This window comes from Benincasa hispida, chromosome 11 (assembly GCF_027475165.1).
Source record: "Benincasa hispida cultivar pf3 chromosome 11, pf3_genome.v1.1, whole genome shotgun sequence".
In the NCBI taxonomy this organism is placed as follows: domain Eukaryota; kingdom Viridiplantae; phylum Streptophyta; class Magnoliopsida; order Cucurbitales; family Cucurbitaceae; genus Benincasa; species Benincasa hispida.
The window spans coordinates 27,553,539-27,697,717 of record NC_143488.1 but is presented as its reverse complement, the minus strand read 5'-3'; the positions used below and the strand labels follow the sequence as shown (position 1 = coordinate 27,697,717).

Here is a 144,179-nt window from a genome sequence, read left to right as displayed (position 1 = left end):
TATTTAAATCTTATTTAAATATCTTAAACTCTCTATTTATCATTCAATTCCTAATTGAATGATACGCCATAAATATATCGCATATATTTAACTTTTATTTCTTAATTCGAATATGAACACTTCAAACTCACTCGTCACATCGTTCTAAGGTTTAGTCTGATATGAGCTAGCAGGAGAACCTAATGAACCTATAGATAATGAGCTCCAACGATCTGAGATTAATTGGCTAAATTCTTTTAACCGAATTAATCAACATTCATTAACTATCGGGACACTCCATTAAAGCCTAGTAGCTGCACTCTCCTCATTGTATATATATTTATATCCACTTGATTTAACCATGATCAGTAAGTCAATCATTCATAGGTTGTTCGTATTTACAGATGGGTAAAAATTACTGTTTTACCCCTATAATACATCTTATTCCTTACGTTTCCATTGATCCACTAATGAACAATTGGTTTATGGTCTTACCAATAATCCGAGTTCCTCTTAGTCATAGAGAGGGTGAGGTCCCTTGTTCAAGACTAGAAGATAGTACTTAAGAGAATAACCTATCTGCTAACCTTGAAATCCAGAAGGAGTGGGTTCCATCTTGTAAGATTATGTCACCAGCTATTTACCCAGTCTTATCCCCAAATTTGGGGGCTTATTGAGCGGCGATGTTGAACCACTCTCACTTATGCAGACTAAAGGATAATCCCGAATAAATAGAAGTTCATAGTTAGCTCAATATTAAGATCGAGTTACCTTAGGTCATCGAAATGAAACATTCAATTTTAAAAGTAAACGACGTTATAAAGAAAAGTGACTATTTCAAGGTTTGGTCTCATGCAAACATCTTTTGCATAGGATGTCCCCACTCGCATGTCTCTACATGACCGATTAGGATCACATTGTTTGTCTTCAATACAATGTGGACCACATCCATAATGTTTCTAGGATAAGGTACCCCAGCCCTATCCCTATACTTATAGACCGTTTTGATTATATATTCAAACTTGATCCACTTTTATGTCTCCACATAAAGTTCAAATATTCATGTTATAGCCAAGGGTCTGTTAGTTTAGTGGATTTAGACTTTAACAAGTGCAATTTACATATTCAATAATAATTTTACTGAATATACCTTAATAACATCTTTATTACAAGATAAAATATGTTTAATGTTTACAAACTGCGAGTTTTAGGATATACAATCTAATATATATGTCTCGAGGGACCATATATCAGTCATAGGTGTATACCCGAAGATACACAAATCAGTCATAGGTGTGTCCCGAGGGAGCATATTAGAGCCAAAGATTTTGGGAAGAAAGGGGAAAAGTTTATATATATAAGTCTGAGTCCTGAGTCCCTAACATGTGTATTACCTAAGTAAAAGGAAGATGTCAAGTAATAGTGGCAAGCAGAGCAAGCAGACAGACAATAGGAACCCTGATCCTACCTTTAGAAGCTCTGATATTCGAAAGAACGGAGATTCCAGTAAGTGAAAGATAAAGTTTCAGTGGCTCAGGAAGGAAGACTTCGAAAAGGGAAGTCGGGAGTCACATAGGTAAACATGAACTTTTCACTAGAGATAGAAATTTTTAGCAGGTTTGCTTAGAGGTTGGTGGCAAACATGAAGTCTATTCTAGTGATTCAGGGAAAAAGGTGTAATATAGAAGAAGTCCTAGTCACATTAATCCTAAGAGAAGGGAAAAAGATGAGCAACAGTGAGCTCGAAATGTACCAGGGGTACGTTGAGTATAAAAAATAAAGAACAAAATGATTAGTAGAAGACAAAAAGGAAAAGGTCCAGATTTGCTGATGTTCCAAGTAATAGCTCGAAGTTTGAATTGTGACTGAGCTAGAGACTAGTACAATTAAGAAAACCTTATGTATACAATATGGTAAGCCATAGTTGGAAAATGTTATAGTAGAAAGAATGTCTTCTCCCAAGTATGGATAGAAAGGTCATTCCAAGGAGAGTGCCCTCAGTTAGGTCGAGAAGTCTAGTTGACACAAATATTGATTTCACAACTAGCAAGTAATTCAAAGGTATGACAACTGGAAAAGAATGTTCCAGTGGTATTGTTAGGAAATGGAAAAGAACCACGCTAGTAATAAATGAATACTATGACTCAGTGGAGAATGGAAGAGTCACCAGATGATGTAACAAATACAGTGAACTATTATGACCAAGTTGTTCATACATACTAGTATTATTTAGTATGAACAAAGTTAATATCAGAGTAGGCAGCGAAAGCGTAGTAAAAAGAAGAAAGAGAAAAAGAAGGTTGTAAAGTTTACGACCAAAGGATGTTGTGAAACTCTAGTTATAAGTAAGTCCGAGCAAATTTCGAGGACGGAATTTCTTTAAGGGGGAGGTAATTGTAAACCTCATACTTCATTTTTCCTACATAAGTGAGTAACAAGCGTGCTAAGAAAAAATTATGAAAGAAGGTAAAAAAAAGTAGGCAGATAGAGGAAGAAAATTCTAAATGTTAGAAATACTTAGTCAAGGGTGAGTTTTAGATAATATAACAAATGAAAATTGGCTAAGTATGGAAGCAAAGTGTAGGCATGCTTTGATGGAGAAGTGTGGACGTATGGGGGTTGTGTGAGTATCAACCAAGGCTTGTAGAGGTTAATTGTTGAAGGCAAGGATAAACTATGCGTTGGTACTAAGGATGAACGCATGAGTTGAAAGGCATGATGCGTTGATAAGGCTTGTGGCAGCCTCAAGTGTGTGCGAGTAAAGGCGCTAGACAATCGTGTAGCAGATGATCGACACTATACGATTGGGTATGCGATCGTCTAGTAAGTGAACGACACTACACGATGAGGTAGGCGATCGTGTAGGCGGGCGCTGGGCGATCGTATAGTAATTGCGCGGAGGTAAATGATGCTCGCAGTAGCTAAGCGATAGGCTATGCGTGAGATCAGCGAGATCGTTTACTAAAGATTGAGCTAGATGATAGGCGCTGGGCACTAGATGATACGAAGGATCTCGCTAAACGATAGTGCTATACGTTGGACGATAACATTAAGCGATGAGGTGTTAGCACTGCACGATCAGCATCAGTGCTAGATGATGAGCTGCATGAAAAGTGCTAGATGATAGAGTTAAATACTAGACGATTGAATGTTAGACGATAGACGTTGAATGCTAGACGATAGATGTTGAATGCTAGACCATAGACGTTGAATGCTAGATGATAAGCATTGGTTGTTAGACGATGGAGTATGCGATGCACGCTAAATTTATATTATGAGGCAAAGGCCTAACGTGGGTTATGAAGGAAGGAAAGGAAAAATAAATTAATTAAAGAAACTCACTAATGGGAATTGGCCGGAAGCACTAAGTGCTGGATGAGGTGGCAGTTTAACCCTTGAATAGGGGAGGCAGAAAAAAGTATAAAAGGGAGAGTAACTTTCAGAAGCTCGGTTTTGGAAAATAACTTGAAAAAATTAAGTGATGTCGGTGCCGTTCGAAAGCTGGGAGAATCTAGTTTTGAGGTTGTTTTACCAGAGAAAGATCTCACTCGGAGAATAGCAAAAAGTGAAGAATTTGCAGAAGGGGCAGATTCTCAGATTAATCAGGGCTCAAAGTGAAGATTGAAAGCTCGAAGCCAAATTATAAGGAATTTGGGGCTGATACGGTAAGAAAGCTAACTCAATTCTAAACAGGTTTGTAGAAGAAAGTTTCTTAAAAAGAGTTCTAGATTTTGAGTTATGAATTTTTGAAGTTGGAACAGGGAATCGGTGCGTAAGCAGGCAGCTGCTTGGGAAGAATAAACAAGCAGCTCACCATATTGAGCAAGAGCAAGTGAGAGATAAGAAATGAGCAAGAGATAAGAAAATGAGCGAGAGCGAAAGTAAGTAAAGAAAGAGGAGGATCTCGCTAAGGATGAAAATCTCGCTAGAAGTCACAAATCTCGTTGGAAAAGTCATAAATCTCGCTGGGAAGTCACAAATCTCGCCGGGAAGTGGTAAGTTTCGCTGATGAAGATGATCTCGCTCATGATGATCATCTTACTAGTAATGTTATTTTGTTGGTGAAAGTTCTATTAATAAGCGAGCTACCTGAAGCATTTTACTGAGAATTCAAAGGAATCTAACCGGGGATTATGTTCTTTCAGGCCAAGAGGAGCTAGGAGAGGCATATAAATCGTTAGGAGCCCTGACGAGCTGTGAGTGACTCTAAATGCTTTAAATGTTTTAAGTAAATTATTAATGCTTATGAATGTTCAGTAATGTATGTTTAATGAAAGCTATTTATGACAATTATTCTCAAATAGTTACCAGGCAACGCATCTCACATTAATGTTATATTTATGCTATGCTTTTCAATAAACAAGAGGATGCGTTAGTAGAGAAAGCTTTTGGGTAACTAAGTCATTAAGAGATAAGAATATGCAAGTTAAGTATAAGTAGTTCAGTACTGAAGTATACGGAGAAGGTACTGAAGCTCAGTCTTAGAATTTGAATAGCTCAGTACTGAAGGTCAAGATGAGAAGGTACTGAAGCTTTGTCCTAGAATTTGAATAGCTCGATACTGAAGGACATGGAGAAGGTTTCCGAGCAGCTCGATACTGAAGTACACGGAGAAGGTATCTAAGCAGTAGTATCTAAGGTATGACGGTACTTAAACTGGAATCACATAAATGTAAGAAAAGTTGTTATTAGTAGTGTAGAGATCATTCCACACTAACTATGAAAGATCGTTGAGGTATTGAGTAAAGATTCTCTCTCAACTAAGGTTGCAAATTATGTTTTTAGGAAGAAAACAAAAGGGTTCCTTCCTAGTTAAGTAGTAATGCAGTAAATGATGATAAAGAGTGAGCAAGAGGGCCACTCTAGACTGATAGACTAAGGCATAGTCCAGCAAAGCATAAAATAGTGCTATATGATGTTGATGATGACATGAATAATAGTTGCCAAGTTTATGTTTTCAATTAAAGCTTTCAGTTTTAATATCAAATTTATGTATGAATGTTATGCCTTAAATGCTAGTCACTCACTGGGCTTCTAGCTCATGTTTTCAAATGTTTTTCTTTTCAGGTAGCGGTCAGTTCCCAAAAGGCTTCTCTGCTGCTGCTCTACTACTCAAAGAGTTAGGTTGAAGGAAGCTTAATTGAAGACCTGTATTAGTTAGTATACATGTGTCTGTCAGATAGAGACTAGTATTCTAGATGGGGCTCACTATGTTGTAATATTCATGTAAAACAGTGCTATGAAACCCTGTAATGTAAATGTGTTAAGTTCTAAGTTAATTAGTTTAGTATATTGATGAAATATACGTATTCAGGGTTTGAGCATATTTAATAGGTTAGATAGGCAGTAAGTGCCAACAAAAGGGTTGGTAACTGCTGCAGTCACTATTCCATCCAAGTTAAGAGGGTAATTTGGAGCGGGGTGTGACAGAACATATGTCAGTCATAGGTGTATACCCGAATATACACAACTAGTCATAAATGTGCACTTAAACAGTCGTAGGTGTGTATCTCGAAGGAACATACAATCAGTCGTATGGTGTACATTGCCTAAATAAAAAGGTTAACATGCACCATATATACCTAGCATGCATCAGTCCACATTTAAAACTTTTTTCAGAAACACAGTCGCTTAACTTAGGAAAAATTACCAAGATGCCCTCAATCATCATTACATAACACCATAGTCAAAACAGTCCATATTATAACATCAAATAGTCCAATCATCGCCATTTAACCCATGAAAATTTATGAGAACACCGCAATCAACATATCATATAATATTAATCAAAATACCACATCACATTATATATAATAGTCTAAAAATCATCAAGTGGACGGGTTGACTGGTTCGAAGGCGAACCAGTAGTAAGACACTTACCTTAAGATTAAGACCAAAGTTATTCCAACCAATCAATCTCTAACCAAAACCTTGAATTAATGTCCCTAACACAAAACAAAACAATCAAACTCAACCTAAAAACCTCATTTTTTTAGGCCCAATTCCAAAACACTCAGATTATGTTATCCAATAATGCCCCAAAATAATTCCAAGGTCCAATTACTTACCAAAATTGTGTTGAAATTGGTCTCGAATTGATGGACAACACCTCAAAAAAACCTCTAAATCTTGAAACCAAAAAATTCCAAACATAATGGATATCAATAATTTTAACCCAAAATTAATGGGTAGACAAAAACCATCAAGAATTGTCCAAGATTTTAACCTAACTAGCCAAAACTTACCCAAAAACCAAAATCCGATGAAAACTCTTGAAAGTTGATGAAGTTGACATTCAACTAACGAAACATGCAATTTCATAACAAAAACAAAAATAAGGTTTCAAGATACAATCTTTGATGAATCCACTTGATTTTTCAAATCTCCACGTAATTCTTCTCCAACCCTTGAAGTAGACTACCACAAGAGCATTCTCTACTATTCTCAAGTCTTAGAGTGGATTGTGAGATCTAAATTGAGTGAGATTTTGGGATGAGTTTTAGAGAGATTGAGAGAAAAAAGGTTTTCAGAAAAATTTTCAACTTTATGCTTTGCATGCTCGAAATTCTTTTGATTAAACAAGTATTTAATCATCTTAAACATGCAAATTAAAAGAAAAGGAGAATTTGACACTTAAATTCCCACTTTGAAAGATAGATTAAGTATGAAAAGTGGGAAAAACCCACTTTCCTCCTTCTTTTAATTAATTTTCCTTTTAAATTAATTAAAAACCTAATCCAAAACATGAACCATTATTTATGTACTTAAATTTAAATCTCATTTAAATATTTTTAACTCTCCAAAATCAGTTAATTCATAAATTAAATGTTAATTATATCGAATATATATATAATAATCTAAACCATAAACCAAATTTGAACATTTCAAATTCTCTCAACATACCATTCTAAGGTTTAATGAGCTAGTTGAAGGACCTAATGAACCTATAGATCGTGAGCTTCAACGACTTGAGATTAATTGACTAAACTCTTTAAACCGAATTAATCAATATTCGTTAACTACTGAGACACTCTACTATAGCTCAGTAGTTGCACCATTCTCACTGTAGATATATTTCTGTCCACTTGATTTAACCATAATTAGTAAGTCGACGCTTTACAGATTGTTTATATTTACAACTAGTTCAAAATTACCGTTTTACCCAATAATACATATTGCTCCTTAAACCTCTATTGAGGTTTATGTTTCTACCAATAAACCGAGTCTCTCTTAGCCATACAGAGGGTGGGGCTCCTTTGTTTAAGATTAGGAGTCAGTAGTTAAGAGAATAACCTATCTGCTAATCCTAAAACAGGTAGGAGTGAATCCCGTAACTATGTCTTCAACTATCTAACCGGTCTTACTCCTAAAATGAGAGACTTATTAAGCGGCAATGTTGAGTCATTCTCACCCATGCAGATTAATGAATAATCCCGAATACACAAGACTTCATAGTTAACTCAGGATTGAGATTGAGTTACCTTAGGTCATCAAATTGAAATAGTAAAGTAAACAGTCGACTATTTCGTGGTCTAGTCTTATGCAAACATCGTTTGCATAATTATGCCCCACTCGTATGTCTCAGGAACGACTTTAGGATCACATCGTTTGTATCAATATACAAAATATGTCGCATCCATAGTGTACTCTAATACCCAATTCTATTCATATATAGACCGTTTTGGCTATATCATTTTTATGTCTTTATGCGAGTTTTAGAATACCTAACCTAACAGCCGTAGCGGTCTATTGAAGAGAAGTCGACGATGACAGCTGGGCAAGGCGTTCGGAGCGTAGTCGGCGACCAATGGCATAGGCGCTTCGGATCTGGTTCAGATCTGGCAGAAAAGTGAGCGGCGAGAGCTAAAGAAATACAACAGTGGCGGCATGAGGTATGGCGCGAGCGGTGCTTGGCTCTGGACGTCGGTGCAGAAGACGACAGCAGCAGCTTTGGCGAACGTGAATCAACGATGGAAGATGGTGATGTGACGGCTGGTCGGCGTGCTTCACACAAGAGGGGGAGAGACGGAACAACCATGCGCGAGAGAGAAGGTCACGGGTGAGGGTCTTCGTGTGTGGATACCGAGAAAGGAGAGAGAATTAATTAAATTCCTTTCCTTTTTAGATCCCAGAATATATATTTCCCTCTTAAATTTCAAATCCAAATTAAATTCTCGCCAACAATCAATCTCCCAAATCTTTTCCAAAATTTCTTTCCTTATCGTAAATCTTCCTCCACTTAATCAAAATCGATTCATCTTAATATAATAATCCAATTTTAACCACAAGTCAAATAAAAATCCAATTAATTAAAAAATAATTAAATTGAAATTAATTTAACAAATTAATTAAATCTCAAGTTCCAAACTATCCAAACAATTCAAATAAATTAATGAAAATTACATGAAAATTCAAGGTGTTACATTTTTCTCCCCTTAAGAAACTTTCATCCTTGAAAGTTTTAATCCTAAAAGAGCTTAGGATATTGTGATCTCATCTCGTCCTCTCATTCCCATGTTGCTTCTTCGAACCGATGGTTTCACAATAAAACCTTTACTAATGCTATCTATTTGTTGCGCAACACTTTCACTTCCTTGGCCAAGATTTGAATAGACATCTCTTTGTAACTCTGATTCTCATTCAATTACAAAGGCTCATAGGCCACAATATGAGACGGATCCGCTACATACATCCTCAACATGGAAACATAAAAAACATTATGAATTGCAGAAAAGAGATGGTGGTAAGACCAACCGATAAGTTATAGAGTTGATTCGTTTTAGGGTCTCAAATGGCTTAATGGATCAAGGGCTTAACATGGATGGTGGTAAGACTAACCGATAAGCTTTAGAGTTGATTCGTTCTAGGATCTCAAATGGCTTAATGGATCGAGGGCTTAATTTTCCCTTCTTGCCAAACCTCACACTCCCTTCATAAATGCCACTTTTAAAAATACTGTATCACCCACCTCAAATTCCAGGTTGCATAGAGTCTTCACCTCTCTTGCAAGAATTTGTATAAGTTACCTGAGACAATTTCATATTACTCTTTAATCTTAAAACAATCGCATATCACCAATTAGCCTCTTCTACGAATGAGTTCGAAAATCTCACTTAAATGAGGTTTTTGAAGTCCCGGATACTGTAGAGCATTTGTCAAACCAGAATACATTATCATAACCTCATAATAACTGTAACCATTACTTGAAGACAATTTCTAAGATAAAGACCTTCATGATTTCATACATCTGTATCCAGGATGTCCATACTCCATAGATTGTGTCACCTCACTGTCCATGTAAGAGAAAACATATCTCTCACGACATCTCAAGTCCAAGAATTGGAATTCAGATTCAACACCTGATTACCTCCACAACCTTTTGAAACCAAGATATGCTATCATATTCAATCTGTAACAGTTAATACAAAGTCACATGAATCTATCTTTCTTCCCTAATAAATAAAGTCGATGTGCTCCAAGGCAAAATATTAAGGCACATATGAAACACTTTGCTAAATGGTTCTTGTATCAATGGCTTAGGCTATTTCAACTTTGCTAGAGTCCTTCTACGAGGAACCTTAAGGATAGGAGTTGCTCTCAACTCAAGTTCATCTCTAGTGCCAGGGGTCATTCAGGGAGATCTAATTTACTTAACTTTTACACTCGTATAACTTGTACCTTACTTGGAGCTAGACTACTTTCACCTTCAAATAAAATTGATGACTTCATTCATCTTTATTTTAAATATCCGTGTCCATAATCAAAATCTCTAAACCTTGCTAATATCTTTCAGCGATTTACCCCTTCTTTAATGAAGCATTATGTCACACCCCGTCCCAGACTACTCTCTGAGCTTAGGAAAGGACATGACTGCAGCAGTTTTCAACCTTTTTGTTGAAACTTACTGCCTAATAACTCTAGCAGAAATAATTCTGATACCAAGATGCAACTTATACACAGTGGATGCCTCTTAGGCCAACTTCATTAAGTTTAAACACACAACATATTTAAAGAGATTACATTACTAGTTTCATAAGTTCTGATGCCCAAAACCTTAGTCCCTATATGAACAACTGTAACATGTGTACAATAATTACAGTAACCACCTAACAGATGGGTTACAATATCTTTGTCTTTTAGTGGTAGAGCAGATGCAGAGCTATCTTCTGAGGATTTGACCGCTACCTGGGGAAAAGAAAACATTTGAAAATGGGGTGAGCTTATTAGCCCAGTGAGTGATTTAAAGAAAACTGATTCTCATGCAAAAGTCTCAATAAAGAGATTAAACTGAAATATAAATTTCTACAATAACCTTGTACTACAGTATAAATATTTCCAAGCATAAAGCATATAAAGCTGTTTTTATCAGAAAACATTAAAACTGTTCCTTAGTTGAGAATAACCCTACTGTGGTTAAATCCCAATGTCAACTGCTAGTCAAGAGAGAACCCTTTTGCTCAATCTCTGACTTTAACTACCTACGTGCATGTGGCCATACTAAGTACCATCATACCTTAGGTACTTCTGCTCAGATAACTTCTCAAAAGTTGTCCTTCAATATCGAGCTGCTTGGATACCTTCTCAAATGTCCTTTGGTATCGAGTTGGTCGGATACCTTCTCAAATGTCCTTCAGTATTGTGTTTCAAGTAAAACTAGTCATAAAATGTATTTCTCTTTAAAGCATGTAAAGCATAACGCATAGAAAACATGTCTTTAAAGATACTAATGCATGCTTGGTGTATTTAAACACACATAAATAGTTTTTCAATAAACTTTCATACATGGCATGCGTTTAAAACATAATTCATGGTTTGCTTGGAAATTATTTTGTAAAACTAGCTAGCATGAGAATAATATTTCTTTAAAAAAAAAAATTGTAAATATTTAGTCAAATATTTAGTCACTCACCTTGGTCGTTTAGGAATCTTTCTATCCAGAAGTTCCTTAGTTACCTCGGGCTCCCTTTTGAACCCTAATATCCAGATTTAATTTAAAACTCAGATCCCTCTTGAGATACTTCCTTCTGTAAACATGCTCTACAATGTCTCAGAAAGCTTACCTTAAAATATTAGCTCAGAAATCCTTGTAGAAAATGAGGATAATGGGACTTCCCTGATGATGTGTGTCTAGGCTTCTTTTTCTCTTCTTCCTCAACTTCTTTCTCTTGATCAACAACCTCCTCTACGTTTTCTGTTTCAACACTTGAAGATTCAGGTGCAAATTTAAGGCCTTACCACTCCTCAGAATAATTACATTTCATTGCTGGTGGGGCCTCCCTCTAAATGTGTTGGGGGTGTTACTTACCTGAATGGAGTCTATTGTAGCAACAATTTTTTCTAGAGCCTCCATGTTTTGCATAACTTTGTCACGACTTGCCATTGTGCTTACCAAGCCCTGCACAGTTGTGGCCATACTCTGCATATTACTTACTATTGTTTGCACAGTGTTCTCTAGAGTTGTTGTTTGGGCTTCTTAACTACTTGATGAAGTCAATTAATAAATCCCCCGTAGTTGGTGTCTTTTCAGTTTTTGTGGGGCCCTACAACACATTTCTATTGTTAACATAAGAGAATTTTCATGATTTCTCAAACTTGAAGTGTAATGTGTTGCTTGTTGCTATTATAGGTGATAGGGCCGAAACTCACGTCGTTAATAAGCTTTGAGTCTGCTCAAAAGAAAATTTATAATATCGAGCTACTCCTATCACTACTAAAACATAGCAACAGCGGTAAGTCTGAATCGATCTACAGAGAAGCGCGATTGATTTCGTTAAGCTAATTTTCTAACTAAGGCGATAAATTTGGGGTGAAGGGGGGGGGGGAGGGTTGGTGTGGAAGAGATGACATGCGTGAAATTGAAATAAAATATGATGGATATATGAAACGGTAATGAATTCATTTAGTTTCTTGGATCAAGTGGTCATTTAATGTAAATTAAATCAATGTTTTCAACCAACATATCATATATTCGAATTATGCGTGCATAATTACCCAATCGATGCGAATTAACTAATCTCTATAAGCCAGAAAATCAATTAATCCAAACCGATCGAGCATCCTAATTCGTAATTAAGGCTGGAAAGCCGTGCCTTGACTAACCTACATGCTTCTAGATGCAGTTAGGTCCTCAGCGGCCATAAAGAACTAGAAACACATGCATTAAGATTCAAGATTCAACTATATTGATTAAGTGTCAGGACATCCATGTTCAAATAATCAACTTATTCTTAAATCTAGATTAAACGTGCGACGCAAAGATTCATGGACAGCCTAAAAACCTAGCTCATCTAATCTTTGCTACAAGGGTAAATTCAAAGCATGGACGATTACAAGGATGCGTGTGAGCTTGAATTTAACTAGTTAAGACATGCGATCATGATAGGGGCATCAATCCAACACATAAAAGCAAGTCTAAATTAGAAAAGATTCAAGAAAAACATAATTCTGAATTAAAGCACACAGATTGAACAAAAAACTCATCAAAATACAAAGAACGTTCCATCCAAGAACTACACGAAAGATTACCTCATCAATTCATAGACAAATCGATGGGATACGTTCCAATACAAATTGATAATCTGAAAATAAAATAAAAACTAACCTAAAGACACTAAAAATTGAAGGGAATAGAAGAAGAAGGAAGCCTAACTTCGGCCTCCATGCATTCAGCTTCAAGAATCGGCCTATACACTCAAGATTCAACATATCTTAATGTTGAAATTCCTTGAATCTGTTTGTTGGTGCTTCAAACAACCAAGTATGGGGATGTAATTTTCTGAAAACATTCTCTCTAATAATATTGTTTTCTCTCTGCCCATGGATGTAGCTAACACACTATTAGTGAACCACATATATCTGTGTGTCGATCTTCTCTATCTCTACGTTCCCTTTTCTGTGTTCTTTAATTGTTGATTATGTAACACTTGACCTAGGGTCGGGGAAAGTTATTTATAGGATTCATTGCAACGTTGCAATGCTGATGCGGCCAGAGGGAAGCGTCAGACAAGAAGTCCAGCGCTTAGTCTAACTCTAGGTTGCGCGCGCGCTCAACTCCATATTTGCGTTACAATGCTCTAAAGAAGTGTTGCAACACTGATGCTTTTGCCTTCAAGCGTTGAAGTGAAGCGTCAGGATGCGTTAGAATATTGGCGGTGATGCAACTTTGGAGCGTCGCAATGCTTGGAATAGCGTTACAACGCTGCGTCCACTGCCAGATACTCGCTACTCGATGCTCGACGACTCGATAATCGATGCTCGTTGACTCGCTAGCATTTTCTTGATTACTCGACAGTCTTTTACTCGATAGTACTTGATGATGCTCGATGGCTGGTTATACTCAACGGAACTCGATGGCATTTTGGTCTTTTCAACACCTTAGCGTTACAATGCTGCGTCCACTGCCAGATACTCGCTACTCGATGCTCGACGACTCGATACTCGATGCTCGTTGACTCGCTAGCATTTTCTTGATTACTCGACAGTCTTTTACTCGATAGTACTCGATGATGCTTGATGGCTGGTTATACTCAACGGAACTCGATGGCATTTTGGTCTTTTCAACACCTTAGGAACCCTAGATGTTCAGATCAACTCCAAATTGCTTCAAATTAACTCCGTTATTCACCAAATGATTAATTCTACCTCTTGATTACTTGATACCTACAAAATAGGGAAATAAACACATAAAATCCACTAATGAGCCCATATTAAACTAGGAATAATAGCTCTTTTTGGGAGCTAGCAATAGGTGTCCTTGATATCCCCAATTTCTACTCACAATGTTTGATGTCTTAATCTCAGATGCTATGGATTGTTGATTCATTTGGTCTACCCTTCTGCAACCAATTTATTTAAGGCATTAGTAAGAGATGATAATTTGGCTTTTAGAGCACTTACCTCATTGACTTTATACATCCATGCTGCTCTGATTATGGATTTATCGTTCCACAGATCTCCATGAATGATCTAATATGCATGTGAGGATCTTCTGTGGGACGTTTTCTAAAAGAAATGTCCCTTACCATTTGAATCAAGCTAGGTTTTAGCTCAAAATTATTTCCAATGATTGGAGCATGGATGATCCTAAGTTGAGCTAAAGGCAATTTCGGTTGAAAGTATTCTCTAGTGGCCTTCTCATGAGCCGCCTCTATCTTCTCTTTAGTTTTGCTTTCCTTGAGATTTTTCTTCTGAAAGTTCATTCAATTTCTGGATCAAAAGGAAAAAGATTAGACTCCTTGGAATGTGGCATACACCATAATACCTTTACCAAAAATAAAAATAAAAGTAAAGTACACCTTAGATTAAGATCTATCCAATTCTATGAATATCAAGAAAATCTGTTACTTTGATCTCCATCAACGACACCAAAAACTTGATGTAGAATTTTGCATGCAAGCACATGTGATCAAATTATAGTAAAGTAAAACGGTCAAGAGACCGAGTATCATCTTCAAGGAATCAAGTAATCAAATTATGCTTAGTTACTAAAAAATTATGTCGATTTTATCTAAGGATTGAACTTGGGATGATGTTTTTTAATTTTTAAAATGAAAGAACGCAAATAAGATAAAATCAAAACTCAATAGATAAAGGTATTCCAAGATATTGAATTCCTTAATTACTTCATTAAGTCATGCAAAAGGTTCCTATAGATTATTATGTCAATGATATGCTTGAGTCTAGAAACTATTTTCAAGATAACTACCTTTCAATAACAACATATTCTCATGCAAGCATAATTGATAACTAATTCCTTAAAATCAAATTAAGAAGCATGACATTAAGAATAGTCATGATCAATATTCTTTAATAACCTAACTATTTGTTGGGGTAGATGTCCTAAATCTCATGGGTTTTATAGTTTGTAATTGTATTGTACAAACACTATATTTATCTAATAAAATAAAGAGGCACTTATTTAATATTTAGTAGCATTAACCCACAAAAACCAATAAACTAAGATCTAGGGTTATCTTTTGTAACTTAAACATGTATGTAGAGACATACAGGTAGATCATGTTTAAGTAATAACTTAAACGGTTTGTGATGGATAAGGTTGGGTACCTTATCTTGGTAACACTACGAATACAATCCACTTTGTAGTTGTTACAATTGTTGTAAATTGCTACAAATGATATGATCCTGATCATTCATGTGGAGACATGTGAGTGAAGGTACTTTATACAAAAAGTTTGTATAAGATCGGACTACGAAATGAATAGTCTCTCTATATAACATTGTTGTTAGAAAAGACTACATTTCATCAGGATGACTATAAATGACTTGACCTGAATCCTGAGTAAGTTGTGAACTTCTGCCTATGAAAGTGGTTTTTGATTTGCATGGGTGAGAGTGACCAGTATTGTCGACTAAATATGCCTACCATTTTAGGGATTTGTCTGATCGAAAAGTTGAGAATACAGCTACATAAGAAGTAATTCACTCATTCTCTATAGTTAGAGTAAGTAGAGACATTGCTCACTTAAAGGCTGATTCCGAGACTTGAACAATGTAGCGCTACATCTTCTCTTGGCCTTAGAGGAGTTAAGTTATAGTTGATATAACATATTGTTCATTAGAGGGATTGGTGGTACTTAAGAAGTTAGATGTAACTACAGGAGCAAAATAGTAATTTTTGCCTAATTGTACTTACAAGCAATTTGTAAAGGATCAACACACCATTAATTGGTTATATCTAATGGACACAGAAATATATCTGTAGTGCAAAGAGTGCAACTGTCGGTCTTTAGTGAAGTGACCAACAATTAATGAAAGTTGATTAATTTAATTAAAAGATTTTAATTAATTAATTAAGTGCCATTGGAGGTTCAATATATAAGTCCATAACATCCCATTGTTAACTCAATTGGGATAAATGAGAATCGAATTAATTTGGATTAATTTGAATTTCAAATTGATAAAGTGAATTAATTATATAAGATATAATTTGAGATAAAATGTTTATTTGAATATAGTTCAAATATCAAAATTAATATAATTTGATTCATATTAAATATTGTTGACTTAATGAGAGAATATTTTTTTATAATTTATGTTTATATATTATTTAAAGAAAAATTAGTTTTTCTAAATAAATTATTTTGTAATTAGGGAAAATAAGTTATTTGATAACTTTTTCCCTTCCTTCATTATTCTCTCATTAATATATGGAAGATTAAAAGAAATGTTCTTTTATCTTTTTCTTGCACTCATATATAAACACCAAAGTGTGTTGAAATTGTATGCTTGAAAAAGTTCTTTTTTTCCCTCAAAATTTAAGAAATACATTCCTTTCCAAATTAATTTGGAAGCCCACATACTCTCTACAATTCTCTAGCCCCAAGAATACCAAGGTTTCTACGGGGTGGTGTTTGATTGATTGCTGTGTTTTTCACGATCAAAGTATTCGTGATTCGGAGAGGAACCAAGAAGAAATTAGTTTTCAAGGGTATGTGACTTTTGAATCTCTTTTTCCTATTTTATTTCCTTACATAAGTATGCTTAATAGATCTGGTATATCCTATTTCCACTTTATATGTTTTTTTATGTTGTGTAAAATTAAAATAAGGATGCGATCGTTTTCGCAACGAGTACTCACGTATCCTTTCACTATTTGCACAAAAGGTTTAGCTAACGATTCGATATTATAGATCTAATTAAACATGCAATCATTCTAAATTGACCTTCAACCTAACATATATCTATGATCAATCGATGTGATAAAACACAATCATATTGAAATGAAGGGATTGAATCCCAATGCGAGAACGTTTTAACACTTGTTGTCTTTGAATTAGTATAAGAAAAATTATAGAATTTATATACAAAACCTACGCATAAGAAAGATTTTTCTATTGATTAGAAAAAATACCTTTTAACGAGAAATTCTTCAAGAAAATCTTCTACAAGATCTCTCAAGAATTTGAATGACAAGACACCACCAGAAAAGGCTTCCTCACTATGACTCCGACAAGGAATTGGATTGTAGGATCCAACTTACTTTGGAAGAATTAAATGAAGGGGGAAGGAAAAACAATTCCTTTGAGATTTTTGTTTGAGAGATTTTTTTTTTTTAAGATCTAAAGAACCATTGAGTGCTTCTGCTAGTTATGTATCTCATACTGAAATCCACGAAATAATGCATGAAGGGATTTAACTCCCCTTACCCCATTAATCATTCCCTACCAGTACAGGGGAGATATTTGTTTATTTAATATGATTCATTTAGTTTAAATAAATAAATATTAAATTATAATAATATATAATATATAATTAAATAAATTATAATTAATTAATTAACTATTAATTAGTCAATATAAATGAAAGAAATAGCGAAAGCAATTTGGATAAAAAAAAAACACTTTAATTGTACTAATTTCATGGATTAAGCATGCTAGTTCATAAAAAAAATTGGGTTTTTAAAAATAACAATTCTCCCTATTCACTTGATGATTTTGATCATGAACACGTCGTGGATCACCACAAGATTCTTCTCCACTATTCTCCGACCTTAGAACGGATTATAGGATCTAAATTTGTGATGAATTTTGAGGAATTTTGGAGTTTGGTTGTACTTGATTGAAAGAAATTTAAGAGGTTTTTTTTATTTTTTTTTAATTCACCATCATAATCTCTCTCAAATTTCATCTTCTTTTCTTCTACTTATAGAAGAAACTAAGAATGATAGTATTAACAACAAGTTGTCAACAAATTTGTCAGTTTGTTTGGTGATCATTATGTGTCAAAGTGTGGGTTTAAGGAATGTTTAAGATAAGAGGTTAGTCAAAACTCCAACCAAATCTACTAACCTAAAAAGTGGATTTTTTAAATTCAATTTTATTAGAATTTCCAAACCCCACTTTTGAATTTAAAATTATTTTAAAATAAAATTAATTTAAATAAAATAATTTTATATTTAATTAAAATTTTCAATTAAATAATATTTAGTTGAATTAAACATTTTAACTATTTTTAAATATTTAATTGAACATTCTAATTAAATAATAATTCATTAAAATTTTTAACTAATTTAATATCAATATTAAATTAATATTTTCACACTTAATCCCGACTTCTCTAAAAAATAATATTTAATTCGAATTTAAATATTTTCAATGCTCCTTTATTGTTTAGTTCAAAATTAAATGACTTTTGGTTTAAGTACATCATATATAACTCAACCTTAATTTCTTTAATTGAATTTGAAAATTTCAAATTCGCTCATCACATTGCTCTAAGGATTAACCCGATATGAGCTAGCAGGGGGACCTAATGGACCTATAGATCATGAGCTCCAACGTGAGTTTAATTAGCTAAACTCTTTAACCTAGTTAACCAATAATCGTTAACTACCGGGACATTCCACTAAAGCTCAGTAGCTTCACTCTCCCCACTATAGATATATTTTTGTCCACTTGATATAATTCTAATCAGTAAGTCGATCTATCACAGGTCGTTCGTAATCATAGCTGGGTCAAAATTACCATTTTACCCTTGTAATTACTTATTGTTTCTTAAGTTTCGCTGATCCTCTAATGAACAATTGGTTTATGATCTAACCACCAAAATCGAGTCCCTCCTAGGCCAGGAGAGGGTGGGGCCCCTTATTCAAGACCTGAAGTCAATACTTAAAGTAACAACCTTTCTACTATTCCTAGAAGCAGGTAGGAGTGAAATCCATCCCGCACCCTATATTCCCAACTATCTACCCAATCTTACCCCTAAAAAGGGGGGCTTATTGAGCGTCGAACTTAGGCTACTCTCACCCATGCAAGTCTAAGGATAATCCTGAATAGACAAGAGTTCATAGTTAACTCAAGATTTAGATCGAGTTACCTAGGTCATCATATTAAAATAGTCAGTCTTAACAGTAAACGACGTTATAAAATAAAAGTGACTATTTCGAGGTTTAGTCTTATGCAAACTCATTGCATAGGACACCCCCACTTACACGTCTCCACATGAGCGATTCAAGATCATATTGTTTATATTAAAATATATAGTGGACCATATCCAATAGTGTTTCTAGGATAAGGTGCCCAGCTTTATCCCTATACTCTAGACCATTTTTAACTATTTACTCGAACTTGATCTATTTTTATGTCTCTACAAAAAGTCCAAATATCCATGATATAGCCAAGGGTTCTTAGTTTATTAGATTTAAGATTACAAATTACTTAAATCAACAACAACTTTATTGAATATAGAAAATGTTTTATTGTTTACAAACCACGAGTTTTAGGACATAGGACCCAACATACTCCCACTTGAACTAAAACTCAAGTGACATCGTATATATATATATATATATATATATATATATATATATATTTATTATATATATATATATATACATATACATTGAGTTTAAGAGAGAAAAACATTAAATATAATAAACTAACGCATATACCCCATGTCTTCTCCCATTTTCCCTAGATTATACAACTCGTAATCCTAGACTTACTAGGTGACCCTCAAACAGTTTAGCCGTGAGGGCCTTTGTAAATGGACCAATAATGTTATCTTCAAAGGCTATTTGTTTCACAAACATCTCCTCATTGGATCTCTCGGATGAGATGATATTTTCGTTAATGTGCTTCTTGTGCTTATGGCTTCTGGGTTTTTTGGAATTTGCAACTACTCCACTGTTATTACAATAAAGGGTGATTGACATTTGCATATTCGGAACCATTTCCAAATCTGTTAAGAACTTCTTAAGTCATACAACTTCCTTTGTTGCTTCACATGCAACTACGTACTCAGCCTCCATGGTGGAGCCAACAATACAACTTTGTTTGATGCTCCTCCATACTACTCCTCCTCCAGAACACTGATCTTGATGTGGATTTCCTCGAATCCTTATCAATCTGAAAATAAGAGTCAGTGTATCATGTAAGAATTAGATCCTTAGTACCATAAGCAAGCATATAATCCCTCATTCTCTTGAAGTATTTAAAGATGTTTTTAACGGTTGTATAATGATCATATATTGGATTGGACTGGTACCTTTTGACAATTACCACAACATAACATATGTTAGGTTGTGTACATAACATGCATACATCATATTAACCACTGCTGAAGCATAGGGAATTCGTCTCATATCCTCAACTTCTTTAGGTGTTTTAAAACATTGTTCCTTTAATAGATGAATTCCATGTCTGAAGGGTAACATACCTCTTTTGGAATTCTGCATCTTATATTTGGATAACATTTTGTCAATATACGATGCTTGAGACAAGGCTAACTTTTTTTTTTTTTTTTTTTGCAATTCCGAACAATTTGGATTCCAAGAACATATTGAGCTTCTCCCAAATATTTCTTTTGGAATTGTGTTGCTAGCCACTGTTTAATGTCAATTAGGTATACTACATCATTCTCAATGAGTAAAATGTCATCTACATACAACACTAGGAAAGCTACAGTAGTGTTGATAATTTTCTTGTAGACACAAAGTTCGTCAACATTCTATTCAAAGCCATAAGATTTGATCGCAGTATCAAACCTTATATTCTAGGATGGAGAAACTTATTTTAACCCATAAGTGGATCGTTTAAGTTTACAAATCTTTTGCTTTTGACCCTGTTCTATAAACCCCTTTGGGGTAGACATATAGGTACCCTCTTCGAGATTGTCATTCAAAAAGGCTATCTTGACATCCATTTTCCAAATTTCGTAGTCATAAAATGTGGCAATGGATGAGAGTATTCTAATTGACTTTAGATTTCTATTTAGAAAGGCTATCTTGACATCTCAGACTAAATTATAGTACATAGACTCCATTTCGAGGTTCATGGCTTTGATCCATTGGTCTCGGTCTACATCATTCATCGCCTGTTATAGGTCAATGGATCCTCAATACCATCATTAGATATGACAACTTAAGTTTCCATTAAACCCAAATAACGATCAGGCTGATGAGCAACCCTCCTACTACGTCGAAGCATTCTCAACTCTTGAGATGGATGTGACTGACCAAAACTATTGGTTCTTTCAACAACTTTTGTAGATGAACCGAACTTATCGACAACTTTTGTTGATTTATCTACAGCTTCTTTGAAAATTTCATTCAATACTAGTTTATACGAGGGGTATGATCTCTCATATGGCATTCCTCTAAAAATTTAGTGTTTTTCGATACAAACACTTTGTTTTCTTAAGGATCGTAAAACAGACCACCTTTTATTTTTTTTGGGATATCCTACAAACAAGCATAATGTTGAACGACATTCTAGTTTTTTAGGGTTTTGCACTAACACATGTGCAGGGCATCCCCATATCCTAGAGTGACGCAAACTACCTTTACGCCCTCTCCTTAACTCATAATGTGTTTTAGAAAAACTTTTAAAGGGAACATTATTCAAAATATAAGTTGCAATCTCTACTGCATACCCTTAGAATGAATCAGGCAACTGAGCAAAACCCATCATTGATTGAACCATGTCTAACAACATTCTGTTTCTCCTTCCGATATACCATTTTGCTAGGGTGTATCAGGTGCTAATGATTGGGATTGAACTTCACATTGTATCAAATAGTCTTGGAATCTCATATCCATATATTCCCCACCTCGATTTGATCGAAGTATTTTGATCATTTTACCTAATAGGTTTCAATCTCAGTTTTATATTCCTTGAATTTCTCAAGAGATTCAAATTTATGATGCATTAGGTAAAGATAGCCATACCTAGAATAATCATATATAAAACTAATAAAATATTCATATCCTTCTCGTGTTTTGATATTCATCGGTCCACAGATGCCTGTTAGGGTTAATGCCCTAAAGTCTCGTATCCTGTAGTTTGTAAACAGTTTGTACGAGCGCTTGTGATGTATAATATATGATATTTTACTCCACTTCTTGATTTTGCTCAATTGATTGTTTTATTTGCTTTACCACAAACCAATAAATCTAAAATCCCTGGTTATCTTTATGTATCTTAAGCATGTATGTGGTGACTTACAAGTGGATCATATCTTAAAGGATAACCAAAATGGTCTGTAGTATATGGATATAGGAGGGAAACCTTATCCTGGTAACGCTACAGATGCGGCCCGCTTTGTGAAATGGTCACAAGTGTTGTGACTTGTCACAGATGGTCTGATCCTAATCATTTGTGTAGGAGACATATGAGTGGGGGTGTCCTATACAAAGAGTTTGTATAAGACCTTACCACGAAGTGTTAACGTCTCGTTATATAAAACCATTCATGATAGAGACTTCACTTCACTAGGATGACCATATGTAACATGACCTTAATCCTGAGTGAGTTGGGAACTCCTGCCATTGAGGGCGGTCTTTTAATTTGAATGGGTGTGAGTGCCTAATTCGTCGACTCAAATCTACCACTTTGAAGATTCGTTTGATTTGGGAGCTGGGAACTCAGCTACACAAGATGGAATTCACTTCTTCCTCGAAGAAAGAGCAAGTAGATAGATAGCTCCCTTAAGGGCTGATTCCAAGGCTTGAACAATGTGGCGCCACACACCTTCTCTTGGCCTGAGAGGTGTTCACACATAGTTGGACTATGTTGTATTGTTCATTAGAAGGATCAGTGGTACTTAACGAGAGATATAATTATAGGTGCAAAATGGTAATTTGGCCTAATTGTACTTACGAGCATCTGTGAAGGGTTATTGTACTCATGATTGGTTATATCTGATGGACACAGAAATATATCTATGGTAAGAAGAGTCCACCTGTTGGTCTTTAGTGGAATGCCTGACAGTTAATGGATGGTGGATCTCGTGGCTAAAGAGTTTAGTCAGCTATTCACATACCATTGGAGCTTCGAGCCATAGGTCCATAAGGTCCCATTGGTAGCTTGGATAAAGTTGACAATCAATTTTTGGGTTAGCTTGAAATGTTCAAATTGACAAGAGGGAGTTCGATTATATATGATATCATTGATTTGGTTAATTATATATGATATGATATGCTTAACTAAATTTTTGAGAGACATTATTTTGGAGGAAATTGGATATAAATATGATTTATATCAAGTAGAGGAGAAAGTACTATAGTAGATATATCATATCAAACTATAGTTTAAGAATATATATGATTATATTCATTATTTAATTAATTAGGCGGTTATGAGATAATTGGCCGAGTATTTCTCCGAAATTGTGTGAAAGTGGGAAGTCCAAATTCAGTTCTCGTAACTGAAGAATAAAATGAAAATTGTTTTCATTTTGTAAGAGACACGCAGAAAAATCGCTCACGGTGTAAATCTATACGATTGCTTATCATTGAGAGCCTATGCGATAGTGCCCATCTTCCTAAATGATCAAACACCTGTGCACTAAACGATCGCTTACGTTTACTACACAATCGCTTAGTGCGTCGAGCAAACCTAAACGATCGCTTACCATTTGATAGACGATCCCTTAGCTAAACCTACACGATTGTGTACCTTTTCCTAAACGACAAGCACCCGACTATATGATAGTCTTCTACTATCTCCCACTTGCTTGTTCGTACTACACTATCGTCTTTTCCTCCTTCTCTCTACTAATTCCATCAAAGTCCACCCTTTTGATTCTCGTTACGAGAATATCGAGGGCTTTGAGTGGTGGTGTCGTCCTCAATTGCTATTGGTTCATGTTCTGCTGATCATGTAGACGACCGTGGTGCTGGTAGGCGACTGTTTTCTGGATGATAAGAAGCGTAGAGGAGTTCGCTTTCACTGGACTGAGTTTGATTGAAGAAAGTCTTCAACTGGTAAGTCTCTCAGTCTTTTGTATTTTAATTGTTAAAGCATGCCAGTAATTAGTGTTACAATGCATATCTGTATGTTAGAATGTATATGTGGTAATTCTGTAGCAATGAAATCGGAAAGATTCACTTCCACTCATGTATACTAGTGTTTAAGAGTTCCTTTAATTGGTATCAAAGTGAGGTTCCTGATATTCCAATTTCATTGCTGCAAAGAATTGCATATACATTTTTGGTAGGTGCAACATGTCTGTCTTCGTTTTAATTGTTAAACTCGTTTGTGGATATGCAGATTAATGGGGTTTTATGGGATGAAATCTAGGTTTTATTAATTCTTTTACATTTTCTGTTAATTGTAAACGCCACTGCATTTTTTGGCATAATTAATCGTTATCGAGTCTGTAATTCAAGGTTAGTTTGAGTCTTGGGTCGTTCGTTAAGAAGTTCAGAGCAAGGGTTGTCGTTCTTCGAGGAAGAAGACGATCAAGAGTTGATCGGGTCGTGTAGATGATGGGGTAAGCGATCGCTGAGTATCAGATGTTTCGGTGTCGTTTAACGCGCGTGTGCACTAGATGATCGTTTAGCTCATCAAGCTTCATCGCTTAGTACATGACTAAACAATCATGGAGTAACGCACATTAAATCGTTTACCTTTTCGCGCGTTAAGTGATCATCTAGACGATCAGGCTTTGTAGCCTCGTTGTCGTCTAAGCTATCGTTTAGCATTTCACGCTATCATCTAGTGTGCGCTAAGCGATCGTTTACCTGATGCATTTGCTAAATGATGGAGCTTCTCCTAGCGGTTCAAGACCTAGTTTGCTTGTGAACAGGTTTGCTCGATGAAAAATGTAATAGGTAGAATTATTTCATTCCGGTTTTGTAAAGGTTCATCCCGTTCCGTTAATCTTTGGTTTTTATACATGAGATGTATGGTTATTTATATGTCATATGTCATATGGTATGCTTGGTTATTACTTGTATATAAAAATTTTGTATAGTAATGACCAAACATTGCATGAAGCATGACACATAGGTTACTTTATAGGCGTTATAAATACCTCGTTGTGTGGCAATGTTTTAGCTGTTTCTTTTTAAAGGTTAAAGAGAAATTAGAACTAAAAGCAATAAGAAAAACATGCATGCTCACTTAGGTTTAATTCATGGTTTTAAAATGTTTAAAACTTGAATGACATAAACATAAGATCACAGTTCTAATATGATTAGCAACCCTTAGGTTTTAATCTTTTAATCAGTTTAATAGGATTAAATTGACTAATAAAAGGTTAAAATATAGCAAATCTATCTATAAGGGACCTTTTGTCTAAGGCGGGTTCTAGCTAGGTTGGGTTATTTAAGTTGACGGAAACGTAACACCCCTACCTGGGAACCTATCTGGAAAGGTGAATTAGATAGATTTGATGCATGCATACAAGTTAAGGAAAATCCATTAAAGTGTTTAAATGTGACTACTTGAACTTGTTTATTTATAGACAAAAGTTATTTATGAGCAGACTTAAAAAGATGACTTAGACTAAAATCAGTAGTCGGATTGTCTAAGTTAGTGAACCCCTAGGTAGAACATTCAATGGGAGGTACTTGGGGCATATGATGCTTCATTTAAACCTTTCACGTTCCTTCTATATAGTCCACACCGTGAGATCTACCCTCGGCCTCATGGCACTCTGGGAGTGTCCTCTTAAAGGATGGTGTTTGGGTAGGTCAATATCAAGGTGGAGGGAGAGAGTTTTCATAGTAAGTGGGAGCGGAAAGTGCGACAGCATATCCCAGGGTCTCCCTCGTTGGATTGAATAAAGTTTCTGCACATCGTCTCAAGGCACCCTGGAAGTGTCCCCCTATAGGATGGAAGTTTTGCGCGTTTCTTTAATTGATCTCCTGATAGAGGATAAGGTTACTTAGTCTCTTGTCCTAATCTGCTTTTTCCTTACGGTGGGCTCATTAGGGCAAGACTCTGGCACCGAAAACGATGGGTTACACTTTCGCGAAATTGTTAAAGGTTAACAGTTCTGGACCAAATAAATGGTGGCTATTAGGTTCAGTTCCAAGAGTTGGTTCTGCCATTGATGACGTTTGTCCTACCTCGCTGGGGCATCATTGCAAAATAGAAGTCTAACACTTAGGATACTTGAAACTGTTTTGCAAAATTAATTGGTGAAATCGTGGTTTAGAAAAATCTTATAAATGTTTTTCGTTTTTCAACAAGTTTTTGAAAATGGCCACACCCACAATAACTTTGCTAAACGTCGAGAAACTAACTGGCAATAATTTTTCAACATGGAAACACATGATCATGACTATTTTAATCATCGAGGATCTCATGTTTGCTCTTACGGAGGCCTGTCCTCCTATTCCAACTCCAAATGTCGCTCGAAATGTTTGGGAGGCGTACAAGCGATGGACACGGGCAAATGAGAAGGACCGAGCCTATATCTTGACGAGTCTTAATGACGTCTTGGCCAAGAAGCATGAGCCCATGATCTCAGCGCGTGAGATCCTGGAGTCTCTGAGGGGGATGTTTGGACAACCGTCTGAACAGCTCAAGCATGAGGCTCTTAAGTATATATTAAATTCTAAAATCGAGGAAGGCACCTCTGTTCGTGAACATGTGCTTAACCTTATGGTCAACTTCAATGTGGCGGAGTTGAATGAGTCTACTATCGATGAGGGTAGCATTGTTAGCATAATCCTGCATTCTTTGCCGGAGAGCTTCCTACACTTTTTTAGTAATGTGATTCTTAATAAAGTGAAATACACCCTTACAACTCTCCTCAACGAGTTGCAGACATACCAATCTTTACTGAAAAGTAAGGAGAGAAAGAAGGCTAAGGAAAATGTTGCTTCATATTCATGGACGTTTCATAGAGGTTCAACCTCAGGAACGAAATCTGCACCTTCTACTTCTAGTTCTATAAAGGGGAAGAAGAAGAAGGGTGGTAAGAGGAAAGGGAAGGCGCCTGCTAACCTGCTACTTGTCGCCCCAAGAAGGCGTCCGCCACCAGATGAAAAGGGAAAATGTTTCCACTGCAACAAGGATAGACATTAGAAGAGGAACTTGTTGAAGAGATACCAGCATGCAACGGAAGTGACGAGGATCGATAAGCACTCTAATTGATTAATTTTGGCAGAAACGAAAATATGTTTAAACAGAATTTAATGGGTTTCAAGAACATACCTTTGAAGAACCATTGAAATCTTGATTTCCAACTGCTAAATCCTCCAAATCTTTATGCAGACCACCACAAGATCTTTCTTATTATTCTCTTGTTGCTCTAGATTGAGTTGTAGGACTCAAAATAAGCTGGAATCAGAGGGAACTTGGAGAATGCTCACAACAGCAACCCAATGAAGAACACTTTATTCTCATGAATTTTCAGCTAAAATTCTTTCGATTGCAATCAACCCAAAATCACTCCAATCTCTTCATTATATAGTAGACTATCATGCAAAGAGATTTGCTGCATGGGATGCAGCTCATGCTTGGAATAATTAGGAGTTAAAGGTAATGGGTTCTTTGTGAGCTAGTTTGAAAATGAAGATGAAAAATCCAATTTTTTATTTTATGTTTTTCTGTTTCCAAAATCCAAAATTTATTTTAAAATCATATTTTATTTCTAAAATCAAAATTTATTAATTTTACAAATTAATTTCATAAATTAATTTTCTAATAAAATTAATAAATAATTATTTAAACAATTTAAATAATTCCAATTAATTTAATATCCAATATTAAATTAATTTTACACAAATCCATCTTCATATATTTAAATCATATTTAAATATATATTCTCCAATTTCGTTTGATTCTAATTTGAACGTTTCAAATTAACTTATCACGCTACTCTAGAGCTAATCCATTTCCGAGCTAGTAGGGGGACCTCGTGGACCTACAGATCATGGGCTCCAAAGATCTGAGATTAATTGACTAAACTCATTAGACCGATCTAACCCCCATTTGTTAACTAATGAGTCATTCCACTAAAGCCCGTAGTTGAACTTCCCTCACTGTAGATATATTATGTCCACTCGATATAACCACGATTAGTAAGTCAACCCTTCACAGGTTGTTCGTAATAACGGCTTGTTCAAATATTTGTTTACCCCTGAAATTACCTTTTGTTCCTTAAGTCCCCACTGAACCCCTAATGAATAATTGTTTTGTGATCCAATCAACAAAATCGAGTCCCTCTCGGACCAATGAGAAAGCGGGGTCTCTTGTTCAAGACCTAGAATCAGCACTTAAGGGAAAAACATTTTTACTATCCCTAAAAACGGGTAGGAGTGAATTCCATCTTGTATCCTATGTCCCTAGCTATCTATTCGGTCTTACCCCTACCCTATGTCCCTAGCTATCTATCTGGTCTTACCCCTACCCTATGTCCTTAGCTATCTATCTGGTCTTACCCCTGAAATGGGAGGTTTATTGAACCGGCGCTGTTGAGCCAACCCTCATCTATGCAAATCTAAGGATAATTCCAAACAAACAAGAGTTCATAATTAGCTCAGGATTAAGGTCAAGCTAATGCCCTAAAGTCTCGTGTTTTGTAGTTTGTAAACAGTTTATACAAACACTTGTGATGTATAATATATGATATTTTACTCCACTTCTTGATTTTGCTCAGTTAATTGTTTTATTTGCTTTACCACAAACCAATAAACCTAAAATCTCGGGTTATCTTTATGTACCTTAAGCATGTATGTGGTGACATACAAGTGGATCATGTCTTAAGGGATAACCAAAATGGTCTGTAGTATATAGATATAGGAGGGAAACCTTATCTTGATAACGCTACGGATGCAGCCCACTTTATGGAATGGTCACAAGAGTTGTGACTTTTCACAGATGGTCTGATCCTGATCATTCGTGTAGGGGATATGCGAGCAGGGGCGTCCTATACAAAGGGTTTGTATTAGACCTAACCACGAAGTGTTAACGTCTCGTTATATCACACCGTTCATGATAGAGACTTCACTTCACTAGGATGACCATAGGTAACATGACCTCAATTCTGAGTAAGTTAGGAACTCCTGCCATTGAGAGCGGTCTTTTGATTTGCATGGGTGTGAGTGGCCAGTTCGCTGACTCAAACCTACCACTTTGGGGATTCGTCTGATTTAGGAGTTGGGAACTCAACTACACAAGATGGAATTCACTTCATCCCCGAAGTAGGGTAAGTAGTTAGATAGCTCTCTTAAGGGCTGATTCCAAGGCTTGAATGATGTGGTGCCACACACCTTTTCTTCACCCAAGAGGTGTTCATACATAGTTGGACTATGTTGTATTGTTCATTAGAAGGATCAGTGGTACTTAATGTTGGGATTAGTGTCCTAATTCTCTCGGAGTCTCGTTGTTTGTAATGAGACACATTGTTTGATGAATAAAATAATTGTTATTTCATCTTGTCATTTACTCATATCCAATAAACAAAACTCCTTGGTTACCTTATGTGAACTTAAACATGTATATGTGATATACACGTGGATCATGCCATAAGTGATAACCTAAATAGGTCTGTAGTATAAGGATTAAGGTTGAATACCTGATCCTGGTGACACTACGGATACGGACCGCTTTATGATCTGTGGGGACGTGTGAGCGGGGGTGTCCTATACAAAGAGTTTATATAAGACCAGGCCACGAGATGACTAGACTCTGTATATAACACCGTTGATACTACAGACTTACATCTCATCTAAAGGACTATAGGTGAGAAGACCTCAGTCCTGAGTGTTTTGGGAACTCCTGCCTTTGAGGGCAGTTTTTTGATTAGTATGTGTGAAAGTGGCCAGATTGCCAACTCAACATGCCTACCTTTTTGGGGACTTGTCTGATTTGGGAGCTGGGAACTCAATCCACAAGGTGGAATTCACCCCTTTCTCGAAGCAGGGATAAGTAGAGAGATTACTCCCTTAAGGGCTGATTTTGGGACTTGAACATAGTGGCCACAGCTTCTCTTTGGAAGAAAGAACTCAGTCATAGTAGGACTATGACTTATGTTCATTAGAGGGATCAGTGGTACTTAAAGAGTTGGATGTAACTATAGGGGCATAACGGTTATTGGCCCAAGTGTACTTATGAGCAATCTGTGAAGGGTTATCGTACTGCTGATTAGTTAATATGAACACATAATATATATGTCGTAAGGAGAGTTCAACTGCCGATCTTTAGTGGAGTTCCTGGCAGTTAACAGATGGTGGATCCCGTGACTAAAGAGTTTAGTCAGTTATTCACGTACCATTGGAGCTTCGAGCTACAGGTTCATAAGGTCCCCTTGGTAGCTCAATGGATTCAGTTGAGGATCAAATCTTGGTGTTGATTTGAAACGTTCAAATTGACAAGAGGTAATTCGATTATATATGATATGATCGGTATGATGTATGAGATACATCTTGTGGAGGATTAATGTAAATGAGATTTACATTAAGTGCCATGGAATAGAAAAAGAGCTATGGTTTATATGTTTCATGAGATGAAATATTAAAACTATAGGTTATAAATATAGTATGTAAGTTGGTTATCATCTATATTTATAATAATATTAATTATTGGATAATTAAATCTTTTTCTCTAATAACCAATTGAGTGGGAGGTTATTGGTGGTTTCATGGTAATCGTGAGATAAAAGAAAAATTGTTTTCCTAATTTTAGTAGGTTTGACAATGTTGAAAAAATTGTTTTTGAGAATTTTCTCTCTTGAAATCTCACGGAAGTTGTCAAGTAAATAGGATTTACTAAGCGACAACTTGGAGTGAGCTAAACGATTGTGTAGTGTTTGTAGGCGATGGACACGCAGCTAAACGATGAGCTAACAATCACTTAGATTTTTCTAGATGACCGCTTAGCTTTTACTAAACGATTGAACATTGACCTATACGATAGGTTCATCCTTCTCCCAGTTGCTCAATCGTTTACACGATTTTTGTTTCCTCCATCTTCTGCCTCGAACCAAGTCCACACAGAGCCCACCCGCTGGATTCTCACACCGAGAATACCAAGGTAGCCTTCTTGGTGGTGTCATACTCAACTCGACACCATCGAGGTTCTGTGGAGGTCATTCGTGCTGTTGGGGTGTTCATGACTGAGGTGATCGTTGAGTTCGAATATGTGGTGTTCGTGTAGTGTAGCGGTCGTGTTGGACGAGCGTTCAAACGTTCGTGATCAAGGAGCTTGGCGATGAATCTACAAATGTGTGTAGATTTTCTTCTTGATTATTTGTTATATCATGCTGTAATTAGAATGCATAACCATTTGTTTCTGTTTATGACTGTAATTGTAAAGTTCATATATGATTGTAATTTGAAATGATCTTTCCGCTACTCAAGAAAATCTTCTTGATTGATTTCCTTCACTTGAGGAGTGAGATGTAACTATAGGGACAAAACGGTAATTTGGGTCAACTGTAGGTATGGGCATCTGTGAAGGGTTATCGTACTGTTGATTGGTTATATTCGATGGACATAGAAATAGATTTGTGGTGAGAAAAGTGCAGTTGTCGGCCTTTAGTGGAGTGTCTAGCAGTTAACAAATGGTGGATCTTGTGGCTAAAGAGTTTAGTCAGCTATTCACGTACAGTTGGAGCTTCAAGTCACAGGTCCATAAGGTCCCCTAGTAGCTTGGATAAAGTTGAGAATAAGTTTTTGGGTCAGTTTGAAATGTTCAAATTGACTAGAGGAAGTTCGATTATATATGATATAATTGAACTGGTTAATTATATACGATATGATTAACTAAATGTATGATATACATTATTTTGGAGGAAATTGGATATAAATATGATTTATATCAAGTAGAGGAGAAAACACTATAGTAGATATATGATATCAAACTATAGGTTAAAAATATAATATGATTATATTCATTATTTAATTAATTAGGCGGTTATGAGATAATTGGCCGAGTATTTCTCCGGAATCGTGTGAAAGTGGGAAGTTCAAATTCAATTCTTGTAACTGAAGAATAGAATGAAAATTGTTTTGATTTTGTAAGAGACACGCAGAAAAATTGCTCACAGTGTGAATCTATATGATTGCTTAGTGTTGGAAGCCTATGGATAGTGCTTGTCTTCCTAAACAATCGCACACCCGCGCACTAAACGAGCACCCGCGATTTCTAAACTATCGCTTACGTTTACTACACGATCGCTTAGCGCTCCGAGCAAACTTAAATGATCGCTTACCATTTGATAGACGATTGCTTAGCTAAACTGACACGATCATGTACCTTTTCCTAAACAACAAGCACCCGACTATACGATAGTCTTCTACTATCTCCCACTTTCTTGTTCGTACTACACGATCGTCTTTTCCTCCTTCCCTCTACCAATTCCATCAAAGTCCACCATTTAGATTCTCACTCTGAGAATATTGAGGGCTTCGAGTGGTGGTGTATTCCCCAGTTGCTGTTGATTCGTGCATGGCTGATCGTGTAGACGACTGTGGTGATGGTAGGCAACTGTTTGCTGGACGATAAGAAGTGTAGAGGAGTTCACTTCCGCTGGACTGAGTTTGATTGAAGAAAGTCTTCAACTGGTAAGTCTCTTAGTCTTTTGTATTTTATTTGTTAAAGCATGCAAGTAATTAGTGTTACAATGCATATCTATATGTTAGAATGTATGTGTGGTAATTCTGTTACAATGAAATTGGAAAGATTCGCTTCCACTCATGGATACTCTTGTTTAAGAGTTCCTTCAATGCCTGAATGCGCGAGTTCTAAAGATTATTTGGCCCTAAGATATTTTCTAGTAAAAGATCTATTGGTCATTTTACCCTCAAGACAAGACTCACAAGGAGGTAGAGAGTTGCTTCTAACTAATTTTGAGTCCACTCTCAAGAAATCTCTCAATTCTATTAGGATTTATATGGCCAAGTCTTAAGTGCCAAAGATATATATTAGAAGACAATTCTAGTTGTTTTAAACATCTCAGTATTTAAAATAGCTTTTGCTTTGACCGGTTTTAACATATATAAGTTGTCTCTAAGCCCTACAGAACAAATTTGAACACCTCTTTTGCTAATGAACGCTTCATTGATATCAAAATATACTTTATACATTTGTTCTAGTAGATACAAGATAGATACAAGATAGTTTCATTTCAGGAACTAAAAGGACATTTTCAAGTAAAATATATCTATCTCCAAAAAATAATTTCAAGTCTCCCACTACTTTAGCTGAGTCTAGCTCTCCTGTACCAATTGTTTCTTGTTGCATTGTACCTCCACTTTGGGAACACATCGGCGCATGATGAGGTCAGGGCCTTGTTTGTAGAGAAATGGCTCATCCCAAAAGTAAAACTTGTTGTCCTACACAAGCCATTTTCTCTATTAGGTGTTGAACTCTTCCGGAACCTACTTGGTGGTTAAGTAATTGACAATATCAATATACCAAGGTTCTTGACTTCAACTTTAAGCAGGTGTTAGTCAGGAAATATTTCTTCAATTTTAGCCAACCCCAACTTTATTTCCTTATTCTCTAGGTATGATTAGTGGTCAACCACCTGATTCTCTATTCCTTTTCTATCCTTAATTTCTAGGTCGAATTTTTGTAGCAGTAGTACCCAATGAATGAGTCTAGGCTTTTCATCTTTCTTATCCATCAAGAACTTGATGGCAGAGTGGTCTGTATATATGGTTGCAGACGTAACAACTAGATATGCTCGAAATTTTTCAATCGCAAACATAATAGCCAACATTTCCTTTTCTGTAGTTGTATAGTGTTCTTGAGACTCTTTGAGCATTTTGGATGCATAGAAAATAGGATGTACAAGATTTTCCCTCTTCTAACCCAGCATTGCTCCAACTACCACATCGTTGGCATCACACATTAAGATGAAAGGTTGCGTCCAATCAGAAGCTACTAGTATAGGTGTTGCTGTTAACACATATCTTAGAGTTTCAGACGCATGTTGGTAGCTTTCATTGAACACATAGGGTCTATTCAATTCTAGTAATTCACTTAGTGGATGCTCTATTTGGGAAAAACCTTTAATAAAACTTCGGTAAAAACCTGCATGACCTAAAAAGCTACTCAGGACCTTGACGTTTGCAGGTGCAGGCATCTTCGAAATCACATCTATCTTAGAAACCTTAAGTCCAAGCATAATACCATCTGTCACCACAAAAAGTGACATTTTCCCAATTAAGCCCCTAGTTCGTTTCCTCATATCTAGCAAGGACGACTTCAAGGTTGTTGAGGCGGTCAGATAAGAATCTTCAAAGACTGAAAAATCATCCATGAATACTTCCATAGATTGTTCTAGAAAATCGAAAACATAGCCATCATACATCTTTGAAATATCCCTGGTGCGTTGCATAGCCCAAAGGGCATGCGTCGAAACGCGAATGTTCTAAAGGGACAAGTGAATGTTGTTTTCTCTTGGTCTTCCGGGGTGATTAGGATCTAATTATAGCCTAAATGTCTATCCACAAAGCAGTAGAACTTCTTTATGGCCAATTGGTTAATCATTTGATCAATAAAAAGGAGTGGAAAATTATTTTTCTTAGTCAACGCATTCAACTTTCTGTAGTCCATGCAGATGCACCATCCAGTAACAGTTCTAGATGGAATTAACTCGTTGTTGTTATTGATCACCATAGTCGTGCTGCCTTTCTTTGGCACACATTGCACTAGACTCAACCAACTGCTATAAAAAATGGGGTAGACAACCCCTGCATCGAGCCATTTGATAATTTCTTTCTTCACTACCTCCTTCATAATGGGACTGAGCCTACATTGTGGCTTAATTTATCCCATTTTTCCTTCTTCCAATCTGATTTTGTGCATACAGTAAGATGGGCCGATCCCTGTGATATTAGCCAACGTTCATCCTATCACACACGTATGCTTCTTGAGTATTTGTAATAAAAGTTATTCGTTAGTAGGAGAAAGTTCAGCTGAAATTATAACTAGTAAAGTGTTGTTGTTGCCAAGGAAAGAATATTTAAGATGATCAGGGAAATGTTCAAGCTCAAGCGTTGGTAGTTCCTCGAAAGATGGGAGTGTTGGTTTTGACAGCCGCTCATCCAGACATAGAGACTCAAATGTCCTCGTGCTTTCTCCTAGTGCATGGACCTTATAGCCTTTGTCCGCTTCTTGATTCTCTTCCTCAAGTAGTTGGGTTGATTCAATGAGTTGACAAGATTTTGCATCATCTAGGAACTTTAATGCATTTAGAACATTGAATTTTACTTCCTGATTATCCACACACATAGTCAGTTCCCCTTTATGCACATTAATCAAGACTTTTCGGATAGTTAAAAATGGGCATCCAAGAATGATTGGAATGTGTCTATCAGCTTTATAGTCCAAAATAATAAGGTCTATCGGAAAGATGAACTTGTCAACTTTTACTAGTACATCTTCAATCTTTCCTTCAGGGTATGTGATGGATTTGTCAACAACTTATAGTGTTACCATGGTAGGCATGGCTTCACCAATCCCAAGCTTCTTGAAAATTGAGAGGGGCATTAAGTTAATACTAGCTCCTGAATCACACAACGCATGGCCCACATCAATTCCTCCTATTGAACATGTGATAATAAAGCTACTTGGGTCCTTTTGCTTTTCAGGAATTTTTTTGTTGATCAATGTATTACACTCCTAAGTTAATGCCACGAATTCAAACTCGCTGATCTTTCTTCGATAAGATATCCTTCAAAACTTCATGTAACTCGCCATTTGTTCTAACGCTTCAATGAGAGAAATATTGATGTGTAATTGCTTGAAAATATTAATGAAGGATTTAAACTAATTTTTGTCATTGTTTTTAGTAGGCGTTAGGAGAAAGGTCCATTCAGATACACATCAGATTCCCCTGCGTTAGATGTACTTGGTTGAGAAGACTATTAGAGCCAGCTATTCTTTGTGGTTGAATTCTTTCAGATGTCATAGTTGCTTGAGTTGTAATTTTATGGGTTGAAGAATGGGGAACTTTTCTTAGGTCTCTTCTCGTCTCTTCCACTGGTGGTTTACCCCTACCACTGTGTAATGTCACTTCTTAACAATACTCCTTTCATTACTCTGTCCAGGTGCTTTAGTGTTGCTAGCCAATGATCCATGCAGCCAACTCTTCAACTCACTAGCAATTTGCCCAACTTGCGTCTCCAGATTTCTGATTGATGATGCTTGACTTTTTAACAACACATCATTTTGGGCTATGTATTCTTTCAACAAGTTCTTAAGTGAAGAAGATGAACTCGACATATTGCCTTCTCTGTTTAAAGATTGATGTTGTGACTGCTGTTACATTAGGTTCCCCTACATTAGATGTACTTGGTTGAGAATGACTATTAGAGCCAACTGCTCTTTCTGGTTGAATTCTTTAAGATGCCATAATTGCTTGAGTTGTATCTGCGGGCGTTGAAGGATGATGATCTTTTCTTGGGTCTCTTCTCGTCTCTTCCACTAGTGGTTTACTACTGTGCAATGTCACTGCTTGACAATGCTTCTTTCCATTACTCCATCCAGGTGCTTCAGTGTTGCAAGGCAATAACCATGCGGCCAGCTCTTCAGCTCACTAGCAATGTGCCCAACTTTTATCTCCATATTTCCGACTAATGATGCTTGACTCTTTAACAATGCATCATTCTGGGCTATGTATTCTTTCAATAGAATCTAAAGCAGAGAAGATGAACTTGATGTATTGCCTCCTCTGTTAAAAGATTGATGTTGTGGTTGTTGTTGGATGGGATAGAATCTAGGTGGCGGTCCTTGCCTATGTTGCTGACACGTTCCAGACGAGTTTTGATCCTGTTGGTGACCACCCGAAGAAAATTTTGGATGGTTTTTCCATCCAGGGCTATATGTATTAGAGAATGGGTTGTTCTTCACAAAACAGATTGATTGTGGATTTTTAGGGCAATTACTGTAGGTATGCGACTCTTCGCAACCCATATAACTTAACATGGGTTGTTCAAATGTGTCGATCTATTGACGCTATGTGTTTGGGCTGCATTGTTCATTGTTAAGTTTTTCAGCAAGTTTTTCACTTTTGCTGAAAGAATAGCTACTGCTTTAGTATCGATCACACCTGTTGTTGGCTCCCACTATTTGATCTGGAATCATAAGCATCGTCAACCCATTCTATATTTTGTTTGCCAATCCTTATCCAGAATCTCCTTGGCTTCGTTGTAAGATTTGTCCATAAGGCTGCTTACGGTGGCTGCATCTTCTGCTATCTATGATGGTATATTCAATCCACCATAGAAGTTCTCCATCTGGATAGTTAGAGGTAATCCATGGTTAGGATATTTTTTTACCAACCTTTTGAATCTTTCCCATGTGTCATTAAGTGTTTCAAATTTTCCTTACTCAAAATTCATAATCTTCCGATGCCTCATTGTGTTGACTATGGGAGGGAAGTATTTTTGCATGAACTTTTCTACTAGCTTGTCCCATGTTGTTATCTTGCTCGGCTCTAAGGAGCTTGTCCATTACTTGGCATCGTCTCATAGTGAATATGGAAACAGGGACAATTTGATTACTTCTGGCATGATTCCAAGAATCACGAATGAATTGTAAGTCTCCAGGAAGCATTTCATGTGAGCATATGTTGAGCATCGAGGTTTATCGTCACCCATAAACCCTTGCAAGACAAATAATACTTATAATAACCGAATGAACTACTTATACTAACTGGTAGTACAAGCGACAAGTTCGGGGTCGAACCCAAGAAAGCACGGAAAATTAGTTCATCGAAGCTCATTTTTAGTTAAAGTGGTAAATTTAGGGGGGGGGGGGTGGTGGTTAATAAGGATTGGTAATTGAAATGGGTAAAAGAAATAAAGTACAAGAAAATAAAAGATAAAAATGCAATCAATCGAGATGTTCCAGTTTAGAGGACGAATATCATAATGATTCAATTCAATCTTGTTCATCGAATTATTCGAATGCAATCTTATGGTTCTTATTTATGCCTAGCCTAATTGATTGAACATCCAACAAATGATCATAAATACCTAATTAGTTAAACATGCTAGATGAATCCATACTAAACAGATTTACCTAACCGCATTACGCTCTAGGGCTTATGCTAGTATGAATATTTAGTTTCCATCGTATAGGCAAACATTCAATATAGTTTCCCCTAGGTCAGTAGGAACAATACCATTCGTTATAGACAACAAATTGCAAGCCTGTCTTATTTGGGTTGATGCCCTAAACTCTCGTTGGGTCCTGTAGTTTATAAACACATGTATTGAACAAACGCTTGTGATGTAATAATATGAGATATTTTCTTCACTGTTGTCTATGAAACATGAGATGTTTTAATTGCTTTACAACAAACCAATAAACTAAGATCCCTGATTGTCGTTGTAACTTAAGCACGTATGTGGAGACATACAGGTGGATCATGCCTTAAGTGATAACCAAAATGGTCTGTAGTATATGGATATAGGAGGGAAACCTTATCCTGGTGACACTACAGATAAGACTCGTTTTGTAGATAGTTACAAGTGTTGTGACGTGCTATAGATGGTCTGATTCTGATCATTCATGTAGAGACATGCGAGCGGGGGTGTCCTATACAAAGAAGTTTGTATAAGACTGGACTAAGAAGTGTATAATCTCGTTGTATAACATCGTTCATGACAGAGATTTCACTTCACTAGGATGACCATAGGTAACATGACCTTAATCCTGCGTGAGTTGAGAACTTCTGCCTTTCAAGGTGGTCATTTGATTTGCACGGTTGCGAGTGGCCAGATTGCCGACTCAAACATACCACTTTGGGGATTCGTCTGATTTGGGAGCTGGGAACTGAGCTACATAAGATGGAATTCACTCCTTCCCCAAAGCAGAGGTAAGTAGATAGATTGCTTCCTTAAGGTCTGATTCCGAAGTTTGAATGATGTGATGCCACATACCTTCTAATGGCTCAAGATGTGTCCACTCATATTAGGACTATGAGATATTGTTTATTAGAGGGATCAATGGTACTTAAGGAGTTAGATGTAACTATAGAGGAAAAACGGTAAATTGGCCCAACTGTACTTATGAGCATCTGTGAAGGGTTATCGTACTGTTGACTGGTTATATTCTATGGACACAAAAATATATCTATGGTGAAAAGAGTACAGTTGTCGGTCTTTAGTTGAGTGTCTGGAAATTAACGGATGGTGGATCTCATGACTAAAGAGTTTAGTCAGCTATTCATGTACCGTTGGAGCTTCAAGCTACATGTCCATAAGGTCCCCTTGGTAGTTCAATGGATTCAAGTTGAGAATTAGTTTTTGGGTCAGTTTGAAATGTTCAAATTGACAAGAGGGAGTTTGATTATATATGATATGATTAAACTGGTTCAATTATGTATGATATAGTTGACATGATCTATGAGATACATTAATTGGAGGAACATTGATGTAAATATGATTTATATCAAGTAAAGGAGAAAAGGACTATGGTTTAAATGTTGCATATGATGTGATATTAAAACTATAAGTTATAAATATAATATGATAACTTAGTTATTATATTTATTTATAATTAAAACAATTATGAGATAGTTGGTGGTGGTTTCTCCATAACCGTGCGTGAAAGTGAGAGGTTGTATTCAGTTTTCATAACTAAAGGATAAAATGAAAAATATTTTCATTTTGGAAAAAAATCGTAGTATTGCTTCATTGGTTATACACTGCCTATCGTTTAGCTCACGATAGACTACATGAAAACTTCAAGTGTTTGTCTAAACGATCGTTGATGCGTTGTGAATATGATGAATTAATGGTGTATTTTGCGATGGTGGTGTATGTGTTGTACATGCAAGTTTTTCTAGCAAAATCCAAGTATAAATCCTACTAGGTTGCCTGGTAAGCCCAGGGTCGAACATAGGGACTATGGAGACAGTATGCAACGGTGATTTCTGATTTCTTTATGGTGTCAAATAAAACAATGAGTTGGTTGGTATGTTTGTTTAAGGTATAGATTCTATGCGGCAAAATTGAGAAAAGAGTTATGAGTATGCGGAGAACGGGTTGAGAAGGGATTTAGCTAACACTTCCTAAGATTGCGGTCAAGTTATGTGATCATGCTACATACATACAACAACAGGTCATCTCTCAATGCAAATGCTATAGCTCCTAGTTTTAGGACACATGCGATGTATACGATGATGTCTATAGGACTTACGTCTAAGCCTCTATTCTTGTCTTTGCGATGATGAATGACACACACATACATAAGGCGACCGCATACTACCATAACCTATTTCTAGGGTGCATGCGATGTATGTTAGCAAACAAAACCTATCTTTAAGTTTCTATCTCTTGCTTATGCGGTTCTAATCTAACTTTCTCAAGCCTAGATTCTAACCTAGCTCTCTCAAGTCTAGGTTCTTTCTTTAGACTCTCTCTCAAGTAGCTCTAAAAAGGTGATGGACGCATATATAAGACAAGATGATCGCATAAAATGAAGATCTTAGGTCATGCTAGCTAAGTGCTTCTCAACCTATTCAGAAGTTAGTTACTCATTCGTAATGTAAAGAGAGTAAACAGATGTAGAGATGCAAATTCCATTTTATAAATGACATTAGAATACAAAATGACAATGAGAAGTAAGGATAGGGAGCCTGGTAGCAATGTCTTGCTTCCCAAGGCTGTTACACTGTGTTTTTCTCTACTCTGCCCAAAAGAATATTCTTGCTTTCGTAAGATTCGACCCTCTCTCCGTTCTCAACGCTTCTCGGCACTCTCTCAAGCTAACCAAGAACGATCTCCCGGCATCTTTTGTCTTCACTCGCCTCCGCCTCTAAGTATATAAAATTACAGACTACAACTATCTATGTATATGGTGGAAAAGAACTCCAAAATTCTAACTGCTGAACCAGAGCTCTTTGAACGAAGATGGCCTTCGGTATTTATAGAGCTTCAGGGTGAAGAGCTTTTCTCTCAAATGATTGCACTGATGGGATGTCATTAAATCTCTATTTGATGCGCCGATTAATTGTCACCGAAAAGTTGAGTGTACTTGCTACAGTGCGTCATTAACAGCTTGTCAACTAAATTCGGATTCAACCGTCATCGGCTTTTTGCCCCATCGTGATTTATTAACCTTTCACCTTGATGCGCCGTCTTTATGTGGCCACATTCTTGAGCAGATCTTTGTGAACACATACGATCGCATAGCTTTCGGTCGCAATCTTTTAATGTTCTCGGACTGAATTCCTTGGATCGCAATTCTGCCTTGCACCAACGCATTTTCCTGCGTAAAATACGTAAATTAGCTGCTTTAATGCGATAGATGCATGCGATTGCAATGTTCTCGACTTTAATGCTTTTGAACACGGTTTTACATATTTTTACTGACGCAATTCTACATTGTTTTATATCTTTGCATTGTAATAACATGCATTTCTACCCGTTATCAATCGTGTACACATGTTGTTGACTAAACCATCGTGGAAAGATTTACTAAGCAATCATGTGCCTAAGCGAGCTTCATTAAACGATCGTGTAAACGATCACACCTGATTTACTAGACGATTGTATACCTTTAGTAAATGATTAAGCACAAATCTATACTATAACCTTTCGCTTCTTAGAATCCAACTTATAATTTTACGTCATATATTACAAGCCAATCTCGCAAGAATTCAATCACAAAATCCCAAGTAGTTTGTCAAACAATCAAGAGAAAATATGATTACAAAGCGATTCAATTAGAAAGAAAACTCATAATCAAGATATATAAAATTGTATTCAAATAAACCTCCCAAAATTACAAAGATTTCAATCTAAAATCCTCTAAACTAGAGAAAACCTAGAACTTATTTCTCTAGAACTTACCTTCCCATAGGATGAAGAAAACAAATTCGGGCTTCATTTCCATTAATTACATGAGAGGGAGGAAAAATTATAGAAAATTACAAGTGAGAGATGTGAGAAGATGACGAAATTGGCTTAGGAGCTGATTGGAGGCCGTCCTTCCCTAAAATGAAGAAAAGCATATCTCAACATTGTAGCGAGAGCATTGTAAGGCTGGTCTCCAGATTATCGCAGCGTTGGGGCATAGCATTGTGACGTTATCGTAACACTCGCTTGCACGCGCACGTTGTGTTGCCTTTGTAAAAAATCAGAGCATTGCAACACTACAAATAGCATTGTAATGCTGCCCTATTTTCTAGCGTTGTGGAGGCTAGTGCCTTGTAGTGTTGCAATGCTACATCTAGGGGCATTTTTTTCCTTTCACATCCTTTTGAAGCTTGATTGCTTAAATTAACTCCTAATTTCTTTAAATTAATCCCGAACAGCTCATAACGACGGATTCTACCTCAAAGATGCTCGATACCTACAAAATCACTAAATAAACACATTAAACACAGTAATGACCTAGAGAAAAGGAAAATAACACATTTTAGATGCTATCAAACATCCCCAACTTAATTCTTGATCGTCCTCGAGCAAGGTAGAATCACACATTCACACAAAAATAAATGCTTGCTCAATCACGACGTTAATCTAATCTCAACTGTCTAAAAGGATAAGATTTGCAATAAAAAATGAAATCTGATTACATTCAATCAATGAAGCACATGTTTAAAAATGATTCTAAACATATTCATGAATGAGTCCCAAGCCCTACTAATTAAACTTACAAAACCCGAAATGGTTTTATAGGGCCCTCAATTTGTCTTCTCTTACTCTAGCTCGAAAGTTTAAGAGCTAAGCTTCCTAGACTCAACAATACAATGACACACTTAAGGAAACCAAACTTTTAATTCTTTTTTTTCTCTCTCTCTCTCACTTTTTTACGTTATACAAAAGAGGAACCCTTATCTAGACATGTCACCTTCGTTTTGGCTTGTCCACACAGGTTACGTAAAAGACATGGAACTACGAGCAACGTCTCCTAACAAGGTGCCAAAGCTTACTCATTCCTTGGGGTACTTTAGCTTAGAGGGAGACTACAGATGTCATAACTGCCCCAGGTTAATCATAACCCTAAGAAAGAGGAGTAATCCCTTTAAAAAATAACATACAAACTTGCTTTTACTTTACAACAAGCTTTGCCTTTTACAAACTTTCTTTTTATCTACTCTACACTTGGCTTTTACTATACAAAACAAGTGTTTGGCAAAAAAAACTTAGGCATGCTTTACTAGGTTGAACGTTCAGTCACTTAACACTTATCATCTAGGCCTTCCGGGGTGACAACAAATCTGTAAGCACAATAATACAATCTAAGCATGCAAGACCTAATTTTGTTAGACAAAGGACTTAGGCGTGCATGAGAGATAAGAAATTTGTTTAAAAACATACTAAAAATCATGATTATGCTCTTCAAGCATAACTTCATGCAAACCTAATCACAAAGAGGGTGCATCATCAAGTACTCGTCATAACAAATCAAGCAAGAGAGCAAACAAGCAACAAACACATAAACATTGTCTAAGCACAACGCTTAAGGACCCAAAGCTATCACAACATACCCCACCCTCAACTTAAAATGAAACATTGTCCCCAATGTATCTCTAATCTAAGCCCAATAAATTAACAGAGTCAAAGGAACAGAAAACCTCCCATAATGATGTTTTCGCACATGGGATGGTGGTAGGAGGGCTCGCGCATGAATTGATCTTCTTTTTCTTTTAGGACAGAGAGAGAGAACCTACAAAAGAAAAAGAAGAAGTTAAAATAGAATGCAGTAAAAGAAAGCAGTAAATTTTTCACCTAACTCCCTCAAAGAAGGGAAAATTTTTAACGTCAGTTGCTCGACATGACCTGTCCTTTGTCAAGGTACAAAGAAATTCTCGTATTTCTCTGGTCCCTTCTTGGATGAGTCAAAATAGCTCGGTAAGGCTATAAGGCTTCTCATTTTCTGAAGAGAACTAGATAGGTCGAATTTGGGTTTTTTGGAATATGGCAAAAAAGGGAAAAAGAAAGAATCAAAAGACTCAAATGACCCAAAAAAGTTGAAAAAAAAAACTCAACCGACTCGTGAGGACTAAGGGAGGAAAATTAAAAAGTATATTTCATACTAGAAGTTAGAACAGGGCGAGATCTTCCAACCTCTAACTCTATCACCTGGATCTCGTCAGATTTAGGCTCGGAATCCTCCTTAACCTCACAAACTAGCAAGCATCGAGTGATGTCCTCACCATCACTGGAGTAGTAGCACTTCATAAGAAGCTCTGCCTTCAAGGTACAAACAATGGATTTCTTTGGCACGTTCTCCAATCTCTACACGACCTTTGTCAGTTGGGCAACATGGTCGATCATGCTTGGCTACTAAGCTTGAACGTCCTACTGAAACTAATAGAGCTATTAGCAAGTTTAGAAATTAAGAACTCCAAAGTCATACCTAGGCACAAATCTCCAGGAAGTGGTTCCTTCTCCTCCACCGCGTCGACGTGGACTACGTCATGCTTCTGGGCCTCTGTGAAGTTAAAGGAATGGTTTAGCAATGGCTTATCTGGCCTCCCAACTGAAGTTCAAGCTGAGCAATAAGGTCACTACGACTTTCCAAGTCAGTTCTAGCCTCTACCGCGGGGCAAAGACCCTCCTACTGAAAGTGCTCAAACTCCTATTGTGAAACCCGAAACTTAATTCTTCCTACTTAAGCATAACATTAAGGAAATTAACTAAGTATCAGTTAAATCTTACGATTGAGAAAAAGAAAAATTCTAAATATTGAATAGATTTTTTTCGAATAGCTTTGAGATAAGCTTTAACTAGTAAGAGTTTGGTTAAGTATGAAGTCAAAAAAGAAACCATGTGCTTGGTGTTAGGAAACATCAACACATGAGACTCTAATAAAACTAAGTTGTAGAGGTTAAGTGTTGAGCTTGCGAGGTGTGGACTCATGTTGGCCAAAGCATTGGCAAAAGACGTTGCCAAAGGTTGCTCATGTGTGGGGATGATGAGATGATGCGAGAACAAGAGTGAAAGGGCAAGACAGTGAGCGCAAGACGCATGGCGTTGAGGCTGGGCATGCGTGCTAACTAGTATGTGCAAGGCGTTGTGCGTTAGAGTCATGCGCACAGACGATCAGGTAGATGCATATGGTGCTAAACGATAGCGCTAAACAATGAGCTCGAATGCGCCAGATGATAAGTGTAGACGCTAGACCATGCGTTAGGCACAGGCGTAGGGCGATAGACACAAGAGTTATACGATGGGCGTTACACAATGAGCATGAGCGTTACATGATAGGCGAAGCGGTAGACGATGGGGCGTTACGTGATAGGCGTGGGCACTAGATGATGGCACTACGCAATAAGAGGACGCGCTAGCCGATGGGCATAATGCGTTGGATGATAGGCGTTAGCACTTTGCGATAAGCGAGAGATACGCGATGGTGAGATCGTTGACAGCGAGAGATCGCTAAATGATGAAGCTATGTGATGGGGCGAAGGCACTATGCGATAAGCGCAAACGCTATGCGATAGGCTATGTGTTAGATGATGTGTGGCAGCGGGAGATTATTAGACGATGAGTGGAAGAACTAGGCGATGAACTAGATGATGAGCCAAGCCATGATGGACGCATGGTAAAGTGTGTATGCGTTGCAAACACTTGTAATACATAAGGCTTACACAGTCAGATTGCATTTGTCCTGAGCAAGAGACTAAAGATGTTGGCAACCGACAAGGGTATACTAACGTTAGTCATGAAGTACGCATTACCAAGAGGCTAGGTGGTGGTAAGACAAACCGTGAGGCATTGAGTTGAAACTTAGTTTGACCCAAGGGTTGGTATACGTTGGAAATATGCTATGCGCCAAAGATATCTGAGGGCATATAGACACATAAGATGAGGCCTAAGCAAGCATTGTGCGTTGGAGAATTTTGAGGGTCATAGGCCTAGTAGAGCGCGTATACCAGGAGTAAGCCAGGCGAGAGAAGAAAAATATGCAGCCAAGAAAGAACTAGCGATATCTTGAGAGTTAGTACGACATAGATGGTGCGTTGATAAGAGACCTATGGGCTAATAAAGTTAAGCAGTCAAGTTGTAAAGCAGGCTACTACTTCGTTTGGTGTGTTGAAGAGGAAGAAACCTGCGTTGGAGGTAAAACGGTCCAGTGGCGTGCATAGGCTGTCGCCAACAGCCTTGTCATGTGTTTCCACCAACCCAGCATGCGCGCTCTGCGGGACGCATCACCAGGCAGACGCACGCCGCATCGCCCACGCGGTCAACTAGACGTGTGCCCAGGCGCCCACTGTTGTCTATGTAGAAATGACTACCCAGTGCATCTCTCTGCCTATCTATGCGCACCGATGCATCCCTCTGCCACCCAACGCCTTTCAAAGTGTCAAAATAACCTCTAAGAAGCTATTTTAAATAGCTCAGCCTATCTTTGGGTTATTTTAAGTGGGTAAGCTGGTTATTATGATTTTTAAGGTTATTTGTGAATAAGTTAAGATTATTGAAGAAAAATGAACTAATTTGAAATTCGTGGAAAATGAGGAATCCAAGGAGCTAGACAAGGAGCGACCTAAAAGAATTCTTATAGGAGAAACTGTGAGTGGTTACTATGTTGTTTGTGTGATTGATATATATATATATATATATATAGGATATATGTAAAATGTTGGCATGATTAGGAAAGATATTTTGTCTGGATTTTTTGTTGTTGTATTGGTATAATACATGAGTAATTTTATAACTGGACTTGTACCCGGGATATTGTTAGCATGCTTTGTGGTCACTTTGCTGGGATTGCCAAGGTATCTAGCTAGGATTATCAGTGTACCCAAATATGTCTACTAGGAAATATCGACATGTGCACATTCGGCGGGTTATAGGGTATTGAGATTGTTTTCACATCGGTCATTGTGGGTTATAGGGCGGAAAACACCCAGGGCTTAGGATTACATGATCATGCCAGGAATATCCAGCTGGCAGGCTGGGGAGGTTACATTTATTATTATGTGATTTGTACTTGTTCTGGAATTGTATTTCCCTATAAAGAATTTCTAAAGTTAAAGGCACCATTCACTGGGCTTATAACTCACGTTTTCCATGTTTTGTTTTCTTTCCCTTCCCCAGGTTACGGAAGCAGATTGGTTGGGAGGATCACTAGAGGTCTGAATTAATTTTATCTCACAGGGCGAGACTTGGATCCTATTAACTGGAAGCCATCAGTTAAAAACATATAAAACAACATGTCTAGTTATTCATTTTCATTATTGAGTTATAGCAACCTAGTTGTCAAGCTGACGGGGTCGGACAGTGATGCCACAAAAGGGTGGTATTGGCTGTCTTCATATCCTCTTCCGGTCTGGTTGATAAGACTCGGGAAGGGGTTTGACAGATGGTATCAAAGTAATGGTTTACGAAAAACCTTGGGAAGTAGTGGTGAGCGAGGTTTACATAGAACCTAAGGATAATTTGATACCTAGTTGGTATTAGGAAATAATACTGTGGGAAGTTTTGGCTATCTCATAGAAAGCTTAGGTAAAAAGGGGTATTGGAGATCCTGAGGGAAAATAAAAAGTTAATCTAGTAAATAATCTAATTGACTTTCAATGTAGGAAATGAATCCAAGGAACGACCCTGGAGGTGGCAAACATCTCAACCATTGGAGGCGATCTGCAACGATGACCATAGATCAAATCTTGAACTTAATGATATTTGCCTTATTAAATCGGAGTTGAACTTATCGACATCCACCAATACTTTAGTTAGTCCGAAATGCAGAAAAGATCATAAAGGTTCGTGTTTAAAAGGGACCAGTATATGTTTCGGCTGTGGGAAAAATGGCCACATCCGGAAAAACTGTCACTATTTTTCAGAAAAAAAAAAACAAAGAGAGAAAAGAACAACCTTTAAATCAACTACAACAAATCAAAATATATATTTGCCATAAATTGAGACTAATAACCATGGTCATGAATTAATGAACTAGAATAAGTGCGAAGATCCAAATTTTTGGTCTTAAGTCGTTGCTATATTATTTCATGTTAGACTTAAAATTCTAAAAAGATTTCTACTCAAAGAAGTTCTTAAACATTTATATAAAGTTATGTGTAATATTATCCTTTCCATGTCTAATTATCAATATTAAATTATTGATTTGACAATCCCGTAGACCGTAGGGACCAGAGATTCCTGCCCGAGTTAACCTATGATAAAGAAATAAAAATCAACGTAGCAGGAAGTTCGTCTCAAATAGCAAAGGCATTACAAGGCACCGAGACAGAGGTACCCTAGAGAATAATCATAGAATTTGATGGGAGCTCTTCATCTAGGTTTGGTGTTGAAGAAACCCACAAATTTTGTCTCTTCTGCTAGCAGTTTGGGCATGTCAAGGAAGACTGCCCCTAGAGAGACGAACGACTTATATGAGGCATGGGATTTAAAAATCTAACTCTTGAGGATCAGTAACAAGACTAGATAAGTGAAGAAGAATGTAAATAATATCTAGTGTAAATATGCTTTGTATATACATAACCCCTGCTAGTAATAAATAAATTGTGTAGTTAAAACATATGCTTAACATGTATGTGGTTGATTGTAGAAAAAAAATGTTGAGAAATGGGAAACGCCGCAGCCAGCCTGACCATAACAAGTCAGGGGAAGGGAGTGAAGGCACATCAAGTCATCTTTAGGCGAGACTTGGAGATCATGAGCAAATGAATAGATTTGCTCACAGGCTACAAGAAAGCCTAGAAACCCTACAACTTGATCCTGAAAAGAAATATGGGATAGAGCGGTTGAGGTCATTGGGGGCCATAATGTTTGAAGGGATGACGAACCCTACAGACGCAAAAACATGGATTAATCAGTTAGAGAAATGCTTTAACGTGATGAGATTCCCTGAAGATAGAAAGGTCAACCTTCCAACTTTCCTACTACAAAAATAGGCAAAAGAATGGTGGAAGGTACTAAGAAATAGGAGAAGAGGAAAAGGAGAACCCAACTGGGAAGAATTTCGTGAAATGTTCAATGAAAAATTTTATAATTGATCGTATTGTGATACGAAACGAGACGAATTCCTACAGCTCATACAGGGAAATATGATTGTAGCAGAATACGATATAAAATATACCGAACTTTCAAGGTATGCCTTTAGTATCATTGAGGATGAGAGAGTGTTGGTGTTGATGCCCTAAAGTCTCGTGTCCTGTAGTTTGTAAACATTTTGTACGAACGCTTGTATAATATATGATATTTTACTTCACTTCTTGATTTTGCTCAGCTGTTTATTTTATTTGCTTTACCACAAACCAATAAACATAAAATTCCTGGTTATCTGGATGTAACTTAAGCATGTATGTGGGGACATACAAGTGGATCATGTCTTAAGTGATAACCAAAATGGTCTGTACTATATGGATATAGAAGGGAAACCTTATCCAGGTAACACTACGGATGCTGCTATACAAAGAGTTTGTATAAGACTTAACCACGAAGTGTTAATGTCTCGTTATATAACACCGTTCATGACAGAGACTTCACTTCACTAGGATGACCATAGGTAACATGACCTCAATCTTGAGTGAGTTGGGAACTCCTGCCATTGAGGGCGGTCCTTTGATTTGTAGGGGTGCGAGTGGCTAGGTCGCCGATTTAAACCTACCATTTTGGGGATTCATCTTATTTGGGAGCTGGGAACTCAGCTACACAAGATGGAATTCACTCCTTCTCTGAAGCAGGGGCAAGTAGATAGGTAGCTCCCTTAAGGGCTGATTTCAGGGCTTGAACAATGTGGCACCACACTCCTTCTCTTGCCCCGAGAGGTGTTCACACATAGTTGGACTATGTTATATTGTTCATTAGAGGAATCAATGGTACTTAGAAAGTGAGATGTAACAATAGGGGCAAAACGGTAAATTGGCCAAACTGTACTTATGAGCATCTGTGTAGGGTCAATGTACTCATGATTGGTTATATCTGATGGACACAAAAATATATCTGTGGTAAGAAGAGTTCAGCTGTTGGTCTTTAGTTGAATGCCTGGTAGTTAACGGATGGTGGATCTTGTGGCTAAAGAGTTTAGTCAACTATTCACGTACCATTGGAGCTTCGAGCCACAGGTCCATAAGGTCCCCTAGGTAGCTTGGATAAAGTCGAGAATCAGTTTTTGGGTCAGTTTGAAATGTTCAAATTGAAAAGTGGTTAATTATATATGATATAATTGACTAAATGTATGAGATACATTATTTTGGAGGAAATTAGATATAAATATGATTTATATCAAGTAGAGGAGAAATTACTATAGTAGATATATGAGATCAAACTATAGGTTAATAATAGAATATGATTATATTAATTTATTAATTAATTGGTTGGTTATGTGATAATTGGCCGAAAATTTCTCCTGAATCGTGCGTTAGTAGGAAAATCAATTTCGATTATTGTAACTAAAGAATAAAATGAAATTTGGTTTCATTTTGCAAAGGGTTCGAAAAAATCGCTCACGGTGTGAAAACGTCACGATCTCTTAGTTGAAACCCTATACGATAGCACCTTATCACCTAAACGATCGCACACCAACGTACTAAACAATCGCACGCGTTCTCTAAAAAATCGCTCAGTTTCTCTAAACGATCGCTTAGCACACCGAGTTTTCTAAACAATCGCTTACTCTTTACCAAACGATCGCTTAGTAAAACCTACATGATCATGTACCTTTCTCTAAGCGACAAGCACCCGCTATACTATAGCTCTCTCCCACTTGTTTGTCGTTCTACACGATCGTCCCTTTCCTTCTTCCTTTACGAATTCTATCAAAGACCACTCTTTGGATTCTCACTCCAAGAATAACAAGGACTCCAAGTGGTGGTGTCATCCCCATTCTTGCTTGTTCGTGCGCTGTCATTCGTGTAGACGATCGTGCTGCTGGTAGCCAACTGATTGCTGGCAATTTGGATTGTAGAGGAGTCGCTTCCGCTTGATTGAGTTCATGTGAAGATAGTCTTCAACTAGTACGTTTACTCAATCTATTGTTATTTATTTGTCAAAACATTTCTATAATTAGTATTAAATTGCATACCTGTTTGTTAGAATGTGCATATGGTAATTCTATCACAATGAAATAGGAAAGGTCTGAACACACTCATGGATGCTCTTATTTAAGAGTTCCTTCAAAGAGAACGATGCAAGAGGTTCGAAGATGGGTTAAAAAGAGAAATCAGGACCCCGTGACGGCAAGTGCTACATGGGTAGACTTTTTCGGATTAGTGGAGACTGTCATAAGGGTAGAAAGAAGCCTGGCGTCAGAAGGACTTAAAGGTAGCCCATTGAGGAATAAAAGGAATAAGGAATGGAGTAGAAATTTTACTCCGGGTGTTGAGAATAAATATTTGTTTAAGCGAAAGGGAGCCGCGAGAGCTAGACCAGGCTTGGGAGGAGCAAGTCAAACGAAGGAATCTGTAGCAAGTACAAAGCAAAGACCCAGGTGTTCAGTATGTAATAAACACCATTGGGGGAGGTGCCCGAAACTAGCTCAAGTACGTAGTTGCTACAAATGCAGAGAACCGGGACATTTTAAAAGAGAAGGTCCCCAAGGGATGGGTCATGCGGGTGGAGGCATATCACAAACCGTCAACCAAGGAGCAGGACCTTTGAAATCCGGCAAAGGACGTGGTAGTGGAGGTAGAAAATATGAGGAAGGGAAACAAACCCTGGGACAACTATATGGCCTAAATCAAAATGACGACATGCCTGACGTCAGAAGAAACAAGGGTAAAGTTGTAGAAGACTAGCGCATAAGACAACTCTCTGTAATTAAAACTGTGAAAATCAAATAAAGCCGATATATAAATAAAGCCGATATATAGGTTGTGTTATGGATGTTCATTAAATTTTGAAGACGAAATTTTCTTTAAGGAGACGGTAAATGTGAAACCCGAATCTCAATTCTTCCTACTTAAGCATGACATTAAGGAAATTAACTAAGTATCAGTTAAATCTTACGATTGAGAAAAAGGAAAATTCTAAATATTGAATAGATTTTCTTCGAATAGCTTTGAGATAAGCTTTAACTAGTAAGTGCTTGGCTAAGCATGAAGTCAAAAAAGAAACCATGTGTTTGGTATTAGGAAACGTCAACGCATGAGACTTTAATAAAACTTTGTTGTAAAGGTTATGTGTTAAGCTTACGAGGTGTGGACTCATGTTGGCCAAAGCATTGGCAAGAGATGCTGCCAAAGATTGCCCATGTGTGGGGATGATGAGATGATGTGGGAGAAAGAGCGAAAGGGCAAGATAGTGAGCACAAGGCGTATGGTGTTGAGGCTGGGCATGTGTGTTGACTAGTATGTGCAAGGCGTTGTTTATTGGAGTCATGCGCGCGAACGATCGAATAGATGCATACAGCGCTAAATGATAGCACTAGACGATAGCGCTAAACGATGAGCTTGGACACTTCAGATGATAAGCATCGACACTAGACGATGCGTTAGGCACAGGCGGGGGGCGATATCTTAAGAGTTAGTACGATGTAGATGGTGAGACTTAGTTTGACCTAAGAGTTGGTATGCGTTGGTAATACACTATGCACCAATGATATCTTAGGGCATATGGGCGCATAGGACGAGGTTGGAGCAAGCGCTATGTGTTGGAGGATTTCGAGAGTCATAGGCCTAGTAGAGCTCGTATGCCAAGAGTAAGCCAGGCAAGAGAAGAAAGATATGCTGCCAAGAAAGGACTGGCGATATCTTAAGAGTTAGTACGATGTAGATGGTGCGTTGATAAGAGACCTATGGGCTGATAAGGTTAAAGCCTACGACTAAGCAAGCATGCGACCAAGTTAAAGGGTGATGCATTAATGAGGTAGAGCTTAGAGGACAATCGGACAGACCCACTCGTCTGGACATGTGGCAAGCTGAGGAAATCTTAGATCTCATGCAAATGAAGTGGATGGCTGAGGATGCGTGCAAGGAGAGACTTGTGCATTGGCTAAGGGAAAGCAAGACACTTCAGTGTCGTCGTGGCAAGGGGTTGCATTGGCAACAAGAGGAGAAGACGACTGGCCATGCAGCCAAGCAGGAGGTGTCGGGTTGAGGGATATTTTGGACGCCTATAAATAGGGGGGCTTGGGATGAAGAACTCTCACAACTCACTCAGGCCATTTGGGTGAAATCAGAGTGAAAATATTTGGAGAGAAGTATAGTGAGGGATATCGGGTTGCTACTACGTTTGAAGTGCTGAGGAGGAGGAAATCTGCATTAGAGGTAAAGTGGTCCAGTGGCGCGCATAGGTTTTCGCCAGCAGCCTTGTCAAGCGTTTCCGCCAACCCAGTGAGCATGCTCTGCAGGATGCCTCACCAGGTGGATGCAGGCCGCATCGCCCACGCAGTCAGCTAGACGCGCACCTAGGCACCCACTGCTGTCTATGCAGGAACGACCACTCAATGCATCCCTCTGCCCATCTGCGTGCTCCGATGCATCCCCCTGCCACCCAACGCCTCTCAAAGTGTCAAAATAACCAATAAGAAGCTATTTTGGAATAACTCAACCTATCTTTGTGTTGTTTTAATTGGGTAAGCTGGTTATTATTATTTTTAAGGTTATTTGTGAATAAGTTAAGATTATTGAAGAAATAATGAATTAATTTGAAATTCGTGGAAAAGGAGGAATCCAAGGAGCTAGACAAGGAGCGGCCTAAAAGAATTCTTACAGGAGAAACTGTGAATGGTAACTCTATTGTTTGTATAATTGATTTATATATATATATATATATGAATGATATATATATATATATAGGATATATGTAAAATGTTGGCATGATTAGGAAAGATATTTCGTCTGGATTTGTTGTTGTTGTATTTGTATAATGCATGAGTAGTTGTATTGGGAACTGGACTTTTACCCAGTATATTGTTAGCATGCTTTGTGGTTGCTTCGCTGGGATTGCCAGGGTATCTGGCTGGGATTGTCAGTGTAACCAAACATGTCTAGCAAGAAATGTCGACAAGTGCACATTCGACGGGTTATAGGGTACTAAGATTGTTTCCACATCGGTCATTGCATGTTATAGGGCAGAAAACACCCAAGGGTTAGGATTACATGATCATGCTAGGAATATCCAGCTGGTAGGCTGGGGAGGTTACATTTATTATTTGTGATTTGTACTTGTTCTGGAATTGTATTTCCCTATAAAGAATTTCTAAAGTTAAAGGCACCACTCATTGGGCTTATAGCTCACATTTTCTATGTTTTGATTTCTTTCCCCTCCCTAAGTTGCGAAAGCAGATCGGTTGGGAGGACCACCAGAGGTCTGAATTAATTTTATCACACAAGGAAGGACTTGGATCATGTTAATTGGAAGTCATTAATTAAAAACATATAAAACAACATGTCTAGTTATTCATATTTTTATTTAGTTATAGCAACCTAGTTATCAAGCTGACGGGGTCGGATAGTGATGCCACAAAAGGGTGGTATTGGTTATCTTCACATCGTCTTCCAGTCTGGGTGATAAGACTAGGGAGGAGGTCTAACACTGCCTACGGAGATTGTCCTGCTGAAGCTCAAAAGTATTGTCGACAAGCTCCATAACCAAAACCTCTAAAGACTTACCTGACCCTAAAGATTGAGCATGAATTGACTGGTGTGGTGCTGTTAAATCTCAGTCATCCAAACTCTACTGCCATCCTGAGTGTCCATGGTCAATAGACTCCTCCTATCTAGGATGATGAGACTCGTAGTCCAAATGACCATAATACCCTTCCTCGATGAATCCACATGGTTCTGGGATCCACTGCAAACTCGGGCCTACTGCCTCCGCTTGCTGTGAACTCTACTCCGTCATGTGACCAACCAAGGCAATCAACTTGGCAATGTGGCGGTCAAGGCCACTTACCTCGTCGTCAAGACCTGCAACTCGGCTTCTGGGCGTCCAAGATTGATTTTGAAATCCTGTTATGCTTAACTGACACAAAAAAGGAAACAAATCAAAGAAAAAGAAACTTTAACTAAAAGCTAACTAAGAAGAACTAATTGGCTTCCCTGACAACAGTTGCTGAGTATCAAGGTTTATCGTTGCCCATAAACCCTTTCCAGACGAATAATACTTATAAATCATCAAACGAACTACTTATACTAACTGGTAGTACAAGCGGCAAATTCGGGGTTGAACCATAGGGAAGCACAGAAGATTAGTTCATTGAAGCTCATTTTTAGCTAAAGTGGTAAAATGAGCTGGGGGAGGGGATTTGATGTGGATTGGAAATTGAAATGCGTAAAATAAATAAAGTGCAAGAAAATAAAAGATAGAAATGCAACCAACCGAGATGTTCCAATTTAGAGGATGAATATCGGAATGACTCAATATAATCTTGTTCATCGAATTATTCAAATGCAATCTTGTGGTTCTTAATTATGCCTAGCTCAATTGATTGGACATCCAACCAATAGTCCTAAATACCTAATTAGCTAAACATGCTAGACGAATCCATACTAAACACATTTACCTAACCACAATATGCTCTAGAGCTTACACTAGGATGAATATTTAGTTTCCATCGTCTAGGAAAACATTCAATATAGTTTCCCTAGGTCAATAGAAACAATACTATTCGTTATAGACAACAAATCGTAAGCCTATCTAACCTTTCACTTCTTAGAAACCAATATCTCACATATTACAAGCCAATCTTACAAGCATTCAATCATAGAATCCCAAGTTGTTTTTCAGACAATCAAGAGATAATATGACTACAAAGCGATTCAATCAGAAAGAAAACTCATAATCAAGATATATAAAATTGTATTCAAATAAACCTCCCAAAATTACAAAGAGTTCAATCCAAAATCGCCTAAACTGGAGAAAACCTAGAACTTACCTTCCCATAGGATGAAGAAGACAAACATGGGCTTCATCTCCACTAATTACATGAGAGAAAGGAAGAAATTAAAGAAAATTACAAGTGGGAGAGGTAAGAAGATGAAGAAATCGGCTTAGGAATTGATTGAGGGTTGATTCTCTTGCCTTAAAATGAAGAAAAGAATATAAACTCGGTGCTGCAGCATTGCAATGATAATGCTTGTCTCCAGCTTATCGCAACATTGGGGCGTAGCGTTACGATGCTATCGCAATGCTTGCTTGCGCGTGCGCTGTATTGCCTCCATAAAAAATCGGAGCATTGCATCGCTGCCCTGTTTTCTAGCATTGTGGAGGCTACTGCCTTGTAGCATTGTACAACGCTTGGTTGAGCTTTACAACACTACATCCAAGGGTATTTTCGTCCTTTCACGTCCTTTTGAAGCCCAGCTACTCAAATTAGCTCAAATTGCTCAAAATTAACCCTGAACAGCTCGTAACGATAGATTCCACCTAAAAAATGTTCGATACCTACAAAATCACTAAATAAACACATTAAACATAGTAACGACCTAGAATTAAGAAGAGGAAAATAACATATTTTAGGTGCTATCAGCATGAAGGTCTTCGATGCAGGCACCGCCAAACCGTCATGTGGTCTGATACATTTGTAGCATGACACATTTCATTTCAAACCTGGACCTATTGGTAGGCTGCTGGATTCACCATCGTCTGTGAACTCGTGCTACACAAATAATATTTATATGCACCAAAGTAACTACTTATACTAATTAGTAGTACAAGTGACAAGTTTGGGGTCGAACTGCAGAAAGCCGATTTGGATTCTTAAAAAATTATTACTTGTAGTATGTAACAAAGGTAGGGGTTTTATGAAAATTGTGAATAAAAATTGCAAGAAAACGAAAAGTGCACGATGTGAAAGAATGCGAAATTTTATCAATTGAACAAAATACTTAGCTTGGGTAATTCTAGTTTAATTCATTCCTTTTCAATTCTATCACAAACTATTCAAAAGATGCATGAGAAATTCGAATTGCAACTTAACCTACTCAATTAGAATCCTAATCGATAGTCTATAAAATCAAGTTAATTAAAGGAAAAGCAAGAATCCTCAACTAATCAATCAATCAACAGACATTAAGATTCAAGGCAAAGCTAAGACAAATAATTGATTTCCATCATCTTCCAATTAATTGAGTGAGAATTATCTAAGTTAGAAAATAAATGCTTGCTAAATGAAATCCCAATTTAACCCAACAAACTTACTTAATCCTTACTTCTAAGTGACGACTACCTAACGATTACAAATTAGGGTCAATCAAGGCAAGCAATTAGACATGCATAGCTAATTTGTCAAATTATCTCATGCAAGACAATTAAAGAATAAGCACAAAAATAAATTCTCATAAATTCATATTAAACTCACAGAATTACATAACAAAGTCTCAAGAATCGAATTGGAATGAAATTAAACTACAAAACCCAAGATAAGTTCTTACTCTTTAGCCACGAAACATCTTCAAAATCGATACAATATTCAAAGAGGAAGGAATTATTACAAAATTCAGGTGAAAAAGAAGGCTAAAACTAAGCTAGAACAGGATGGCAGTGCTCAAAATCGAGTGTAAAAATCGTGATGCCATCAGCTGAACCCTTAACAATCCTTTTACAAACTTTTCGCAGCGTCACAATGCTAGGGAGAACATTGCAACACTACGTCGCAATTGTGCTAAGCATCACAGCACTGCTTTGATGCTTGGCTGCGTGCGCGTTGAGGTTGATAGTCCGTCAAATTATGTAGCATCGCAATGCTCTGGAAGAGCGTAGCAACGCTACCTATTTTGTCCAAGAGCATTGAAGTGTAATGTTGAGCGAGCGGTGCGACGGTGGCATTGTGACATCTCCAGAGCATTGCAACGCTACCCTGTATCTGAGCATTCTGTCTTCCAGCGTCGAACTAGCGTTGGACTTAAGCATATGAAGAGCATTGCGATGCTTGACATGGCAGAATTCTTCATTCCTTCTTCATTTGTTCAATTTGGCTCCTAACTTCATAATTTTAACGCCTTTTTGTCTCGAACACTTAATTCGACTGCTTGTACACTTGAGTCCTACAAAATAATCAATTTAACCAAATTAAATAGCTAAACAACCCCGAGTTAAGTAGAAGAAGATAGCACATTTCTGGTGTTATCAAACACCCCCAACTTAATTCTTGATTGACCTCGAGCAAGTTAAAACAAGCAATAAGGCAAAAGTAATCATTTTGTCAAACTAGAATGTTCCTTACTCAAGCCTCAACAGTCAACTAAAATCAAATTCACAATCGATTAGGTAATAAAAAAGCATTCCATCATTTCATGAATGATTTGAAAATTCATTTTAAGATTTGTTATGCATGTTTAAGCTTAAAGTTGCCCGGAATGGCCTTGTTTTCCCCCTACACTGGCTCGAAGGTTCCAAAATTAGTTTTCCTAAATTCAATGTGGTAATGATATCACAATGGATCGGTCAAAATTTAATCATCCATCGCCCTTACTGCATAATTTTCCTTTTCGTTTCTTTTTCTCTTCTTTTTTTCAAACAAAAGGGAAACTTAATCTAGGAAACCAACTTCCGTTTTGGCTTGCCTGCACGGGTATCATGCGAGTCATCAACTACGAGCCCATTTCCCTTCAAATGTGCCTAAGCTTACTCATTCCTCTAGGATATTTTAGCTAGAGGAGTGAACCCCTATACATGCATATATAATTTTTTATTTTTTATTTTTTTTACTAGGAGACAATGATATCAACTGACTACATCTTAAAGCATGCATTACTAAATTGAACCGTGGAAGGACTAATATCTATCACCCAGGCCTATCAGAGTGACAACAAACTTATAGTCTCATAATTCAATTCTAAGGAGGCATACAGGGTCAAGATAGATATGCAAAGGGCTTGGAGATGTAATTAAAAAAATTAAGCAGAATTTTCGAAAACATCATGAAAATTATGAATCCTTTCATCCAACCTATTCTAATGCAAAAACAAATCATACGAGTGCGTCATGGACTAGTCGTTGCAAGGAACAACAAGACAAACTACAATCAAGCAAACATTGTCCAAGCACAACACTCAAGGACCCAAAATAATTCAAACAATGAAAAATCGCCTAAAAAATCCAAACACCGCACTCCCAACTTTTAAAACACACATTGTCTCCAATGTTATTAAAATAAAGAACGAGGGATCAGAATACTTCCCTGGTCAATGGAGTGAAGGAAGGATGTTGGACACTCGAATCAACTCCTTTCCACAAAAAATCCAAGCAAAACAAGAATGATAGAAAGAATTAGGCTCAACAAAAATAAAAATTACTGAATTGAAATCTAAACTAAGAAAACAAGTAAATTTAAAGCCTGATTGCCTCCAAGAAGCACAAATATTTATGGTCGATTATTCAACCATGATGACTCATTTTCATATGTAGACCGATGAGTCCAACCAGTAAGCGATGTCAAAGCAATCCAAAGACTCATCATCATGGAAGACCTTCAACCTGTGCCCATTTACTTTTAGAACTTTTCATGCCTCAAGATTAATAGTGTCTCTGCACCATAAGGATAAATGTGAGAAACACTAAGTGGACCAAGCCACTTGGATCGGATTTTACCAGACATAAACTTCAACTGAAAGTTGTATAAAAGAACCTTTTACCCTACCTGAAACTCCTTGGGTGTAATTATTTTGTCATGAAAATCTTTCGCCCTTTTCTTATAAATCAAAGAATTGTCAAAACATTTAACCTGAGCTCTTCCAACTTCTGAAGCTTTAAAAGTTTGGCCTCTCTAGCTTAGGGTTGGCAATGGGATTGGGGCGAAGTGGGGATTCCCCGTCGGGGAAACGGGATCCCTGCAAGTCCCCATTCCCCATTTTCGCGCGGGGATTCCCCATTTTTTTAATAAGTGATTTTATTTAAAATTTTACTAGTCCACAAAAAATAAACAAAATTTAATAACTAATCTATGAAATAAACACAATTTAGAAGCTCACAAATCCATTAAATAAGTTTATCGGATTCCCCATTTTTTTAATTCAAGTGATTTTATTTAAAACTCGACTAGTCCACGAAAAATAAATAAAATATAATAGACGAATCTATGAAATAAACACAATTTAAAAGCTTACAAATCCATTAAATAAGTTTACAACTTAAAATTAAATAACATTTGGATAAGAAAGTCAATTAAAAGCAAATGTCTTATACATTTAAAATATATAAATTGCCCGTCTTTCTCTCTTCACCGATGACTTCACATTCAAATCTTTCTCCTTTCTTGGCATCATCCCATCCTTAGTTATGAGTATTATTCCTACATTTAAAAAGTAATTGACAAATAATGTCACAACAAAAGAAAAAACTAGACAACAAGCTTTAAAAAGTATCATAAAAAAATAATGTTAATCCTTGAGCATACCTTAATCACCACTCCATCTTCATCAGAATCGTCTGCATCTTCTAAAATTGTTGCTAAAGTTTAACCATTTCTTTTCCCATACTAGCACCTTATATTGTCACATATTTATAATAAAAGAAAATATTTATTAATATATTAAATGCTAAAAAGTGGTAAAACAAAATAAACAAACTAACATACCTATCAAAACTTCAGTTGCAATCCAATTTTGAGCGCACATCAAAGCCTCTATCATGTTCGAATGAAGTTTGTTACAATGTGGGCTTATAATCCTACCACATGTACTAAAAGCAAACTCTGATGCAACACTAGATAATGAGATGGCTAATATGTCTCTTGCAATTTCTTGTAAAATGGGATACTTGACCCGTTCAATTTCCACCAACTCAAAATATCAAAATCAAATGATCGAGATAAGACAGGTTCAACCAAATATGCATCAAACTGTTGCTTCTGATCCATATTATTGGAATTTGATACAAACAAGTCATAATAATTAAAATCATCAAATTCTATACTTTGTGATGTTCCATCTAAATTTTTAGGACAATAATCATCACCTTCACCTTCATGCTTCAACTGATATTCTGTTTCCAAATCTGAACAAATTTTTGTAATCATTTCCACCTCAAGAAAAAAGTATTTCCATAAATTCTGGGGAAGTAAAACTCAATCAACTTCAATTTGTATCGTGGATCTAAAACTACAGCTATGGCCATTACCCCAGGAATTTTCTTCCAATATTTATCAAATTTTGAAAGTATATTTGAAGCCATGTCTCTTATCTCTTGAATGCAAGTATTCATCCACTCAGAAATAGCCAATTTCAATTTACAAATTTTTGGGGAAAAAACATTAGCAATAGGATATTTTAATCCAGAAAATATTTCAATCACGTGATGAAAGATTTTCAGTTTCTCATATATCTCTTTTACTAATACCAATATTAATCCAAAGGCAAACACTTGTACTTTGGTTCCCATTGTTTTAATGGATAAAAAACATCCTTGTACTTCAATGCAGTGGCTAACATAAAATATGTAGAAATTCACCTAGTACAACAATCAAGACTCAACACCGCATATGAAATAAACTCCCATCTAATATTAAGTTTCCATACAAACTATCAACAAACATATTAACCATGGAGTCATTTGTACTACAATTATCTACAATTACAACTGACATTTTTTTATCAATATTCTAGCCTAACAGACATTCCATTATTTTTTCATGAAGCATCTCAAAAGTTTGTGGAGAAGAGACATATATAAACCTGGCTATTTTTTTTTTGCAAAACCCAACTATCATCAACAAAATGTGTAGTGACAGCCATATAACCTTTTGTTTGGTGGTTGGAAGTCCACATGTTTATTGTAAGGGAAATTTTTCCTTTGATCTCATTCAACAATGTCATGCTTTTCAACTTTTCAGTCTCGTAAATTTTCAAAACCTACTTCTTTATTGTGTTTCTTGACACCATCTTAAATAATGGTTGGATGACAATACAAAATTCCTTAAAACCTTCATGCTCAACTATTGAGAGAGGATATTCATGTTTCTATTATCATCCTAGCTAATTTTTTTTTTTTTTTTTTTTTTTTTTTTGCAGCTTCCTGATCAAAGTTATATAAACCCAATGTATTATTCTTCTCTCTGTTAGGATTCAATAAGGATTGTCGTATGCCCTTTTATCCTTTATAAGGGCATATCTTAATATGGTCATGCAAAAGTTTGGTTCCATTTTTACTTTCACCCCCTAATTTTTTGTTTGGAATAATTACAAATTATCTTGTCTTCTCCATTTATTTTTTGTTTCTTAAAACGGTTCCAAACAATCGATGTCAATCTCCTCTTTAAAAACCTCTTCTTAATATCCTCACCAATAATAACACAATTATCAACATTCAAATTATTATCATTCGAGGAGCATGACGTTAAATTTGGGGTTGAATCTGGGATTGGACTTAGAATTGGACTTCAAGAATCTTTATTTGTAGAAGATGATAAAGACATTGTTTTCAACCTACCAAAGATTTAATTTAAAAAACCCTTTTTAGATTTGGACTTATTTTTCAAAGCATTCAAACATATTCAAAGCATTTAACCCCAGAATTCAAAGCATTCAAACAATGTCTTAGAATTATGAAATGTCATAGAATTAAAATTCAAATCCCAAAAGTATTCAAAAAGACTCAAAGTTCAAACATATCCAAACATATTCAAACCTCACAAGCATTAAAAAAAATCAAAGCATTTAATATATGTCGAGCCATTCGATTCTTGATAACGAATTTATGTTGACTTTTGTCGTTAATATAACTTCTCGCTGCACACACATAATATATCACATTTGCAAGATGGAAGGGTAATTTCAAGGAACTACAATGTCAATTACAGGTTTGTGATTCTAAACAATTTTAAGAAGCCAACATACTACTTTTGCTACTCTTATTATAATCACAAAAACAATACTGAAGGCGTTAACAAAAACAAGAGCAACTAGAAAAATGTTGTACACTCACACCCTCAAGTCAAGAAACTGTTGCATTGACGAATGTACCGACCTCAAATAACTTGCAATTTTCAATCATCTAAAGCTTTGGAATCAATACCTTACTTCAACACATGAATACTAGATACCAGTCAACCAAGATGGAATCAAATAACATATTTTACATAAATCTATTGAAACCAACTAAAACATTAGTTTATGAACTAGCCATGTAACTCATGCTTGATTTTAAATTGATATATGCAACTTAACAAAACAGCAAATTGATTTTAAATTTATATATGAACTAGTCGAAACAGATCATTTGAAAACACCAAAACACTATTACAATGAAAAAATATCAAATGAAAAACAAAACAAAATAATCAGAACGAAACAATCAAAATATATCCATGTATTACCTTTCTAGGTCTCGCCTCTCGGAAGTCGGACGACAGTGGCTCGAACTCGAACGGATGGAAGGCTGAACTCGAACGGAGGGCAAGCTGAAACTCTAATGGACAGGCTGAAGCGAAACTCGAACGAACGTCAGCGGCTCGAACTCGAACGCATGCACCACGGGTCTTCACACCACGCTTCACTCTTCACTCTTCACTCTTTAGGAATCAGAACGGCAGGTAGGGGCTAGGGCACGGGCAGACCAACAAAATGTGAAGTTTTTAGGGTTGTCACTGCACAAAAGGTGAAGTTTTTAGCCCAACAAAATGAACTTCAATCTGAATGCACGCACCTGGAGGCTGGAGAAGGCTGAAGGTGAAGTTTTTAGGGCCTTTTTTAGTTAGGTTTGGACTTGGTTTCTTAGGCTTAGAGTTAGAGTTTGAAATTTTGATATTTAATATTGGACTCCAACACTATATATTATAAACAGATATATAAATCAATTATTTTATATATTATAAATATATATTTATAAAAATATAAATATATCAAACTGAGGTCGGGCATTAATCGGGATCGAGGTCGGGGTGGGGATACTGTCCCCGTCCCTAGTCGAGGCTCCAAAAATTTTCTCCGGTTTGACACCACCCCCGGTCAAATCGAGGAATCCCCAACCCAAACGGGTCGGGGCCCCGCAGGTTTTTTTGCTAACCCTACTCCAGTTGCCTCTAAATCCCAGTTGCACTTCTTGACTGTCGAATATGTCTTATGTTGGATCTCAACTGGAAGATGACAAGCTTTTCCATAGCCCATCCTATAGGGAGATATCCCAATAGGAGTCTTGAAGGTCGTTCTGTAAGCTCATACAGCATTGTCAAGTCGAAGGCTCCAATTCTTCCTTCCTGAGCTGACCACCTTTTCCAAAATAGTCTTCACTTCCTTGTTGGACACCTCTGCCTACCCATTAGTTTAAGGATGGAATGGGGTGGCAATACAATGTTGTACACCGTACTTTTTCAACAAGGAAGCAATGACTTGATTGAAAAAATGTGATTCTTGTTCAGTGATGATTGCCTTAGAGATGCCAAACCTGCACTAAATGTTAGTCTTCAAGAAACCTGCAACCACTTTAACATCATCAGTAATACTGACCTTTGCTTCCACCCATTTGAAAACATAGTCAATTGCTAATAAAATGTATTTGAATCCACAAGAAGAAGGAAAATTTCCCATAAAGTCAAGCCCCCATACATAAAATACCTCACAAAAAAGAATAAGGACTTGTGGCATTTCGTTCTTATGGGACAAACCTCCTGACTTTTGACAATGTTCGCAAGTCTTACAATCAAAGTATGTATCTCTAAATAAAGTGTCCCAATATAACCTGAATCTAAAACTTTTTTAGTAGTTCTCTTGGGACTAAAGTGTCCACCACATGCATGCTTATACTAGAATTCTAAAACAGAAAAGAACTCGTCACTAGGGACACACCTCCTAACTACCTGATTAGCACAAAATTTCCAAAGAATTAGGTTCTATCAAACACAATACTTTGATTCACTTTTTATTTTGTCTTGTCTATGCCTATTCATTCCATAAGGGAACTCACCAGTGGTCAAGTAATTCACAATGTCAGCGTACCAAGTAGTCATGGAAATACCGTCTGCCTGCATCAGTGCGTGGTGATGGAAGTCTCCATCGTAACTGAGACAACCTCCATCAGCTGCAATCCTACTCAAGTGGTCGAAGAAAAAATTCTCACATCCCTTCCTATCTTGAAGTTTCCGGTCAAATTCTTAGAGGAGAAGAACCCACCTCAGCAATCTGGGCCTATAATCCTTCTTGGGCATCAAATAGCACAAAGCTGCATGATCAGAAAAAACAACTACATCAGATCCAATAATATAAGAGCAAAATTTCTCAAAAGCAAAAATAACAGCTAAAAACTCCTTTTCTGTCATGGTGTAGCTACATTGAGCTGGGTTGAGGGTCTTTAAAGCATAGTAGATCGTGTGATGTTTCTTATCAATCTTCTACCCAAAACTGTTATGCTTCAAAGATTGATAAGAAACATCACGTGATCTACTATGCTTTAAAGCATAGTAGATCACGTGATCCGATCAAAGGGAAGATCCCAACGAGGAGCCTGAATGACCGGAGTACACGATAGGGCATTTTTTAGCACATCAAAACTTTTCCTGTAATCATCGTTAAAATGAAAGGCCACATTCTTTTGAAGAAGAGATGTCATCGACTGAGCAGTCTTACTAAAGTATTTGATAAACCTACGATAGAAATGATAGGATACACTAGCAAGCAACAAAATCAAACAGAATCAATAAGCACTCTAATTGCATTTAATTTGAATTCTAAAGCATGCTTTTACAGAAAAACATTAAGAGAGTTTTAAATAAACATACCTTTGATGCATTCTTCCAATTCTAATATGCTTCTTCAAGTAATTCCAGCTCCAATTCCTCAATGAATCACCAAGAGATCTTCTCTACTATTCTCAACCTTGAATTTGAATGGTGGAACTCGAATTTCAATGAATTTGTGAAGGTTTACTTTTGGGTTTTTTAAAGGAAGAAGAAGAACATGCAGAAACTTTTTCAACAGCCTTCAGGCTCTCAGATCTTAGTAAATTGGAGGAGTTTTATCCACCTCTATCATGCAAGCACTGAACAAACATCTTCATGCCAACTCCAAGTTGCTATTCCAAGTGGGAATTGTGTGTGTTTAATGTAGAAGCACCTCCTACTTCAAAGAAGTGGGGTGTTTCCACTTTGAAAAATTAAAATTCAATTTTTCATATTTTCAAAAAATTAATTTCCATTTTTTAATCAATTCCAAATTAATTAAAACCAATTTGATTAATTCAAAATTAATCCAATTCAAAATTTCAAAAAAATAATTTCTCAAAGTGAATTGAAATTGGAAATTAATTTAATTTTTGATTAATTAAATAATTTAATATCAAATATTAAATTAATTACTCATTTAATTTTAAACATGTATCCTATTCATGTAATTAATATTTGAATCAATACTTAAACATTATAAACTCTTCAATTTCATTTAATTTTAATAAATTTAACGTTAATTATATCAAATATAATAATACAACCCTAATTTGAATTAGAACTTATTCGAATTCAAACCCTAATTCAATCAAATTGAAATTCAATTTGAACAATTCAAATTGATATTATTCCAAATTCACTCAATTTATTAATTCAAGGTGTTCATGTTTTACGAGCTAGTAGAGGAATCTTATTGACCTACAGATCATGAGCTCCAATGATTTAAGATTAATTGGCTAACACTCTTTAGACCAAATTAATCAATATTCGTTAACTATCAAGTCACACCACTATAGCTCGATAGTTGCACTCTTCTCACTGTAAATATATTTATGTCCACATGATTTAACCATAATCAGTAAGTCGACCCTTCACAGGCTGTTCATGATATCGACTTGGTCAAAATGCTCTTTTACCCCCGATATTACGTCTTGCTTCTTAAGTTTCACTGATTCTCTAATGAACAATTGGTTTGTGATCCAATCACTAAACCAGATCTCTCTCGGACCAATGAGAGGGTGAGGCCCCTTGTTCAAGCTTAAATTCAGTACTTAAGAGAACAACCTTTCTTCTATCCCTTAACTGGGTAGGTGTGAATTTCTTATTGCAACCTATGTCCTCAACTATCTACTCGGTCTTACCCCTGAAATGGGAGGCTTATTGAGTCGGTGATGTTGAGCCAACCCTTAACTATGCAAATCTAAGGATAATTCCGAATAAACAGGAGTTCATAGTTATCTTTGGATTAAGATCGAGTTACCTAGGTCATCTAAGTGAAATAGTCAGTCTTCAATAGTAAACAACGTTATAAAGTATGAGTGACTTATTTCTTGATCCGATCTTATACAAACTCATTGCATAGGATGCCCCCACTCTTCATGTCAATACATGAGTGAATCATTATCACTTCGTTTGTAGCATCTTTACAACAACTTGTAACAACTACAGAGTGAACCACATCCAATAGTGTTACCATACTAAGGTAGCCAACTTTATTCGTATACTATAGATTATTTTGACTATTTACTTGGATCTGATCCACTTTTATGTCTCCACATAAAATTCATGTATTCATATAATAATCATGGATCTTAGTTTGTTGGATTTAGACTTTATAATAACAACTTTATTGAAGTAATTTCGAATAACATCTTTATTGTTAATAGAATATGTTTAACTTTACAAGCTGTGAGGTTTTAGGACATAGAACAAAACAAGAAACCTGCATGACCAAGAAACGGACGAACCTCCCTCACATTTGTGGGGTGGGGGAGTTTAGCAATAACATCAATCTTGGCAGGATCTACCTCTATGTCATGCTAAAATACAAATATGTCCGAATACAATGCCACATAAGGCCATGAAATGACACTTTTCAAAATTCAGTACCAGGTTAGAATCAATGCATCTCTCTAGCACCCTAGATAAATTAGACAAGCAATCAGCAAATAATCTCCATACCCAGTAAAGTAATCCACAAATACCTCCATGCATTTCTCAATAAATTCAGAAAATATGCTCATCATGCATCACTGAAAGGTGTCAGGAGCATTACATAGTCTAAATGGCATTCTTCTGAAAGCGAAGGTGCCATAGGGACATGTAAAGGTCATCTTCTGTTGGTCCTTCTGGTTAATCGGGATCTGATAGAAACTCGAGAAACCAATAAGAAAATAGAAGAAAGGCTTACCAGCTAACTTTTCAAGCATCTGGTCAATGAAAGGAATGGGGAAGTGGTCCTTTCTAGTTACAGCATTTAGTTTTCTAAAATCAATACACATTCTCCACCCATTCTGAACTCTAATAGGAATTAGATTACCCTCATCAATTTTCACCACAGTAATACCTATTTTCTTAGGCACTACATGAATGGGACTAACCCACTCACTATCAGAAATAGGATAGATAATACTTGCATCTAAGAGTTTGAAGATGTCTTTCATCACAACTTCTTTCGGGACAAGATTCAAACGCCGTTGAGGCTATCGATAAGGCTTAGCTCTATATTTCAAAGAAACTGTATACATGCACACAACAAGACTAATACCTTTTATGTTGGCCAACGTCCATCCAATGGCCAACTTGTATTTCTACAAGACGTCTACCAACTGTTTCTCTTGCTCATCTGTTAGGTTCTTTGAAATGATTACAAGTAAGGTCTCAGCTTCCCCTAGATAGGCGTATGTTAGATGGTCTGGAAGCTTCTTCAACTCCACCTCAGGTACCTGCAAAATAGAAAAAAGCACCTTGTCAGAAGATTCATCATCAGAATAAGAGGGCATACCTACCAGCTCTGTCATAGACAAGGTGGCAAGCTCTCCAAGGGAAATTAAATCTCCTGAGTCATCTTCATCATCGTCATAGATATCCCATATAACCTCCTACTCAAGAGAGTCAAACACATCAATCTGGCATAAAGATCGAACCTGTCCTACGGTGGAAGATTTCATAGCATCGAAAATATTAAACTTAACCAACTCACTATCGAACTCAATAGACATACTGCCCTCATCCACATCAATCTTTGTCTTGGCCGTCTTCATAAAAGGTCGACCAAGCAAGATTGATGCAGATGAGATAGATGTGGGTTATTCCATCTTAAGAACATAAAAGTAAACAGGGAAAAGCAATTCATTAACCTGAACTAGGACATCTTCAATGACTTCTAAAGGGTGAATAAAAGACCTATCAGCTAATTGAATTACAACTCCAGTTTTAGTCAAGTCTTTTAATTTTAATTCTTGATAAATTGAATAAGGCATAACATTTATGGATACACCCAAATCTATCATGGCCCTATCAATTTTCTTTTTACCTATAATACAAGGGAAAGAAAACATACATGGATCCTTTTGTTTTTCAGGCAATTTTTTCTGAAGGATCACAGACACAAATTGACTTACCACCATTATCTCTTCTTTTGGTTGTCTTTTCCTCATGCAAAGCTCTTTAAGGAATTTTACTTATTTAGGAATCTGTTTGACTGCATCGAGGAGAGGAATATTGATCTCCACCCTTCTGAACATCTCCAGAAGCTCCTTGTCCTTGTCTACCATCAGATCTTTTGGCCTTGCAAGCCTGGAAGGAAAAGGCGCTTTAGGCACATAAAGCATCTAAAGGAGGATAAGGGTAAGAAGATACTTCCGGTTTCTTTTCTGGTGGTGTGACTGTAGAATTTGAAGAATTGGTTTCTAGGTTTTCCAATTCTGGATCCTTTCTTGACTCAGCTGGAGGCTCCAACTCCTAGCCACTCCTCAGCGTAATTGCATGTACATTTTCTCTGGGATTCGATTTTGGCTGAGATGGAAGTTTGCCAGACTGTTTCTCCAATTTACTCATCGAAGTGGCTAGCTGAGAGACTTGGGTCCCCAAAGCATCCATGGCATTCTTTGTATCCTGCTAAAATTTAAAAGAGTTGTCAGCAAGACTTTTAACAATAGCTTCCAAGGACATACTTTAACCAGACAAAGCTCCATGACTAGGTTGAGTCTGCTCGTTCTATCCTCCCCATTTGAAGTTTGGGTGATCCCTCCACCCAGGATTGTAAGTCTGACTAATTGGGTCCCGCCTTCTGTTCTGCCCATTGAAATTATAGCCTTCAATTGCATTCACCTCAGGTATTGCTCCTTGCAGAGCACTTGGGCAGACATCAGCTGTATGGTCAGCTTCATGACACATCTGGCAAACAGTAGAGAGCTATCCAATTTCAACCTTCACCAGCTGCTTTACAACAGATGCTAGGTCAAATATTTCTTTCTTAAGTTCACTTACCTCGTGGCGGACTTAACACTGACTTCTGCTCTAGTTCCAAATTGTTGAGAATTTGTTGCCACAATAGCTATCAGGTTCATTGCCTCAGACGGGGTTTTTTATTGACTAAGGCTCCTCCTGCAGCTGCATCTATACTGCTTTTGTCAGTCTACATCAATCCCTCATAAAAGTACTGGATCAACAACTGGTTTGAGATCTGATGGTGGGGAAACTTGGCACAGGTCTTTTTTAATCGTTCCCAATACTTGTGAAGGGTCTCCCCATCGAACTACGTAATGTTGTATATCTTCTTTCTAATACTAGCAACTCGAGATGCTGTAAAGAACTTTTCCAAGAACTGCCTCTGCAACTCTTCCTAGGATGTGATGCTCCCAGGCAGAAGAATGTAGAGCCACTCCTTAGCATATCCCTTCAACGAAAAGAGGAATGCTCTCATGTTTATCTACTCCTAGGTCACCTCATTTGGTCTCATCCCATTGCACACCACATAGAATTCCTTCAAGTGTTTGTGTGGGTTCTCACTTTGTAGACCAGAAAATGCAGGAAGTAAGTGAATTAAGCCATATTTAAGCTTGAAGTTACCTTCCGTTTCAGAATACGCAATGCACAGTGGTTACTGAGTGAAGTCTGGTGTTGCGAGCTCCTTAAGATTTTTTTCTCGTTCAACCATTACTAGTAAATTCTCAAGAACGCTCTCTTCTCTGGATGAGTCTTCAACACAAATATCTCTATCAAGCGCAACTTGCTATCTTCTCTCTCTTCTAATTCTCCACTCCTCCCTAGAAATTTCTGCAAAATACAACTGTCTAGAACCGGTCATGCACCAAAAGAGAAAATCGATTATCAAGGCAAACACTACAAGTATCAAAGATCAAGAAATCTATTGGCTCCTCGACAATGGTGCCAATTTGGTAGGTCGTTGGATTCACCATCGTTCGTGAACCCATGCTACACAAATAATATTTATATGCACTGAACTAACTACTTATACTAACTTATAGTACAAGTGGCAAGTCCGAGGTTGACCGTAGAGAGCCAATTTGGATTCCTCAAAAATTGTTACTTGTAGGAAGTAACAACGGGAGGGGTTTTGTGAAAATTGTGAATAAAAATTACAAGAAAATGGAAAGTGCACGATGTGAAAGAATGTGAAAATTTATCAATTTAACAAATACTGAGCTTGGGTAATTCTAGTTTAATTCATCCCTTTTCAATTCTATCACAGACTATTCAAAAAATGCATGAGAAATTCAAATTGCAACTTAGCCTATTCGATTAAAATCCTAACTGGTAGTCCATAAAAACAAGTTAATTAAAGGAAAGTGAAATCCTTAACTAATCAATCAATCAACAAGCATTAAGACTCAAGGCAAATTGAAGCCAAATAATTGATGTCCATCATCAAACCAATTAATTGAGCAAGAATTATCTAAGTTAGAAAGTAAATACTTGCTAAATGAAATCCCAATTTAACACAACAAACTTACTTAACCCTTTCTTCTAGGTAACAACTACCTAACAATTACAAATTAGGGCCAATCAAAGCAATCAATTATACATGCAGCTAATTTGTCAGATTATCCCATACAAGAATATTGAAGAATAAGCACAAGATAAATTCTCATACATTCATATTAAACTCACAAAATTACACAATTGGAACGAATTAAACTACAAAACCTAAGCTAAGTTCTTACCCTTTAGCCACGAAACATCTTCAAAATCGATACAATATTCATAGGGGAAGAAATTATTACAAAATTCTGGTGAAAAGGGAGGCTAAAACGGAGCTAGAACAGGGTGATGGCATTCAAAATCGAGTGTAAAAAGCATGATGTCATCGGCTGAACCCCTAACAATTCTTTTATAGATTTGTTGCAGCATCGAAATGTTAGAGAGAGTGTTGCAACGCTACGGTGCAATTGTGCTGAGTGTTAGACGAGCGTTACTATGCTACCTTAACGCTTGATTGTGCGTGCGCTGAGGCTGATTGTCCATCAAACTACGTAGCGTTGCAACGCTCTGGAAGTGCGTTGCAATGCTACCTATTCTGTCCAAGAGCATTGAAGTGTAGCGTTGAACGAGCGGTGTGACGATGGCATTATGACATCTCCAAAACGTTGCAATGCTTGGAGAAGTGTTGCAATGCTGCCCTACATCCGAGCATTCTGTCTTCCAACATCAAGCTAGCATTGGACTTAAGCATATGAAGAGCGTTGCAATGCTCAACAAGGTAGAATTCTTCATTCCTTCTTCATTTGTTCAATTTGGCTCTTAACTTCATCATTTTAAAGCCTTTTTTGTCCCAAATACTTAATTCGACTGTTTGTACACTCGAGTCCTACAAAATAATCGATTTAACCAAATTAAGTAGCTAAGCAACCCCGAGTTAAGTAGAAGAAGATAGCACATTTATGGTGCGTCAGGCATTGGATAAATGATCCCAGGTGAAAAATCATACAACACTGATGATGCGTATTCATGCATCGAACTCATATTGTTATTCGCCATGAGGATTGGATTTACTAAAATATTAGCGAGCTGTTGAGCCAAATTTTTGTTATTTTGGTTGTTTTCCATTTTTTGTTGCCTTAACCTTCAACGTCGATTTGATCTGTATCTCCATCTGAAAGTCCTTACAATCTCAGGATCGTATTTGAGTTCATAAGTGCTGTCTCTACTCATAAAAGGTTTACAAGTCCAGGCTTAACTTGTAATACACCTTTTATTGAAAGTTTCTGTAGAAAGATACAATATCCAAATTTCGGTTAGCAACATTGCTAAAATCTGTGGCAACGGCGTTAAAAACTTGTTGCTTGTTGCGTTATGTGTTTCAATTGTGTTTATGATGCTAAGGATGAATGATGATGGAAAAGTTGTTTAATCTATCTCTTGGTATGAAGATAATGCTATGAGTTTGACGATGATAGATCTATGAGTGTGCACACCTTGCTAATGCATACAAGTTCTCTTAAGCTAGACCCTAGTATAAATCTAACCTAAGTGTCTTGGTAAGCCCAAGGTCGAACATAGGGACTCTAGAGTACTCTAACGCAGGTTTGGTCTTAAGGTTTCCTGATTGTTTGATATACGTTGGTGATCTAAACTGTTGGCATGTATTTAAGAGGAAAATAGAAGTTCAGAGAGAGGGAAAATATATCGTGGATGAGTGGCTTAAGCATAGATGGTATGCGTTAATTTCCTAGTGGTAACAACAAGCCTATATAAGCAGAACGACAATGAAATGGAAATGGTATAGATGTATGCTACAATCTAAGTGTATTCGTGATGCGTTAGAGATATGTTCTTTAATTCATGTTCAATATCTCTTGATGCGGATGCCACACTTATCCTACCTCTAGGGTGCATGCGTTGGTTAAAATTAACAGACAACTAATTTTATCTCTAGAATTACTTCATGCCCTAGCTTAATGCATTCAACAATTAAGTACTCTTTCGAGTGACTAATTACGTTTTCACTTCAATTAACTAATCAGGTGGATTCAAGTAATCAAATTTATGCATTCATCAAGCCAGAAGATTCACAAACACAAACAACTTACACAATCAACAAATGGAGATGTGAAGATTGGTTAGAAATGAGATTGAATTAATGATATAAGTTTTGATACAAGTAATCTTAGTTCAATCAAGTGGAATGGAGAATGAGAATGCAAGGTAAAAGAAAGAAGTCAAGTCGCAGGGTTCAATCTCTTGTCCCTTTTGGCTTGTTTTTATGCTTGCTACGACCAACTCAGTGGAAGGATTGAAGGAGACATCTCTCTCGAGCTTCTCTCCGGTCGCACCTCGTTACCAATAGTGGAGAATGGCTATCGTCCCTTCTGCTTGCTTGTAGATGGAAAAGGTGAAAATTGACTAACTACTGGCTAATTTTCTAACTTGCTAACTCCTTAACTTGCAGGCAGCTCCTCCTTATATAGGCAATCAACTCAGCCACTTGGTGATGTGATTACATTAAATTCGATACCCTGGGACAGCCGCCTGCTGATAGGTCTTGTAAAGACTATCCTTTCTATGATAAAACCCTAAATTCTATCATAATTGTTTTCTTAAAATGTCTATTTTTGTAGGCAAATGATGGGCGGAAATTGGAAGTCAATTTTTACTCGACAACCAAATCCCGTGGACGCATTATGTGATGAATGTTCCTAAAATATGCGTTGAGAGCCATGCGTCGATGGTCATGCATTGGAATGAAAATGTGCCAACAATGTATGCGATGACCATGCATCCTGCCACAAGTTTTCTTGCGTTCACGCCAAGTATAACATGAATGCAAGTTTCTCGGGTAATCTGAAGTCGAACACAGGGACTTGTAACTATATGTTTACGGTGATTGTGCATGCAGTGGTATAAATAAAATGCGAAGATGTTTTCATTGCAACCCTTAAGAGTGACCGCAAGGGAACCTTAGTTAGCGTCAGACTATGCGATCATGTTACAACCATACACGGCAAGTTATTTTCCAATGGAAATGTGGTGCGCCTAGTTCTAGGATGCATGTGTTGAACGCAAAGTGTCCATAGAGCTTATTCCTAAGTCTCTACTCTTGTTCTATGCGATGATGCAAAATGCATGAAATCAAGGTGACCACATTCAATCCTATCTTATCTCTAGGATGCATGCGATACATTAATAAAAAATATTGCTCATTCCTAAGCGCCTATCTCTGGTCATATGTGTTCTAATCTGGCTCTTCCAAGCCTAGATTCTGACCTGACCTTCCCAAGTCTAGATTCTGTCCTTAGACTACCCTCCTGAGTATCCCTAATGGACGAATGAAGCATACATAATACAAGACAGCCGCATAAACTTTGCTGACCTACGGTTGTTACTATCCCTAGTGAACAACACATACCTTGGTTAATGCGTCCAACCACTTACCCTCTCGGGTAGTTGATTATTGCTGACTTCACTCATAGACAAGCAATGCGCTAGCCCATAGACAGCCATTGCAGCAGATTCACACTAAGCAAATAAGATTACTCACATACTCACACAATGCACACCTCTCACGGGGTTGCTATATGTTTCATATCCCTAATCCACATGACTAAGTATGCAATACCCAAGCATTCTCACTAAATGTTGCAATGAAAGTAAAGATGCTAAGCAAGAAGATGGAGATGGAGTCGGAGGAATAGAGAAATGCATTGAAAATACATTGTATTAATTTCTTAATTCAAAATGTCATACAATACAATATAGGAAAAGAAAGGAAAAAGAAATGACTGGCTAGAAGCAAAACTTTGCTTCCAGCAGATGTGCGTCAAGGCTACCGATGGTGCCATGGATGGGTGGAGAAGCTAACTCTCTCGAGATCTAGCTCCAGTCGAAGGCTCCGGTCGGCACTTGGAATGGGTGAAGGAGGTGAAGAACTCTCAGCGTCTTCTCACGCAGTTTATCTGGATCACAAGGATCCGCCATAGGCGAACCTCAGGCGAAAAATTTGGATAAAATGAATTTAAGCTCATCAGCTTCTATTTATAGAGCTTGGCCACCAACAACGTTAATTGGACTGCTCTGAGTTTGACGTTCGGCTCGTTCGTCCTTTTTCAACCTCTGCCACTAACAGCGTGGTAGGCGAAATGTCAGCATCAGCTTTGGATTTTCTCGAGGTAGATGCGTTGATGCGTTCATTCCACCAACCTTGCGTTGATCCCATTAGAATGCATTGTCGCGTAGCCGCAGTCCTTCAATGGCCGCATTCACTTAACACCGCAACTCTACATGATGACTACAATCACTTGACGAGCGCAACTCCCATGCGATGGACGCATACATCTTATTACCATAACATCCATGTGTTGATCGATGCGTTTTCCTTGCGATAGAGTGTTTCTCCGCATGCAGTCGTCTATACGATGGTCCGGTTTCCGCGTTTGCATTCATTTCCTACATTAGCTATAAAGATAGAACATTGAACGCATAATTAACGCAAAATAATGGGTTAGCTGAGATTCGCCATGCTGATCGACACACTCTTTTTCTCATGAATTCCTAGCACGATCGGCGTAATTTCTGCCTAACAATCTTCATAATTCTAAGTAAGAGGACTAAGATGGCATGCATTTCTGCATGTCATCAGCAAACTTCAATCTCGACTCAACAAAGCTATTTCGGAGGATTTGGAGCTAATTCAAGCCAAATGACACCAAAATATCACTTAACAAGAAGATCTATGATGAACTACCACTTTGCCCCTCAAAAGGAACAATTCAACACTCTTCAGTAATGCTTGCAGCGTCGCGACGCTCCTTACAACACTAAGCCTGACGCTAGCACGACACTTGAAGACAGAATGCATCTATTTGCTACAAAACAGGGCAGCGTCGCAATGCTTGACCCAGGGACGTAACATTCCAAATATTCAGGAATAGTCCTTGCGAGTGTGCACCTTGCACAACCAAGTGTCAGCACAGCGTTGTAGCGTTAGCCCAACACTTCTTGAATTTTCTACGATTTAGCATTGCAATGCTGGCCTTGGCGTCGCGATGTTATGCCTGCTGATATAAATTTTTTTTGTTTCATTTTAGCGAGAGAGGGAAAAAAACTTAACTCTTAGAGTGACTTCGAATTTACAAAGCTATTCTTGTAAATTTTGGAGAGATTCAATCAATTTGTATTCAATCATTGTACCAACTGTCAATGGATTGCTTGAAGAATTTCATCATCCATGAGTAGATAATCCTTTTTCTTGGGGAATTATGTAGATTGGTACTTTCTCTAGACTTTTCCTTGAAATTTCTTTCATGTAATTACTTTATTTTGGATGTTCTTGCTAAGATTTAGAATAAAATTGATTAAGAATGAATTGATAACCCAAGATTAATCAATGTTTCAATGCAAAAATTACATAGCTCTATAACAAATTTGTAATTAGGGTTGCAAGAATTAGTAGTCTTGATAGAAAATGTGGACTTCTTTTCCTCTTTTCTTTAAAGAACCTATTAATTCAAAACATTCATGCAATCAATCTTGAATTTTCAGTCTTTTGATTTCAAGATTTGGAATAGTTAAGAAAACCCATGAGTTTAATGCAATTTAGAGATTAATTGTGAAATGTCTTTAGGAATCAATCAAGACCTAGATTAGGGTTAATTGTCAAATTAGCTAATTAGCATATTAGGAATTTATTCTTAATGAACTATTGAATAATCTAATTGCATGCTTTTTTGTTAATTCAATTATAGAATTGTCTAGTTTACATAAAATCCTCAAGATTTCATTTTCAATTGAATCTTATCTCATAATCTCTCTTACTTCTCTCATTACCAAATTTTCTATATCAATTCTTGCTTTTTCACTTAGTTAGTTTCTAGTTCCTTAAAACAAACAACCCCCTCCCCTCCCGCCCGTTTAATCTTTTACATTTTGGAATTCAATTAGTCTATTTTAGGCCAATTAATAGAGGATCTCTTGGGATCGACCTCTTACTCCACTATTACTACACGCTAGTTTTAGTTGTAGTTAGAACATTATAAATTTCATTTGTTTTGTGTAAGATAGAACTAATGACACCTATTTTAGACCAAACAAATTGGCGCCATTGTCGGGGAACCATACAATTGGCCTTTAAAAATACTTGAATTCCTTTCTTTTAGAAAAAGAAATAAAAAAAACTACAAAAAAATAGTTAGTTTCATTGAACTATCCTTTTGTGCATGACCCGCTCCTCTCGAAGTGTGCTTTGTGATTTTGTTGTAGATATCGATCGTGAGAATAGGAGAATACGAAAGGAAAGAATAAGAAGAGAAGAAGAAGAATTTGAATAATCGAGTCAAGAAGAGGAACCAATACAAATAAACATTATGGGTGAAGCAAGGGAGCAAACGTTAAGAGAGCTTGCCAAACCATATTACACTCAACAACCGTTATGTATAGTATATCCAGAGACTACAGTACCATTTGAATTGAAACTCAGTTTAGTTCATCTTTTATCGAATTTTCGAGGTAATCCAGGTGTGGACTCATACAAACACATGAAAGAATTCCATTTGGCATGTGACGGTATGCGTCCACATGTAGTAACGCAAGAACAACTTAATCTTAGGGTCTTCCCCTTCTCCTTGAAGGATGTGACCAAGAATTGGTTGTACTACTTATCGGTCGGATCGATCACCACGTGGAATGGTCTTAAGAAAAAGTTTTTAGAAATATTTTTCTCTGCATCTAAGGCTAATAATATTAGAAAAGAAATATATGGTATAAAGCAATTGTAGGAGAGTCCTTATATGAGTATTGGAAAGGTATAAGCAACTTTATGCTTTCTTTCCCCATCATCAAATTTCTGACCAATACCTTATTCAGTATTTCTACTCAGGATTGCTTTCATCTGACAGGAGCAACATTGATGCAGCAGTCGGTGGAGCTTTAGCTGACAAAACGCTCACTGAAGCTAGCCAACTAATATCAACCATGGCAGAGAATTCATAGAATTTTGGATCAAGGACTCTAAATATGATATTGTTCAAGCTAAAGAGGTTAGTGAGTTGAGAACTCGAGTATCTAATCTAGTTTTCCTTTTCACTCAGGTTGCTCAAGGAGGACTTCTCCAAATAAAAACATGTGGAGTGGTTGGACATGCTTCCAAAGCTTGCCCACAAGGTCAACCTCAAGTTAATGCAATAGAAGGTTTCCAAATGAAGTACGACCCCCATGGGTAAACTTATAACCAAGGGTGGCGAGATCACCCAAATTTCAAGTGGGGATCTCAAGGGCAATTTGAGAATCGAAACCAACCTTCTTCAAGCTCCTCAAGTATGTCTCTCGAGGATGTAGTTAAATCTCTTGCTGGCCATTCGTTAAAATTTCAACAGGAACTCCATAATTTGCAAAGGACAACATACAACTTTAACAAGATACAAAATATTTTCAACAAGAAAGTAGACAATGCTTCTCAAACTTGGGCACACATATCACACAACTTGAAACTATGGTAAGAAAGCTTGAGAGTAAATCATCAGGAAAGCTCCTGCTCAACCGGAGCATGTAAATGTAAGCGCAATCATTCTAAGAAGCGATAAGGAAATTCCTTCTTCTTCCAAAGTACCTAGCCCAGTTCAACCACCCAAGAAACCTGAAAAGGTAATTGATCATGATAACAAGATAAATGAATATGAGGAATCCTCCATCTTCCCAGAGGTAATTAACTACTCTCCCCCTAATATAGAGCCATATGTACCTAAGGCCCCCTTCCCTAGTAGACTAGCTGAGCCTAAAGAAGAAAAAACCAATTTAGAACTAATTGAAATGTTTAAAAAGGTACAGATCAATATCCCTTTACTTAATGCAATACAAAAAATTCCTAGATATGAAAAATTCTTAAAAGACTTATGTACTAAGAAAAGAAAAGAGAAAGAAGATGAAAGAGTAATTGTTAGAAAAAAACGTATCTGCTTTGTTAAAAAAGGACATGCCTCAGAAATGTAGAGACCCTGGAATGTCTACTCTACCTTGTAAGATAGGAGATAGAATTATCACTCATGCCATGCTAGACCTAGGTGCATCAATAAATGTCATGCCTTTTCATGTCTATGAATATCTTAAATTGACCTACAAAAAATGAATATTTGCATACAACTAGCGGATAGGTCATATATTCAACCCCTAGGCATAGTAGAAGATGTTTTCTTGAGAGTAGGAGAATTAATCTTTCCCATTGATTTTTACATTTTAAAATTAGATGAACCATACTCTACTTCTTCCTCTAATATCCTACTTGGCAGACCCTTCATGAAAACTACAAAAACTATAATTGATGTAGATAAAGGGTCTTTGTCAGTAGAATTTGATGGAGAGGTAAAATCCTTCAACATTTATGACGCCATGAGATTTCCGGAGGAATATTATTCTCTTTTCTTCATAGGCACATATGATGAAATTGATTACATTATTGATTCCATGTTATACTAAAGTTCTCATTGTTTGGTAACCCCTTCCATTCATTATGGTCTTGATTTGATTACTCATAATTCTTCTCATGTATCTCTTAACTTTTGTGACCATGATAATTCAAATAAAAAGCATGTTTCTAATTCTTCACTTCAAATTTGTGAAAAAAATGAATCTTCTTCAAAAGATGATAATGATAATTCTTTCAACAACAAATTTTACCAAAATGTAAATACTTCAAAAGAAGATTCAAATTTTCAAAACAAAATTTGTATAAATGAAAAAACTTCAATTGATAATTCAAATTCAAAATTTATTTGTAGTAACAAAAACAAAAGCAAAGCTTCTAATCTTTACTCTGTTTTCAAAACGCATGTAAAAGGGATTGAGAGCAGGGCTCTCCCTTCTCCAAAGAAGAGCAAGAACTTGGGAAGTTGTTTCAAAACCTAGAAAAATTGAAAATTTGATGTTCCCTAAAAAAATTCTTCAAGGTGAACAGGCACAAACTCAAAATCTACAATGAAGGATATGTAAAACAAGTCCAAATGGGCTTGCGTTTAGCTAATCCCTCATATACTTGACACCCCTCTTCACCAATGTCGAGCAAACAACGCTAAAAATTTGCAACAAGACAAAATTTTCTCTTTCTTTCTTTTGATTTTCATTTTTTTCTTTTCTAATTTTTCATTTTTTTTTTTACTTTCTTCTTATTTTAGTGTTTCAAATAAATAGAATAATTGATTCTTCTTTTTTTCTTTGTAGGTGTTTTACTCAATAAAAAGAAGAAAAAAAGAGCTCTCAAATTAAAAAAAAGAGAACAAAAGAAAGGAAATTCTCTCTCAAGCAAATAAACAATCAACAACAAAACCAGGGAAGTTTCTTTCTACAACCCTTCTCTTTTGTTTCTTGAATTTTTTTTTCTTATTCTAAACATTGAGGACAATGTTCCACTTTTATTTGGGGGTGGATAAACATTGCATGTTTTTTGTATTCTTTTAGTATTCTTTGATTACCTTTAAAAATGAGCCTCACTGAAAATTTTTGCATGTTTGGAACCCTTAAGCATTTGAGCTCAGATTAATAGATTGTTGATTACTTTGATTGATTACATAGATTTTGTGATTCTGTTTTGACATATCTGAAAAAATTTAAGGCTCTAATTCATCATGATAGTATGATTTTGATTCTTTGAAAAAAAAAAACATGTCTATTGAATTCTTTATTCTTCAAAAGACCATTTTTTCCTTGAATTCAATAAATTCATGTTTGCACATTCCATATCATTTGTTTTTACTCAATCTCTTGATTCTTATTGATGAAATTTTGATGATACACTCTTTCTAGTAAGGATACAAACAAAATTTTAGACCTTTTAAATTTTTCAAACAAAATTTTGAAATTCATCTTTCAAAAGAAACTTTCTTTTCCTTTTAACTTCATAAAAAATCGAATTCTTAGACTTTTAGATTTATTTAGAATCTTTAAACTCTTAGAAATGTCACATCTACTCAATTTTATTTGTTACCTCAATAGGACAAACTTTGGTCTAAGAACAACCATCTTATTTTAGAGGCAAGTCTAGACATAGAGGAATAAAAAGAGGCTTGGTGTATTAAAAAAAATTGCTAGCACAAAAAAAATAATAAAGAAAATTTGCTAAATTAACATAACCTTTAGTAACGAGTGTGTGTGTGCATGGGTAGAGGTGAAAAGAGCTACCTTCATCGTGTTTTTGTTGGGGCCCGCGAGAAAAGAGTGATAGGTTCCCAACGATGCGAGTGTGAAAGCTATCCCTCTAAGTAAAAGAAATGCCAATTACATTTTGTATGTGTGAGTTTAAAAAGGCACCACTATATTAAAATTGCCTCTCTCCAATGCAAGTTAGGTATATCATAGACCAATAACAGGGCTAGTGTAGAGCGAAGAGGAATTGAAAGTTAGATGTCTCCTTTCTATTAGTTTAGGCCTTTAAGTAAACTAAAACTAGGTAGTCTTTTCTTTTATGATTTTGCAAGAAAAAACCTTTTCTTTTCAAAATAAGCTTCAACCTTTTGTTAGCAAAACTTTGAATTTCTAAATACTTGCTTATATCCTCACTTCCTTGATATTGGGAAGAGAGATGAGAATCAATTCATTGTGTAAAACACTTGAATGTATTGACCATTTGAATGTGAAGATGAAAATGTGCCAACTTGAATTTGTCAATTTTGAATAAAAGAATGAAACTTTGAATAAACAATGAACAATTCATTTTTGCTCGAATATATGCATATTTCTAGTTTAGACTTGTTCGAGACGACCAAGAGCTAAGTTGGGGGTATTTTGTTAGGTCTTGTAAAATACTATCTTTTCTATGATAAAACCCTAAATTCTATCGTAATTGTTTGATTAAAATGTCTATTTTTGTAGGTAAACTCCAATCCCGACTCAAAAAAGCTATTTCGAAATATTTGGAGCTAATTCAAGCCAAATGACACCAAAAGATCACTTAACAAGAAGATCCATGATGAACTACCACTTTGCCCCTCAAGAGGAACAATTCAACACTCTTCAACAATGCTTGCAGCATCAAACGCTCCTTACAACATTGAGCCTGACGCTAGCTTTATTCTTGAAAACAGAATGCATCTATTTGCTGCAAAATAGGGCAGCGTCGCAACAGTTGACCCAAGGTCGCAATGCTCTGAATATTCATGGAATAATGCGTGTGCGCTCGCGCCTTGCGCAACCGAGCGTCAGCATCGTTGCAATGTTAGCCCAATGCTTCTTGGCTTTTCTACGATGTAGCATTGCAGTGCTGGCCTTGACATCGCGATGCTATGCCTACTAATATAAATTTTATTGTTTCATTTTCAGCGAGAAAGGGAAAAAAACTTGAACTTTTAGAGAGAGACTTCGAATTTACGAAGCTATTCTTGTAAATTTTGGAGAGATTCAATTAATTTGTATTCAATCCTTGTACCAATTATGCAACTATCAATGGATTGCTTGAAGAATTTCATCATCCATGAGTAGGTAATCCTTTTTCTTGGGGAATTACATAGATTGGCACTTTCTTGAGACTTTTCTTTGAAATTTCTTTCATGTAATTACTTTTTTTTTTTAATGTTCTTGCTAAGATTTAGAATAAAATTGACTAAGAATGAATTAACAACTCAAGATTAATCAATTTTTGTATGCAAAAATTACATAGTTCTATAACAAATTTGTAATTAGGGTTGCTAGAATTAGTAGTCTTGATAGAAAATGTGGACTTTTTTTCCTCTTTTCTTTAAAGAACCTAGTAATTCAGAATATTCATGCAATCAATCTTGAACTTTCTGTCTTTTGATTTCAAGATTTTGAATAGATAAGAAAACCCATGATTTTAATGCAATTTAGGGATTAATTATGAAATTTCTTTAGGAAGCAATTAAGACCTAGATTAGGATTAATTGTCAAATTAGCTAATTAGGGCATTAGGAATTTATTCTTAATGAACTATTGAATAATCTAATTACATAATTCTTTGTTAAGTCAATGATAGAATTGCCTAGTTTACATAAAATCCCCAAGATTTCATTTTCAATTGAATCTTATCTCATAATCTCTCTTACTTCTCTCATTACCAAATTTCATATATCAATTATTGCTTTTTCACTTAGTTAGTTTCTAGTTCCTTAAAACAAACAACCACTCCCCCCCTCCCCCCATCAGTTTAATCTTTTGCATTTTTGAATTCAATTAGTCTATTTTAGGCCAATTAATAAAAGTTCCCTTGGGATCGACCTCTTACTCCACTATTGCTAAGTGCTAGTTTTAGTTGTAGTTAGAGCATTATAAATTTCATTTGTTTTGGGTAAGATAGAACTAATGACACCTATTTTAGACCAAACAACTACCATTCTGCCTCGATCAAACGTCGCCAATCAGATGTCCATGCCTACAAGTTGTGATTTAACATGGATTACATGAGCCAAATGTATCTTTCACGTTGGGTAGTCTGGTCGCATGTCCCTTGCATTGGCCTTGTCTGCAACAATTAGTGAATTTTTTTTATTCCTACATTAAAGTGCATTACTAATGCAATTTTTCACTTAAGAAGATACTTTTGCATGAGTTTATCACATATATACAATTTCATGCGTTACTAATGCGGGATTTTAAATCTATATGGCATACATAATGCACAAACATGGTTAATTGAATTAAAAATACATTCACAATGCATAAATAATTAAAATCACTAAAATTGGACTGGTTTTGGCATCTATGCAAGAAAATAATTAAATTATTACAATAATAATTAAAAATAACCCTGAACCACTTCGGGATCTTCAAAATAGCTCGAACCGACTTAAAAAGCATTGAATCGGGCAAAATTTGTTTAAAGTGGGTAGAAGTGAATTCCATCTTGCACCCTATGTCCCCAGCTATCTACCCGGTCTTACCCCTAAAATGGGAGGCTTATTGAGCTGGCGCTGTTAAGCCAACCTTCACCTATACAAACCTAAGGATAATCCCGAATAAACAGGAGTTCGTAGTTAGCTTGGGATTCAGGTTATAGGTCATCGTTGTGAAATATTCAGTCTTGAACAGTAAACAGCATTACAAAGTAAGAGTGACTTATTTTGTGGTCTGATCTTGTGCAAACTCATTGCAAGGACACCCTCACTCATCATGTCATCACATGTACGAATTAGGATCACTTCGTTTGTAGCACTTTACAACTCCTTGTAACAACTATAGAGTGGGTCGCATCCAATAGTGTTACTAGAATAAGGCACCCAACCATATTCATATACTATAAACTATTTTGACTATTTACTCGAACCTGATCCACATTTATATCTCCACATAAATTTTAAGTACTCATGTAATAGTTATGGATCTTTTAGTTTATTGGATTTATTTCTAAAACAAAATAAGCTATTCATATATTCAATAACAACTTATTGAATTTTCAGAATAAGTTTATTGTTTATGAGTCACGAGTTTTAGGACATAAAACCCAACAAACTTCCACTTAGACTAAAACTTCAGTGGTAACATATATATAATACTAAGTTTCTAAGTTTTACAGAGAAACACAATAAACTAGGGCATCATATACTCATGGTTTGCCTTTAGGTATCATATACGCATGGGTTTTTCTCATACTTGCCCTAGGTTATATACCTTGTAGTCCTAGTCTTACTAGGAGATTCTCAAACACTGTAGTCTAGAGAATCGCTGTAAACATGTTAGTATACAATGGACTTCTTATTAAACTATATAGGGAATGCATCTTATTTTCACAACTCTTGTTTCTCAATAATGGCTAGGAAGTCATACATTCATCCCACTACATCGAGGTACCCTCAACTCTTTGAGTAAAATGGGTCTGATCTGCTTAAACAACTTTTGTTATAGTATCAGTTTTAATCAATGGCCTAGAAATCTCGAACTTTCTATATTCCTTACTTTGATCCAATTGAAGTATTATGGATTTATTTTACCTAACAAGTTTTACACTTTGAACCTTTCAAGTGTTCTCCTATAATTTAGGCTAAATAACTATTTGCCTTTATTGTTAGCTAGCCATTTTTAAATATCTAAATATTTGCAAATGGCTTTTAACTAGGTTGGTTCTAAAAGAAGTTGTTTTACAGTAGAATAAATAAAACTTTTGCTAATGAACATTTCATTTATAACAAAAAAGTTTATACAATATGTTCTTTACAAAAAGATAAAATAACTTTCATAACAAAAATAAACAAGTTTATCTTCTGGTAGCAACTGCAACATCTCCCACTGGTCATTTTGAGATATGCTTCTATATTCACAATCTGGAGTACTATCTCACAGTAAGCAACCCTCAAGACTAGTTTCCCTGTTTTGCTTTCTCTACTCTTTTCTCTGCAAGGTATTGTGGGCAGTTTCTCTTCCAGTGCCCTTCTTCACTGCAGTGGAAACATTTTCCTTTATCTGCAGCATTTGCCTTGCCTTTTCTACTAGTAGAATTCTTTTTTTCCTTTACCTTTGTTCTTCTTTACTATAATACTTTTATTCTATGAAAAAGAAGCAATATCAGGCTTCTTAGATGAGATCCTCTTTTCTTAGCAGTAGTAACATTTACTTCTGTAGTCCTTTAGCCCTCATCATGGTCTAGTAAGCTGATGATGAAAAATTAGCCGTCAATGACTTGATGACTAAAATTAGTGGGACGCAATATGCGATGCATGTCTTAGGTTATGCATTGATTATCGTGCGTCGATGGTCATGCGTTAGACTTACAATATGCGTTAACAAATGTACGTGATGACCATGCGTTCCTGTCACAAGTTTTCTTACGCTCACGCCTAGTATAACGCAAACGCAAGTTTCTCGGGTGATCTGAGGTCGAACTCAGAAACTTGTAACTAAATACTATGCGGTAATGTGTATGCGGCGGTTGAATAAAAGAATGATGGAGGGGTATAAGCTACAAACTACTCCTACTCCTAACTAACAGACAACGTAATGAGAAGTATGAATGAGAGGTAGAGACACGACAACTATTGACGCGTAGTAAATGAATGGAAAATAGATAAAATGTGAGGATGTCTTCATCGCAACCCTTAAGAGTGACCACAGAGGCAACCTCAGCCAACACAAGCTATGTGATCATGCTACACACACTTATGCCTAAATCTAGGACGTATGCGATGTGTATGTGAAATGTTGAGAGGCCTTATTCCTAAGTCTCTATTCCTGCTCATGTGCTCTCACACATAAACAAGATGACCGCATACCGCCACCGTATCCTACTTCTTGGACACATGCAATATCCTCTTCGTAGGGTGCATACGTTGTGTAATAGCAAACGGAGCTTATTCCTAAGTTCCCCATTTTTGCTTATGTGTTCCAATCCGCTCTCTCGAGTCTTAGATTTGGTTTTTAGACTACTCTCTCAAGTATGCCTAAATGATTAATGATGCGCTCATAAGACAAGGTAACCGCATGAACTTGGTTGCCATAAGATTATTTCTATCTCTAGTGAATACTTGCTTACATTGCTTAATGCAACCAATCACTTACACTCCCGGGCAGTTAGTTGTTGCTGACATTACTCATAGACAAGCGTTGCGTCTGCCTATAGATAGGCATTGCTACAGCTTCACACTAAGTAAATAAGGTTTTCTCACACACTCGCACAACGCACACCTCTCGGTAGTTTGCTACATGCTTCATATCTCTAGTCTGCATGACTAAGTATGCGATACTCTAGCAATCTCACTAAGTGATGCAATGAAAGTTAAAGATGCTAAGTAAAGAAAGATGGAGATGGACTCAAAGGAAACACAGAAATGCATTGAACACATAATGTATTAATTTCTTAATCCAAAATGTAATACAATACAATATAAGAAAAGAAGAGAAAATGAAAGAACCAGTTGGAAGCAATGTCTTGCTTCCAGCAGATGTGTGTCAAGGTTGTCGGTGGTGCCATGGATGCGGTGGAGCCGACTCTCTCAAGATCTAACTTCAGCGAATGCTCCGGTCATCGCTCAAAATGGATGAAGGAGATGAAGAACTCTCAAGCTTTCTTCTCACGTGTTAGTCTGGATCACAAGGATCCACCCGAAGGTAGGGAACCTTGGGTGAAAACCTTGGATCCTTTGCAATTCTACTCAATGGCCTCTATTTATAGAGCTTGATCACCGATAGCATTAATGGACCTGCTCTGATTCTGATACTCGCGGCGCGTTAGTCCTTTTCTGAATCTCTGCTTCTAATGGCGTGGTAGGTGAAATGTCAACATCATCTTTTTATTTTCCCGAGATATGCGTTGATGCTTCCATTCCACCAACCTTGTATTCATCCCTCTATTATGGTTATCATCGTGTAGTCGCAATCTTGAAATGGCTGCATTCGCTTGATTACCGCAACTTCTACACGATGACCGCAATCACTTGACGATTGCAACTCCTATGCGATGGATGAATGCATTTGATTACCGCAACACCTATAAGTTGATTGTATGCGTTCGCCTTTTGATGTAGGGTTTCTCTACATGCGGTCGTCTATGCGATAGCCCGGCTTCCGTGTTTGCGTCCACTTCCTGCGTTAGCTAAAAAAATAGACAATTGAACCCATAATAATGCATAATAGTGGGTTAGCTAAGATTCTTCATGTTGAACGATGCAAACTTATTTTCTTATGAATTCCTAACATAATTGACGCATATTATGCTTAACAGTCCTCATAATTCTAAATAAAAGGCCTAAGATGACTTGCCTTTCTGCATGTCATCTGATAACGGGTAGAAATGCACGTTATCATAGTGCTAAGTTCTTAAATAATGTTGGATTGCATTGATGAAATATGTTAAATTGCATCCATTAAGCATAAATTCTATAATATTGCGGTCGCATGCATTCAGCGCATTAGAACTATCGATTTTTGTATTTTTGTGCAGAATATGCATTAACGCAGTGCAAAGATTGCGATCATAGGAATTCATGGGTCGAGCGCAACTTCACCACAAGGCTTTGCATTGATCGTGCTCGTAAACATTCGCCGAGAAGGATCGCCGCAACTTGGTCAGGGCAACATGGTGGGCGCATCTGGGTGAAAGGCTAATTAAGAGCGATGGGACAGAAACTGATGATAGTCGAATCCAAATTAAGTTGATAGTTGACAACAGTCATAAAGTACATTCAGCATTATCGGTAACAATCATTCGGTGCGTCAATCAAAAAGTAAAGTTGTCCCATCAATCAAGAGAGAGAAGCCGCCTTTCACCATGGATGCTCTATAAATATCAAGTGCATTCTTCAGAAAAGGGGTTCACTATTTTTACAACTAGTTGCTTCTGTTCATAATTTCCTTTCCATTTTAAGGCAGAGCAAAAGAAGAGTGGTGGCGTCGGAGATCGCTCAGGGCAACTCAAAAGAGAAACTTGGGGCGTAAGAGCAAAGAGCGGGCCAACTCTCGCGAGAGCGAGATTATCTTTAGAGCACGAGCAGAAACAGTGTAAATGCTTGGCAGCAAGAAATTGCTACCAGGCTCTTTATTATACTTGCATTGTTATTTGTACTTCATCTTCATATCTATTCAATGGAAGTTTTATTTCTACATCTGCTCACTCTCTTAATACGCATGAGTAGCTAAACTAGTTGAATGGGTTGAGAAGAACTAAGATAACATGACCTAGGAAGTTCATTGCTTGCGATTGTCTTGTTTTATGTTGTGCAAAATACCCTTAAGAGTTACTCAAGAGAGAGTCTAAAGAAAGAACCTAATGTTTCGAGAGAGCTGAATCCACTTAAGCTTAGTTCACTAAGTCAACTGCCTATACCCCAGTTCCTTTCCCCGCCCGGGTATAGATTTTTCACTAGGTTAGAATCTGGACTCAAAAGAGCAAGATTAGGCTTGCATAAACAAGAGATAGGGACTTAGAGATAAGCTTTGTTTGTCAACTTGCATCGCATGCATCCTAGAGATGGGAATGATATTATGTGGTCGCATATTTGTGTGGACGTCATGTTGTCATCGCATAAATAGAAATAGAGGTTTATGTGTAAACCCTATAGACTTATTGCATATATCGCATGCATTCTAACCTTAGAAGCTGTGGTATTCACACCGAGAGGTGGTTTACTATTGTATGCATGTTGCATGATCGCAAGCATGAATGCATTTTAGGGAGTGTTAGCCGAAACCCTTCTCGACCCGTTCACCACATATTCATCGCATTTCCTGTTTACCAACTCTTTTCAAACTCCGCCGCATTTGTTATTTCTTTTTAATCAACACAATCAACAAACCAAATACTTTATTTATTTATTTACCCGGTTACCGCAAATTTTTCATCAAAATTACCAACGCAATCTATTTTCACAAGTCCCTGTGTTCGACCCTAGACTTACTAGGGAACTCAGAGAAATTTACACTTGAATTCCGCTGGGGAAACTTGAGTGCACAATGCAATTCCATGAATGCATATCATCCATATTTCCACTTCATAAATACGAGCATCAAGTTTTTGGCGCCGTTGCCAGGGACTTTGGCAAAATAGAGTGCTAACGGTAATTTTTCTGATTTCTTTGCAGACTCTCATCTAGCGAATTACGACCCGGAGATTGAGAGGACTTTTAGATGAAGATTAAGAGACCGTCAACAATAACAAGAAGGAACACCAAGAATGATGAAACAACCAGCAAAATGGGTCGCGAATGCGAATAATATGATGGTCAACCCCATCCTTCTAGCAAATGACCGCAATAGACCCATCCGGGACTATGCGTCACCTAACCTCTACGATTTCTCTCCAGAAATCATGAGGCCGGCGCTAGATGGATCGAGGTTTGAAATGAAGTCGGTAATGTTGCAGATGATTCAGGCTGCTGAGCAGTTTGGAGGAAGGCGTGGCGAAGACCCGCACGCCCACCTCTAGAGCTTCATTGAAATCTGCAACACTTTTGTGTTCTCGAATATCTCAACCGAGGAAGTTCGACTAACTCTGTTTCCCTTTTCTTTGTGTGATCAGGGGAGGAATTGGGCATATTCTCTCGAACCGGGGGAGATAACTTTATGGGAACAGGTGGTGGAGAAATTTATGAAGAAGTATTTCCTACCAACTGAAAATGCTAGGAGAAGAAAATTAATAACAAATTTTGAACAAGAAGATGACGAATCGCTCAGTGATGTCTGGGTGAGGTTCAAGCGGCTGGTAAGAGACTGTCCACACAATGGCTTACCAAATTGCCTGCAAATGGAAATTTTCTACCAAGAATTGAACCCCTCTTCACAGACCGCGGCCAATGCGGCAGCCGCTAGTGGTCTGCTCGACAAAACATATAAGGAGGCTAAGAGTATACTTTATCGCATTTCCAAAAATCATGAGGATTGGAGGGAAAGCGATCAGAGATTAAGAATTAAAGATAATGACACAAACAATGAGGCCATCGCATCCCTGCAAAATCAAATGACGGCGATGATGAGTTTAATACAAGGCATCGCAATTAATAATACGGGAGCAAAGAAAGGGCAGGTCAGTGCAATCACTCAAACGACCTCAAGTTGTGTCATTTGCGGTGATGCTCACCCGATGGAGGAATGCCCAACAAACCTGCAATCGGTATGCTTCATGAGAGATAACCCTTATTCCAATACATATAACCCCAGGTGGCGAAACCACCCAAATTTTTCTTAGAAGAATCAACAACAAAATTTTCAACTTGTGGCGCAAAAAGAAGGGCCATCAGGATTCTTTCAACGCAACGGTCAACCAAGCAATCAAGCAAGTAGCTCACAACAACCACCGCAATCCTCTTATTTGGAGAGCCTATTGAAGCAATATATAGAGAAAAACGAGACGGTGCTTCAAAGTCAGGCCACGTCCATCCACAATCTTGAATTACAGATGGGCCAGATTGTGAGTGAGCTGAAAAATAGACCACAAGAAGCGTTACCAAGCTCAACTGAGCTCTCTCGCAATGTTGGGGGTAACAGAAAGGAACAATGCTTAGCAGTCTCCTTGCTAAGTGACGACATGACTGCGGAAGTAGGGAGAAGCGTATTGCGACTAACTTGAATGTGGTGATAACCGAAGACCTACTGACCTGTAGTTTGGAGAAGCCCGAGAAAATAGACCCTGAAGTTGCGTCCATCCTTAAGCCTCTAGATTTTGAGACCGAAGAAGTTCAACCACCAATGACTCCGCAAAGATTGAAAGAGGAACAAATTGAGGAAGAAAATATTGCAATAGTGGCTGCAGCGCAAAATGCTATGATCCCACCTAAAATGGGCGACCTAGGAATCTTCACGATCCCATGCTCTATCGGAGGGACTTTCAGTGGCCAAGCACTATGCATCCTTGGGGCAAGTATAAACATAATGTCGTTGTCAATCTTTAAACAATTGAATGTCGACACACTTACACCCACAAAGGAAACTCTTCTGCTCACGAACAGATATCGAATACATCCTGAAGGAGAGTTGAAAAATGCCGCAATTTCAATCGATAAATTCTTCCTGCTGGCAGACTTCCTCATTTTGGATTATAAAGCGGACGAAGATGCACCCATCATATTGGGACGACCATTCCTTTCAACCAGTCATGCTAAAATTGATTTGCACAAGGGGGAAATTGTAATGAGCATTCATGGGAAAAAACTCCAGATTAAGGCGGTAAAGATCCCAGAGGACAAAGAAAAGAGAGAAAAGCCACCATGGACGTGAACAAACCAGCCAAAAATAAGTGGTCCCTGCGTTATCAAATGATAACAACCTATCAGGAACACAAGTTTTGGTTTTGGGAAACATCAATTCTTCAACCCCTTTCCACTATTCGAAATTTTCACTTTATCCTTTCAATCCTTATCTATCCTTATTTTATTTTTTTAAAAAAAAATGCGATAACAAGTTTTATTTTATTTAAAAGAACACTCTCTCTTTGTTTTTCTTGCAACGATCGAGGCCTTGGATTTCGGAGATGTTACGCGACAAAGTATTTATCTTACTCCACCGCAACCCAAAGAAGAGAGATCGCCTCAAAGATGGATGCGTCAATACAATGCGGGCGACAGTGCAAAATTTAGGGGTGTACACTTCCTTATCTTTGTTTACAATTTTGTGCTATCACATTGCATTTTAGTTTTCAAAGTTTTATCACTGCATCCTCTTTAATCACCGCAATCATTCGACATAGATAAATTTAGTAGATTACTGCATTTTGTTCTTTTCCAAGTATGATTTCAATGATGACAAATATGCTTCTATTTCTTTCGTATATATTAGAGTCAACTTAATCTTACGATAGTCACCTCATGAAATATTTCTAGAAGTTAGGGGTTTGCTAGCTCTCTTTCAAACTCTCTTTACAACACATTCTATGACCATCGCATGACTTATTTTAATCTTTTGGCAATGAGGACATTGCCACATTTTAAATTTTGGGGTGGGGTATTTGTTTCCGACCTTGCTATTTCAAAAAACATTGAGAATAAGAACTCCACTGTCAACGCAATGGGAAACCCATGTTGATAAGAGTTAAGTTGTGAAAGGCACTTACCCATAGTTGGATGTCCGCATGACACACGTAGGGGCAAGCCAAAATGAAGGCAAGGCACTTGGATCAGCGCAAGGTCAGGAAAAAAAAAGCAATGAAGAAAATTTTTGTGCAAGGATAAATTCATTTGATACCCTGGTAGAAATTTTTCTTTTTGAAATAAATCATGCGATGCTCTGAAATTTAGTAAAGTCCTTTTGAAAGTTAAACTTGTTGTCCCTAGGTCTTAGAAATATTTTAAGAAGAGACTTGAATAAGACTTAAAGAAATTATGGTATATAGGATTTGAATGAGGTATCCTTGAGAAATCTAGAAAAAGAACTTTGCGGAGGACTTGCTAAAGGAATCTTTAGCTTATGCTTGAGGATAAGCATTGTTTAAATTTGGGGGTGTGATAACGGGTAGAAATGCATGTTATCATAGTGTTAAGTTCTTAAACAATGTTGGATTGCATTGATGAAATATGTTAAATTGTGTCCATTAAGCATAAATTCTATAATATTGTGGTCGCATGCGTTCAGTGCATTAGAACTATTGATTTTTGTATTTTTGTGCTGAATATGCATTAACGCAGTGCAAAGATTGCGATCATAGGAATTCATTGGTCGAGCGCAACTTCACCGCAAGGCTTTGCATTGATCGTGCTCACAAACATTCGCCCGAGAAGGATCGCTGCAACTTGGTCAGCGCAACATGGTGAGCACATCTGGGTGAAAGGCCAATTAAAAGCGATAGGACAGAAAGCTGATGATAGTCGAATCCAAATTAAGTTGACAGTCGATAACGGTCACAAAGTACATTCAGCTTTATTGTTAACAATCATTCGGTGCGTCAATCAGGAAGTAAAGTTGTCCCATCAATCAAGAGAGAGAAGCCGCCTTTCACCATGGATGCTCTATAAATATCAAGTGCATTCTTTAGAAAAGGGGTTCACCATTTTTACAACCAGTTGCTTCTGTTCATAATTTCTTTTCCATTTTATGGCAGAGCAAGAGAAGAGTGGTGGCGCCGGAGATCGCTCAGGGCAACTCGAGAGAGAACCTTGAGGCATAAGAGTAGAGAGCGGGTTGTCTCTCGCGAGAGTGGGATTATCTTTAGAGCACAAGTAGAAACAATGTAAACGCCTGGCAGCAAGAAATTGCTACCAGGCTCTTTCTTATACTTGCATTGTTATTTGTACTTCATCTTCATATCTATTCAATGGAAGTTCTATTTCTACATCTGCTCACTTTCTTAATACGCATGAGTAGCTAAACTAGTTGAATGGGTTGAGAAAAACTAAGCTAATATGACCTAGGAAGTTCATTGCTTGCAATTGTCTTGTTTTATGCTGTGCAAAATACCCTTTAGAGTTACTTGAGAAAGAGTCTAAAGAAAGAATCTAATGTCTCGAGAGAGCTAGGTTAGAATCTGGACTCGAAAGAGCAAGATTAGGCTTGCATAAACAAGAGATAGGGACTTAGAAATAAGCTTTGTTTGTCAACTTGCATCGCATGCATCCTAGAGATGGTAATAATATTATGTGGTAAATATATTTGTGTGGACGTCATGTTGTCATCGCATAAATAGAAATAGAGGTTTATGTGTAAACCCTGTAGACTTATCGCATATATCGCATGCGTTCTAGCCTTAGAAGCCATGGTATTCGCACCGAGAGGTGGTTTACTGTTGTATACATGTTGCATGATCACAAACATGAATGCATTCTAGGGAGTGTTAGCCGAAACCCTTCTCAACCCGTTCACCGCATATTCATCGCATTTCCCATTTACCAACTCTTTTCAAACTCTGCCGCATTTTTTATTTATCTTTAATCAACGCAATCAACAAATCAAATACTTTATTTATTTACCCGGTTATCGCAAAGTTTTCATCAAAATTACCGGCAATCTATTTTCACAAGTCCCTGTGTTCGACCCTGGATTTACTAGGAAACTCAGAGGAATTTACACTTTCCGCTGGGGAGACTTGAGTGCACAACGCAATTCCATCAATTCATATCATCCATATTTCCACTTCATAAATATGAGCATCATCATCATACCCCCAAACTTAGAATCATGCTTGTCCTCAAGCATGCATTATACTCAAGAAATTCTAACACACCTTCCGGCTTTCCTTTGCGGTGACCAGCTTTTCAGAATATAATTTATTCATACCTCTAACCATCGCCGCAATGCTATCCTCCACTTCAGCTGCTTCTTCAAAAAGATCTTTTCTAAGTTTAGATCTGGCAAGCCTTTGCTCAAAAAATTTTTATTCATTCACCGCAACTTTGCGTTTAGCTTTTAAGAATGTATTTGTTCAAAACAATTCAAAACTTTGCGATTACTTATTCGAATGGGGCGTTGAACCTGGTTACACTCTTCGTTTTGGCTTACCCCCATGTGTGCCATGCGGGCATCCAACTTCGGTTGCATTCCATCTTCAAATCAACTCTTGTCTTGCTTAATTTGGCTTGCACCGGACAGAGGAGTTACGCTTATGCGTTGATCTTGGCGACTTACTTTCGTTTTGGCTTGCCCCCACGTCTGTCATGCGGACATCCAACTACAGGTAAGTGACTTTCACTACTAAACTCTTATCAACATGGGTTTCCCCATTGCATTGACATTGGAGTTGTTATTCTCAAAATTCTCTCTGTTTTTTTTTTGTTTGAAAATGATCGCAATGTAATGAACGCAATTCGCCGAGACCGCTGCCACCCACAAACTTAAAGGTTGGCGCTGCTCTCACCGCAAAGCTAAAAACAAACTCAACAAGAATGCGGTAATAAATGTTTGAGCAAAGGTTTGCACATAATAAAACTTAAGACTTTCAAATTTTGAAGAAGCTATTAAAAGTTAGGAGAGCTTTGCGATGCTTAGTTAGCAGATGCGGTGAATTATACGTACTATCATAGATGCATCGCAAAGGAACGCAATCAAACAAGGAGAATTTCAAAAGAATAATGCATAAAAGATAACAAGAAGGGACCATAGGTGGAATAATGCACGCGATTACGCATTGGAATTCACGCGATTGAAGCGGTGCGTTGAAGGATTGAAGGAATTCTTCTGTTGTACTGCGCACCGAGGAGAATTATTTTTTGCACCTACAAGGAGCAAACACACCACAACCAAAGAAGCAGTCGCATATCCAAAATAACAATAAAATAAACTAAACTAAGAAAGCAAGGTAGAGATAGAGTAAAAGACATCCCTGGAGAAATTGGAGTGTTGTCACCACAAGGAGTTTTCCATGCAAGAGATTGCTCTCAACTACTTAGGTCAAAGAACTTGCCCTGACCATTGAAACTTCTGGCAATTATTGGGCACATGTTGGCCACCATGTGCTTAGAGCTGCCTTCAGCTCATGCGACTGATTGCCCTTCTAGCCTAGAGTCAATATTGGCTTTCGGCGCATCGCCTACACTTCAATATTGGTTGTAACTTGGTCGCACAAGCTACAATACTCTGAAGATAAAAAGGTTTTCTGCAGAGACACAAAACTCAATAAACAATTAGCTGCCAAGTCCCCGGCAACGGCGCCAAAAACTTGATGACGAAAAATTAGCCGTCAACGACTTGATGTCTAAAATTAGTGGGATGCAATATGTGATGCATGTCTTAGGTTATGCGTTAATTATCATGCGTCGGTGGTCATGCGTTAGACTTACAATATGCGTTAACAAATGTATGCGATGACCATGCGTTCCTGTCACAAGTTTTCTTGCACTCACGCCAAGTATAACGCTGATAACGAGCAGAAATGCACGTTATCATAGTACTAAGTTCTTAAACAATATTGGATTGCATTGATAGAATATGTTAAATTGCGTCCATTAAGCATAAATTCTACAATATTGCGGTCGCATTCGTCCAATGCATTAGGGCAGTTGATCTCTATATTTTTGTGCAGAATAATGCGTTAACGCAATGTAAAGAATGCGATCATAGGAATATATCTGTTGAGCGCAACTTCACCGCAAGACTTTGCGTTGATCGTGCTCGCAAACATCCACCCAAGAAGAATCACTGCAACATGGTGGACGCATTCGGACGAAAGGACAATTAAGATCGATGGGACAGAAAGCTGACAATAGTCGGATCCAAATTAAGTTGACAGTCGATAACGGTCACAAAGTACATCCAGCTTTATCGGTGACAACTATCTGGTGCATCAGTCAGGAATTAAAGTTGTCCCATTTGTACAACCAGGAGAGAGAAGCCGCCTTTCACCTTTGATGCCCTATAAATACCAAGTGCATTCTTCAGAGAAGGGTTTAAGCAATCGATTACTTTATCACTTTACAAGTTCACACCTCTGTTCATAATTTTCTTTTCCATTTCACGACGGAGCTAGAGAAGAGTGGTGACACCAGAGATCGTCCAAGGCAGCTCGAGAGAGAACCTTGGGGCGTAAGAGTAGAGAGCGAGTTGACTCTCGCGAAAGCGAGAATATCTTTAGAGCACGAGTAGAACAGTGTAACACATGGTGGCAAGAAATTGCTCCAAGTTCTTTACTATACTTGCGTTGTTATTTTGTACTTCATCTTTTATCTATTCAATGGAAATTCTATTTCTACATCTGCTCACTCTCTTAGTGTGCATGAGTAGCTAAACTAGTTGAATGGGTTAAAAGGAACTAAGCTAACATGATCTAGGAAGTTCATTGCTTGTGATTGTCTTGTTTTATGCTATGCGAAACATCCCTTTAGAGTTGCTCAAGAGAGAATCTAAAGAAAGAACCTAATGTCTCGAGAGAGCTAGGTTAGAATTTGACTTGAAAGTGCAAGATTAGGCCTGCATAAACAAGAAATAGGGACTTAGAGATAAGCTCTGTTTGTCAACTTGCATCGCATGCATCCTAGGAATAGGAATGATATTATGCAGTTGCATATTTGTGTGAATGTCATGTTGTCATTGCATAAATAGAAATAGAGGTTTATGTGTAAACCCTATAGACTTATTGCATATTTATCGCATACGTTCTAACCTTAGAAGTCGTGGCATTCACACCGAGAGGTGGTTTACTATTGTATACATGTTGCATGATCGCAAGGCATGAATGCAACCTAGGGAGTGTTAGCCGAAACCCTTCTCAACCCGTTCACCACATATTCATCGTATTTCCCATTGCTAACTCTTTTCGAAATCTGCCGCATTTATTATTATTTTCATTGACGCAACAACAAACCAACCACCTTATATATTTTATCGGTTACCGCAAAGTTTTCATAAGAAAATTATCAACACAAACTATTTTCACAAGTCCCTGTGATCGACCCTAGACTTACTAGGAAACTCAGAGGAATTTACACTTGGATTCTGCTAGGGAAACTTGAGTGCACAACACTATCCATAAACACATATCATCCGTATTCCACAATTAATAAAATAACTCATCAAGTTTTTGGCGCCGTTGCCGGGGACTTCGAAAAAATAGTTGTTAACGATAATTTTTGTGAATTCTTTGCAGAACTCTCAATCTATGGCGAACTTCGACCCGGAGATTGAGAAGACATTTCGAAGGAGACTAAGAGACCGCCAATAGCAACCACAATCCTATAAAGAAGAGATGGTGGAGCAGCCTAGGAATGAAGCACCAAACAACAACAATGTCATGGCAAATCCAATTCTGTTGGCCAACGATCGCAATAGGCCCATTAGGGACTATGCATCGCCAAACCTCTATGATTTCTCTCCGGAAATCACGAGGCCTGCCTTAGACGGAAGTAGATTTGAAATGAAACTGGTGATACTGCAGATGATCCAGGCTGCAGGTCAATTCGGAGGAAGGCATGGCGAGGATCCGCACGCCCACCTCCGAAGTTTTATCAAAATCTGCAATACTTTTATGTTCCCGAACATCTCTGCTGAGGAGGTTCGATAACACTGTTAGGAAATGGGCCTACTCGCTCGAACCAGGAGAGATCACTTCTTGGGAGCAGGTGGTGGAGAATTTTATGAAGAAGTATTTCCCACCTACAGACAACGCGAGACGGAGAAAGGTTATTACTAACTTTGAACAAGACATGGAAAAATCGCTCAGCGATGCCTGGGCGTGGTTTAAAAGGTTGGTCCGAGATTGTCCGCATAATGCGCTTCCAGACTGCCTTCAAATGGAAATTTTCTACCACGGTTTGAATCCTACTTCGCAAACCGTTGCCAATGCGGCAGCAGCTGGTGGCCTGTTTGACAAGACTTATGATGAGGCGAAGAATATCCTGGATCGCATCTCCAAGAATCATGAAGACTGGAGGGAGAGCGACCAGAGATTAAGACTCAAAGATTCTGATGCAAATAACGGTGCTATTGTTTCATTGCAAATCCAAATGACCGCAATGATGAATTTAATTCAAGGAATGACGATTAGCAGCCCAACACTGCAAGGTGGGCAATGCTATAAGTCAAAACACCGTAAGGTGTGTGACTTGCGGTGATGGGTATGCGATTGAGGATTGTCCATAAAACCCACAGTCTATATATTTTGTAAAGAACAACCCCTTTTCCAACACCTACAACCCCGGGTGGAAAAACCATCCAAATTTTGCTTGGAAGAATCCACAACAAAATTTTCAATCTGTGGCACAAAAAGAAGGGCCACCAGGGTTCTTTCAACGCAGCAACGGTCAACAGAGTACCCAAGTAAGTAGCTCACAACAACCACCGCAATCTTCTTTCCTAGAAGGCCTATTGAAGCAATATATAGAGAAAAATGAGACGGTGCTTCAAAGTTAGGCTACGTCCATCCGCAACCTTGAATTGCAAATGGGCCAGATTGCAAATGAGCTCAAAAGTAGACCGCAAGGGGCACTGCCAAGTTCAACCGAGCTTCCACGCAACCTAGGGGGTTCAAGTAAGGAGCAATGTCAGGTTGTGACATTGCGCATCGGAAAGATTGTGGAGGGAGAAAAGAAGGAGCAAAACAGATCAACCTCCATCGCAGCTAAACCTACGATTGCAGTAACGCAAGAAGAAAAAGAAAATGAAGCAATAGAACTTGAGGTTACCACCTTTCCCTCAGAGGCTAAAGAAGAAGAAAAACGAAGACGTACAGTACCAACGTTTCCTATCTATGTTAAAGCAATTATATGTTAACATTCCTTTCAGTGAAGTGATTGAGGAAATGCACGCCTATGCCAAGTTTCTGAAGGACATGGTAACTAAGAAAAGAGGCGCTGGAAAATTTGCCACGGTGGCATTAACGCAAAGTTTGAAATCTATTATCCCACTAAAGATGAGTGATCTTGGGAGCTTCACTATTCCTTGCTCCATAGGAGGACTCTATATTGAGCAAGCTCTGTATGACTTGGAGGCCAGCATAAATTTGATGTTGTTGTCAATCTTTCGACAACTAAATGTGAGGCAACTTGTGCCCACATCCGTGACTCTTCAACTGGCCGACAGATCTCTGGTTCATCCAAAGGGTAAGGTGAAGGACGTGCTAATCACAATCGATAAATTTATTTTGACAGTTGACTTCATCATCCTAGATTATGAGGCCGATAAAGATGTGCCCATCATTTTGGGGCGACCTTTCCTATCAACAGGTCGTGCTCAAATTGATGTGCACAAAGGCGAAATCACTTTGAGCATAAATGAACAGAAGCTCAAATTTAATATAATTCGTGCCATGAAATTTCCTGATGAGGAAGACCTGCCAGATTCGGAAGATGACTTAAATTTGATTGAAGAAGAAAAGTCTGATGAAGAGGATGCCGATGCATCCGTAGCAATCTGCAATGCGATCATAGCAAAAACAAACAAAGAAGAAGGACCGATCGCAACGCAAGAAGAAGAGCCGAAGGAAGAAAAAAAACAATGCAACCTTCTCTCGTGGAGCTACCAACCCTTGAACTAAAAACTCTACCAACACATTTGAAGTATGCATTTCTGGGGCAGAATAAGAAGTTTCCAGTGATAATTTCCTCTGCGCTCATCGCAGATCAAGAGAATGCATTAATGAGCATTCTCAAAAAGCATGTGCAAGCAATCGGCTGGACGCTCGCTGATATCAAAGGAATTAACTCCGCGTACTGCATGCACCACATTCGTCTTGAGGACGACCATAAAGCAACCATTGAGAATCAACGTAGACTTAATCTTACGATGAAAGAGGTCGTCAAAAAAGAGATTATCAAGTGGTTGGATGCGGGCATTATCTATCCCATTGCAGATAGCACATGGGTCAGCCCCGTGCAATGTGTGCCAAAGAAGGGCAGAATGACGATGGTCCCCAATGAGAATAATGAATTAATACCGCAAAGAACCATCACTGGATGGCGTATATGTATGGACTACCGCAAATTGAATGCGGCCACAAAGAAAGATCACTTCCCTCTACCATTCATCGATCAAATGCTGGATAGATTGGCAGGGAATGATTTTTACTGTTTCTTGGATGGATATGTCGGGTACAACTAGATCCCATTGAAGCGGCTAATCCTAGCTCCTGAAAACCAAGACAAGACCACATTCACCTGCCCATATGGAACATTCTCTTTCTGCCGCATGTCGTTCGGCCTCTGCAATGCGCCAAGCACGTTCCAGAGGTGCATGATGGCAAACTTTTTAGATTATCTCGAGGACTCAGTAGAAATATTTATGGATGACTTCTCCGTTTATGGGAACACTTATGAAGTCTGCCTGGCCAATTTGGAGAAAATTCTGAAAAGATGTGAAGAGATGAACCTAGTGCTTAACTGGGAAAAATGTCACTTCATGGTGACAGAGGGTATAGTGTTGGGGCACAAGGTCTCTCGAGAAGGGTTGGAGGTGGACAAAGCAAAGATTGACGCAATTGAAAAGCTTCCACCTCCAACCAACGTGAAGGCAGTACGAAGCTTCCTAGGGCATGCCGGATTCTACAGACGATTCGTTAAAGACTTTTCTAAGATAGCAAAACCATTGAGTGCGTTACTAGAGGCAGATAGAAAGTTTGAATTTGACAACAATTGCCTCAACGCATTTCAAATTTTAAAGGATGCGCTGATTACTGCACCCGTCTTAATTACGTCGGATTGGACACTGTCGTTCGAAATCATGTGCGACGCAAGCGGGTATGCGATGGGAGCTGCATTAGCACAAAAGAAGAAAACAATTTTGCACCCCATCACAAATGCGAGTAAAACCCTAAACCCTGCTCAACTCAATTATACCACCACCGAAAAAGAGCTCCTGGCTGTGATTTTTGCGTTGGAAAAATTTCAGGCATACTTGTTGGGAACCAAGGTACTCATTCATACTGATCACTCTGCAATCAAATATTTGATGAAAAAAAGGACGTAAAGCCGAGATTGATCAGATGGGTTCTCCTCCTTCAAGAATTTGATATCGACATAATTGATCAAAAGGGGGCAGAGAATCAAGTTGCGGATCACTTGTCCAGACTGGAAAATCCTGAGGCTGATTGCAATGAATCTGAAGTGAATGTCGTGTTCCCAGACGAGCAGCTATTTCGCATAGAAGAACTGTCATGGTAAGCGAACATCGTTAATTATTTGGTCTGTGAACAATTTCCTGAAGATTACACCTACCATCAATGGAAGAAGCTCAAGAATGAATGCAGACACTACTATTGGGACGATTCGAATCTGTATAAAAGAGGTACAGACCAAATCATTGATTATGCGTACCAGATGCTGCTCAACAACGCATATTGTCACAGTGCCACGATTCACCTTATGGAAGGCACTTTGGAGGACAACGTACTACAGCCAAAGTTTTACAAAGTGGATTCTTCTGGCCTTCGTTATTTAAGGATGCTGCTGACTAACAATAAAATGTGACCGGTGCCAGCGCACTGGTAACATTTCATGGAAGAACGCAATGCCGATGAATACTATCTTGGAGCTGGAACTATTCGACGTATGGAGAATTGATTTCATGGGACCATTCCCTCCTTCAAACGATAAGCACTATATTTTATTAGTCGTTGACTATGTCTCCAAGTGAGTAGAGGAAATTGCATGCGCCGCAAGTGATGCGGCAGTAGTCTCCCAGTTCCTGAAGAAAAATATTTTCACGTGTTTTGGCACTCCCCGTGCCATCATAAGTGATGAAGGATCACACTTTTTCAACTACAGTATAAAGGAGCTACTGCGCAAGTACAACATCTTCAACAAAGTGGCCACCGCATACTATCCGCAAACAAATGGCCAAGCTGAAGTGTCCAATCGGGAAATTAAATCGATACTTGAGAAGGTAGTCAAACCTTCGCAGAAAGATTGGGCAATGAAGCTTGATGATGCGTTATGGGCATACCGGACCGCATTTAAAACACCTATAGGCATGTCCCCCTATGCGTTGGTATTCGGCAAAGCATGTCACTTGCCCTTAGAGCTGGAATATAAAGCATTGTGGGCGGTCAAGAAACTGAATTTCGATTTAAAGGAAGCAGGGGAAGCGCGAAAAATGCAATTGGTTGAGCTAGAAGAATGGAGGAACAATGCATATGAAAATGCAAAAATTTATAAGGAGCGCACCAAGCACTGGCATGATCAACGCATATGCGGCAAGAACCTTCAAGTCGGGCAAAAGGTCTTGCTTTTCAATTCACGTCTACGACTCTTCCCAGGAAAGCTAAAGTCTCGTTGGTTCAGACCATTCATAATTCGACAAGTACTTCTGCATGGCGCGGTGGAATTATCAAATGACGATGGTACCAACATATTCAAAGTCAATGGGCAGCAAGTAAAGGTATACCATGGAGAAGACTGGCATCGCCAAGTCGACTCCATGGAACTAAGAAACTTTGAATAAAAAAGAAAGTGGGTGGTCCCTGTGTTGTCACATGATCGCAATTTCTCAGGGACGCAAGTTTTGGAAAACTTCAAGTCTTCAACTCTTTTCTCCACTACTCAGAATCTTCACTATCTTTCAGCTATCTTTTCATTTTTCAGTACTATTTCTATACAAAAAAAAAAAAAATTTAAATTTGTGTTACTGATTTTTCTTTTGTTTAAAATAATTTGACCCTCTCTTTCTTTTTCTTACAACGATCGAGGTGCTAGATTTCGGTGATGTTACGCGAAGAAGTATTCATCTTATTCCATCACCACAACCCAAAGAAGAAAGATCGCCACAAGGATGGATACATCAATACAATGCAGGCGACAGCGCAAAATTTTGAAGTGTACTCTTCCTTATCTTTATTTCAAATTTTGCACTATCACAGTGCATTTTGCTTTTCGAAGTCTTATCACCGCATCCTTCTTGATTACCGATATCATTTAATAAGTAGATAAATTTAGTAGTTTACCGCATTCTGTTTCTTTGCCAAGTAAGATTTCAATGATGAAAAATATGCTTCTGTTTCTTTGCTAGCTTTCTTTCAAACTCTCTTTATAAGCATTCTAGAACATCGCATAACTTATTTTAATCTTTTGGCAATGGGGACATTGCCGCATTTTAAATTTGGGGGTGAGGTATTTATTTTCGACCTCGCTATTTTCGGTTCTATAAAAAAAATTGAGAATAACAACTCCACTGTCAACGCAAAGGGGAAATCCATGTTGATAAGAGTTAAGTTATGAAAGGCACTTACCCATAGTTAGATGTCCGCATGACACACGTGGGGGCAAGCCAAAACGAAAGTAAGTTACCAGGATCAACGTATAAATCAATGATCGCAACTCCAATGCCAAATCAGTATGAGTTTAGTCTGAGAAAAGAGTGCATTGCTCATAGTTAGATGTTAGCATGATACCTGTGGGGGCAAGCCAAAACGAAGGCAAGGCACTCGGATCAGTGCAAGATCAGAAAAAAATAGCAATAAAGAAAATTTTTGTGCAAAGGATAAATCTTTTGTCACGCCGGTAGAAAGTTTTCTTTTTGAAATAAATCATGCGATGTTCCAAGAATTTAGTAAAGTCCTTTTGAAAGTTAAACTTGTAGTCCCTAGGTCTTAGAAATATTTTAGGAGTAGACTTGAATAGGACTTAAGAAAATTCTAGTATATAGGATTTGAATGAAGTATCCTTGAGAAATCTAGGAAAAGAACTTTGCGGCTAACTTGTTAAAGGAATCTTTAGCTTATGCTTGAGGACAAGCATTGTTTAAATTTGGGAGTGTGATAACAGGCAGAAATGCACGTTATCATAGTACTAAGTTCTTAAACAATGTTGGATTGCGTTGATAGAATATGTTAAATTGCGTCCATTAAGCATAAATTTTACAATATTGCGGTCGCATGCGTCCAATGCATTAGGGCAGTTGATCTCTATATTTTTATGTAGAATAATGCATTAACGCAATGTAAAGAATGCGATCATAGGAATACATCGGTCGAGCGCAACTTCATCGCAAGACTTTGCGTTGATCGTGCTCGCAAACATCCACCCAAGAAGAATCACCGCAACATGGTGGACATATTCGGACGAAAGGACAATTAAGATCGATGGGATAGAAAGCTGACAGTAGTCGGATCCAAATTAAGTTGACAGCCGATAGCGGTCACAAAGTACATTCAGCTTTATCGGTGACAACTATCTGGTGCATCAGTCAAGAATTAAAGTTATCCCATCTGTACAACCAGGAGAGAGAAGCCGCCTATCACCTTTGATGCCCTATAAATACCAAATGCATTCTCCAGAGAAAGGGTTAAGCAGTCGATTACTTCATCACTTTACAAGTTCACACCTCTGTTCATAGTTTTCTCTTCCATTTCACGGCAGTGCTAGAAAAGAGTGGTGACACCGAAGATCATCCAAGGCAACTCGTGACACACCCCGCCCCAGACTACCCTCTGAGCCTAAGGAAGGGCATAACTGCAGCAGTTATCAACCCTTTCATTGACACTTACTATCTAATAACTCTTGCAGAAATAACTCTAATACCAATGTACAAATTGAACAATCAACTGATTAAGTAGGCCCATTTTATTTTACAACAATGTAACGTTTATATAACTCCAAGACTTAACTACAAAGTTTAAAACAACAACTGTAAAACCCTCCGAAAGTAACTGTGGCACGTGGCAGACCTTGACCTTAGCAGCACCCTGGAACTCCTCACCTTTCGCTACCTGGGGGGGTAAAACATAAAACATGGAAAACATGAGCTATAAAGCCCAGTGAGTGGTGCCTTTAGATAAACAAATAACTTTGTCAGCAGAAATATACTTTTGGCAAAGCAATGCATAGTCAAAAAGAACATTACCACAAGTTCATTATGATTTTCTAGCCAAACATTTAGACAATCCCCAGCTCAACCGCTGGTTAAAACAATCAACCCCAGCTTGACCACTGGTTATCACATAATAAAAACATCACCAGTACTTTCACACGTATACTAAGACAACAACAATTCATGTGGAAACTTTCCATGTACCCTATTATCCCACCAATGTGCACATCGACTATTTCCCGCTAGCTATGCTTAGGTAACTTGTCTATATTTCCCACCGGTCATCATCGATTATCATTTCCCGCTAACCGAAGCCGACTATATTTTCCCGCTAAGTACCTTTTCAAGCATGCTAACTATATACCCCGGGTACAATTTCAGTTTCCAAAACAAACATACAAGCAATATCTTAATAAACATATATCCCTGATCATGCCAATTTAACATTATCCCCTATATATATTTACCTATATATAGAAATTATATCAACAATACAACACACAATAACCACTCATCTTGGTTGGTTAGGAACTTTCCTTTCCGAAGTTCCTTAGGTTTCCTTGGTTTCCCTTTGTGAACCCTAAATTCCAGATTCAAATATCAGCTTAGATTACTCATAGTTACAGACCTTATTTTAAGATACTTCCTTCTGAAAAAATGTTCTAAAATGTCTTAGGAATCTTACCATAAAATCTTAGCTTAGAACTTCTCGTGGTTTAGCCGGAATCTTCAAAATATCAATACTGGCCCAGCTTACCCGACAGCCTGACCCTTCTGTATTTTTCTCAGCTTCCAGCCAGATTCCTTGGAGATTCTTCTCCGGCAGCCCCACCATGAAACCTAGACTCTTTTATCTTTCAGATGGCTTTAAAATCATATCAAAAGCACGAGTATTCTGGGAGAACTCCTCGTTCTAAGTTGATGCTACTTCCTATCTTTTCTGCCCGACAGCATTTCCCCTCTTGGAACTTCTTGACCAACGCATGGTCTTGCTACCAACGCATGGTCTCCTCCCAATACACGCTTCTTTATGTATTTTGAAGAAAATTTGAGTTTTCATTTGAAGTCCTTGGCTCTATTTATAGGCGTCCAAGATTGCTCCATGGCCGACACCTCCTACTTGGCCGCATGACCAAGTGTCTCTTCCTTACATCAACGCAATCTTGCATCAGCACAACCCAAGGTGTCTTCTTCTCCTTTCACCAACGCATAGCCCTCATCCTTTACATGTCTTCTTATGCATCCACCTAATTTGCTTAAGGTTTAAGGCTTCCTCCCAAGAAGACACATGGTTTGATGACGTTTTCTATGTGATCTCATCCTTTATATGCGTCCAACTCTTGGATGTTCAACGCATAGTCCATACTCAATGCATAACCTATAATTAACACATAGCAAGCCAACCCACTATCATCACAATCAAACTTAGCCATCGCAAGAGCCAACCATCACCAACGTATAGGGTGGCCGCTCATCCTCGACATATGGCTCACTAGGTACCACCGCAAGGCTTGCTCGGCATGGGCACATGGTGCTTGGCATAGGCGCTAGCCGCTCGATGCATGAGCGTGCTACATAAGCATTGGCCATTTCTTGCAGACTTGCTCGGCCGCATGGGCGTGCTTGACGCATTGATGCTCGGCAGGGCGCTTCGACACATAGGCATGGGTGCTTCCATCGACGCATCACTTGGCACGGCAGCTTGGCCCGCTTCGACGCATGGCTGGGCAGTTTGGCCAAGGCGCTATGACGCATGGTTGGGCAATTTGGCAGCGCTTGGCCTGCTCGACGCATGGGTTGTGTGCTGTGCATAGGCGTTCGACGCATGCCGCATGCCTTGCCCGTGTCCTCGCCTACCCTTGTGCCATCCAACCTTCCAATGCATCACTTCCATTTTCCTTCCTTCACCAACACATACCTCCACCAACACATCCATCACAACTCATCCAATGCATCCATTGAGTCTAATGTGTTGGTCTAACCTCCAAGGCATGTGTCACTTCTACTTCCAATTCTCCCTTTGCCCAAGTAATCTTTCCAAGATCTTATGGTCAATGCATAGCAACCTAGTCCAACACTTAGTCAATTTTCATCAACTAATGCTTAACTCAAAGCTACTCAAGGAAAATCTATTCAACACTTAGAAATTTCCTCCACTTTAACATAGGATTTAACTTTCACCGAGTTAATCTCTTAATCACCTGCTTAAGTATGAAAAATGGAAATCCGGGTTTCCCAGCTCGAGAGAGAACCTTGGGGCGTAAGAGTAGAGAGCAGGTTGACTCTCGCGAAAGCGAGAATATCTTTAGAGCACGAGTAGAACAGTGTAACACCTGGTGGTAAGAAATTGCTCCAAGTTCTTTACTATACTTGCATTGTTATTTTGTACTTCATCTTTTATCTATTCAATGGAAGTTCTATTTCTACATCTGTTCACCCTCTTAGTACGCATGAGTAGCTAAACTAGTTGAATGGGTTAAGAGGAACAAAGCTAACATGATCTAGGAAGTTCATTGCTTGCGATTTTCTTGTTTTATGTTGTGCGAAACATCCCTTTAGAGTTGCTCGAGAAAGAATCTAAAGAAAGAACCTAATGTCTTGAGAGAGCTAGGTTAGAATCTGACTTGAAAGAGCAAGATTAGGCCTGCATAAACAAGAAATAGGGACTTAAAGATAAGCTCTGTATGTCAACCTACATCACATGCATCCTAGGAATAGGAATGATATTATGCGATCGCAAATTTGTGTGCATGTCATGTTGTCATTGCATAAATAGAAATAGAGGTTTATGTGTAAAACCTGTAGACTTATCGCATATTTATCGCATGCGTTCTAGCCTTAGAAGTCGTGGCATTCACTCCGAGAGGTGGTTTACTATTGTATGCATGTTGCATAATCGCAAGGCATAAACGCAACATAGGGAGTGTTAGCCGAAACCCTTCTCAACTCGTTCACTGCATATTCATCGTATTTCCCGTTGCCAACTCTTTTCGAACTTTGTCGCATTTATTATTATTTTCATTGACGCAACTACAAACCAACCACCTTATTTATTTTACCCGTTATCGCAAAGTTTTCATAAGAAAATTATCAACGCAAACTATTTTCACAAGTCCCTGTGATCGACCCTGGACTTACCAGGAAACTTAGAGGAATTTACACTTGGATTCCGCTGGGGAAACTTGAGTGCACAACACTATCCATCAACACATATCATCCATATTCCACAATTAATAAAATAACACATTAAACACGAACGCAAGTTTCTCGAGTGATCCGAGGTCGAACTCAGGGACTTGTAACTAAATGCTATGCGGTAATGTGTATGCGGCAGTTGAATAAAAGAATGATGGAGGGGTATAAGCTACAAACTCCTCTTACTCCTAACTAACAAACAACGCAATGAGAAGTATGAATGAGAGGTAGAGACACGGCATCTATTGAAGCGTAGTAAATGAATGGAAAATAGATAAAATGTGAGGATGTCTTCATCGCAACCTTTAAGAGTGACCACAAGGGCAGCCTCAGCCAACGCAAACTATGCGATCATGCTACACACACTTGTGCCTAAATCTAGGATATATGCGATGTGTATGCGAAATTTCGAGAGGCCTTATTCTTAAGTCTCTATTTCTGCTCATGTGCTCTCACACATAAACAAGATGACCACATACCGCCACCGTATCCTACTTCTTGGACGCATGCAATATCCTCTCCGTAGGGTGCATACGTTGTGTAATAGCAAACGGAATCGCTTAACGATTACCACAATCTTGAACTGGCCGCATTCGCTTGATTACCACAACTTCTACACGATGACCGCAATCGCTTAACGATCGCAACTCCTATGCGATGGACGCATGCAGTTGATTACCGCAACACCCATGCATTGATCGTATGCGTTTGCCTTTACGATGGAGAGTTTCTCCGCCTGTGGTCGTCTATGCGATAGCCCGGCTTCCGCTGCATCCACTTCCTACGTTAGCTACAAAAATAGACAATTGAACGCATAATAACGCATAATAGTGGGTTAGTCGAGATTTTTCATGTTGAACGACGCAAAATCATTTTCTTATGAATTCCTAATATAAATGCCACATATTATGCTTAACAGCCCTCATAATTCTAAATAAAAGGCCTAAGATGACGTGCATTTCTGCATATCATCATAAGCCTCTAGCTCATTACGAAGTGTAGCCAAGTTTTATTCATGAGTGTGTTCGTATAGAACTGTAAGAAACTCTTCTTAAGAGATTCAAGAATAAAACCAGCTTGACTCTTCTCATCAACAACAGCACCATCTACTTCTACCACGTTGAAATGGACCATCATGTCCAGGACATGTTCTCTAACAGAGGCCCCTTCTTTCATACAGCAGTTATAAACGTATTTGATAGCATCATGCCTCAGGAAGAAGGACGGTTGTCCAAATATCCCACGCATAGACCATAATCTACCTGACAGTACTCATGCTCTCATGTTTCTTGGCCAATACATCAGATATAATGGCAAGAATATAGGCACGGACTTTCTCGTTAGCCTTGATCCATCTGTCGTATGCATCCCGGACATTTCAGTTTGCATTTGAGCCAGGAACAGGAGGACACTCCTTTGTTAAAATGAATTGTAGGTCATCTATCACCAGTATAGTATTTAGGTTTGTTTTCCACGTAGCATAGTTATCCGCAGTAAGTTTATCAAAAGCCAACATTTGTACTAAAGAACTCGTCATTCTGAAAATATAAATAAATTTTATCAGTGAATTTCTTTTAAACCCAATCATGTTTTAGCAAAGTAATAATGTACCCAAAATTCTCATTATTTTTGCAACGATACTATAGCAAGACATGCTTGACTAAATACTATCCCCAAAATAAATCATATTTCAATAGTCATTTAGCTACCGTTTTTTGTTAGAACTTACTAACACTTTAGTATTTCCGTAAGTGTAACCCTCCATTTTCATATCTCAGGGTCGACCCTAACGATGCTACCAAATTGGAAAGTCAAAGTTGAAAACGACCTAAGAAATCCTATCCATTTGTGGAGTTTTAGTTGTTCTGAATCCTATGTTACAACCCTCCAAGGGGATAGCCATCGTTAAAACGATTAGTGAGGCCGACTTAAAGACGACAAGCAAGTGCAACATAGGAATCTCACGGTCCAAACAAACGAAAGAGACCACAGAATACATTGACACATATCCTTCTCCCACTTACTATGAACTATTTCCTCAATCACCTTGATATTGACCCATACAAACACTTTCCGAATTGAGGTCACTTCTAGGGTGACATGAAGCATCATATGAATCTCACAGTGTGAACTTTCTAGGGACGTGAGAATTGACATCAATATATTGTATATTTGATTTTACATTGAACAACTTCCCCTTATTCTCCTTGATATTGACTTATCCAAACACTTTCTGAATGGAGGTCACTCCCAGGGTGACACGAAGCATCGCATGAATTTCACTGTGTGAAACTCTTAGGACGTGAGAATGAAAATCAAAATATCACTTTTGATTTTGCTGTGAATAACTTCCCCTGTTCACCATAATTTCGATTCATGTACTCATTTTCCAAATAGAGGTCACTCCCAGGGTGAAACGAAGTTAAACATGGATCAGAATTGTGAACTCTTAAGGATGCGAGAGCTAAAAATGACATATCTTATATGTTACTAATCTCTCACTGAAGTATTCTAAATTCCCACTGAAGTGTTCTAAAAACATATCATATATGCTATTAAACTTCTACTAAAGTGTCCTAACATTTGTTTGGGTATAACTTTACTCAAGTTTGTTCCAGTTAATTAAACAACCTAAGTCTAGGTTTTTATCCAAGTATAACGTTTATATTAGGATTTAACCTACGATGTCTAGGTGATAAACCAGTTTTAAAACCTCACATCGCTCACGTATTGCTCATAAAACTGGTTAACAACACTCAATTATTCGGCCATAATCCCCAAGTAGGAGGTGTTTCGTAGACCGTCAAATTAAATACCCCCAGCCTTAGACAGGATTATATGCCGGTCGAGTTTGTAACCATATTTTACAAGATGCCAACCTATTTTAACTATTAAAACAGGTGAATAACTTAAGTCAGCATGCAGCTTATCTTTGTTATGGATTTTAAATGTCTAACCCAAGTTTATAACAACTTTAAATTTTAGACATGCTAAACATCCATAACATACATCAAAGGAATTCAACATTTAATATAACATTTATATTAAAACATTTGAAACCCTATGCATATTATATATTATAACATTTTATAACATACATTCAATGCATGTAACATGCTTCCTATAGTGGGATTTTAAATCTACATGAAATACTTTATGCACATACAAGATTTATTTAATTATAACGTACATCACATGCATAAATAATTAGACACAAACTGATATGGTTTTTATTTTTGGAATTTTCAAGCAAGTAAAGGCCTAATTAGTACAAAAATCAGCAAAAACCAGCTCCATAACACTTCTAGATTGCTCAACCACCTTGAACCAGACCTCCAATGCTCAAGACTGTGTTGAACCGAACAAATACCAAGCATCGAGTATGCCATCAAGCACCATCATGCATCGAGTATTTCATTAAATACCAGCGAGTATGAGCATCGAGTACCATCGAGTATGGTATCGTGCATCGAGTATTTCATGAAATACCATCGAGTATGAGCATCGAGTACCATCAAGTATGGTATCGTGCATCGAGTATTTCACGAAATACCATCGAGTATGAGCATCGAGTACCATCGAGTATTTCACAAAATACCATCAAGTTGCTCATTGAGTAAGGCATTGTGCATCAAGTTTTTGAGCATCGAGCATCGAGTATTAGGCAGACGTTGAAACTCTGGTTCCTGCTGCTCGACCTTCTTCATTTCTTTCTTCAGTTACAACCTAATTGCAACTCTAATGACTCCATACAAATTACAGACACTTAAACATGCATTAAGGCCCATCAAACAAGAGCCAATTACAAGAACTATAACCTAATTGAAGAGAAAATAATGCAAAAACTCAGAAAAACCATATCAGTTCATCATTTCCATAAAACTTATGAAACAACACCCACCTAGCCAAAGTTAAACCGAATTGAATTCTTTAAATGATGCTCTGATGCCAATTGTTGGATTGAGAAAGCAAACAGTAGAAGTAAAACAGGATTATTAAGCATTCTAATTCATTAATTTTGGATTTAAACTAAGCATGCTCATAAACTAAAAATAGAGAGTTTCAACACTAACCTTTGAAGTACCCTTGATTCAAGATCTTCAGCTGCAATCTCCTTGATTTCTGCTCGTGAAGGGTGAAAAGAATTCTTTCGTTGAACTACGAACCGAGGAGACTTATTGTTGCACCTACAAGAGAAAATGTACCACAACCAAGGAAGTAGCCATATATCCAAAATAACAATGAAAATAAAATAAATAACCTATACTAAGAAAGAAAAGTAAATATAGAGTGGAAGACGTCCCTAGAAAAATAAGAGTGTTGTCACCGCAACGAGTCTTCCCTGCAGGAGATGGTTCTCAACTGCTTAGGTCAAGTTGCCCTGACCATTGGAACTTCCGGCTATTGTTGGGCACATGTTGGCCACCATGAGCTAACTGCCTTCAGCTCGTTTTGCGACTGATTGCCCTTCTACCTTAGGGTCAACATTGACTTTCAGCGTATCGCCTACACTTCAATATTGTTTGCAACCTGGTCGCACAAGCTGCAATACTCCCAAGATAAAAAGTTTGCTCACAGAAACACAAAACTTAACAAACATTTAGCTGCCAAGTCCCCAACAACGGTGCCAAAAACTTGATGGGGGGAAATTAGAAGTCAATTTTACTCAACAACCAAAATCCTGTGGATGCGGTATACGATGCATGTTCCTAAGATATGCATTGATAGTCATGTGTCGATGGTCATGCGTTGGACTGATAATGCGTTAATGAATGTATATAATGACCATGTGTCCTGCCACAAGTTTTCTTGCGCTCATGCCAAGTATAACGTGAACGCAAGTTTCTCGGGTAATTTGAGGTCGAACACAAGGACTTGTAGCTATATGTATGCGGTGATGTGCATGTGGCAGTTTGAATAAAAGAATAGAAAGGATGTTGCTACGTTAATCCTACTCCTACTCCTATCTAACAGACAACGCAATGAGAATATGTATGAAAGATAGAGATATGAAAAACCTAAACATGAAATAAATGTGTGGGAAAATAGATAAAATGTGGAGATGTTTTCATTGCAACCCTTAAGAGTGTCTGCAAGGACAACCTTAGTCAACGCAAACCATGCAATCATGCTATACACACGTGAACCTAACTTTAGAACGTATGCGGTGTATCTGCGATATTGCCGAAAAGCCTATGCCTGCCTAGACCTCCATAACCAGCTCACTAGCTCTCGCCGCATGAGCATGGCTACCGCATAACCCCTTATCCTACTTCCTGGATGAATGCAAATCCAATCTGTAGGGTGCATACGCTGTGTGACGCAAACAGAGCTTATCTCTAAGATCCCCATTCTTGCCTATGCATTCCAATCTGCTCTCTCGAGTCTTAGATTTGGGTTTTAGACTACTCTCCTGAGTATGCCTAAATGATGAATGATGCGCTCATAGGACAAGGTAACCGCATGAACTTGGTTGATGCAAGATTATTCCTATCTCTAGTGAACAATGCATGCATTGCTTAATGCGTCCAACCACTTACCCTCCCGGGCAGTTGATTGTTGCTGACTTTACTCATAGAAAAGCAATGCATTAGCCTATAGACAGGCGTTACAGCAGCTTCATACTAAGCAAATAAGATTACTCACACACTCACACAATGTACACCTCTCGGTGGGTTGCTACATGCTTCATATCCCTAATCCACATGACTAAGTATGCGATACCCAAGCAATCCCACTAAGTGTTGCGATGAAAGTAAAGATGCTAAGCAAAGAAGATGGAGATGAAGTCGAAGGAACAGAAAAATGCATTGGAAAAAAATTGTATTAATTCCTTAATCACAAAATGTCATACAATACAATATAAGAAAGAAAGGGAAAGGAAATGACCAGCTGGAAGCAAAGACTTGCTCCCAGCGGATGTGCGTCAAGGCTGCCGGTGGTGCCATGGATGGGCAGAGGAACTGACTCTCTCGAGATCTAGCTCCGGTTGAAGGCTTCGGCCGTCACTCGGAATGGATAAAGAAGGTGAAGAACTCTCAAACTTCTTCTCACGCGTTTGTCAAGATCGCAAGGATTCGCCCTAGGCAAACCTCGGGCGAAAACCTTGGATCCCTTAAATTTATGCTCATCGGCTTCTATTTATAGAGCTTGGGTCACCGACAGCATTAATTGGACTGCTCTAAGTCTGACGTTCGGCGCATTAGTCCTTTCTGAACCTTTGCCACTAACAACTTATTGAATTTTCATAATCAGTTTATTGTTTACAAACTACGAGTTTTAGGACATAAAACCCAACATTAACTCGATTTTATGAGTATGCGTAAGGGATGTGAGGTTTTAAAACTAGTTTATCACCAAGACATCATAGATTAAAATCCAAATATAAACGTTATACTTGGATAATCAACTACACTTAGGTTGTTTATTAGCCAGAATATACCTAAGTAAATATTTACTTAAAGCAACTAGAACACTTCAGTAGGAGACTAATAATATGTACGATATGTTATTCTTAGCTCTCATGTCCTTAAGAGTTCACACCGTGAGATCCATGCTCGGCTTCGTTTCGGTTATACCTCGACTGCTCCATTCGGAAAGTGTTTGCATGGGTCAATAGTAAGGTGAATAAGGGAAGTAGTTCGTAGTAAATGGGTAAAGGATATGTGTCAACATGTCTGCGGTCTCTTCCATTAGTTTGGACCATGAGATTCCTATGTTGCACCTACTTGTCGTTTTTAGGCAACATAAACTAGTTGTTTTATGGTAGTTATCCTCTCAGAGGATTGTAACATAGGATTCGAAACAACTCAAACTCCAGAAATGGATAGGATTTCTTAGGTCCATTCCTAACCTTGACTCTCCAATTCGGTAGCATGTTGGGGCCGACCTCTGAATGCTAAAAATGGAGGATTACACTTACAGAAGTTACTAAGTGTTAGTAAGTTCTTGACCGAAAACGGTAACTAAATGACTATAGGAATAAGAGTGGAGATAGTATTTAGTCAAGATTGTCTTGCTTCAGTGAAGGAGTATTTGACTGCCCCTCAGTAGCATTTATTCTGACTCATTAAAGTATCGTTGCAAATAAAATGAAATTTGGGTACATTATTACTTTCATAAAACATGATTGGATTCATATTACTTTGATAAAACATGATTGGATTCAAAAGTAATTTACTAATTAGAATTTGTTTATAATTTCAACATGTCAACTTCTTCAAAATCACTTGCTTCCGATAAAAATAACGGTCTTAATCATTCAAATATAAACGTAATACTATCAATGATGATTTAAAATTTGTTTTAACGGAGGACTGTCCTCTATCTCCCAATTCATCTGCAAATCAAAAGGTTTTGAATGTCATAGATGAGGAAATAAAAAAATATGATTTACTTGTCATTGAGTCATGTTTAGTGGAAAATGATGAATTAACCTGGATATTAGGTTCAGGTGCCGCTAACCATATTTTGCTTTCACTCAGGAAACTAGTTCTTAGAGACAACTTACAGAAGGTGAAACAACCTTTAAGGTAGGGACCGAGGAGGTTATCTCAGTAGAAGTAGTAGGAGATATAAAGTTATTTATTGAAGATAGATTCATTTTATTTTAAAATGTTTATTGCATTCCTTCCATGAGGAGGAATTTAATATCTATCTCATATTTGCTAGACAGAAGTATAAAGTCTCTTTTGAGTATAGTGGAGTGTTTATTATTTCAAAAGGTATTAAAATATGTTCTGTAAAACTAGAAAATAACTTGTATGTGTTAAAACCGACTAAGGTAAAAATTATTTTGAATATAGAGATGTTTAAAACAGCTGAAACTCAAAACAAGAAACGAAAAATTTCTCCTAATGCCTATCTTTGGCACTTAAGACTGGGTCAAATCAATCTCAATAGGATTTGGAGGTTGGTTAAGAGTGGACTCCTAAATTAGTTAGAATACAACTATTTACCACCATGTGAATCTTGTTTTAAAGGTAAACTGACCAAAAGATCTTTTACGGGAAAAGGTCTTAGAGTCAAAGAACCTTTTGAACTGGTACATTCAAACCTTTGCGGTCCGATGAATGTTAGAGCACGAGGAGGGTATGAATATTCCATCAGTTTCGTAGATGATTATTCAAGATATGGCTACATTTACCTAATGCATCATAAATCCGAAACCCTTGAAAAGTTCAAGGAATATAAGGTAGAAGCTGAGAAAAAATTAGATAAAAAGATTAAAATACTTCTATCAGATCAAGGTGGTGAGTATATGGACTTAAAATTCCAGGACTATTTGATAGAACACGGAATTCAGTCTCAACTTGCAGCACCTAGCACACCTCAACGGAATGTTGTAGCAAAAAGGAGAAATAGAACATTGTTAGACATGGTTCGTTCAATGATGGGTTATGCTCAGTTGCCTAGTTCTTTTTGGGGATATGTAGTACAGACTGGAGTATATATTTTAAACATGGTTCTCTCAAAAAGTGTTTCAAAAACACCATACGAGTTATGGAGAGGACATAAAGGTAGTTTACGTCACTTTAGGATTTAGGGATATCCAACACATGTACTATTGCAAAACCTAAAGAAATTAGAATGTCGTTTGAAAATTTGTAGGCTATCCTAAAGAGACAAAAGGCGGTCATTTCTATGATCCTCAGGAAGATAAAATATTTCTATTGAAAAATGCAACATTCCTTGAGGAGGACCAAATGAAGAATCATACATCTCGCAGTAAGCTAGTATTAAGTGAAATGTCCAGAGAAACTACAAATAGATCAATAAGAGTTATTGATCAAGTTGGTTCTTCAACAAGAGTTGTTGATGAAACTGGTATTTCACATCCTTCTTAAGAATTGAGAATGCCTCGACATAGAGGGAGGGTTGTTCATCAACCTGACTGTTACATGGGTTTAATGGAAACTCAGGTCATCATACTTGATGATGACTTAGAGGATCCATTGACTTTTAAATAGGCGATGGAAAATATAGATAAAGACCAATGGATAAAATTCATGGACCTCGAAATGGAGTCAATGTACTTCAATTCAGTCTGGGAACTTGTAGATCAACCAGAAGGGGTAAAACCTATTGGTTGTAAATGGATCTATAAGAGAAAATGAGACCAAGCTGGTAAGGTACAGACTTACAAAGCTGGACTCGTGGAAAAAGGGTTTACACAAAGAGAGTGGGTGGACTACGAAGAAACTTTCTCTCTGCCATGATCAAATCTATTAGAATACTCTAATCCATCATTGCTTTTTATGACTATGAAATCTGGTAGATGAACATCAAGACCGCCTTTTTGAATGGTTATCTTGAAGAGAGTATCTTTATATCTCAACCAGAGGGGTTTATAGAAAAGGGTCAAGAGAAAAAAGTATTCAAGCTTGAAAGATCCATTTACAGGTTGAAACAAGTGTCTCGATCCTAGAATATGAGATTTGACACAGTGATCAAATCTTATGGCTTTGAACAGAATGTTGACGAACCTTGTGTTTACAAAAAAAAATTCAACAAAACTATAGTTTTTTTAGTCTTATATGTTGATGATATTCTACTTATTGGAAATAAAGTAGAACTTTTAGCTGACATTAAGAGATGGCTGGCATCACAATTCCAAATGAAAGATTTGGGAGATGCACAATATGTTCTTAGGATCCAAATAGTTCGGAATCGTAATAACAGAACACTAGCATTATCTCAAGCATCTTATATAGACAAGATGTTGTCAAGGAACAATGTCCTAAGGCAACTCAAGAGGTTGAGGCTATGAACAAATTCCCTATGCATCAGCAATTGGAAGTTTGATGCCTGCCATGTTGTGTACACACCCCGACATATGCTTTACAGTTGGAATTGTCAGCAGATATCAATCCAATCCTGGATATAATCATTGAACTGTCGTTAAGAACATCCTAAAATATCTTCGGAGAACCAGGGACTATATGCTCGTGTATGGTGTTAAGGATCTAATCCTTACTGAATACACTAATTCTAACTTCGAGATCAATGTGGACTCAAGAAAATTAGGGGTCAATAATCACTCTGAATGGAGGAGCTATAGTATAGGAGAGTATAAAGCAAAGTTGTATTGCTGAATCCACCATGGAAGCTGAGTACGTAGCTGCATGTGAAACAGCCAAGGAAGCAGTATGGCTTAGAAAGTTCTTGACCGATTTGGAAGTAGTTCCAAATATGCACCTGTCAATCACCCTCTATTGTGATAAACAGTGGAGTAGTTGCAAATTCTAGAGAATCTAGAAGCCATAAGTGCGGCAAGCACATTGAGCGCAAGTACCATCTCATCAAGGAGATGGTACACCGAGGAAATGTGATCATCACACAGATAGCTGATAACTTGTAGAAATAAAAGTTATTTATGCCACCTTATCTAGATATTGCGGCCAAAAGTTAGTAATTATGCGTCAATTGTATGAAAATTAACCTAGTATGACAATAATTATAAATGTTTGCAATTACACCCACTAACGCCAAAAAGATGGAGGACATACCAAACTTTACTCTGTTTTGCAGGAGACCAAGTCACCGCTTGCGCTCAAGGCTCCTGAGAAATTAATCAACGCATCTCTGTAACATTGTGCCCGTAGATCAACCATGAAGAGACGATTACCGAAGTAACGACGCAATGCGACAGTCGGTCCAGAGCTATGCTTCAACCGCATGCGGTAATAAAAACAAACAATGCATGTGAACCTATGATCAAAAGATGCAACTGAGCAACACAAGAGCGGGAGATTGAGACATGTGTACAATTAACGGTTGTGCAGAATTAATGGTCTAATTGCATAACAGAAAGAATAAAATCCCTCCATCTCTAAAATTACCATAACAATCAAGTGGGGACCACAAGGCCGGAGTCAAAGATCTGCTCCTATAAATACCTCAGCAATTTCATAGAAGAATATGCTATTTGATACTGAACTAAGTGCTGTAAGATTTTAGAGAGAAAAAGTTGAGCTGAGTGTTGAAGAGAAGAAATCCAGGAAGAGAATGAGATAAGACTGAGAGGTAAATCTCAAATCCAACCTGTCATATACCCGATCGAAGCTCTATGCAGAGACCTCTGCTACCGGTGGAGCAAGCCTGAGAGGGAAGCTCTTCCTGCCATCGAAACCATCCTATCCGGCAAGCAGATCCCCATTGATTATGTGCCAAGACATTGGCACCGAATTGTATCTGTTCTATCTCTCTTTCATTGTATTCCATATTTTCTTTATCTCTTCATTCACACATCTTGTATCAAACACTTAGTAGAAATATTAAATGTTCTGATAGATTTCGTTTACCATTTTCTGTCTATCTCCGTTCACCCATTAGTCACTTTCTTCATGATGTTTTCTTAATCCCTTGATGAGCAATATGAATCACCAAGAATTTAATATGTATTAACGTTATAAAATACGTTTAGCTAAAGCATGATAGACGGCATCTTCACCTGTGAGAGTAGAAGTGAAGATGTCATTTTGATCTATCGAGAGAAGGTCAGAAGAGTGCGTTAACTAAAACGAGTAGTACTTCCAGACATGGAAGCAACCTTGCATTCATTACGTTAGACTCTGTTTCACCACAGACATGTGGGAAACGCGGCCGATCATTGAGAGGTGTACGCCAAGAGAAGAGCGAAACAGTATTTGTACCTTCAATTCAATTAAGAACTTGCGTTATTTGTAATACTTATCCTTCTCTTTCTAATATATTCACAAGATTTGTCGTCGCATCTCACGTCTTTGCACAATCTTCACAGCCAACCTTAATCCTAGTATCTTGCACATAAAGGCTGTATCTTGTAACATCCAGCTTAGGTTTATTGAATTTTTATGTTTTATCGCATTTTTACCACTTTCCTTTATTTTACTGCAATTTATATACTGTACACACCTTTTATAAAGAATTAAAAACCCGGTCACATATACCATGAACATACCGCAATAACTTGCACCACTTCCCGTGTTCGACCTCGGATCATACCAAGAAACTTGCGGTGGAATTACACTTGGTTCCATCGTAAGGAAACTTGTGACAACGCAGGGCATACTACCTGAGCAATCCCTAATTAACGCATAAATAGTAGTAGTATCGCATCATTACTAGCATTTAATAACATTCATTCATACTGAAGCGTTATAAGTGTCAACAAGTTTATGGCGTCGTTGCTGGGGAGCTAGTCAACGGTTTATTGTTTGAATGGTTTTTGGTATTTTGCAGAACAGATCCCATTGTACTGGCTGTTTAACGTGAGGCGGCCTAACGGTTTATAGGTTCTGGTGTTGAACCGAAATTCGTAGCTGGCCCTGAGATCGAGCGAACCTTCCGCGCGAGGATACGTCAGTATAGGAATCGGCGAAAAATGGTGGCCAGCATGGAAAATAATAATGATAACGCGATGCCAATAGTTAATTAAGGGGTTGTTCGACCAGCCTAGGATCCTGTATTCTTGGTAGCCGATCGAAATATCCCAATGCGAAACTATGCGACACTCAACCTATACAATTTTTTGCCTGGAATCTCAAGACCAACTGTTGAGGAGAATGCCCGCTTTGAGATTAAGTCGGTCATGCTACAAATGATTCAGAATGCAAGGCAGTTTGGGGGTCTGCAAAGTGAAGACCTGCATGCCTACCTGACCAGCTTTGTTGAGATGTGCGGATATTTCTCCCTACCTGGCGTGACTCCGGAGAACATTAGGTTATATCTGTTCCCTTACACCTTGAAGGATGAGGCTAAGAAAGTGGGCTTATTCACTAGAGCCCAATGAAATCACGTCATGGGGGTAATTAGTTAATCGGTTTATGAAGAAGTTCTTCCCATCGGCTGTCAACGCAAAAAGACGGAAGGATGTGCTAAACTTTAAACAAAAATAGAATGAGACCCTAAGCACCGCCTGGGAGCGATTTAGAAGGTTGGTGAAAAACTGCCCGCATATCGGGATTCCCGATTGCATCTTGATGGAAACGTTCTATAATGGCCTGAACAAAGCAACACAGGCTGTTGTTGATGCCTCCGCGGCAGAAGGATTTATGGATAAGACATACACCGAGGTCAAAGTCATCCTTGATCGCATCTCGAGGAATATGGATGACTAGATAGATGACGGATATGGAGGTCGAGGTGCCGATCGAAGAAAAGTTGAAACAGCCATTGTCCTACGGAGACAATGACTACATTGGCTGCCCAGATGGCCACGGTAACCTCGATCCTCCAATCAATGGCCATTAATCAATGAGCCATTGCTCCACAATTAGCGCAACCCGCTGCGCCGGCTCAAGTGACCGCAATTGGTTGTGTTAACTGTGGAGGGGCTCACGGAGCTAAAGGATGCCCATTGAATCTGCAGCAAGTGTGTGCTATCCAGAACAACCCATTCAGCAACACCTACAATCTGAGGTGGAGGAGCCATCCTAACTTTGGTTAGGGCGGCAATCCCAACCTAGGGGGGCCAATGAACCATCAAGAGGGCAGCAGAGGGAATCCTCCGTTTCACCATAATCAGGGGCAATCAAGACCGTAGAACCAGCAACCTTCATCATCATCTAACGCCTTGGGAGGATCGTTAGAGGCACTGCTGAAACAATACATGGACAAGAACGATGTAGTAATGCAAGCCCAAGCATCCTCTATACAAAATCTGGAAATCTAAGTGGGCCAGCTGGCCTCTAAGCTGAGAAGTCGGACACCTGGAACACTGCCCAGCAATTTTGAAGCTCCGGGATCAACAGAGAAAGAGCAATATCCGTGAAGACATTGAGCAAGCAAGCCTGACCGCCTGCGGAGATGTGGACTGCGAGCATCAAAGACAATGTAAAATTCTGGTCCATATCTCGATACTACATTTATTCTGCTTACTAAATTCCTTCTTTGATTTCTGAACCAAGTTTTAATGATTCATTTAATGCAAATTTTGACACTTCGAATTTCATTCTTCCGTTACTTCTGTGCATTTAATTCATTCCTGCCTTTAATTCTTTGAGTTTGTAGTCAGTGTATAAGCTTTAATTTATGAATGATTGAGTCATAAAAATAAATAAATAATAAAAATAAAATAAAATACCTGTGTAAAACATAAGTTACGAAAATAAAACATTGAACAACAAGAAAGCAAGATGACAATGGACGCATCCCAAACCTACTCGGAATGCATTGCGATCACCAAACTCAACTGTATTGAGTTGAGAGGTGTGTTGCACTCGTATATGTCCTTTGCCCATCCTTAGTCAAATGCACTATGTCGAGGTATCCTCCAGAAATGCGTTGGTTAAGGGGTGTGTTACGGGGATATATGCGTTGTTACCTGCCTTCTGCAAAGATACAGTTGTGTTATTGAACACAATGCGTTATAACTTATTATGCATCCATTCAAATAAAATATTAAAGAAAATTTTGTCTGGTAATTCGACAAGAAGTCCAATTGATTCGTATCCCCAAGAAATTATGGCTTGGTAGGCGAAAGGACGCTTTTTCTGAAAATTCCATAAATGCGGGAGGTGGAACGACGCGCCTGTTGAGATGCTCGAGGTCAGTCGTCGCGCGAATCGAATTGGGCCCCACCACGACCCAACCTATAAATACCCCCTACCCAGTCTTTGGAAACTCTTTACCAGTAAATCGAAACCCTAACATTTTGCTTTCAGAATCCAATTTTTTGCTCCCAAAAGCTTGAAGTTACCAGACCTTTCAACTCGTTTCAATGGCCGAACAAACAGCAAACCAACCTGCTTCACCTTCCATCCATGACCAAGGAGCCATGCGAGAGGCAGCATTCCTAGCTGCCAGTCGCAGGCTTGCCGCCCAAACCCGTTCTGTCCCCAGACCCACCGAAAGAACCCGGAGAAACCCCTTGGTCGTTAGGCCTTCTGCATTCAAAAGAGGAGAAAGTGCTGAAAGTTTGCCAACGCCAACACTATCCATCTCCACTGAAAGTGAACGGAAGAGGCAAGACGATATGGAGGTGTTTGGCAACATCCTAAGCACCTTGAAGGAGGACTGCCCAAAGCAGGGGTTGTAAACCAGCCACTGCCTACAGAGGAGGAGACGGTGGTTGTGGCGGAGGAAGCGATAAAGGATGGAGTAGTGGTGGTGGAAGATGTGGTGGCTGAAGAAAAAGATAAAGGGAATGATGTTTTGGTCCCGAAGACTCCGGAGACCATCATCATCGCAGAAATTTTTTATAAACCTCCACAAATGGAAGAAGAGGACCCTGACCTTGCGATGAAGGAGATTGCAGGGGGTGTGCTGCCAGAAGAGGCCAAGAAGGAAGAGTTGAAGGCAGCTGAGGCAGAGAAGGAAGCCAAAGCTAGATTGAAAAAGGCAGTAGAGGCCGAGAAGGAAGACGAGAAGAAGAAGAAGAGAAAGGAAAAGAAGGCTGGAAAGGCAGATTCTTCGCATCATCACAAGTCTAGAAAGAACAAAGAGAAAAAGAATGATGACGAAGATAAAGAGGCCAAGAAAAAGAGGAGAGAGGAGAAAGAAGAGAGAAAGTTGCGCCGAAAGGAGAATAGGCGCTTGAGAGAAGAAGAAAAAGAACAGCAGAGGGCTGCAAGCCTCGAGAAGGATGGAGAGTCGACCTCCGTAAGGGAGGATAGGGGGAAACAACACAATTGATGAAGCCGCTGCAACCTAAAGTAACACAATTAGTTGCGACGGACGAAGGAGAAAAAACAGAGGAAACCCCCCTAATGCGGCGTCGCAAGGAGAATGCGTCGTAAGGGTCTAGCATCGACCCTCAACAATTAATGTTAGCATTAGAAGAGGAGGAAAAAAAAAGAAAAAGAAGAAGAAGAAAAGTAAGAAAAGATGGAGCGGGGTAAGCTCATCATCGCAGAAGGGAATAGAAGAAGAAGATTAGAATTTGAAGAAATACGAAGAAATAACGAGCTTGCCCAACTTGAAGGGATCCAGAAATGCAAAGAGGATCAGCGCCTATTGCGGGCCTCTGAGTAGTTTAAGGAAGAGTTCAAGAGAGAAAAGAGAGAGGCAGAAGAAGAAGAAGAAAGAAGAGGAAAGACTGCATTTGGAAAAGAAGAGGAGGAAACGCGAAGCTAACAAGAAGCGCTTGTATAAAAGTAAGGGCAAAGAACTCGCTGAACACGAGAAAGAGGAATAGCGCAATGAGCAGAAAAAGAGACTAAGGCAAGCAGCCCACCTTGCGCAAGCAAGAGGCAAAGACGTATCAGAAAGCAGCTAGCCTGCATCGACCAAGAAGTAATCAGCTAAAAGAAAGAAGAATGATGACATGCTGATCGAGATGGGCTTCTACCCTGTGCTGACCCCACTACCTGATTTCATCACGAGTGTCATTCTGGAGCATGGGTGGGACACTTTCTGGCAGTGCCCATCCATCATCGTGCCTTAGGTAGTGCGAGACTTCTATCGCAGGCATCTGCACGGAAATAAGGATGCGGTGACTTTTAGGGGAGAGACAGTACACTTCAGCACGAAGGACATCAATGAAATTTATCAGATGAGGGACAACCCTGATACACCAGGGAACAAGATCATTGATGATCCTACAGAAGAACTGATGAGAGACGCGCTAAAGGTACTAGCGCAACCAGGCACCAGATAAACAGTCTCCCCTAAAGGCATCCGCACTCTGGAGTCTAAGTCTTTGCTGCCGGAGGGAAGGCTCTGGGTTTATTTGGTCAAGAAGCAGCTGATCCCAACAACGCATGATAGAACTGTATCAAGGGATCGGGTGATGGCCACATATTGTATTGCACGCGGCATTCCTATTGACGTGGGAAGGTTGATGGCAAGGCAGATTAGAGCACTAGTGGGGCATATACGAGGGCAGTACTTCTTCCCGTGGATCGTCTCAAGTTTATGCCTAAGTGTAGGTGTAAGCATTGATGAGGAGCCCATGCCAGAAGTTCACAGCCTCATCAACATCAAAATTCTGAGGATGCTCCTCAAAGATTCCCCACATTGCCCAGAACTGCCAGCAAAGATACCTGCGATTGATTTGAATGCGCCGCAGGAACCCAGACCAAAAAGAAGAAAAAGAGAAGATAAGGGAAAAGAGAGGGTACATGAGTCACCGGCACATGATCCAGAGCCTATAAACTCTCTTCCTTTAGTCATCAGATCTCCGAGCCCTTCAAGCTCGCCAGCGCAAACCTTCTCCCTTCTTCGTGAACCGATTACCAATCTTCCTCTTATCCCTAACTCTCCTATTCAACCAGCAACCCCGCCTTCACCAACAACTTCATCACCACATCCCACTATCCCACCACCGCAAGTTGATGACCCACACGCTTTGGGTGAAGGCATATCTGCCTAACCCCAAAACGGTGCTGGCGAGACATTGCAGGCACAACTATCCTCCACCTCCTTGGCTGCTGAGCTAGCTGAAATGAGAACCCTCTTCGCCCAACAGCAAGAACTTGTCTCTCAGCAGCATCACTTCTTCAACCATCAATTTGAGGTAGCAATGGAGCACATTGATGAGCAACGCAGTGTTGCAACTTCAAGGGAAGCACTCATCAATATCCAGTGCAGTATGCACAGGATCTTCCAACACCAACGACTGATAGCGGAGCGCAATCAAGAGTACTTCAACTTCCTTACCGCTTATCTGCATGGTCTGATGGTGCCTCCACATCTAAGGCAGCACTTCATTTTTTACGATGGCTCTATTGCACCGCCTCAATACCCTCCACCAGATCCCCCTGCTCATCAACCTTAGTTTTTATTCTTTCTTCAATTTCAAGTTTTAATGCAGCCATTCTATAATTGTATTCAATTCTTTTATTATTTTGTAACTTTACCAAATTATTTGACTCTTGTACAGGCATGAGAAAATTTTGTTAGTAATGCGACCATTTGTAATATATTCACATACTCTGTTAATAGTCAATACAATCAAAGTACATAATTCACCCTACTCCTTGCCTGTGCCTCTTTCTTTATCTTCCTTTGTTAATCTTTGCTATATTTTTACTCTTGTATTTTTATGATCTTCATTGCGTTGCTATGATGTATTATATGTTTACACTGAGAAACATTTCCTGTATTTAGTAAATTATGACTAACACTTAGTTAATTCTTAGTTTAGCAGTACTTTACCTTTTATCTTTCAAAGTCCTGCTCAAACCTTCTTTTTGGAATTTTCTTCTAAGTATTTGTCTAGTCTATCCAAACAACGCAATGAGGACCTTGCTCATCTTTAAATTTGGGGGTGGGGAAGGTCTGAGTAGATGAACTCAGAAGTATGTAGTATTTCAGAAAATGCGTCCATTTTTGTGTAAATATATATATATATATAATTTTTTTTTTTTTTTTTTTTTTTTTTTTGCAAAACTCCAATGTCAGCGCAAGGGAAAATTGCAAAACTGTTCCCAACCTGATAAAAGTTTAATTGTGAAAGGAGTCTGCTTGTAGTTGGATGTTCGTATGACATCCGTAGGAGCAAGCCAAAACGAAGGTGGGTTTCCAAGAACAACGATGTATAAACCAAAAAAAAAAATTGTAAGGGACAACTCCTCTGATTATCATGAGTTAAAGTTAGAACTGGCACATTACCATAGTTGGATGTTCGCATGACACCCGTGAGGACAAGCCAAAAGGAAGAGTGTAACCATGACCAACTGTCTCTAAGTGAATAAATGGCGCAAAGTTTTGCTCACCACATATAGATACATCAAGTTGTTTTGATAAAGAAAAGATAAACTTTCTATTTTGAAAACTCAAAAAGTGTCTTTGAGCAGAATTTTATTACATAGAAGAATAAAGTAAGGCTTGCTAAGAATTAGCAAGGATAGAAGGAGAGTGCGATGTCAGGTAATGTGCCTAAGTGTAACATTCGGAGCAACCAATCATCGCAGAAATTTAGGATAGGAATAGAGCATGATTGCCTTAGTAGAAGATATGCTTGAGGACAAGCATATATCTAAATTTGGGGGTATGATAACTTGTAGAAATACAAGTTATTTTTGCCACCTTATCTAGATATTGCGGCCAAAAGTTAGTAATTATGTGCCAATTGTATGAAAATTAACCTAGTATGAAAATAATTATAAATGTTTACAATTACACCCACTAACGCCAAAAAGATGGAGGACAAGCCAAACTTTACTCTGTTTTGCAGGAGACCAAGTCACCGCTTGCGCTCAAGGCTCCTGAGAAATTAATCAACGCATCTCTGTAACATTGTGCCCGTAGATCAACCGTGAAGAGATGATTACCGAAGTAATAGCGCAATGCGATAGTCAGTCCAGAGCTATGCTTCAACCGCATGCAGTAATAAAAACAAACACCACATGCGAACCTATGATCGAAAGATGCAACTGAGCAATGCAAGAGTAGGAGATTAAGACACGTATACAACTAACAGTTGTGTAGAATTGATGGTCCGATTGCATAATAGAAGGAATAAAATCCCTCCATCTTCGGAATTACCATAACAATCAAGTGGGGACCACAAGGCCGGAGTCAAAGATCTACTCCTATAAATACCCCAGCGATTTCAGAGAAAAATATGCTATTTGATATTGGGCTAAGTGCTGTAAGATTTTAGAGAGAAAAGGCTGATTGAGTGCTGAAGAGAAGAAATCCGGGAAGAGAACGAGATAAGACTGAGAGTAAATCTCAGATCCGACCTGTCATATACCCGATCGAAGCTCTGTGCAGAGATCCCTGCTACCGGTGGAGCAAGTCTGAGAGGGAAGCTCTTCCTGCCATCGAAACCATCCTATCCGGCAAGCAGATCCCCATTGATTATGTGCCAAGACATTGGCACCAGATTGTATCTATTCTATCTCTCTTTCATTGTATTCCATATTTTCTTTATCTCTTCATTCACACATCATATTTCAAACACTTAGTAGAAATATTAAATGTTCCGATAGATTTCGTTTACCATTTTCTGTCTATCTCCGTTCACCCATTAGTCACTTTCTTCATGATGTTTTCTTAATCCCTTGATGAGCAATATTAATCACCAAGAACTTAATATGTATTAAAGTTATAAAATACGTTTAGCTAAAGCATGATAGATGGCATCTTCACCTGTGAGAGCATAAGTGAAGATGTCATTTTGATCTATCGAGAGAAGGTCAGAAGAGTGCGTTAACTAAAGCGAGTAGTACTTCCAGACATGGAAGCAACCTTGCATTCATTACGTTAGACTCTGTTTCACCACAGACATGTGGGAAACGCGGCCGATTACTGAGAGGTGTACGCCAAGAGAAGAGCGAAACAGTATTTGTACCTTCAATTCAATTAAGAACTTGCATTATTTGTAATACTTATCCTTCTCTTTCTAATCTGTTCACAAGACTTGTCGTCGCATCCCACGTCTTTGCACAATCTTCACAGTCAGCCTTAATCCTAGTATCTTGCACATAAAGGTTGTATCTTGTAACATCTAGCTTAGGTTTATTGTATTTTTATGTTTTATCGCATTTTTACTACTTTCCTTTATTTTACTGCAATTTACATACTGTACACACCTTTTATAAAGAATTAAAAACCCAGTCGCATATACCATGAACATACCACAATAACCGGCACCACTTCCCTGTGTTCGACCTCGGATTATACTGAGAAACTTGCGGTGGAATTACACTTGGTTCCATCGTAAGGAAACTTGTGACAACGCAGGGCATACTACCTGAGCAATCCCTAATTAACGCATTAGTAGTAGTATCGCATCATTACTAGCATTTAATAACATTCATTCATACTGAAGTGTTATAAGTGTCAACAATAGCCTCTGAAGATAACTTAATTGATCTGTTTACAAAGACCCTACGACTAAAGTGTTCGAAGGTCACCTAGTGGGACTAGGACTACGAGATGATAGATCTAGGGCAAGTGGGAGCAATACTGGGTATCTGGTGCTCTAATTTATTGTATTTATTCTTTCATTACTCAACATTGAATATATTTGTATATATGTAAATCCACTGGAGTTTTAATCCAAGTGGGAGTTTGCTAGGTTGTATGTCCTAAAACTCGCAGTTTGTAAAATTAAATATATTCTATTTTGCAATAAAATGTTATTGAAGTTTATTCAATAAATATGTTATTGAATGTGTAAATTGCACTTGTAAAGCCTGAATCTAATAAACTAAGATCCATGACTATGACATGAGTACTTGGACTATATGTGGAGACGTAGGAATGTATTAAGTTCAAGTAAATAGCCAGAATGGTCTATAGTATACGAATATGGTTGGGTACCTTATTCTAGTAACAATATCAAATACGACCCACTTAGTATTTGATACAAACGATGGGATCCTGAATCGTTCATGTGAAGACATGCGAGTGGGAGCGTCCTATGCAATAAGTTTGTGTAAGACCAGACCAAGAAATAAGTCACTCTTACTTTATAACACTATTTACTGTTTAAGGCTGACTATTTCAAATTGATGACCTAGGTAACTCGACCTTAATCCTGAGCTAACTATGAACTCCTATTTATTCGAAATTATCCTTAGATTTGCATATGTGAGTGTTGGCTCAACGACGCCGGCTCAATAAGCCTCTCATTTTAGGGGTAAGACTGGGTAGATAGCTGGGGACATAGGGTGCAAGACAGAATTCACTCCTACAAGCTTTTAGGGATAATAGAGAGGTTGTTCTCTTAAGTACTGATTCCAGGTCACGAACGGGCCCCACCCTCTTAATGACTTGAGAGAGACTCGATTTAGTGATTGGATCACGAACCAATTGTTCATTAGAGAATCAGTGGGATTTAAGGAGCAACATATAATCTTGAGGGTAAAATAACATTTAAACTAGCCGTTATTATGAACAACCTATGAAGGGTCAACTTACTGATTACAGTTAAATTAAGTGGACAGAAATATATCTACAGTAAGGGGAGTACAACTACTGAACTTTAGTAGAGTGACCCGGTAGTTAACGAATATTGATTAATTTGGATTAAAGAGTTTAGTCGATTAATCTTAGATCATTGGAGCCCATGATCTGTAGGTCCATTAGGTCCGCCTACTAGCTCACAAACAGATTAAACCTTAGAATAGAGTGATAAGTAAATTTTAAGTGTTCAAATTCAAATTAAGGGAATTGGTAATTGTATACGATATAATTACACATGTAATTATTGTATTAAAAAAAAATTGGAGAATTGGATAATATTTAAAGTCGATTTAAATATTTTTTTTAATTTCATGAATAGGGATACATGATTGTGGGATTGGTGTTTTAATAATTTAATATTAGATATTAAATTATATTAATTATTTAAAATTTTTAATTGATTAAATATATTTTATTTAAAATTAATTATTTGAATTAATTTTATTTAAAATGGAAAATTTGAGTTTTATGAAAATTCAAATAAAAAAGTCAATTTTATTTTAATTTAAGTTTAAGAAATTTAATTTAAAAATTTAAGAATTGATTTTAAATAAAAATTTGATTTTGAGAAAATTGTTTTTTGAGAAAATTATTTTTTTAAAATCAAATTTCAATTGAGTGGATTTTTCCCACATTGAAGTCACAATTCCACTTAATCTCTTTAGGAGGTGCTAGGGATGTTTGTGGGTTGGGTCAAATTGGGTTTAGGGATATTTTAGGCCCAACCCTATGCTTAGGTTTGTGTATTTTTCTAATTCAAACTAATCCTTGTTAAATTATGAACCCGAACCAAACCAACCCATAAAAAATGGGTTGGGTTGGTTCGGTTCCATCGGTTCCTTTAAAAAAATAACTTGGAATCACTAATGAAAAACACATAAGATTCCACAATCCACAATAACAATATCCAAATCTATTATAACAAAACAAGTCTCCAAAATTCAAGTTCATAATATGAGCACAACATCTAAAATGCAATAATTCACCATCCAAAATAAGAGACTTTCAAATCTTTAGTTTTCTCTTCATATATTAGATTGTTGAATCATTTAAAGTTGCATTATCAACATTAATTGAAAAAACTTTATCAACACCCCAATCCAATAAACAACATTCAATTACTTTACCAATTGTCTCTCCATTATGATTTGGCACTTGATAAAAATTCAATATTCTTTTATGTAAATTCCATTCAGAATCAAGAAAATGTGCTGTAAGAACCATATAATTGATGTTCTGTAAGGAAGCCCAAATATTTGTTGTTAGACTCACTCTTTGACCACTTTTGATTAAAATTGATTTCAACAATTTTTTTCATCCATATACAGCTGTTAAATATCCCTAGCAATTGTGATTCTTGAAGGAATGTCAAACTTAGGACATACAAGATTACAAACTTTAAACCCCTCCGTTTCTACAAATCTAAATGGTACCTCAGACAATACTAGCATCTTAGCACATGCATTTCTAAATCTTTGTTGACTAAAGGTAGTAGTAAAAAAAATCATATTGATAGAACCTTTAGCATCAATTTCATTTGGTTGAAATTTTAATATGGTTTGCCCTTTAGGTTGCTTCTAAATGGATAATTTTTGCATTGTTTTCACAAGTGCTTCCATAAGGTACTAATTCAACATGAAGAAGTGTCACAAGTATAATCTTTATCACAATAATTACATTTGCATCTTATACCCTCGGTGTTAGATCTCTCCATCTTTGTAAAGTGATCCCACACTGAAGATAATGGCTTAGTTGGTTTTCTCTTGCCAATGACTGTCATTTCCGATGGGTTAGAACATGCATCGGGGACGAGAGTATTTATAGGTGGTGATTCATTGTCGATCAACTCACTATTTTTCATCTACAATATTAACAAATAAAGAAAAACAAAAAAAATTGTGAGCATAGGTGAACCATTAACCTGCGAGGAATAAATAAATAAATATATATATATAAAGAGTTTAATGGCTAACCAGTAACCAATGAAGTAATATGAGCCTATGAGAATGGGATTCAGGAATATGAAAGTTTAAAACGAAGAAGAAGAGGCTCGGAGAGGGAGATAATGGTTGTGGCTGACATCTGACTACTAATGGCGGTGGTTGTGGCTAACGTCGGAGAGGAAAAGGCTCGAAGAGGGAGATAATGGATATGAAACTAAAACCCAATGGGATTTGAGAGTTGGACTCGGAAGTCGGACGAAGAGGGATTAGTATTTAGTCGATTAGGGACTTCAAATTCACTAAGATATGAAGACACAAGACAAAAAGGAAGGATTCGAAATTTCGACGGAAAGGAAAGTTGGACTCGGAGACGGAGACGGCATGACACAGAAGACAGGAAAGGAAAGTTGAAACGACATTGGCTGGGATTGGCGCGTTAAAAGGAAAGTTGAAACGACTGCTGAGAAGTTGAAAAGAAATGTCATTAATATTATGGTGGCACGTTGAAAAGAAATGGAATTGGATCGGTTTGGTTCGAACCAAATGTTTATACTATAAACCCGAGAACTGAACCGACCAACTCGGGTTTATTAAAAAAAAACCCCAAACCAAACATTTTTTTAACCAACCCAAAATAGTTGGGTTGGGTTGGGTTGCTCGATTTTTTCGGGTCTTCGATTTTTTTTAACACCCCTAGGAGGTGTTGTCACCTTTTGATGCAATTAGATTGCATGAGAAATGTGATCAAAACCAGCTCAAGTTGCTGAGATTCATGAGCTATGCAAGTTTGATTTTCTAGTTTCTGTGAAGAAATGTTCTTCATCTCCTTGCTGAAAAAACCAATAGAATTCTCCTAAAGTCTCCGTTGAATTCAAGCTCATTTTAGATACCACAACCCAATCTAAGGTAGTCTACAAACATTTGGAGTCAAGATTCAAGCTAATTTCTAGATTGAAAAAGTTCTTCAAAGGTAACTTCTCAAAACCCTCTTATTTCTTATGAACTTGCTTACTTAGATGCTAAAATTGATGAATTAAAGTGCTTAATGATCCTGATTTCTTCCGCTAATTGCATGCTAACTCCAACATACTCTTGATCAGCTGGCTAAGTTATATGTTGACCGAGTTGTGAGCCAGTTTGGAGCTCCAATATTTATTATATCAAATAGAGATCTAAGATTCACTTCAAAGTTCTAGCCTAGTTTACAAAAGGCACTTGGTACTAAGCTGCATTTCAGTACAGCCTTTCATCCACAGATAGATGGATAGTTGGAACAATTCAGACTCTTGAAGATATGTTGAGAGCCTGTGTATTGTAGTTTAAAGGTAGCTGGAGTACACATTTGTCATTAGCAGAATTTGCTTATAATAATAACTATCATTCCTATATCAGTATGGCACCGTATGAGGCTTTGCATGGAAGACCTTGTAGAACTTCAGTTTATTGTAATGAGGTTGGCAAAAGACAGTTGATAGAACTAGAGTTAGTCCAGACAACATTAGAAAATGTTAAGGTAATCAGAGAAAATTTGAAGATAGCTCATGATCGACAGAAGAGCTATGCAGATAAAAGAAGAAGAGAGTTAGAGTTTGAGATCGGAGATCGAGTATTTCTAAAGTTGTCACCATGGAAAGGAATACTCAGATTTGACAATAAAGGTAAGTTAAGTCCCAGATACATAGAACCCTACGAGATAATTGCACATGTAGGGCCAGCAGCTTACAAATTTGCTTTACCTACTGAGTTATCTAAGATATATGATGTTTTCCATGTATCCATGTTATGGAAGTATGTACCCAACCCTACTCACATTCTCCGAGAACAACCAGTCCAACTAAAAGAGAATTTATCTTATGAAGAGGAACCAGTTCAGATCCTAGATAGAAAATAGTAGGTGTTAAGAAACAAAACTATTCCACTAGTAAAAGTCTTATGAAAGAACCATGAAGTTGAGGAAGCTACATGGGATGCTAAAGATCAGATGAAAAATAGATATCCACATATATTCACATAAGGAGTTTCAGACAAATTTTGAGGATGAAATTTCTTCAAGGGGAAGGTGAATTGTAAATCCCTGAACTTGTTTTACTGGTTAATCAAGTTTAAGGCCTCTTAATTATGAGTTTAGATGTGAATTAATATCAATGGAATAAGTAAGTTAAGTATGTATAGTGAATAATGCGTCTGAAGTATAAGGGAAGGAAAATTTTCTAAGTGTTATGGCTATATGTGTTCAAGTTGAACATGGTTGATGCGTAGAGAGTTGGAGAAGTCTATTAATGGTAAGCCAAAAAAAGGCAAGAAAATATGTTAAGTATGGAACATTGGATTCTTGGGTGAAGTAGGAACAAGTTAACACCTAGAGAGAGAGTAAAGGGCTCTAGGCGTTGGTACTAGAAGGCGCCATGCGACCAAGCCGATTGAATGATGCAGTCGAAGGTCCAAGAAGAGGGACGTTATGGCTAAGTACAACAAGTGGTATGAAGGATTTATGCCACCAACCTTATATGTCATTATTGAGGACTAAGCTAGTGAATGATGCAGCAGACGATCATGCATTGAAAGGAGAAGTCTTAGATGGACGTAAGGCCATGCGATCAAGCTTAAGCTGAGGAATTCAACTTAATTAATGGGTAAGTAAGCTAGGTGAAAATCCTGTCAATAAAGGGATAAGCTTTCCATGTGGCAAGTTTAAGCAAACTCTTCATGAAAACCCAAGTATAAATAGGCTTAACTAAGAAGGAGACTGTTTTACCAAAATTTCCTTTAATGCCTAAGTGGGGGAGTATTGTTGCCATCTGAAGATTTTGGAAGTTGAATAACTCTCAACCAACTAAATGAGAATTTGAGGGATTTCTGATCGATTCTAGAGGAAATAATGCTTAAATTCTAAGGTAAGCAAAAGCTAAAATGTTTAGGAGCATTTTATCTAAAAGAAGTTTAGTTAAATGAATGTTGGAATTAAAGTTATGAAATCTAAAAGTTTGAATTTGGAATGATGTTGTGGATGAATAAGCAGGCAGCTGTATACGAAGAACAAGCACACGCAGCTGACTCAATGATGTTATATGTTAATGCATTCAACATAGCCAATCCACAACAAATGTTATGCCTTAATGCATACAACTGACTCATCTGACTCATTCGTTTTTGCCACATTGAAGTGGACCATCATATTAAGAACATGCTCCCTAACAGATGATCCCTCGCTCATCCTAGCAATGAAGATGAACTTGAGAGCGTCATGCTTGATGTGTGTGGACGGTTGCCCAAACATCTCATGCAATGACTCCATGATCTCACGTGCAGTGATCATGGTCTCATGCTTTGTGGCCATGACTTCAGTTAAGCCTGCCAAAATGTAGACTTTGGCCTTGTCATTGGCCTTGATCCACCTATCATAGGCATCACAAACATTTTGTGATAGGTTGGGTCTAGAAATTGGAGGACGTTACTCCATCCAAACAAACATGAGGTTTTCAATCACCAACACAATATTTATTGTATTCTTCTACGTTGTATAATTTTCATCGATTAGTTTTACCAAGCAATGAGATAATAGTGCTAGTCATATTTCTAAGTAAGCTGACACAAAACAAATTATTTATTTTAAGAAATTTTTTGCATAACTCATTTAATCCAATCAAGTTTTAGCAAAAATAAATAAATAAATAATGAACCCTAATATCATTTTATTTTGCAAAGATACTTCATTTATTTAGAATAAATGTCACCTCAAGGTGTATGCCTATTCTTTCATTGAATTGAGACACTCTCAACCAAGTATTATACCAAAACAACTCTTAGTCCTATAATGCTTAGTTACCATTGATTTGCTCAAGAAATCATTAACTTGCTTGATGTTTTCATATAAGTGTAACTTCATTTTCAATCCTATAATCCTGCCCCAATAAGCTAGTCTCAGGGAAGGACAATACTGGTACAATTGATCATAGTGATCATATCCATTTCTAGAGTTTGCTCTGTCCTTTTCCATAAAAACACCTTCCTAAGAGGGACACTCTCAGGGCACCACGAGGCCAAGCATGAAAAAACATTACGAACTAATGAAGGAAACTGTAGGATGTGTTGATACACGTCCTTCTCCCACTTACTATAAACACTTTCTACATTCACCTCGATATTGACCCATGCATACATCTTCCTAGAAGAGGATGTAACCAACGCCTCACGAGGTCGAGCATGGATCTCATGGTGTGAACTTTTAGGGAGAGTGTAAATGAAAACTGACATATTATGTACATCATTTTTCTCTCACTAAGTGTATTTAAAAAAAAAAAATAGGGTTAGCTTTACTTAGGAAAAATTCAGATTTTTCTAAGTCATTGTTAAGTTGACCCAATATGACACTTATATAAAATAGTTAACAATATATTATTAAACAATTTAATAAATTTTAATCATTTATTGCATGCATATAAAATGTTTGACTAATTCACCTCCTAGGTCGATTTTCAAGTAGGGGTGTTCCCTTTCGGTCAACTTAAGTACCCTAATTCTAGATAGAACTTTCCTTAGAAAAAGATCCCTTATAGGCAAACATTTTATAAATTTAATCTTCTATTAACTCTTTTTAATCCTATTAAAAAAAATAAAAGATTAAACCTAATCTCTAATCTTTATTAGAAATATTTTATCATAAAGTTTTAATATTCAATTTTTAAACCTTTTAAAAATCATGAATTAAAACCCTATATTTGCATGCAACTCTTTATTATAAATTTAATTTCTATATCATATAAATTTCATATACTTAATGAAATTAAAACCTATAACATGCATCTAAAGACATTACCAATATAACGATTATATTTAAACTAAATAATGTCATGCATCATGCATAATTTGTTTTAGTTATCATTTTTCCTTAATCATGCAATATAATTCTTATATTGAGAATAATGAAATAAAACCTTATTATATGCATTTTACTTTCATTAACATTCATAATATAATTATTATATTAATATTAATGAAAACTATATAGTATACATGTTTTTAATCCTTCATTAAAACATTATAATATACAAACTATGTTATAATCATGCAAAGTATATAGTATGTATCATGCATCTATATACTTTTAAATATAACAACTATATTTAAATATGATGCATGATCATGCTTAACCTATGGTGGAATTTTAAACTATATGCAATATTTGATGCAACATACAATTGATATAATTTAAAACATACATCACATGCATTATTAAATTATATAGCAATAATAGGCCGGAATTTTGGCATCCTAAAAAAGTATAAAATAAATAAAATTACAATAATTTAAAACATTTAATAAAGAATGTAATTAATATTAGAGATGTCCAAAAAATCCACAGGGTCGGGGCCCCGCAGGGACCCGCCTCGAACGGGGCGGAGAATCCCCAAATACACAGGGAATGGGGGGAGGGAGTGAGGAATTTTTTTCCCCATTTACAATTCGGGGCCAGGGACGGGGAATATATTCCCCGTCCCCGGCCCCGCCCCGACTTTGTATATAAATTATAAATTTTAAAAATATATATATTATAGACTTTATTAAGATAATTATAGATGTTTTAATTATTTAAGTTCAAGATTTTTATTACTTTAATTCTTTAGATGTTGTATTATTTAAGATAGGATGCTCTAAATATTGAATTTTAATTTTTACAAATTATGAGAATTTAGCATTTAAATTATATTTTTTAAATTGCATGTGTATTATTCTTTTAATTAGTAAAATTGATAATATTTCATTTGAATGAAAATTCCATTGAAAATGTTTAAAGAATTGTAAAAATATATATTTAATTGAAATTTTAAAAAATGTTAGAGAAAAATAAAGGTGGAAAATTCTTTCCAGTGGACATCTCTAACTAATTTGGCACCAACTTCTCTAATTAGGGCTCCAAAACCCTAATTTTCGTATCTTTACATCCCAGAAAAAAAAAAAAAAAAAAAAAAAAAAAAAAAAAAACTTTGTCCAAAAGAATCGAAAGCGTACAAACAATGAGGATGCTTTTATGACGCACAAAAGATGACGGCTAGACAGCACCCTCCACAAAATTCTCAAGTCTGCACTCCGAATTTCGATTTTCTACTTTGAACTTTTCACAGCCAAAAAATGCCACTATTAACACAAACTTATATGATTCAATTTACAAACAATTTACGCAATGAATTAAATTCATAACATCTATTATGCAATTTCCAAGATAAATTCACAACATTCACATGAAAGTAGAATTTGCACCTACCTAATTAATTCTGATTTCTCTAAACTAAAATAAAAATAAATTAATTGGACTTTGATACCAATTGAAGGGATTGAATCTCAATGCAAAAGTGTTTTAACATTTTTTGTCTTTGAATTGGGATAAGAAAAATTACCGAATTTATAAACAAAAGTTAGGGATAAGCAAGATTTTTCCATTGATTAGAAAAAATACCTTTTGGAGGTTGATTCTTCAAGAAAATCCTTTGCACAATCTCCCAAGAACTTGAATGAAAAGACACCACTGATAGCATTGTGTTAGAGTGTTGAGTGAGGGTTGCGATGCGCTGGTCAGGGGCATTTTGGTCATTTCTCCTCCTTTGAAGCATGGATGCTCAAATCACCTCTAAATTTCTTCAAATTAATTCCATTTGACTCCAATTGCTCGGTTCCACCTCTTCGGTGCTCAATACCTACAAAATAGGATAATTAACATTAAAAATCCATTAACAAGCCTAAATTAAGCTAGGAGATATACCTCTTTGGTGCTCACGCAAGTTGATGGATTTCTTACTGATGTGTTGGTCATACCAATGCTTTGTCTTCTCTTTATAGGTTTTCGCAGTTTCATAGGGGTTGAGCCTTTATCATTTAATTCATTTAATTGTAATTTCCTAGCATCTCCAGCAACTTCCAAATCCAAGTTAAGCTTTTTTACTGCCCAAAATGCTTTATGTTCTAGCTTCAGTGACAGGTGACAGACTTTCCCAAACACAAGGGCATATGGGGACATTCCAATTGGCGTTTTATATGCAGTGCGATATGCCCAAAGTGCGACATATATCCTTTGTGCCCAGTCTTTTCGATGTGTTGACAACTTTCTCCATGATTGAATTGATTTCCCTATTGGAGACTTTTGCTTGCTTGTTCATTTGAGGGTGATAGTGAAGGGAAACTCAACATGAGGAGATTCTTGAGCAAAAGCTGATCGTCCAAATTCCATTTCGATTGAAGTATAAATTTATAGTACAACAAATAGATTATGCAATCAAAGTAAATTACAGCATACTTTTCAAATAAAATACATAGTTCAAGGGATATTACCTTTAAAGAACACTTCTTCTTGTATCCCTCGAATGGTCACGAAGTCCTCAATCAAACAAAAACAAGAACTTGATGATCTTCTTAAAGTGAATCACGAACCAAATGGGAATAGTATACTCAGGGTGAGAACCCAGAAGTGGTATGCCCTGACTATTTTGGTTAAAAGGATATTTGTGAGTTTGGAGGAGGAAGTCGATTGAAGAAAAAGCACTATCGCATAGCAACCTTCTCGATCGTTTAGGCTATCGCATAGCAAAACTTTCTAGTGCATAGACTAGCGTATAGACAAAGAGAGTCTATCGTATATGCTCTGTGTTTGTCGTGTAGACTATCGCATCGGTTATTCTTTGTGATCTTTAGTAATTAGTTTCTTTATCTTAGTCTAAGAAGTAAAATGAAAAAATCCCAATTGCCATAAAATTTTCATAACCACTCACTAAGGTAGTTTTTGAGAAAAAAGGATCAATTAAGCTTGCAAACCTTTTGCTCTTGACCCTGCTGTATAAACCCTTCTGGTTCAGACATATAGATACTCTCTTCAAGAAAGCTATTCAGAAAAGCTGTCTTGACATCCATTTTCCATATTTCATAATCATAAAATGTGGCTATAGATAAGAGTATTCTAATAAACTTTACCATGGCAACTGGAGAGAAGATTTCTTCAACATCTAACCCCTTTCTTTGGGTAAACCCTTTTGCCACAAGTCGAGCTTTGTAGGTCTATACCTTACCAGCTTGATCTCATTTTCTCTTGTAGATCCATTTACAACCGATGGGTTTTACCCCTTCCGGTTGATCTACAAGATACCAAACATAATTGAAATATATAGATTCCATTTCAAGATCCATAGCTTTAATCCATTGGTCTTTGTCCACATCGTTCATTGCTTGATTAAAAGACATCAGATCCTCTAAACCATCATCTGGTATGATGAATTGATTTTCAATTAAACCCATATACCGGTCAGGCTATTGCACAACCCTCCCACTATGACAAGGCATTCTCAACTCTTGAGAAGGATGTGAAGTATCAGTTTCATCAACAACTCTTATTGAAGGACCTGCTCGATCAACAACTCTTGTTGATAAATCTGTCGTTTCTCTGGACATTTCTTCTATTACTAGCTTACTGCGAGGTTGATGGTTCTTTATATAATCTTCCTCTAGAAAGGTTGCGTTTGTCAATACAAATACTTTACTTCCTAACGATCATAAAAGAAACCACCTTTTGTTTCTTTTGAGTAGCCTACAAATAGACATACTTTTGAACGGTGTTCCAGCTTTTTAGGATTCAGCACCAACACATGTGTTGGACAATCTCAAATCCTGAACTGATGTAAAATTCCTTTTCGCCCCATCCAGAGCTCGTAAGGCACTTAAGAAACGCTTTTCGAGGGAACTATGTTCAAAATATACATTGCAGTCTTAACTGCGTGTCCCCAAATAGAATTTGGTAACTGAGCGTAACTCATCATGGAACGAACCATGTCCAACAAGGTTCTATTTCTCCTCTCTGCCACATCGTTCTGCTGAGGTGTGCCATGGGCTGTGAGTTGAGACTGAATTCCATGTTCTATCAAATAGTTCTGGAATTCTATATCCAAATCTAAGAAGCACAGACACAGATACAGATACATGATACGGATACGATAAGATATGGCGATACGTTAATTTCTAAAAACCTAAGATACGGATATGTTGAAGATACGCATTATATATATATATTATAACGTCTAATTAATTTCTATAATACATATTTTAAGTTAGATTAGAATAGATTCAAGAAGAGAGTGAAAACTTGAAAAAAAAATCCAGTGATGTCGAGTGATTGTTGAGTGACTAAAGTAGACGATAGGAAAGAAATAGAAGATGAAGATTGAATAATGAAGTTGAGGATGAAGGAGGTATGTATCATGATTGAAATAGTGAGAGAAAAAGGGAAGAATGAAGATTTAATTACGTTTCGAGTTTTTTTTAAAAAAAAATATGTTTTATCATGTTTAATTTATTTTGTTTTGAATTGCTCAATTTAAGTGGACTTCTATGTTTGGAAGTAATTTTAAAGGGTTAAAATCACTTTTGTCATTTTCAAAATCACCGTGAAACATGTTCTTCAAAACTAATTTTGATGATATGAAAATTGCATTTAAAAGTGTAAAATTGAAAATTAAATTAATTTTGAGTAATTAAAATTGTGTCTTTGAGTGATTTTAAAAATGAAAAAAGTGATTTTTAAAGATTTTAAAATCACTCCTAAACATGCACTAAAATAAAATGGGTTATAAGTTGGGTTTTTAAATGGTTGGGCTTAAATTTGAAACAAAAAATTGACCCACGTATCCCTTTCACGTATCTGAAAGCAGATACCCGTATTTGAAAAATAAAAATAAAAATAAAAATAATCAGATACTTCAAATCACGTATCAGACACGTATCTACCACGTATCTGGACGTATCCGTATCCTATTCGTATCTGATACCGATTCTCTGCACAATTAGAAGTATCTGTACTTCCTAGGTCCAAATGCTCACTACCTCGATCCGATCGAAGTGCTTTAATCTTTTTACTAAATGGTTTTCAACCTCAGCCTTATACTCTTTGAACTTTTCAAGAGTTTTAGATTTTTGGTGCATTAGGTAAACATGCCCATACCTGGAATAATCATCTATAAAACTGATGAAATATTCATACCCTCCTCTTGCTTAAACATTTAGAGGCCCACAAAGGTCTGAGTGAATCAGTTCTAGAGGTTCTTTGGCTCAAAGACCTTTTCCAGAAAAAGTTCTTTTTGTCATTTTACCCTCAAGACAAGACTCACATGGTGGTAATGAATTGTCTTCCAACTTATTTAGATGACCGTTCTTAACCAATCTCTCAATCCTGTTAAGATTTATGTGTCCCAGTCTCAAGTGCCAAAGATAGGCATTTGGAGAAATCTTCCTCTTCTTATGAGTCCCAAAAGTTTTAAACATCTCTATGTTCAAAATAGCTTTGACCTCAGTTGGTTTTAACATGTACAAGTTATTTTCTAATTTTGCAGAGCAAATCTGTTTATTTCACATTTTGATGAACACTTCACATTTTCGAAATAAACTTTATAATTTTGTTCTAGCAAACAGGAGACAGAAATTAGATCCCTTTTCATAGAAGGAATATAATATACATTTTTCAAATAATTGTACTTATCTCCTATAAATAACTTCATATCTCCCACTGCTTTGGCTGAAACAATCTCCCCGGTCTCTACTTTAAAGATTGTTTCACCTTCTGTCAACTATCTCCAGGAACTTGTTTCCTTTGAGATAGTACATACATGATTAACGGCACCTAAATCAATTATCCAGATTTTATCGTTTTCCACTAAACATTCTTCGATAAGAGGAAATCATATTTATCTTGTTGTTCAAATTCAGCATTCTCATCTACATAATTCATGATTTCAGATGAGTTGGGAGATAGAGGACAATCCTCTGTTAAAACTCTTTTGGTATAATCAACCACTAGTAATTTGTTTGTTGATTTGATTTTACTGTTATGTACATTAGAAGTGAGTATTACAGAATTCGACATGCTAATAAAATTCAAACAAATTCTAATTAGCAAATTGTAACTAAATCCAAAATCAAATTTTAGCAAAAGCAATAATGTACCTATAACCATTATTTATTTACAACGATATTTTAGTGAGTCAGAATATATGCTACCGAGGGGCAGTCAGATACTCCTTCACTAAAACAAATAATTTTGACCAAACACTATTCCCAGAATAACTCTTATTTCTACTATCTCCGAAATAACTCTTATTCCTATAGTCATTTGATTATCGTTTTTGGCCAAGATCTTTACTGACAACTTAGTAATTCTTATAAGTGTGACCCACCATTTTCATATCCTATAGGACGGTATGAATTTGCCTCTGAAATAGAAGACAACATCCAAAATGGAACTATAAGACCCTATTCATTTTACTGAAGCTTGTGTTGTTCCAAATCCTATGTTAGAACCCTCCGAGGGGATAGCCATCGCTAAACTACTAGCAAAGGGCCGCCTAAACCAAACCAACAGGCGCAACAGGAATCTCACGGTTCAGACTAATGGAAGAGACCGTAGGATATATTGACACATATCCTTCACCTACTTAGTATGAACTACTTCCTCCGTTTACCTTGATATTGACTCATACAAAACACTCTCCGA

General features: G+C 37.5%; 1 protein-coding gene, 1 non-coding gene and 2 pseudogenes across 2 annotated transcripts; 1 reads left to right on the top strand and 3 right to left on the bottom strand.

Moving 5' to 3' along the window:
• Positions 1 to 52,866: 52,866 nt before the first annotated feature.
• On the bottom strand, positions 52,867 to 68,983 carry LOC150032554 (uncharacterized; annotated as a pseudogene).
• A 130-nt stretch (positions 68,984 to 69,113) lies between these two features.
• LOC150032552 (uncharacterized) lies at positions 69,114 to 122,422 on the bottom strand (annotated as a pseudogene).
• On the bottom strand, positions 90,151 to 90,257 carry LOC150032553 (small nucleolar RNA R71). The gene has a single exon (XR_016524930.1). It is a non-coding gene; the product is annotated as a small nucleolar RNA R71 (small nucleolar RNA).
• An 11,629-nt stretch (positions 122,423 to 134,051) lies between the features above and the next one.
• LOC120090614 (uncharacterized) lies at positions 134,052 to 134,549 on the top strand. Its single transcript, XM_039048333.1, has one exon. The coding sequence runs from the start codon at positions 134,052 to 134,054 to the stop codon at positions 134,547 to 134,549; it is 498 nt and encodes a 165-aa protein (XP_038904261.1).
• Positions 134,550 to 144,179: the final 9,630 nt, after the last annotated feature.

Excerpts from the sequence above, each read along its gene's own strand:
- LOC120090614 (XM_039048333.1), top strand. The coding sequence starts at position 134,052 with ATGGCACCGTATGAGGCTTTGCATGGAAGACCTTGTAGAACTTCAGTT.